Below are 144179 nucleotides of genomic sequence, written 5' to 3' on the forward strand. Positions count from 1 at the left end.
AGTCATCAAAGCAAAAGGTGGCTACTTTGAAGAACCTAGAATATAAGACATATTTTCAGTTGTTTCACACTTTTTTGTTAAGTATATAATTCCACATGTGTTAATTCATAGTTTTGATGCCTTCAGTGTGAATGTACAATTTCCATAGTCATGAAAATACAGAAAAATCTTTAAATGAGAAGGTGTGTCCAAACTTTTGGTCTGTACTGTATACTCCCCAGGAGTAAATTATAGGAGACCCGCTCCTTTATAATGGGAACATTTTTTAATGAGGCCCTCCTCTGTCACTTCCAAGGGGCATTAGAGTGCGTCCAAATTTTTGGCAGTCCTTGCAGTCACTGCATACGCAAGAACAGTATAGGAGACCCGTTCCTTTATAATTTGAACATTTTTTTAATGAGGCCCTCATCTTCGTATCTTCCAAAAGGCATTGGAGTACGTCCAAATTTTTGGCAGCCCTTGCAGTCACTGCATATGCAAGAACAGTATAGGAGACCCGCTACTTTATAATGGGAACATTTTGTTACTGAGGCCCTCCTCTACATCTCTTCAAATGGATATTGGGATGTGTCGAAAATTTAGGCAGCTGTTGCAGTCACTGCATACGCAATAACTGTATGGCAAAACTGCTCCTTTATAATGGGAACATTTTGTTACTGAGGCCCTCCTCTATGTATCTTTAAATTGGTATTGGGGTTTTTCCAAAATTTGGGAAGCCCTTTCAGTCACTACATACGCAATAACAGTATAGGAGACCCGCTCCTTAATAATGGGAAATCATTTTTTTTAAATCAGGCCCTCTATGTCTCTTCAAAGGGGTATTGGGGTTTTTCCATATTCTGAGCAGCTCTTGCAGCTCTTGTTGGGAACAACACAGCGTAGCCAGCTGATGGCCCTCTAGCAATAGTATGGGACGACTGCTGGTCCTTTAAGAATAGTAAGGGCCGCCTGATGACGCTATAAAAATAGGTTTTGTGACTTTCATTGTCCCTCCTTCATAATGAAACAGGATGTGTCTGATCATGTCTCACACACCACATGGCCAGATAAGGTAGTAAAATGCTAAAATGACATTTACTGGTAAATATGAAAAAATGCAAGAGCGCAATAGGGTCTTATCCAATTAATAATTGGTACAGAATGATTAAAAACTGCTCACCTAGTAGGGTTGTGTGGGACACAACACCTATAAATCCTGGACTCTAGATGTTGCAGCGTCCTATTGATATGTCAGAGATAGATGCTGGGAAAGGAAGTTTTTTCTGCGCTCTCGGGAGTCATGACAAACCACTAGTATGGATAAAAATGTAGGTTTATTGTCTACGCATTTCAGAGTTCACCGACTCCTTCCTCAGAACATCCATACATAACAACGTAGTAATCAACATACATGGCTCGTATAAATACAAAAGAAATTCCGAAAAAGCCACTAAGGAACAGAGGGACATACACTGTCTCCCTCTGTTCCTTGGTGGCTTTTATTGAATTTCATCTATCACATTTACTGGTAAATGTATTTTTCACCGTTGAAAGCAATGCAAACGTGCAAAAACGCATCAAAAACTCTACGTGTGAACATAGCCCAAGGTGTGGAGAAGCAGTTTTGTTTTTGGTTATTTATTTTGCCTTATGTACAAGTCATTACCTTGGAAAGGATCTTCCTTAACATTTATTCCAGGAAAATCCATTTTGGTTTCGTTTTTGTATGTTTTATTGAGAGTCCGTTAAGGTGGCGAGATACTCTGACAACATTGTTGACAGCAGTGACCTGGGAGTCAGAGATGCTTCCAGGGGTCTTCCCCATGCTATTCCCATGTCATTTGAGCACAGTTCCCATCGATGTTGGCAATTTTTAGGCCCCCTGCAGACCTCTGGGCGGGGGGGAGGGGTCTCCGGAAAAATGCTTGAGTTTCCCATGGACTTATATTGGGCTCGTTGCTCGTGTCCAGTACCCGAGCATTCCAATTTGCTCGACCCGAGCAACGAGCACCCAAGCAATTAAGTGCCCGCTCATCACTAATAAAAATGCATCCAAAATGAGTGGAATTTCCGCAGCATTTTTGCTGCCAAGAGATGCAGGACCTTGCAGAAATGCCTGAGATATTTCTGCAAGCAAACACTGATCGTGCGCACATATCCTTAAGCTTTAAAGTCCGTCATCTGTCAGTGAAAATATAGGGGGCTTTCACATTACTCGTAGTATAAAAGCTCTAGAAAAGCAAAATGACTCCTCATCCCCCAAAAGAAATCCAGTGAATTCTGCACTCCGGGGGTCCATGTTTACATAAGCACTAGCTGGGCAAAAATTATGGGTACTACAAGGTATGGGCACTACAACGTACGGGCACTACAGTGGTAGCTCTGCAATTTTCACTCCACAACATCCACTGCTGCTTGTTTCTGGCAAACACCCATGGAGTCAAAATCTTCACTGCACCTGTAGATAAATTCCCAGAGGGGTGTAATTTCCAAAATGGGGTCACTTGAGGGGATTTCTGTTCTTCTAGCACTTAGGGGCTCTGTATATGGAGTATATGGAGACTGCAAACTATTCTACGATAATTTGGTCTACAAGAATCAAATAGTGCTCAGTCCTTGCCGAGTTTCCCTGTGTGGCCAAGCAGTACAGTACAGCTACATATTGGGTATTGCCACGTTCAACAAAAATTATGTGATAATTTTTTTTGCCATTTTTACCCATTTCCCCTTGTGACAATGCAAAGTCTGGGGCTACAACAACATTTTTGTGGTAAAATCACTTTTTTTTCTTCACTGCCCAATGGTATAAAATTCTGTGACACATATGATCATATGATCACATATGATCTATATGATCACTGCACCCCTAGATGAATTCAGTGAGACGTGTTGTTTGTAAAATGAGGTCACTTATGGGGAGGTTCTGCTGTACTGGCACCTCAGAGGCTCTGCCAATGTGACATAGCACCCTCAAACCATTCCAGCAAAATGTACACTCCAATATGGTACTGCTTTTCTTCTGAGCTTTGCACTGTGCCTCAAAATTAATTTTTGACCACATTTTGTGTATTGCTATACTCAGGAGAAATTGCATAGCATATTTTGGTCCTTTTTCTCCTATTATCATTTTTGAAAATTGATAACATGAGGCCAAAGTTACATTTTAGTGGAAATGAAAGGGTAATTTTCCATTGACTCAGCCCAGTGTTATACAATTCGGTGAATCGCTTAAGGGTTAAAAATGCTCACTAAACCGCTAGATGAATTCCTCAAGAGGTGTAGTTTCCAAAATAGGGTCACTTGTGGAGGTTTCTGCTGTTTTGGCATGTCAGGGGTTTGTCAAATGTGACATGGCGCCCGCCACCTGTTCTACCCATAATTTCGCTCCCGAATTCAATTGGCACTCCTTCCCTTCCGAATCCTACCATGTGCCCACACAGTTGTTTTACAGCACATATAGGATATTGGTGTACTCTGGACAAATTGCACAACAAATTGTATGGTCCATTTTCTTCTGTTACCCTTGTGAAAATAAAAAATTTCGGGCTGAAGCAACATTTTTGTGGGAAAAATGTATGTTTTCATTTTCACGGTTCAACATTATAAAATTCTGTGAATCACCTGGAGGGTTTAGTGTGCTCACTACACTTCTAGTTCCTTAAGGGATGTAATTTACAAAACGGGGTCACTTGTGCTGGGTTTCTACTGTTTAGGCACATCAGGGGCTTTGCAAATGCGACATGGCGTCCACTATCTATTCCAGCCAATTTTGAGCTCCAAAAGTCAAGGGCGCTCCTTCTTTTCCGTGCCCTGTTGTGTGCCCAAACAGTAGTTTTTCTCAACGTATGGGGTATCAGAATACTCAGAAAAAATTGCACAACAAATTATGCCATCTATTTTCTCCTGTTACCCTTGTGAAAGAAAAAAATTTGGGGCAAAACCAAAATTTTTGCAGGAAAAATTTATTTCATTTTTGTAGCTCAACATTGTAAAATTCTGTGAAGTACCTGTGGGTTCAAGGTACTCTCTGCACCTCTAGATAAGTTCCTTGAGGGGTGTAGATTCCAAAATGGAATTTTTGTGGGGTTTCCACTGTTCAGGCACATCTAGGGCTCTGCAAACACGACATGGCGTCCGCTATCCATTCCAGCCAATTTTGCTCTCCAAAAGTCAAATGGCACTCTTTTCCTTTTGAGCCCTACTTACAGACGCCGCTCTCAGTGTACTGAGCGGTGGTTGTAGCCACATTGAAATACCTGCCTGACTAAATGCAGGTGACTTTTTATCTCTGTATTTTTGCACTGCTCTTGCTAAAATCCCTGAACTACAATTGCTGACTGTATTCCTCATTTTTATTGTGTCTTTTCCTGCTATAATGAATTGCACTCTACTGCTAATTTTTACCTTATATACCTACCATCTGCTGTATTCATGTTATCGACGCCACTTTGGTCCTGTTCCACCATCTTGCTTTTCAATGACCGGTAGTCAGAGGTAACGGTCACAAGATCTCAGTGTAAGTTTATGAGAACCTCGTGCTGGCCTCCTTCTGGCTCTCTTAGACTTACATTGAGAAGTGATTTCCAGTCCACTCAGCAAACACTGTAGCAATCCAGCAGTCCACCAGATCACAACTAGCAGAACAGGATTGGAGTGGCGCAGAGAACAGCAAAAGACAGTAGGTAGAAAATATTCTACTAATCCCAGGTAACCGGCATTAGTGATACCAATTCAGAGTTGAAATTAAAAGAAAAACACTTGAGTGTTGGAGGTGCTTTAAAGGGAAGGTGCCATCAATTTTTTTTTCTTTTTGTGAAAATAACATTATAATATTAATTTAAGCTTTGTAATGCAGTGTTTGCATAGATTGCAAACACTGCAACATGCAAAATATCTATTAAAAAAAAAAAGATTACCTATACTTGCAGCTAGGGGGAGCATCTTCCTGTATAGACCTCAAGCAGCTACAGTAATGCTTACTTGCATTACGTTAGTTGCAAAATTGGGGCAGTGTCCTTGTGACATCAATGTTTCCCTCCTCTTTTAAGAGTTATACTACACCCAAAAGTGGGGGAAGCAGAATAAAGACTAGAGACAATGCACCACCATTTTCTTGGTGACTGCACTGTGATCTAATCTCAACCAGCTGCTAAACAGGAAGTGGATCTCAGTATATTTACAGAAGAGCAAGCAGAAGGAAGACAACGGACTGTGGAGCAACGTGGACCTGAGGAGCAGAGCTGCACGCAGTGGAGAAGAGAGCAGCTGCGAGGCCAGGACCAAGGAGACTAAACAGTGCAGCGGTGAGGGTCCATAGCTTTACTGCACAGGCAGTGGAGGATGGGAGAATATGAGAGCAGAGCTGGGGTTGCTTATGTGTGTGTGTGTAAAAAGCTTCCAATTACATGTCCTCAGTGTGGAAGCTCTGGGCCACAATGAAATGGCACCTAGACACACCTACAGCTGTGAATTGAGCAGCCCACAGAGGCGTGCCCAGTTCACAGCTAATGTGGCTACAATGTTACAGATAGGGTCGGCATCCGACGCTGAAGCCTATGGACAGGGCTGCCGTATTTGAAGGAATGTGAGTGTAGTGTAGTAACTCTTACACTCCTGAAAAGCAAGATGGCAGCCTCCAGTAGCTGCAAAACAAATTAATAAAAAATAAACTATAAATACTGGGCACTTGAAAATATGTTATAACATTAAGGAATTTAACATTTTAATTTATTTTACATAATGTAAAAACGCGGCACCTTCCCTTTAAGTCTCCCAATACATAGTGCAGCAGTGAGGTGTGCATCATAAAAATAAGATGAGCTGTTAAGTGTGTTTTTCTTGACCATCAGTATACTGTCTCCAATAACCAAACACAGAAATCGGAATGCAGCTGTAATTAATCAAACATATTGTAACTCAGGACTAGTGTAAAAAATGAATTTACAAAAGTTACTTAAATTTTTATGTACATTATATCTTTGTATGATTCCTAAAATTACATTCAACTGTGGAACTACGCAATAATAAACATAATTTGCAACAATGTTATTTTTTGAGAGTATAATACAATACATGAGCTATTACATTTACATTGCATGTCAGAAATAGCAAGAATTTTTCTTCTTGTTTCTTCCAAGCATACTAGATTGTTCGCAATTCTTGTTGAAATGGATGGAGAAAGCCTCCCATGCATCGCCACCTTTTGATTAACAGGTGAGGTGGAGGTTGGAGAACCCCTATTCTGAAGATCGGTGCAGGTCTTAAAAGATGGATCCATGTCTTCAGACATACAGTAGATGTTTAAGATGGGAGTTATCCTTTAATAGACAATGTACACAACTGTATTACAGCTCTTTTTTACAAGACTATAATAAGGCTTAAAAGTGCATGAGTTGTTCACTATACTAGTGTACTACCATATGACTCCCTACTGATAAAATTGCCAGTAAATGCAGCACAATGTTTTCGTTACATTAATGTAGTACAGTCAAAGACTGCATTATGACTGCACAATGTGAATGATTACACCTTTAATAGGATGTTCTCATAAAATCTGACCTTTTTGTTGCCGTTTTTACATGCAGAATTAAGACTAAAATTATTAAAGTCTTGCCAAGTAAAGAAAGGTGATGTTCTTTAAACTGTTTAAGTGAATCCCATATACTCAAGCCACCACCTAATATACTGTTAATCACAGCAGCAAACATCAAGCTTCAAATTGACATATCATAAAGGTGAACAATGACTGCATATTAGGCAAATCGGACAAATTAATTTCTAGTCACTTTTATTCTGTCATCTTTTTACTATATGCAGAAATTTCGGATTTGTATTGCACATTTCTGTTGTTTTTCATCACACTCAGCCTCTGCTGTTCCTCAGTACTTATTCCATGTACTTCACTATGTAAATTCCTCAGGTATGGTACTTCTCTTCGGCCGGGGTTGTGAATCACTCCTAGTAAACTTTGTAGCCATCTCTGACGAGTTATTTCTTCAATAGTCTTTCCTTTATCATGCATAAGCTGGGCCTCGGCAACTGATCTCTCTCTAGAAGACAAGAGATGATAACTGTGGCACATTAAGCTAATATATTAAATTAAGATGTAAATTAAGATTTATCTGGATATATAAAGTTTATATTTTTATAAATAACATATATCTTTCCTAAGTTTGATTAGACTGGCACTGTGTCAGTTTCTTGCATCTTGCCAAATCATCCTGTTCCCAATAGCCTATATCCCTTTAGTAATAACACACAAAACCAGCCTTTGTCTTGCAGTACTGAAATGAAAGATGGTTCCAATCACATATTCAGGACCTTGATGCCTTTACAGGTTAATTTGCATGTGCCTTCAAAGCTTATTTCTCAGCATTGGCACAGGTAATCTTTAAATTAGCCTTAAATCCTGATCTGGCAACATTCTTATATTGTTTTTCAACTATTTGATTACCCCTACATTGTTAAAGAAGCCCCCTGGAGCTACAGTCTTATTCCATTACCATCCAAATCGACCTGAAGAATAAAGTTGTCTAATCGCTTATACTGCATGGTGAACAGTGTTAAAAATAAATAAAACCACATCTTCACCTGCTGTTGATTTGTTCATTCTGCCTCCCAAAGATCCCAGTAAGACTCGGTGCAAAGTTATCCTGCACTCTACGCTGAGCGCTTAAATCGGGGTTTCCTTGTAAATCTGTGAAATATGCTATTCAGACAGAGCCCCAGTGGAAGATTCCATACAATGAGGCAGATAGAGACACTGTGTCCGTCTTTTTAAGCATACATAAAAGTGTGTCATCCACACTTTTGTGTACGTCTGAAAAGAAGGACACCGCTGAACAGAGATCAGATGGAGTCTATAGTAACTCTGCTGCCTCATTATAGTGAATGTATGACTCAGGGGTTTCATCTGAATTATGTCATTCAGAGATTTAGATGGAAACCCCCAATGGAGGGGATCAGCATAGAGCGCAGGATAAATGTGAGCTGAGCCTTACTGCAAGTAGTGTAATTTCTAAAATGGGATCACTTGATGGGTAATCTTTTTTTCTGGCACTTAGGGGCTATCTAGATGGAGTCCACAAACTATTCTGCGATAACACAGATCTACAAGGGTAAAATTGTTTGAAAAGTATGAGGTGATTTTTATGTACTTTCTATAGCTGAAAAATATCGAAAAAATTCCATCACGTACAGTTTTTTCACAAACACTGACTCCATAGGCTTTTTCTTGCACAATACTATGACCCCTTTGCATGACCCTTGGTGGATGATTTTCGTGTTATTAGATTGGTTAGAAATGTTTTTTCATGGTACAGAAGCAGAGAAAAGGAATTCCTTCCATACTTTTCTCAAGACAGTGCTCTAGTGTACTGCAGTAATGTTCCTGGGCTGTTTGAAAAATTAACATTGAGTACAATGTGAGCGAGTGGAGACTCTTTATTGATTAATCTAAAAATAGTCTGAAAGCTGTACTACTGCACAATGGCAGCAAGTAAGTTTCAGTGCCTGTAGGGCATTCTGTGCACTTGAAGAAAAGTTATGAGAATTTAGACTTTATTCTCAAGAAACATAACTAAGAGGATCAAGGATGGTCAATATGTGGTGATCTGAAAGTTCTCTCTTTGCTCCTTGGGCAGCAAGGAGGATACACAAAGTACCCATGCTTTTTGTGTGAATGGGAAAGCCGGAATAGGACTCATCACTAGAGCCAAAAAAGTTGGCCAACGAGAACATCTTTGCAACCTGGACTCGAACGTAGTTGTGGAAAGTTTAGTTGATCTCACTAAAGTTCACCTGCCATCATGCCACATTAAGCTTGGACTGATGAAGCAGTTTGTGAAAGCTCTACCTACGGAAGGAGAGACTTTAAAGTAACTGTGTACCAAGTTTCAGGGACTGTCCGAAGCAAAACTAAATGAAGGCATTTTTGTGGGTCTGGATATAAGGAAACTCAAGAAGGACGACGTGTTCAAAACAAAAATGAGAGCTGTTGAGAAAAGGGCTTGGGGTTCTTTTAAAGAAGTAGTGAGCAAATTTTTAGTTAACAACAAAGATCCAAAATTTAAGTCCATTGTGAAAAACATACTGAAACGTTTCAAAGCCTTGGGTTGTATGAATAATTTGAAGTTACATTTTTTACATTCCCATTTGGACTACTTTTCTGAAAACCTTGGTGCTGTTAGCGAAGAGCAATGAGAAAGATTTGATCAGGAAATCAAGGAGATGAAACAACGATACCAAGGCAGATAGAACGTGAACATGATAGGGGACTACTGCTGGATGCTTCACAGAGCTGATCCACAGGCCTTCTAAAAGAGAAAAGGTATCAAGAGAAGCTTTGAAGAGAAAAGAAAAAGGCGCAATAATTAATTTCCAATAAAATTGCAGAATGAATGTTCTACATTTTATATATAATATTGTGTACATTCTTGTGAAAAATCCATACGTGATAGTTAAAAATAGAAGTGTTTTTTAAATCAAGGCATAAGAATACATAAGGATCAGTCATTGGATTTGAAACAATTTTCATAAACCCAAATTTTGCATACTTGTGTAATTATTTTTTTCTGTGAGAGTCAAATAGCGCTCCTTCCCTCCCGAGTCTCACCGTGTGGCTAAGCAGTAATGTACAGCCACATATGGGGTATTGCCACGTTCAGCAGAAATTGTGTGACAAATGTTAGTGCCATTTTTAGCTATTTCCCTGTGTGAAAATTTATAATCTGGGGCTAAAACAAAATCTTTGTGGTAAAATTTTTATTTTTTTTCTTCACCACCTAATGGTATGAAATGCTGTGACACACGCATGGTGTCAACATAACCACTGCACCCTTAGATGAATTCATTGAGAGGTGTAGTTTGTTAATGGGGTCACTTATGGAGGGATTTTGCTTTTCTGGCACCTCAGAGGCTCTTCCAGTGGGTCATGGCACCAGCAAATCATAACAGCAAAATCTGCTCTACAGTATGGCGTTCCTCCCCTTTTGAACTTTCCACTGTGCCTAAAAAGTAGATCCTAATTTGATGTACGGTATTGGCGACCTCAGAAGAAATTGCACAACTAACTGTGATGACCATTTTTTCCTATTAGCCTTTATAAAAATTAAAAACTTGGGGCTAAAACAACATTTTAGTGGTAAAAATATTAGTATTCTTTCTTCACCGCCCAATGGTATAAAATTCTCAAAAGTAGTTTTCAACCATAAATGGGGTATTTGAGTACTCCAGAGAAATTTCATAACAAATTGGACCATTTATTTTTTTCTATTATCCCCTACACCCCTAGATGAATTCCTCAAGAGGTGTTGTTTCCAAAATGGGGTCACTTGTGGTGGTTTCTGCTGTTTTGGCATGTCAGGGGCTCGTCAAATGTGACATGGCATCTGCAATCTATTCCAGACAGAATTGTGCTCCAGAATTCAATTGGTGCTCCTTACCTTCCAAGCCCTGCCGTGTACCTAAAAAGTAGTTTTCCACCACATATTGGGTATCGGGTACTCAGAAGAAATCGCACAAGTTTAGAGCTAAAGCAACATTTTTGTGGGAAAAATTTATTTTTTCATTTTCACCATTATAAAATTCTGTGAAGCCTCAAGGTGCTCCCCACACTTCTAGATAAGTTCCCTGAGGGTTATAATTTCCAAAATGGGGTCACTTGAGGGGGGCTGTGCTAATGCAACATGGCGTCTGCTATATATTCGAGACACTTTTGCGCTCCAAAAGTTGAATGGTGCTCCTTCCCTTCTGAGCCTTGCCATGTGCCCAAATAGTAGTTTTCCACTACATATGGGGTATCGGTGTATTCAGGAGAAACTGCACAACAAATTGTGCTGTACATTTTCTCGTGTTACTCTTCTGAAAATGGAAAATTTTGGCTAAAGCAATATTTTGTAGTAAAAAGTAAAATTTTCATTTTTTATTTCCACATTGCTTTAATTCCGGTGAAGCCTCCAAAGGGTTTATAAACTTATTGAATGTGGTTTTGAGCAGTTTGATGGGTGTAGATTTCAAAATGGTGTCACTTTTGGGTATTTTCTGTCACATAGGCCCCTCAATGTCACTTCAAATGGGATGTGGTCCGTAAAAAAATATTTTTTTGTAAATTTTGTTGGAAAAATGAGAAATTGCTCATAAACTTTTAACCCTTCTAACTTCCTAACAAAAAAAAAATATTTCAGAAATGATGCTGATGTGAAGGACATGTGGTAAATGTTATTCATTAACTATTTTGAGCGGTATAACTATCTGGTTTAAGGGCATAAAAATTGCAAAATTAAAACTTTTTGGCAAATTTTCATATTTTTATAAATAAACGAAAAATCATATCGACCAACATTTACCACTAACATGAAGTACAACATGTCACGAATAAAACATTCTCAGAATCACTGGGCTACATTGAAGTGTTCCAGAGTTATTTCCACATAAAGTGACACTGGTGAGAATTGAAAAAATTGGCCTGGTCAGGAAGGTAAAAATAGGCTGGGGGGTGAAGTGGTGCATCTTAAGACTGCAAAGAGAGAGTTAAACAGTGAGATAGTTTACGGGTGTCTATTCATCATAAGGTAAGTTGTGAATATATTAAGCACTGCTCAATAACCTCAACTCACTATTCTCTAACTCTACGTTCTTCGTCAGTCCATCCACTGGCTGCTCATTACGCAAAGGATCCAGTTCAAAACTCCTCTCATTAACCTTGAAAACCCAATCCAATATTGCCCATCTTATGTTTTTTTTTTAGAATTTACACACATTCTTCTTCTGCCAATGGCAACTGTCTCTACTAATCTAATCGCATTTCTCTTATCTGATTTTTTTTTTCGTGCTTTCTCTTTTTTTATTTTCCCTGCCTCAGTTTATCTGTTAATTTATAATTATTTTAACTCACAAGCGATCACTACCTCTTTCGAGAAATGTATATCCTGGCTTAAGGAGTCGCACAACTTATATTCCAATTTTTTCTCTACTTAACATATCGACCTTCTTACTCCATTCATTGAACTTTTGTAGTCACTACTTTTGTCTTATAGATTGCTACTCTGTTTATTTTGTCTGCATCACTCAGTATTTTCTTTTACAGTATGTTTATCTAATATTTTGCTGTGTAACTCATTTGACGCAAATTCTGTTCATATACTGTTATCACAGATTTTCAAGATTTAGATTGTTTCTAGATGTTTAATTTACTTATTGTGTGTCAAAACAGAAAGCGTTCTTCGGCCTGGGTTGTGAATGATCTCCAGTAAACTCTGTAACCATCTTTGCCGATTTATTTCTTCAATCATCTTTCCTGTATCATGCATTAGCTGAGTCTCTGCAACTGATCTCTCTCTAAAACAAATAACAGAAAGTGAAATGATTAAAGAGAAAGTATCATTCACATTACTATTCTGTGATTTTACGCTATAAAGCAGAGGTGATGCTATGTAAATTGCTTAGACACATTCTTAGCATGATAAAAGGAAATCACAAGGCCATAAACAGAATGTAACCTTATCATATACAGTATGTGATAATAAAAATTGTAGCCTAATAATGTTAGTTTACTACTTTTTCATTTGTATTAAAGGTATCATTGCTACTAGAGGTCAGAAAATATTTATTTTTACTGTTCTTCTCAAATCCCTAACTGGACCTGTCACAGGTAGGAACATTACCTCTCGCTGCCTGCTGCCACCATATTCACTCTACAGGTCATGCCGGTAATGGGTGATACGTCAGAACCAATATATATGGGTGGCACGTGTTCTGCCCAGTCAGACATACTGATGTGGTTGGGACCTGTGGTATTGCCTAGTCGGGCTCTATCGGTATGTGTGCTGTCCAGCAACTCGGGAGTAATCAGCCATCTGCTGAGGCCAATGGGGCAGTACCACTCCCTACTGGGACGTAGCATGTTTTTTCATATGGGACTAAGAACTTACCGGCCTGTTATGCCTGGTGGACCGCGCATGCCAGTGATTTTCCTTCATCTGGTGAAATCACATCGACAGTGCAGCTTTTTCTCTTCCGCTTTACTCTGTTGATGTGGCTTCACTGCCATTGTCAGGCTGATTGACAGTCGATTTCCCACTGCCTAACTGTGCAGAAGTGGCTATCAATCAGCATAATGTTCGTATTGAGGCCCTCTCGACAGAGCAGACCAGACGACAAAGACCAACTCTATTGATGAGAGGTCAAAGGAAGCAGGAGAGTCACTGCCTGAGCTGGCAAAGATCATCGCCAGGCAGAACAGGCAGGTTGTTAGCAACTAATTGCCAGTAAGTTCTTAGCACCATACAAAAAAGCCAAAGTATCAGATAACGTCATTAAAATCACAGTATAATGGTTGAAGTTGCTGGTTATTTCTTGATATTCTCCTCAGGCACCAGTTGCTCTTATCCTGATTCTGACCCTTCTTTTTACCTCACTATATTTGCTCCCTTTCCATTTTGGCTCAGAAATCAGCTACTTTGACCTCGCTTTATCTAACCACTTGGTATCTGGCCACTGCTTAATTCCTAACTACAGTTTTTCCCTGCTGATTTTGTATTGTACCTGCAGTCTTTGGTTTTGACCTGTTTAGTTAACTATTCTCTGCCAAGTTCACTCCACTGGCCAGCACAGTGGCCTTACAGTTCTACCCTTTTCTATTGCATACTACTCTTAATTTGATTTTACCTTCCTGCAGATCAGCAGGAGGCTGGCATGTTAAAAAGTTTAAGTATGGCAACTATGTAGATAGTATTTTACACTTGTGACAAAATCACTGGTAGTGTGTCGGAAGGGAGGTATGTGTCGCTAAGACTCTTAGCCTCAGTGATGTGAAATCATGCAAGTTCTCCTGCACAATAGGTTCAGAGAGAGTTAATAGAACCACATTTACAAGGGAATGTTTTCAGTGGATAATGAGGTGCAGGGAGGGACGTTATCCGCCATACATTCAAACAGGGGAATGTCTGGGCTTTAAATAGCCAGCCCTGACATTCAGAAGTGTTCAGTACCTGAGGAAATCTTGCTCCAGAAAGGCGCTAACATGGACTGTGCTGAACCTGTATGTGGCTAATTGTGAGTGGACAGACTTTGGCCGAGATACAGACTGTGCTGCAAGTTTTGAATTTTGTTTTGTTTTGTTTATGACTGCTAAATAAACTAACCTGAAAATTTAAAGAGACAGTATCCCTTGTTTACCTCTGCATACAGGCGACCTTGTTGCTTTACCACACACTATATAACATCCACCAATTGTTTATGTTGGAAAACTGGCGAGGGACACAGGACTGAGAGCGTTGGGTTAAATACAAGAGGTAAATAGATTTTTTTTTAAATTTATGCAGCACCCTAAAGTTGTTAATAAGCGGTTGTCCTGTAGTAGACAACCCTTTTAACAAATTATTTTGTAACAAATGTAAATGCAGATAACTCTAATATCTATGAGGACAACAAAAATGGAACCTTGTTAACCAGCTTCACCTTTTTCACTGATCACATTCAGCCATAAAATAAAATGTACATTTAGTAAAGGAGAACTAACTAGAACTAACTAATGAATATGTCCAACTTAAAGGAAATGGATTCTTCATTAATTTTTATCCATATAACAACGTACCAAAAAACTGTTTCTGTGGAGTCACAAGGCACATTATTTTTTGAGCTGCTTATTGCTTGAGAAAAATCATTGATAAACCATGTGGCTACAGAACCAGGAAATTGGGTGAAGCACTTGAAAATACAACATCTTCGTAATAAAAGTAGCAGATTTAAAATATTTTGGAGCTACGGTCAGTCTATGAAAGGCTTTTCACACTGTAACAAAGCCAAGATGATGGTCATTTTTGTCACCACTCCATTATATTTGTTAGTACAGCCCAAATGCCTTATCCAGAAAACATTGTGTGGATTACTTAAAAAATAACTGTCCTATTATATTTGTAAAATTTACAAGATTGGAACTTGTCGCTTTATGCAAGAACTATTCTAGGAGATAAAAAGTCCAACTACTAGATATAAAAAATCTACACACTCCTATTAAAATGCTATGTAAAAAAATCATGACAAGAAGAATCATTTCAGAACTTTTTCCATCCTTAACTCCTTACAGACATAAGACACAATGGTTTGTCACATGTCGGTTACATATCTATTAGCCTGCATCTTTGCTGGCAAATGATTGCAATATTATTCAGCCATTATCTGGCTCTAACAGTCACAAGTGGAGAGGAGCTCCGCCCATGGCTGTTAATCTGTTAAATGCCGGTGTCAATCTGTGGCAACAACATTTACAGCATGCAGTCCGGATGGCGATAGGTTGCCATGATGGCCAGGGGTCTGCCGAAGACCCTGTGCCTGTCAAAACAGTACTCTTATGAAAACCAGCCTGTGGAGACCGTACTTTATCCTACATACAACAATATTCTAGTATTTCTGTATATGGCATAAGCGATCGCAAGTTCAAGTCCTTCTACAAAATACAATAAAAAGTAGAAAAAGAGTGTTTTGAAAAATATGAATCAAATAAAAATATTAATGTTTGAGTTTTGGAAAATGGCGAAAATTCTGAACATGTAAATTATGAATTTTTTCTCCACTTGAGTAAAAAACAAACTATGCATCTTTGGTATTGCCGTAAACATACTGACATGGAGAATCATACTGGCAAGTCATTTTTAATGTATAATATAAAAACTATACCAAAAAAACAATTGTGAAAATGCTCTTTTTTTGCAATTTCACAACACTTGGAATTTTTGACTTGATTCCAGTACAGAACAACCCGTTCTGCAAATAATAGCATTCATACGACAATGTTAATGGAAAAATAAAGAAAATTTATGGCTTTTGGAAGAAAAAATACAAGCGCAAAAATGGAAAATTGACCGGTCGAGAAGAAGTACATTTTGCTCCTAATTTGTTCAATTCAATTAAAAAATAAACTTAAATCTTTTCTGGTAGAAAAAGAAAAAGAAAGAATTAAAATAACGTGGTTTCTTATTTATGCACACCCTTAAACTAATACTTTGTTTAAGTATCCTTTGAATTTATGACAGCATTTTATCTATTTGGCTAGGAGTTTATTAGCATGGCACATCTAGGAGTGGCAATCTTTGTCCTCTCTTCTTTGCAGTAGTTCTCGAGTCTGTCAGATTGTGAGGGCATCTCCTGTGTACAGTCCTCTTCAGGTCAACCAACAGATTTTCAATTGGATTTAGGTTCATGCTCTGGCTGAGCCATTCCAAAATGTTGATATTTTTCAGGCAAAGCCATACCTTTGTTGATTTGGAGTTATGCTTAGGGTCGTTGTGTTGAATGGTGAAGCGCCTCTTCAGCTTTTTAGCTGGGTCCTGAAGGTTTTGTTTAAAAATTAACTGATATTTGGAACTGTTCTCAATTCCCTCCATCTTGACTAATGCCTGTACCATACCTTTTGATATTATGCACAAAATGTTCAATCTTGATGTCATCAGACTACAACACCTTTTCCCACATGCTTTTAACAGACATGATGTCGTTTTTGGCAAAACATAGCCGAGCTTGGATGGTTCTTTTAAAAAAAAAAAAAGCTTACGTCTTGCCACCCTACCCCACAGGCTAGACATATGAAGAATAAGGGAGATTGTTGTCACATTCTAGTACTTACCAAAAATTTCTCCAGCTTATTTAATGTTGCTGTAGGCAGTTTCCTGGACAAATTTTGTTCTTGCCTTGACATACCGTTTTGAGGGATGTTCAGTTCTAGGTATTCTCACTGTTTTACCAAATTTAAAGCACTTCTTGATGACTTTCTTCACAGTGTTCCATGGCATATCTAATGCCTTGGAAAAAAAATTGTTCCCTTCTCCTGATAACTTTCTATAATAATATCCCTTTGCTGTGTTTTAAGCTGTTTATGTACCATGGATTTTGCTGTAAAATGCAACTAAGAAAATATCAGGAAAATCCAAATAGAACAGCTAAACTTTATATGGGGTTAATCAGAATCACAATAAATGATGGCAGCTTTGTACTGACTACTATGCATTGAGTTTATACATGTTTGGCTAATTCTGAGTACAAGCACATCTCAAAGGTTGTTCACACTTATGCAACCACATTATTTTTATTTTGTTGTTTTTATTTTCTCCCTCAAAATGATTTCAGCTTGTTTCTCAATGGATTTGTACAGATTATATGTGACATTAAGGCCCACTATGCTTTTTCAAGCGTTTTTGCCGCGGAATTTCCGCAGCGAAAACGCTTAAAAAACGCTTGGTAATACGTGGCCCTTGGTCCCCAATGATAATCCGCATGTGCTGTGCACATGCTGCGGAAATTTCTGCTGCGAATTATCATTGCGGAAAAATACTCAGCATGTCCATTAATTTTGTGGACACGCAGCGTAATTGCCGCCATTGACTTGGATTGAATCGCTTAATATCCGCATGACTACATGTGCACATGCGGATATTAAGCGATTCAACGTGCGGATGGTACCCGAGTCTGGAGAAGAGGAGACTCCTCCAGACCCAGGTACCATAGTACCTGTAAAAAAAAAAGAATTTAAAATAAAAAATAAACATTATACTTACCTTCCGATGTCCCCCGGTCTCCTGTACGATGCATCCGGTCTCTTGTACGGCTCGCGATGGTATAAAAGGACCTGCGGTGACGTAATTTAGTCATGTGACAGGTCACGCGACCGCTGACATCGGTGGTCGCGTGACCTGTCACATGACTAAATGATGTCACCGAAGGTCCTTTAAGACCATTGCGAGCCGTACAAGAGACCGGACGCATCGTACAGGAGACCGGGGGCCATCGGAAGGCAAGTATAATGTTTATTTTTTACCATTTTTATTCTTTTTTTTTAACTATTAACTTGGTCACACTATATAAATCCATGCCGGTTGCATGGATTTATATAGTGTGACCAAGTAGTCAATCACTTTTCCAAGTGATGCTAAAATCGCTTGGAAAGCGCTTGATAACCCGCATGCAGAAATGCATCCAAAAAGGCTTGACAAACGCTTCTACCTGGCAGGAAAAACGCATGTAAAATCCACATGCGTTTTTCCTGCCAGGGAGATGTGGGAAAAGTCCGCAGCATTTCTGCATCATGGGCACTTAGGCTATGTGCCCACGATGCAGAAATGAAGCAGAAAATTTCTGCAGCGTTTCTGCATCTCCCTTGCCAGAAAAAACGCATGCAGATTGTGCATGCTTTTTTCTGCAGAATACACGCGTATTCACATGCGTATTCACATGTGTTTATGCATGCGTTTACGCATGCGGACTACAAGTACTTTCCAGGCGATAGCATCACTTGGAAAGTGCTTGACAACTAGGTCACACTATATAAATCCATGCAAACAGCATGGATTTATATAGTGACCGTAAAAAATAAAGCAATACTTACTGATCCCCCGCTGTGTGTGCTGCCGCGTGTGTTGTCACGCTCCTTCCCAGTTGCCGGCATCTCGCGAGACAGCCTGTGGTCACATGACCGCGACGTCATCTCAGGTCCTGGAAGATAAGCGCTGCAGGGGCCGCCGGACAGGTGAATATAAACTTTATTTATTATTTTATTCTTTTTTTTACAGGTACAATGGCACCCAGGTCTGGATGAGAGTCTCCTCTCCTCCAGACTTGAGTACCATACGCACATTGAAACGCATATAATCCGTGAGTACAAATGTACAGTCACGGATTATATGCGTCTCAATGCAAGTCAATGACGGCAATTCCGCTGCGGTTCCGCAAAATTAATGAACATGCTGCGGATTTATGAGCGCTGCAGAAACGCTGCGAAAAATCCGCAGCATGTGCATTGACATTGCGGAATACCATGCGTTTTTGATGCGTTTCCGCTGCGGATATTCCGCAGCGGAAACGCATGAAAAACGCATCGTGGGCACGCAGCCTTAGTCTTAAGGTGGAAAAAGGTCTGCTATGATTTTACTTGGTATGATTTTTACATGACAAAAATCTGTCATTCAAACAATGGTGTGTAGACGTTTTTATTCAATGTAGTTTTACCTTTCCGGCTTTGGCAGTGAACACCAGTGTAACGTACAGCCATTAATACAGCCATCTAACTCCATTTGTAAGTAAGCATTGAGCAAATCTGCAAGTACTTGAGAATGATTGGTCTTAACTCCTCAAATACCTAACGATTTTTCAGTAAAAAAAAAATGCATTTCCACAATTGCTTTTTGGATTTTGTTTTTACGGTATTAATTGTGCTATAAACTTGACCTGTCACTATAACACACAAGGTCAGTATGATTATGGCGATACCAAACTTGATAAAAGCTTGTGTCACCATTTTCCAAGACCCATATTTTTTCCTTTTTTTGGTCAATGAAGCTTTGTGGGGGCTTGTTTTTTCTTGGTAAGCTGACTTTTTTTATTGATAGCATTTTTGGATATATGCTACATTCACTTTTCGTTGCATTTTTTACAGACTTGCTTTGACTTAAAAACGCAACTATGGTGTTTCAATTTTTTTTCTCTTTACAGTTTTTACCAATCAGGTTAATTAATTTTATGAAGGAAAAAAAAAGAAAACAAAAAAACGCTGTCACACGTACATGACAAAAAATTCAGGAAGTGGAATTCAGCATAAAGTTCGGGATAAATCAGATCTTGCAGTGCTCTGCTTGAGAAGGATAGTGCTTAGCATAAGTTGAATAGAAAACAAAGGCTGTGGAAAGTGGCCCTCACCTCTCTTACATGAATAAAAATGTCAACTTTATTCAGTCATCACATGAATAACACAGCTGAATAACACCGCTATCATCTGCGGGAAGTTAAGCAGACTCATCTCCTGAGCTTGCTCCATACATCCGCTGCTGACAAATGCCAAAAATGGGCTCATCATCGCACGTGCAGCTTGATAGCGGCAGGGAAGCATCTGTGTAAAATATACTGACTTGAAAGAGTATCATTTGGAGTAAGAAGAATTGGCTTTACAAATGAATATCGTAGAATGGTGAGAAATATCAAACTTGACCACCACTTTGCCTCTTTTTTCTGTGAATAACATGTATTATTGAATTTCCAGATATTTTATATGAGAATGAAGAAATCCTTTATTTTAAAGTCCCTGTTTGTCTTTCTATTTAGAGAGATGAGTTGCTAGTTTATTCAACGTTATAACCCCAATGAGTGTAACTCTGTAAATGTATGTACGCACAGTGTATTTTGAGGCTCCAAAAGTGCCTGAAAAATTGTTCAAAAATGGCTTGAAAGACTCATCCTACTTTTTTCTATTGAAAAATGACTTGCAGCTCATATGTTCAGTCCTTTGAGTGTTTTTAATTAGCTTCAAGTCTTGTAAAATGCAAAGCATTTAAAAGAACTATTTATATACACATGTAACTGTTTCAAATACAAGTCCAGCCATACCCTTACATGGCCAGTCTCTTCTTCTGTTAGTGTGAAATCAGCGTTTGAGTTGATATGTGAATGAGGCTGAAGAGCAATTGTAGATCTGAAGCCTCTTTCATTCCAGCTCTCTTCACCATTCAGCGCCGCCTCCTCCTGCTTGTGCTTGTGTGTGATTTCAGGCATAGGCCACCACCCCACTATCAGTATTTGGTCAGTATTCGGTCAGTGTTTTTTCTCAGGACTGGGAGCCAAAACTAGGAGTGGGTGATAAATGCAGAATTGTTGACTTGTTTCTATGATACCTTTTCTGTGATTGTTCCTCTCCTGGTTTTGGCTCTCACTCCTGAAAAAAAAATACTGACCAAATACTGATAGTGGGGCTGTGGCCATAGGAGCAGTCTGTCATGCAGAAGACGGTGGCACTGGGCGGGGAATAAAGCTGGAATGACAGAGGCTTCAGATCGACAGTCTCATTTTTATATCAATTCAACCACTAATTTCTCAGTAATGGAGGAACGTGCTGTCTAGTTTAAGGTGTTGCTGGACATGTCTTTGAAAAAGCTATATGCACATGTATAAAAAGCTTTAAAGCTTTAGGATGAAGTTCTGCTGACAGATTCCTTTAAACATTCCATGAATGGATGTAAAATCTCATTTTTTAGTTGTCCAGGCAATTATATTTGTACAGAACAGCATGAGTAAAGCCATTAGGAAAAAACAAACTATATTTTATGCAGTAAAGAACTATACCAGTTACCACTTCCCAACGTTCTCCATATGTATAACAGGTATAATTGGAGTAATGATCCTACTAATAACTATAACAATATGTGTCCTTGATCAGGAATAGTAGCAGTTTGGATGCAGCATATTTTCGCTGTGTCCAAAATGCTGCATTCTACATGAAATGCATGTGTTTTGGAACTGTGCGGATTTACCTCATCTAATGACAGTCTATTGGGGAAAATACGCACAGGAAACAAGCGTTTTTGCTACAGATATTTATGTGCTGTGGCCGGAAACTCACACAGCAGGCGAGTTTCCGAAGTGTTAAATAGAAGCACAGCGGGTATGGGATTTCTATAAATCCCATCCACTGTGCTTGTAATGTAGAATGCAGCATTTTAGATGCAGCGAAAATACGCTGCATCCAAAACGCTATAATTCCTGATCGTGGGCACACGTACTGTATATCAACAGCTCAATCTGTCAATCGTCTGCAGATATCTTGTGTGTGTTCAGGTTATAGGTTCTGTTAGCAAAAAATTAGCTGCTGGATTGTTCAAAGACAAAAGGGATCCAAATCATAAGCATGTTTGAAACAATGAAGACAAAGTACAAAAGAGACATTACTTTTCTGTGTTCTCGAAGGCAAGTAAATAGGCAGAGGAGACAATTGCAAGGAAAGTCACCAGCTGCAGGGATTTCAGTGACAGGAACATCTCTGGAATCTGTAAAAAATAATTAAAATGTAAGAATTAGCGCATATTCAGTCTTTTGAATTACAAATATTTATGTAATTTTTAATGTCACTGAAACTGTCTCTAAAAAACAGTGCTGGAATGCCAAATTGTCTAAAGCTGGCCATACACATTAGATGAGATGGCTGTTGGCTGAATAATGCTTTGGCCGACAGTCAGTTCTGCCAACTCTCCCATACACAGAAGCACTTATTCACCCGAGCACTCCGGTGTTCTCTATGTTCTCTCAACATCTTTCATGACCATCAATATTCTGAGACCCCAATACACATTACACCGTTGGACAAACCTGTTGGCAGTCTAATGAATGTTGGGGCTTTAAGTAGAGTTGAAACAAGAACATAGAACAAATAGATTTTTACCTCTGAAGTTTACAAAATCCAAAAATGTAACTCCATTCTCCTTATGGGATCCCGTATTTTAGGACTCCTGCAGCTGCCAAAGTCCCAGAATTTATTCCCGTCCATGCAGGGAAAATCTTGCTTCATATAGTTGCCTCCACAAAAGAATGAAACTTTCCATAATCAGAAGAGTTAAAGCTGAACAAGTGCTCTCTTGCATACTGGTTTCTCTATGCACTTTCAGCAAGAACTAGTACTACATGTCTGCAATAGGGGGTAGGGTAGATAAAGCTGATGAACTCCGGTGCTACACACTGCAGGAGCAATTACACTCCTTTGGCAGTGTTAGCCAGCGGTTGTTGAGAGCAGTCACATGGATTATCTTCACGGCCGACAGGTGAGTATTATGGTGGTTTATTCTTTTTTCTCTTTTACAGGTGACAAGGACCTCCGGGATTAGGCGTTAAGGTGAGAATTATGGTGTTTTTTATTTTTTCTCTTTTAAAGGGGACAAGGACTTTGGAGATTAGACGCTAAGGAGGTGTGTATAATGCTTTTTTAGTTTTATTTCAATAATCATTTATTTAAATTTTATTTTTTCTTCACTTGGAACCCACTCGTTAGAGTTCCTTCATCTGTGAAGTATTGCCTTTACTGTGCTTTCTAATAACAATTCCTCCAATATCAAGTGACGTGAACTGTACTCCAGCTGCCCTGAGAGGCCCGAAATCTGCCTTCTCCAAAAGGAGATGAAACCTCCTCTCATACGCAAAATACTGCGTGTACCCTGTACTGAGATCTAAATCCAGTGTGCCTTTAAAAGAGACTAACCTGTTATTTCCTTCAGTAAAGAAATGTTTTGTTTGCAAGTTCACACATGTGTATGGCTGATTTCAATTGCACTAACATCACGGGCGCTCCAACAAGTGCACCCAAACGTCACCTCTATAGGAGCGCCCACTGGGTGGTCCTATACCATCTTCCTAGGTGCAACCTCCCACTATTGACAATTATTGTGGACACAAGGGAAGTGTTTAGGGGTCCAGCAGCCCACTCCAGCTACTGTGACGTTACCATCTGCTGTCAGTGGAACTACCATGTTTCCTTGAAAATAAGACATACTCCGAAAATAAGCCCTAGCATGATTTTACAGGATTTTTAGAGTATGCTTGATATATAAGCCCTACTCCAAAAAGAAATCCTAGTTACAGTCAGGACCGGAGTTTGGAGAGGGATGGACAAACCTGGTCAATTGTTCAGGGCCCCCGCTCTCTTAGGGGCCCCCCGCAATTTCTATTCCAAGGTTAAAACTGATTAAGGACCTTTAGTGACATCATGGTCATGTGATGTCTGATTAACTTGTGGCCTCTTCATGTCACGGGAAAGAGAAGAGATTGTGGGAGGGATTGAGAGAAGACCCATATGACTGCAGATGCCTCTCCTTCATTGGCTCAGCTGCCACATCACTACCTTTAGTCATCTTCCCCACTGCTGTGGTCAAATAGTCACTTACTTCATTCCAGCTTCACTTTAATCCATTTGTTTTTCTAAAACTGGTGTGGGCGATCATTATTTCAATTCTGAAAAACACTCCCCTGTCTAACTCTTAGTCATCATGTGTTTGAATATGAATCATATATTTGTTATAAAGGTATAACATGTTTGTATATGCTTACACAATAGATGGATATATATATGTATACACTCCTTTCCAATGTGTCTCTCACAGACATCCACTAACACTTATGCAGTGTCACAGTCCACGGGTGTACATATTGTATTTTTTTTTATCACTTATAAATTGACATACGGTACAGATTTTGAAATGCGCCCCATGCCAGTTATATTAAGAAACTATGCATTAACCTTTTACTGACATCCTCCATACATATACGACGGAAGTTGGGAGCAGGTGTATGGAGTGGGCTCACGGGGTGAGATCACTCCATACTCGGCAGGTGATGGCTGTGTGTTGCAACTAGGACTTGCCTCTAACAACCATGGGTGGCGCAGAGCTCCACCTGTGATTCTTAACCTTTTAAATGCCGCTGTTAATCTTTGACGGTGGCATCAACAGTGCACAGGCATGGGGGCGTGTTATTCTATGCATCCATCGGTGCACCCATGGTGTGATTGCAGGTCGCCGATGGGTTGCTATGACCGCCGATAAGTTGCTTGTCATTACAGAGGTTCCCTTGAAAGCCTGCCTGTGGCTGGGATTCAAACCAGACCAATCGCAGGTTGAAGTCCCTTAAAGGGACTAATAAATACAGGGAAAATTTTTTTTTTTTAAAACCCCAAAACATAAAAGATCAAATCAACCCCTTTTCCACCATTAATAATGAAGCAAATAAAAAAAATTACATATTTTGCATTGCCACGTCCAGAAAAGTCTGATCTATTAAAATATTTTTTAAAAATTAACACGGTTGATAAACACCGTAAACAGAAAAAAAACAACTAAATTTTTGATCGCTACAATACTACAAAAGATGCTATAACAAGCAATGAGAATGTCATATGTGTCCCAAAATGGTATCTACAAAAATATTGTCTCGCACTGCAGAAAATAAGCTCTCACACAGCTCCAATGACAGAAAAATTAAAACGCTATGGGTCTTGGAAATTTTTTTTTCCAAAGTTCTGGTTTTCTTTACAACACTAAAATAATAAAAAGATTGGCCAAGTTTTGTGTCACCGTAATCTGATAAGAATCATATTGTGAAGGCATTTTTACAACACAATGTACTCCGTAAAAATAATTACCAAAAAACAATGTCAGAATTGTGTTTTCTTTCACAATTTCTCCATGCTTTGATTTTTTTCTGCTTTTCAGTACACGATCTGGTAAAATCAATAGTGTCATTCGTCATCCCGCAAAAAACAAGCCCTCGTACGGCTATGTGGACAAAAAAATAAAAAAGTTATGGCTCACGAAAGGAAGGGGTTAAAAATGCCTCTACACAATAGCATAGCATGGGATGCAGGCGCTCAGGACATGACAAGTAAGAGCACATTTAGACAGGCTGATAATCTAGAACAAACATTCCTAGGAACGCTGGTTTCCTGATTATTCACCTCTAAATGGGCCACCAATCATCTGACGAACAAGTAACAATGTTGTGAAGAATATTGGAGATATAATCTCTTGTCAATCATTGTATCCTATTTGGCAGGGGATTATAAAGATCTACAGCATACGGTTATAACTGGACACTTCTGCAGCCAAAAAGGAGGGAGGGAACCGAGAGACAGTGAGTGACAAATATATCCCTTAGCAGCTCCAAGCTAAGGAGTTACACCCCCACCAGCTAGCTGGTATGCTTCAACAAGAAGACCCCCTGGAGATCCAAGCCATGCAGCTCCCTTTGTGTCAATGTGGAAATACTATATGTCCTAGTTATTCATAAAATAGATTTTCAAGATCCCAAGAGAATGGGGAATAAGATAAAAGAGGAGCAGCCCAGTCTAGCGTAAAGGGATGGGGAGATACCCAGCACAGCCTTTCGGAAGCCCCTAGGGCCAATGTGTTTGGTCTTCATGCATAGCAGGGACTGGGCTGGATCCAAGCGTAGCAGGGGCCCGGCTGGATTCGATGACACCAGAACCGGCTCCCTAGGACCGTCCACTACTTTCACATTGATGCCCTATCCATAGGATAGGGCATCAATGTATGATCGGCCAGGGTCCCGCACGCGGCACCCCCGCCGATCAGCTGTTATCGGAGCCGGCGGCGGCCTCTGGTCAGAAGTCCTTACCTGTGGTGCTTGGCCATCCATCTGTAGTGGCCACCGTGGGGTACTGCATATCCGCCTCCCATTCATTCCCATTTGCAGTAACAAGCACCAGCCACTACAACTTGACGGCCAAGCACCGTAGGTAAGGACTTCCGGCCGGCGGCTGCCAGCACCGATAACGGCTGATCGGTAGGGGTGCCGCATGCAGGACCCCAGCCGATCATACATTGAAGCCCTATCCTATTGATAGGGCATCAGTGTGAAAGTAGTGGACAACCCCTTTAAGGAAGTATGACCCATTTTAGTTTTTGAAGTTTATAGCTGAGGAAGGCCAGGGGTGGAGATTTAGGTCCAGCCCAGGGGGCAGGAGAGGGAGCGACCCAGAGAGGTTAAAAGCTCCTGCACCTCTAGTCCAGTGCTTTTTTCTCTAGGAGGTTGTGACAACACATCGTGTGAGGGAAGTCACGCAACATGGAGGGACCCACAAGCCTCCCATGTGGCAGCCCCTCCCCCACATGTAAGGCCTTCCATCTGACTGGTAACTGACTCTTAATATCTGCTTATATCTTTTGTACCACTACTATTGTATTTGCATCCCATTATGTATGTATAACAGTTATATATATAGTGTCTTGTCTAGTGTGCCCTTAAGGTGATTAAATATATAATTTAACCTTGGGCTGCTCTTTTATCTTGATCCACGAATCCTCACGTCTGTTGTTCGGTCCAACTAACACGCTACTGGGGCTGGTGTCTGGCCCGATATAATCCCCGTTATATCTAATAGAAACTGGTGGCAGCTCTACCAGGCTGACAAGGTTCTGTTTCACTGGGGTCTCAGCGTGTCAGTGGTGTGAGCGAGTGTGGTGCTACATCAGTGACTGAGTGGACCTCCTCTTCTCACGCCCAGTACCTTCCTGTAACCGTGTGGACAGGGGGTGTCTGTGTAGAACTGTACCAGTTTGACCTTACGCGTCCCCGAGGGGGTGCGGAACATCACGTTGGTGCAAAGGACAGATCCGTATCACGTGTTCCGTCTGACATAATTGTGACATCAGGTGGGTGGTGAGGTGTGGATCCTTCACATGTGGTGGCAGCAGTGGGATTCTGGGGGATTTCTCTGTTGCCATTCTTCACATATGGTGGTGTGGCGCCCCTGAGGGTTCGACCACCACAGTGATGCTGCACTTCTCTAATGGAGTGTAGTGTTCCTCCTCTGAGGTAAGAACAGTGCCCTGGCCCCGGAGCTCCAAGCTGCCGCCATCTCTGGAGACCTCCGTGGTCTCCCACCTCCGTTACCGGAAGACCCCGGGCCTGCTTGGGAATCTATGGGCCCCAACCAGGAAAGGCCCGCGGACTCGGGCCTGCTGCAGTGCCCCTTAATGCTGATTCCGGGCCCCACAGTTACCTGCCCGGCAGCGGAAGAGAGGGCCTGGGAAAACCAGGGGGGTAACCTAGAAGGCTCCCCCCGGGAGCCCCAGGCCGAAGAGAGGAGAAGGGAGCAGTGCCTCCAACAAATCCTCCAACTAGACCGGGAGCAGCAAGAATGGGAGGTACGGTGTGAGCAGCTCCGAGTTCAGGCCAAAGCTGTGAAGTCCAGAGACCGCCAAAGGGAGGCGTTCCGCCCGAGCCCCCGTGAAGAAGGGCAGGTGGTCCGCTTCCACCAGGAGGGAGGATGGGGCTTCATCAGGAGTCCCGGGCTGAGGCAGGACGTCTTCTTCAATCGTCACGACGTCGAGCCCCAGCTCAAAAAGGGACACCCTGGCCGGAACCTCACCCCGGGTGATATAGTGTCTTTCACCAGCCACAGTGGGGTGCGGGGGTGGTACGCCTTGGATGTTCACAGAGTCTCCAGCAGTGAGGCCCCTGCGCACCCACCTGTGGAGGGCCGGTCAGCCTCTGTTGGGAGGAATGAGCCCTTTCCCCTGCGGGAAGATATGGACTAAGCAGCCCCCGGCTGCTGTTATAGTTGAGATTAAGTTGTTTTATATTTTTAGTTGATTTACTACCCGTTACCAGAGACATTGGTCCCTATGGACTATGGCAGGCGGCAGACTTTCCTTGTATATAGTTTGCATCTTTTAAGGTGCTCCACATTGGTTTTATGAAAAACCACGTATATACCTTTTCTACCTCAAGACCTCAGAAGGAAAACCTGTCAGGATTGGCTTTATTGGAGGTCCAACTCAGGATCTTAATGCCCTGCAGCCACCCCAGGGCCCACGTTGAGGGTTTGGGGCAGGTCCCTCGCACTTCTGAACTGACTCTGCGTCTTTGCACTTTAACCCGTCTGTCTGCACAAAATGTCTCTGGAAAACGATAGCACTTTTATAATTTTATACTTTTGTATTTTTGTACTGTATGACCTGTTATGCAACGTTTAAGAAGATGTGCCTCCCATAAAGGGAAGATAGTTTATGTTTATATTAAAAATAAAATTTCCTGAGTGTTACTCTTTTGCAGCCCGCGGACGTGCTGTGTTTTACCAGGGGGAAATGTGGCGCCCCTGAGGGTTCGACCGCCACAGTGATGCTGCACTTCTCTAATGGAGTGTAGTGTTCCTCCTCTGAGGTAAGAACAGTGTGATAGTCGTGACCCAACCTTTGCATCCAACACCACATTTCTCCACCAGAGGGGGCTAGTAAGCACTAGGTGCTGCCCTCCTGGTTACAGGGAGACTGGGGAACCAAGAGTTAGGGAAACCAGTTAGTGGGTGAGGGTGGAGGACTTACAAGTTAGTTACTCTTTAAATTTATTATTTAATAAAAAAACATCTTGGGTTTTGGTTCTTTGACTGCTCTTTGATCGCTCTTTGACTGTCTTCATGCTGTCAATTGCGGAGGGTACTGTGATCTCCCACCCTAACGTGGATCCTGTGTGGGCCCGCATCGGATGGAGACCCAGCCCTCGTGCCCTGGCCTTGGAACGAGGGGTAGGTTGTAGACAAGGAATGTCTCGACCCGGTCAAGGACCACGACCAAGAAGGCCCGGAGCTTAAGAGTGTGGCTCCACAGAAAATGGATCCCAGGCAGCATGCAGACGGAGCAGTGTACGCCACCTGTCCTCGCCAACCTGATATATTCAGAGGGAGTCTGGCTGCTAGAGGGGTACCGGCCCCTGACACCCGACCTTGCTACTCCATGTCCTGGCCGGGAAAGTCCGGTAGGCCCTGCGGATCCCACCGGGTATCGGAAGGAGCGGAGCAGCCACCCGTACCGTTGTTCTGAGAGGAGCTCAGAGGGAGACCTATTTGCACACACACGGACAGGAAAGGATTTGGTCTGTAGTTCAGAACACTCTGGTGTAGGGTCCCAACTGAATGCTGGACTTACTCGGAGGTTGTCGGACCCCCATCCCTGGTGACCGCAGGACTCCGCGGGGAGCAGGGAGTCGCCTTCCTTCTGCCATCTATGTGAGTAAAGCCTTGGAAGTTCACCCCTATGGCCTCCGGACTGTTTATTCTGCGCTACACCGCACGACGCGGCGCCCGTCTTCCTCCACTACTACCTCCTCCATCCTGTCCCTCTGCCCTGAGGCCTCGCTCCGCCTGTGGGGAGTAGTAATAACATTGGCCGCCATAACATCATGCCTCAGCAGACTGCAGCGGTGCTGGTGGCCTTCACCAGGTGCCACAGGTGGCGTAGTCGTAAATCAGCCACTCAACCCGGATAAGCCCATACCATCCTTTTTTAACTGTGATGGCCCTGAGCACGGGTCGGGTCCGGGCCACGGCTGCACCCCATCTCTCCATCACAGGACCCGACTCCGAGTCCCCCATCTCCCAGGGTAAAGAAAAGGGCTTTTCGAGTAAGAACAGGCGTCAGAGTGGCAGCAGTGGGATTCTGCGGGATCTCTCTGGTGCCATTATTCACATCTGTTTATCAGATGAAATTATCTTTAAGGTGGCTGAAAAATCAGCATTCTCAGTGCCCATACACATTAGAACGCCAGCCAAAGCCTAAAATATTGGTAGATGATAATCTAATGTATATGGGGGCCAAAACCCTTTCCCTATCCCTCATCGTATCCTAGCCCTAGTCTGAACCCTCATCCAAGTCCTAATCTTAGCCCTAACCCTAATCCTTATCCTAATCATCCATTTATTTACCCTAGACCCAATCTCAGTCCTAACCATTATCATAGTCTTATTCTTAGCCCTAATCCTTGTCCTAACCCTAATCTTAGTCCTAACCCTAATTAGGGTTAGAAAAAGTATTTAGAAATGAAAAGTTCATAATAATATTAGTTTATAAAAAAAATTGTTTATTATATATATTTTTTAAACTATGAAGAGCTCTCCCCGCAAGTCTGTGTCTCCTCTCACAAAATTAGAAGTGAGAGAAGAGTCATTAATCTGTGGGAAGCGATAGAAACAATGGGGGGCTGTGGGAGAACAAAGAATGGGGAAGCTGTGGAAGACATAGACAGAATGGGAGAGCGGTAGGAGGACATAGAAAGAATGGGGGAGCTTTAGGAGGATATACACAGAATGCGGTAGCTGTGGGAGGGCATACACAGAATGGGGGAGCTGTGGTACACTGCATTATACTCTTATGGGGTGTGGTAGATCAGTTCACTCGGCTGCACATGGAGGTAGACAGAGGAATGCTGTCTCTTTAAATTTCTTATTGGTTTATTGAAGTGCGCCATAAACTAATATAAAGTTAATCAAAATAAACACGGCCCTTTATCTTCTAGACCCCAACCTGGGATGGAGATATGGTGAACAGCCTCCCACCCGCTCTACAGATGTTCACATAAAACCTAGCCAATTAAAAATGGCTGAATAACCCCTCTCAACACATATTGCGCTGCAGTAAATTTCTATGTTTCAACTCAATGAAGCTAATAGCCTCTGTGAAATATATATCCCCCCCATTACTTTGCTAGTGATGTCACATATCCCCCCCCCCTCTGCCCAAAGCCGGGGGTTTTGGCACCTTCAACCACAAACAGGGAAGTCTAGCCAGGGCATCGGCATTACCGTATAACTTTCCAGGCCTGTGATCGACATGAATACTAAAGTCCTGGAACGCTAGAAACCACCTAGTTACCCGGGCATTCTTCCCCTTCCTTTCCCTCATCAATCTCAGGGGCGCATGATCAGACACTAACCTAACAGGTAGTACCTCAGGGTGTCTATAGCCCATTTGATGGCCAAGCATTCTTTTTGCACAATAGCGTAGTTTTTCTCATAAGCAGAGAGTTTTCTGCTTAGATATAGGATGGGATTTTCCTCACCGTTTATTTCTTGGGACAACACGGATCCTAACCCGCCCTCTGTGGTGTCCATCTGGACTACGAACTCCTTCTTGAAGTCAGGTGCGATCAAGACCGGCAGCAGATGACTTCCCCAATTCGAGCTAAGGATCACAATGTCATCCAGGTAAACTGTGGCGTACTGTTTGTGAGAGGCTAGGATCCGGTCCATGGCCCTCTGGAAGGTAGCTGGGGCTCCCTGCAGACCGAACGGCATCTTGGTACATTGAAAGAACCATCAGTTGTAGAGAAGGCTGTCTTCTCCTTGGCACTTGGGGGCAGAAGAATTTGCCAGTACCCTTTTGTTGGGTCCAGGGTGGTGATGTATCTGGCTGACCCTAGCCTCTGAATAAGTTAATCAATGTGGGGCATCGGATAGGCGTCAAACTTGGACACCTCATTTAGCTTCCTGTAATCGTTACAAAAACACCATTCTCCATCAGGCTTCAGCACGAGGACAGTGGGGCTAGACCTGCTGCTCTTTGATTCCTGGATGACACCCAGGCTCCTCACCTCGTTTGAGTTGACCTCGTGGCAGGCTTCGGGAATCCGATACAGCTTTTGGTTCACGCGCACATGCGGTTTCGTCAGGATTTCCTGCTCCACAACCTGCATACATCCTGGCAACTCCAAAAACAGATCCCGGTTCCGGTGAAGCAGTTCTCTGCACTGTTGCTTCTGGGCCGGTAACAGTGTCTCTGCCACTGTGACATCCTCGACCCTGGCCTCAGGATTGGCCCCCAGACATGTAGCTTCCACCAGTTCGCTGTCTCGCCACGGTTTGAGCAGGTTGATATTGTACACTTGGTACGGCTTTCTTCTCCCTGGCTGGTGCACCTTGTAGTTTACATCGCTCTATTTGTTTGCCACTTGGCCAGAAACTTACTTTTAACCGTAGGTACCAACACCAATACCCAGTCTCCAGGGCTAAACTGTCTCAGCTTTGCTGCCCGAATGTAGACCCTTACCTGGGCTTCTTTTCCTTGAAGGAGGCTCTCCTTCACAATAAGCATGACCTTCGTGATTCTGTCCTGCATCTGGGCCACATACTCAATGACGCTCTGGTGGGGTGTAACCTCTGCTTCCCAGGTTGATTATCAAATTCTCCTATCTACATGATTGTGTGTTGTGGCAACAACTTTGGAACAGGTAGATGTGAGTTCGCATCCCGGAGAGACAGACCACAGGAGGGATAAAACATGAATAAGGCTATGTGCCCAAGATGCAGAAATGCTCCGGATTTTTCCTGAGCTTTTCTGCATCTCCCTGGCAGAAAAAACGCATGCGGATTTTACATGCGTTTTTCCTGCCAGGGACAAGTGGAAGTGAAGCGTTTTTCACATGCAATTTCGCATGCGGGTTGTCAAGCGCTTTCCAAGCGATTTTAGCATCACTTGGAAATTGCTTGACAACTTGGTCACACTATATAAATCCATGCAACAGGCATGGATGTATATAGTGTGACTAAGTTATAGTAAAACACGGTGCATCCAGTGTGTTGGGCGGCTCGCGGTGGTCTAAAAGGATCTTCCATGACGTCATTTAGTCATGTGACAGGTCACGCGACCGCTGACATCGGCGGTCGCGTGACCTGTCACATGACTAAATAACGTCATGGAAGGTCCTTATAGACCACCGCGAGCCTCCGGGAAGCCAGGACGCATCGCTATGGAGACCGGGGGTCAGCAGAAGGTCAGTATAATGTATTTTTTTTATTTTTAATTCTTTTTTTTACAGGTACTATGGTACCCGGGTCTGGAGGAGAGTCTCCTCTTCTCCAAACCCGGGTACCATCCGCACATTGAATCGCTTAATATCCGCATGTGCACATGTAGTCATGCGGATATTAAGCGATTCAATGCAAGTCAATAGCGGCAAAAAAGCTGCGATTACGCAAAATAATTGGTAGTGCTGCAGATTTTTCCACAATGGTAATCAGCAGCGGAAATTTCCGCAGCATGTGCACAGCACATGCGGATTATCATTGGGGAACATAGCAAACCTTCTACCAAGTGTTTTTTAAGCGTTTCTGCGGCGGAATTGCCGCTGCGTTAACGCTTAAAAAACGCATAGTGGGCACACAGTCTTATACAATTTAATTTATGCACTTATAAGAGGGCAGCCCTGCTCCCTGAAGAGAAAGAGCTACAGAACAATGAAGATGTTGGAGAGAAGAGAGGTGAGTATAGAGAAGCCCAGACAAAATCTCTGACTTGACGGGACATGGGACTGAGCCCTCAAAGTAGGACAGTCCCGCTCAATGCGGGACAGTCCCGCTCAATCCGGGACGGTTGGGAGCTATGTTGTTGCTCTCCGCACTGGCAGCTGCAATGGAGCAGACAAAGCACATGCTGAACACTTCACTGATTCAGTTTTCTGGTGAGAAGCTAGACAGCAGGAGAGATGTGGGAAAAGAAATCAGCAGGAAGAGCTGTGTAGAAAGAGGTGGGGGAGACTGATCTGTGCAGCCAGAAGGGAGCTTATTCAGTGAAGTATTCAGTGTTTGTGTGTTTACTTTATTGCTCTCAGTGGGAAAAACAAGATAATCTTGTTATGATACCTTTTAATGGCTAACAAAAATAAAATACATTTTGTTAGCCATTAAAAGGTATCATAACTACAAGATTATCTTTTTTTCCCACTTAGAGCAATCTTTTTTCAACTGGCTAACACGGTACCAAACCCCATTTTTTTGTGTTTACTTGATCGCTGCTGCCAGTGCAGAAAGCACATCACTTGCGAGGAGTTTGTCATCTGGTTGCTGTGATCTGTGAAGGCAGTGATCAAGATGATTAGACAAACGGACATAGAAGCCAGTAGTGCTAACGCTTGGTTGATGCTGTATGACACTTCAAAGGTACATATCATTTGAATGGGGCATCATTATTAATAGGTATAAATTACAAAAGTGTTTCTTTCCTTTATGTCTGCGGAATTACCTACGTATTATATGGTGGCACAACCCCTTTAAGGTTATTCTGAGGTTAAGACTGCTGCGTACTGTATGTACAGTGTGTATATTTGCATGTGCAGTGTGTGTGTTGACATGATCATATTTGAATAAATTTGATTTTATACGTTCAAGAATAAATGTAGATGGTTCTTCATGAAAAAAAATAAGATATCCCCTAAAAATAAGCCTTAACCCATCTTTCATAGCGAAAAATAATAAGACCCTGTCTTCTTTTTGGAGAATCACAGGACATGTCTCAGCTGGCTCCTCTGAAACATGCACCTCCCCCATAGTTCACCACAATATGATTATCTAAGTAAAAGTTTGGCAATTGACTAGTGTATATGAGCATAAGCTATCCAGGACCCCAAATTTTGAGAAACTTTCAGTATAAGATAATGAGCTGTTCATTAGTAATGAGGATATAATAATAATAATAATAATAATAATATCTAATCCAGCATGGTACAGTACTTGGAACATCGCATGGTTAGGTCCACCACATGTGTAGCTATTACCATTGGAAGCACACCTGCTAAAGCATTTAGCGGGATACCCAAGAACAAAGTGAGCTGATCTTGCTGACACCATATAAGGCCTCATTCAGACGACGTCTGTTTTTCATATCCGAATGCTATCTGTGGTTTTCATGGATATCACTCATACCTGTGATAGTCTATGTGGCCATTCAAATGTCTGTGATGTTTCGCGGACTGAACGTTCAACAGAAAATCACGGAGACATGTTTGACTTTGACCCATGGGTCAGATCAAAATTGGCAATGCAAGTCTATGGGTTTGTGAAAAAATTGGACCGCACTCGGATGACATTTTCACAGACTGTCAGGAAAGAGAAGGGTAGAATTTTTTTTTCTTCATGTACAACAAAAGCTAATGGCACTCGGACCACGCTCTGATCAAAGTCTAATCAAAATGATTTGTCCATTTTTCTCACATATGAGAAAAATGGAAGTCTGAATGAGGCCTAAGGACTTGTGCCAGAGGCATATCTAGGGGAGGGGCAGTCTGGGCATGTGTCCCGGGCGCAGCCGGCAGGGGGGGCGCAGTCGATCCTCCTAATACTGTGGTCCGCAGTGTCTGCCCCATCCACTGCATTTTGCCGCCCCCACACTGGGATTTGGAGGTTCTCTGAGCTCCCAGTGATTAATTGTACTCGCGTCTTTCAGGGGAGGTATTTACTGTGTTGGGTATTTACTGTGTGAGGTGGTATTTACTGTGTGAGGGAGATTTAGTGTAACGGGGCAGGGGAAGATTTACTGTGTGGGGAAGATTTAGTGTAATGGGGCTGGAGGAGATTTACTGTGGTGGGTTTAGATTTAATGTGTGGGGGTAAGATTTAGTGTGATGGGGCTGAGAGAGATTTCCTGTGTGTGGGAGATTTAGTGTAGCAGAGGGGGTGATTTGAGGACACAAATTTGGGGAGCAAAGAAGGGACAGGTGCAGACACAATATGGGGATCAGGGGGAGAAATTTGAAGACAATATGAGGAGCAAGGGGTGACATGGGGGCATGTATGAGGTATGGGTGCAGACACAGTATGGTGAGTGGGGGGATGGGTGCGGACACAGTATGAGGAGCAAGGGTGATGGCATTGGTTCAGACACAGTATGGGGAGTCAGAGGGATGTGTGAGGAGGCAGTATGGAAACTGAGATGGTAAATGTATGAGGAGCGAGGGGGATATGTGTGAGGAGACTATTCAGGGGAATAGTGCGAAGAGACAGTATGGAGGGAGAAAAGTGTGAATGGGCACAGAATAAAGACTGAGTAGTGTGTGTGTGGGGGGGGGGGTAGCATGAGGAGACAGAATAAGGGCATAGCCAGAAAGGGATCATAAGCTGAGGAGGGGGAGTGTGGTGAAGGGGCATAGTATAGAGTCTGGGCAATATAGGGGGGAAACAGTGTAAGAGGACAGTGTGAACAGGAGGCCCAGTATGGAAAGAAGGGGGCAGTGTGGAGAACATGTACCATAAGAGGGACAGTGTGGGGGTCATATTTTGTGCTGGGAATATCGTGAGGGGCTTTACTGAACCTATCTGAACCACCAGAACCACAGTATTACCTGCAGATACCGGTAGGTCAGTAATAAAATCCATGGACAAATGTGTCCATGGCCTCATAGGAATAGGCAGTGAAAGAAGAGAACCTGACGGATGGGAATGCGATACTTTAGAACGTGCGCAAATACTGCAAGCTGACACCTGTTCAACCACATCCTGATGAAACCCCGGCCACCAAAACAGTGAGAAACGAGGTCCGCGGTGGCCTTACCACCTGGATGACCAGCAAGCACTGAGTTATGATGTTGCCTAACTACTTTACGGCACAAATTAGATGGTACAAATAACCTCCCTGAAGGGCAGGAGGCAGGGGCATCCCCCTGATCCTCCAACACCTCACCCTTCAGGTCAGGGTACAATGCCGAAATGACTACCCCTTTCTGCAAAATTGGGACAGGGTTCTCATGGTCACCACCACCAGGGAAGCTCCGGGACAAAGCATCAGCCTTGATGTTTTTAACACTTGGACGGAAAGTGACAACAAAACCTAGTAAAAAACAGGGACCACCTAGCTTGCCTAGGGTTGAGACGTTTAGCAGACTGAAGATATGACAGGTTCTAACGGTCCGTAATAACAGTAATAGAATGGACTGCCCCCTCCAACCAATGTCGCCATTCTTTGAACGCCAATTTAATCACCAAAAGCTCCCTATTACCCATGTCATAATTTCTCTCAGCCGAAGATAATTTCTTGGAAAAGAAAGCGCATGGATGCCATTTACCAGGGAACGGACCCAGAGACAACACAGCCCCAACTCCCACCTCTGACACATCCACTTCTACAATAAAATATTGAGAAACATCGGGTTGACTGAGTATAGGTGCTGTGGCAAAACAACTCTTCAGGCAGGAAAAAGTCTGCTAGGTGGCCTTCGGCCATTAGTAAAAACAGACCCCTTCCTTGTCATGTCGGTAAGGGGTTTCACAATTACCGAATAATTTTGAATAAATTTCTGGTCAAAATTAGTAAAGCCCAGAAAGCGCTGTAATGCCTTCAGGTTCTCAGGATAGTCCCAATCAAGTACAACACGGACCTTCTCCAGATCCATCCGAAAACCCGAAGATGACAACAGATACCCCAAAAACTGCACCTCCTGGATGGCGAAAACACAATTCTCTAGTTTGGCATATAGTTTGTTATCCCTTAATATCTGAAGCACGTGTTTAACATGCCCCCGATAGGTCTCAAAATCAGGTGAGTAAACCAAAATATCATCCAGATAGACCACCAGAAACCTGCCCACCAAATGATGAAAAATTTCATTTATGAAATGCTGGAACACCGCAGATGCATTGGTCAGACCGAAAGGCATAACCAGACTCTCGAAATGCCCCTTAGGGGTATTGTACGCCATTTTCCATTCATCCCCTTCTATGATTCTAACCAGGTTGTAGGCTCCCCTTAAATCCAACTTGGAGAACACCTTAGCTCCCACAACCTGGTTGAATAAATCTGGAATCAGAGATGGAGGGTATGGATCTTGGATGGTAATTTGGTTCAATTCCCGGAAATCTAAACAGGGACAGATACTTTCTTCTTCACAAAGAAGAACCCTGCCGCCATGGGCGAAGATGGTCTGATATGTCCCTTCTTCAGACTCTCAGCAATAAAATCCTTTTTGGCTTGTCTCTCAAGGCCAAAAAGATTGTACAGTCTGGACTTTGGTAGTTTAGCTCCGGGGATCAGGTTAATAGGACAGTCATATGCATGATGAGGAGACAAATCCTGACACCCCTTCTCAGAAAATACGTCATCAAAACCAGACAAAAATGCAGGTAAGGTCTCTGTAGAGACTGCAGAAAGAGAAATGTTTAAGCAGTTCTCATGGCAGTAATCTCCCCATTCAACAATCTCTCTGGATTGCCAATCCACTATCGGATTATGTTTCACCAACCAGGGTAAACTCAGTGCGATTGGAGTGGGAAGGCCCTCCAGGATATAACAAGGAATTACCTCAGAATGAAAAGACCCCATCCTCAGTCTTATATTATGTACAATCTGAATCAAAGCTTTCTGTGCAAGTGGTGCTGTGTCAATGGCATAAATACGAATGGGCTTAGCTAAAGTACTGTAAGCAAGCCCATGAGTTGTTGCAAACTCAGCGTCAACCGTGCTGACTCCAGCACCACTGTCTATAAATACAGAAATTTTCTCAGTCCTGCTTTGTAGTACCACCTCTGCTGTCAGAACAAAGTAAGAACTGCAGGTTGAAAACAAACATACCCTTTGATTATCCAACTCCAAACTCCCAAGGGTTAATAGAGTTTCCTTTTGCTTAGGAATCGAGTGACAGGCCCCAATAAAATGCCCATTCTTCCCACGAAAAAAGGATATCACTACACTACAGAGATGAAAAGGTCAAGAAAGTGCCTGTAGAGCCAAGCGCAATGACCTTCTACAGCTGAATCCAGAACGACTGTCTGTCACACCTGACACACTAGTGACAGATTCTCTAGACCCACTCCTAGATTATACAAAAACATTGCTATGATAATGTGACCTATGACACAACTAGAAGAAGAAATAGAACAAAATATTAGAAATGTTAATATATTTAAATAACTGCCTTGTCTGCCTTAATTTATGAATATAAATAAGACAAGAAGGGGGACGTGCTAAACACAATATTATTAATCGATATAAACAGAACAGCGGTCCGATTATAGTACTCTTCCAAACGCTTAGACAAAACCAATAGAAAAATTGGCAAAAAGAGTATATGATATAAAAATCTTTCCAAACTTTATTATGAATAGATAGAAACAAATATCATAGGGATAAAAAAAGCAATAAAAAATAAGGGGAAAACAGAAGCGACACCTAAGTGCCACATCTGAACAAGGAATGTATAAGTCTAAGTACACAATCAATGAGTGCATAAGTAGAATGAGGCATGTGGTCCTGTATAAATTGGTCCTACAATATGCAGCAGTATGTCATCATAGAGGGCAGTTTTAGGTAAAAAGTCATTAGTGATTTAGATAAAGTGCTTGTGCAAAATAGACATAATGTAGCGCCGGCGTCCCTGCCCTCTGCTAGGCAGGGACGCTGTTCCCCTCACCTCCCTGCTCCGTGCCCGGCGTCCTCCTCCCGCTCTGCTGGCAGCGCGCGCTCCTTCCCGGCCACTGTGCTTAGGGCGCGCGCGCGCGCTCTCCCTCCCTCTTCAAGGGGCCGCGCGCGCCGTCCTAAGGAGTCCCCGGCCTATGGCCGGAGGACTTCACCATATATAAGGCACCTCCTCCAAAATGGAGGTGCCCGAGCAATGTTGTTGCACTGTTCTACTCTGCTTCAGCCCTCAGGTCCCGTTGCCAGTTACCTGCCAGTTACCTGCCTGATTCCTGCCAGAGTCCTGCCAGTTTGCTGTCTGTTTCCTGCCTGTTATTCCTGCTACCTGCTTGCTAGCCTGAGGTCCGACGGTCTGCCTTACAACTCCTGTCAGTCTGTCTAAGGACCAGCTTGCCCGCTCACCTGGGAGCGCTCCTCCGCTACCTGCCTGCTTGCCTGCCCGGAGGCTCCGCCATCACGTGCTGTGACCACCAGCTAATCCAGAGACTCTTGCCCGCTCACCTGGGAGCGCTTCTCCGCTACCTGCCTGCTTGCCTGCCCGGAGGCTCCGCCGTCACGTGCTGTGACCACCAGCTATTCCAGAGACTCTTGCCCGCTCACCTGGGAGCGCTTCTCCGCTACCTGCCTGCTTGCCTGCCCGGAGGCTCCGCCGTCACGTGCTGTGACCACCAGCTATTCCAGAGACTCTTGCCCGCTCACCTGGGAGCGCTTCTCCGCTACCTGCCTGCTTGCCTACCTGGAGGCCTCGCCGTCACGTGCTGTGACCACCTGCTATTCCAGAGACTCTCGCTTGCTCACCTGGGAGCACACATCCACCATCTGCCTTGCTAGCCTACCTGGAGGTTCAGCCATCACAGGTCGTACCTACCCTTTACCTAGAGACTGCCCCGGTCACTTGCCGTGACCTCCAGCCCGTTCACCCAGAGACTGTCCCGGTCACTTGCCGTGACCTCCAGCCCGTTCTTCCAGAGACTGTCTCGGTCACTTGCCTTGACCTCCTGCCCGTACACCCAGAGACTGTCCCGGTCACCAGCTGTGACTGCCTGCCTGGTCGCCACCCGCTCCCTTACAAGGACCGCCCCCTTGTATAGTAGCTCTGAGGTTCCGCCTCCCAGACCCGTTACAGTTTGCTCGGGCCATGGAACCCGGTGGCACCCAAGCTCCCTCGCTCTCGGACCTCTGTCATGAACTGTCCCGTCAGAGGTCCCAACAGGAGTCCATCCTGGGTCACCTGCGGAATGTCAATTCTCGCCTGGATACTCTGACTGCTCCACCAGCAACCACTGCCAGTGCCATGACTCGCAACCCGGCAGCTCCGCTGCCCACCAATACCATGGTATCCTACCCCGGACCCCGGCTTTCTGCACCTCCTCGCTTCGGAGGCGACCCCGCCCAGGCTCGGGGCTTCATAAATCAGTGCACCCTGCACTTTGAACTATTGTCCCACCAGTTTAACTCCGACCGGGCCAAAATTGCCTTCATCATGTCCCATCTCACCGGGGAGGCCCTGGCCTGGCTAAATCCTCTATGGGAGAGAGGAGACCCCCTGGTGTCCGACTTGCCTGCCTTCCTCACGGCTTTCCGGAAAGTCTTCGACGAACCCGGACGGAAGACCTCATCCGCATCATCTCTGCTACGCCTCCGTCAGGGAAGTCTCACCGTGGGCCAATATGCCATACGGTTCCGTACCCTTGCCTCGGAGCTGGCCTGGGATAACGACGCTCTGGTATCCGTCTTCTGGGAGGGTCTGTCCGGCCGTATTAAAGATGAACTTGCCGGTCGGGACATTCCTACCACTCTCGATGACCTAATAACTCTTGCCACCCGGATTGACCTACGGTTCCAGGAGCGTGCCAAAGAGGTCACCCGTGAGAGGAGGTTTCCACGTCTAGCTCCTACCTTTCAGAGACCCGTCACTCCCTCCGTCTCTCCCCAGGTACACTCTCCTGAGTCTATGCAGGTCGACCAGACCAAGATGGTCAAAACCCGTCAGGACTTACGCCGTGCCGAGGGGAGCTGCTTCTACTGTGGCAGTAAGGAGCACCGGATCCGTGCCTGCCCAGAGAGGTCGGGAAACGCCTGTGTCTAGGTTCGCTCAGAGAGGTCGACCTAGACAAGAATAAATCCTCTCCATCTCTGCTGCTGTCAGTTTCAATCGTCTGCGGGGAGAACCGTTATTTCGAACTAGCCCAACTGGACTCTGGAGCAGCCGGGAATCTTATTTCACAGTCCCTGGTAGAGAAATACCGCATCCCCACCAAACCTCTGGCTGTACCCTTGTCTGTTGCTGCCGTGGATGGGGGTCTCTTACCACGCCCCATCCAACTCATCACCGAGTCCATTACTCTACAGGTGGGAATGCTGCATTCTGAGAGTATCTCCTTTCATGTTCTGCCTGGACTCTCTCACGCCCTCTTGCTAGGTCTACCTTGTCTCCAGAGACATGCACCCGTGCTTGACTGGCAGACCGGAGAAGTCCTTCGCTGGGGACAGGACTGCCATAAGACCTGTCTGGTTCCCGTCCGTCCTTCTCCTACCCCAGCTAATCTACCTGGACTTCCGATTCCTTATTGGTCTTATGCTGATGTCTTTAATAAAAAGGAAGCAGAGATACTTCCCCCTCATAGACCATACGACTGCCCTATCGACCTGTTACCCGGTACTACTCCTCCCCGTGGGCGTATTTATCCATTATCCGCTGCTGAGACCCGGTCGATGTCCGAATATATTGAGGAGAATCTGGCCAGGGGATTCATCCGGAAATCTACCTCCCCGGCGGGAGCAGGCTTCTTCTTCGTAAAAAAGAAGGACGGCTCTCTCCGTCCCTGTATAGACTATAGAGGCCTAAACCAAATCACGGTAAAGAATAAGTACCCCCTTCCGCTCATTCCGGAGTTATTTGATCGTCTGAGAGGGGCTAGAATCTTCACCAAACTGGACCTCCGTGGGGCGTACAACCTGGTTCGTATCCGTCAGGGGGATGAATGGAAGACGGCATTCAACACCCGGGACGGCCACTATGAATATCTGGTAATGCCCTTTGGTCTCTGTAACGCTCCTGCCGTCTTTCAAGAGTTGGTCAATGACATCTTCCGGGACCTTCTCTACTCTTGCGTAGTGGTGTACCTGGACGACATCTTGGTCTTCTCTCCGGATCTCCAGACTCACCGGAGGGACGTTCGTCAGGTCCTGCTCAGGCTCAGGCAGAATCACCTCTTCGCTAAATACGAGAAGTGCCTCTTTGAGCAGACCTCACTTCCGTTTTTGGGCTACATTATTTCTCAGACCGGCCTACGAATGGATCCAGAGAAACTGTCTGCCATCGAGAAATGGCCTCGACCGGAGGGGTTGAAGGCCATTCAGCGGTTCCTGGGCTTCGCCAACTACTACCGCCTCTTCATACCACACTTCTCTTCCCGGACTGCCCCAATTTCCGCGCTCACCCGTAAGGGTACTAATCCCAAAGAGTGGCCGCCCGAAGCAGAGGAGGCCTTTCTTTCCTTAAAACAGGCCTTCTCTTCCGCCCCGGTGCTGCATCGCCCGGACGGCAACAAGCAGTTCTTCCTGGAAGTTGACGCCTCCTCCTCTGGAGCCGGAGCGGTACTTACTCAAAAATCATCTTCCGGGAGGATGGTAACTTGCGGCTTCTTCTCTAAACTCTTCTCCTCCTCAGAACGCAATTATTCCATAGGAGACCGAGAGTTATTGGCCATCAAACTGGCATTGGAGGAGTGGCGTTACCTGCTCGAGGGGGCTCTTCACGGGGTAATAATTTACACTGACCACAAGAACTTGGCTTACCTCCAGCATGCCCAGAGACTTAACCCGCGCCAAGCCCGGTGGTCCTTGTTTTTTGCTCGCTTTGATTTTGTTCTTCATTTTCGCCCGGCTGACAAAAACGTCAAGGCGGACGCCTTGTCTCGATCCTTTCTGGTGTCTGATCTCGAGGAAGATCCGAAACACATCATCGATCCCGCCAGAGTAATGCAGGTGGCTCCCGTGAGTCTAAATCGTCTCCCTCCCGGAAAGACGTTCGTATCAGTACCTGATCGGGAGAAGATCCTTCACTGGGGTCACACGTCTAAACTAGCTGGCCATGCCGGTCAGAAAAAGACCCTCCAGCTTATTACCCGGCACTACTGGTGGCCTACCCTGCACAAGGACGTAATGGACTTTGTTTCTGCCTGTGTGTCCTGCGCCCGCAACAAGGTTCCGAGACATCTGCCAGCCGGTCGCCTCCTTCCGCTCCCAGTACCTGCTGCCCCCTGGCAGCATATAGCAATGGACTTTATAACAGACCTCCCAGTCTCTGCCGGTTGTACGGTCATTTGGGTGGTCGCTGACCGCTTCTCCAAGATGGCTCATTTCGTTCCCCTGCCAGGCCTCCCGTCTGCACCCGAGCTAGCTAAAGACTTTATTCGTCACATCTTCCGTCTTCATGGCCTGCCCCTCCACATCGTGTCGGATCGTGGGGTACAGTTCACCTCACGCTTCTGGAGAGCCACTTGTAAACTGCTAGACGTCACCCTGGACTTCTCTTCCGCTTACCACCCACAGTCCAATAGTCAAGTGGAGCGGATCAATCAGAACCTGACCAGTTACCTCCGGCACTTCGTTAATGCCCATCATTCAGACTGGGTGGATCTCCTACCATGGGCCGAGTTCTCTTATAACAATCACGAGAGCGAATCCTCCTCCAAATCCCCGTTTTTTGTAGTCTTCGGTCAGCATCCTCGGATTCCTTTTCCTGTCTCCACCTCTGTGGACAACCCGGCTGCGGAATCTCTCGTTAGCAAATTTTCCTCCATTTGGGAGAGTACCCGATCCGCACTCCTTCAGTCGTCCGAACGGATGAAAAGACACACTGACAAAAAACGCCTGGATCCTCCACAATTTCGTCCCGGAGATAAAGTCTGGCTCTCATCTAAATATGTCCGACTCAAGATACCTTCTTACAAGTTAGGGCCTCGGTTCATCGGCCCCCTGGAGGTCATCAGTCAGATCAATCCGGTGGCCTATAAATTGAAACTCCCGGCCAACTTACGGATCCCTAACTCCTTCCATGTATCTCTCCTCAAACCTGTGGTACTTAACTCTTTTTCCAAGTCTACAGGTACGCCTCCCGCTCCGGTTTCTGCTGAGGACGAGTTTGAGGTAGAGAACATTCTTGCCACCAAAAGGGTAAGAGGAAAGACCTTTTTTCTAGTAGATTGGAAGGGGTTTGGTCCTGAGGAGAGAACGTGGGAGCCCCGGGAGAACATCCATGCCCCTCTTATCCTTGCTAAATTTCTGTCTGGCCTAAAAAAGGGGGGGCCTAAAGGGGGGGTACTGTAGCGCCGGCGTCCCTGCCCTCTGCTAGGCAGGGACGCTGTTCCCCTCACCTCCCTGCTCCGTGCCCGGCGTCCTCCTCCCGCTCTGCTGGCAGCGCGCGCTCCTTCCCGGCCACTGTGCTTAGGGCGCGCGCGCTCTCCCTCCCTCTTAAAGGGGCCGCGCGCGCCGTCCTAAGGAGTCCCCGGCCAATGGCCGGAGGACTTCACCATATATAAGGCACCTCCTCCAAAATGGAGGTGCCCGAGCAATGTTGTTGCACTGTTCTACTCTGCTTCAGCCCTCAGGTCCCGTTGCCAGTTACCTGCCTGATTCCTGCCAGAGTCCTGCCAGTTTGCTGTCTGTTTCCTGCCTGTTATTCCTGCTACCTGCTTGCTAGCCTGAGGTCCGACGGTCTGCCTTACAACTCCTGTCAGTCTGTCTAAGGACCAGCTTGCCCGCTCACCTGGGAGCGCTCCTCCGCTACCTGCCTGCTTGCCTGCCCGGAGGCTCCGCCATCACGTGCTGTGACCACCAGCTAATCCAGAGACTCTTGCCCGCTCACCTGGGAGCGCTTCTCCGCTACCTGCCTGCTTGCCTGCCCGGAGGCTCCGCCGTCACGTGCTGTGACCACCAGCTATTCCAGAGACTCTTGCCCGCTCACCTGGGAGCGCTTCTCCGCTACCTGCCTGCTTGCCTGCCCGGAGGCTCCGCCGTCACGTGCTGTGACCACCAGCTATTCCAGAGACTCTTGCCCGCTCACCTGGGAGCGCTTCTCCGCTACCTGCCTGCTTGCCTACCTGGAGGCCTCGCCGTCACGTGCTGTGACCACCTGCTATTCCAGAGACTCTCGCTTGCTCACCTGGGAGCACACATCCACCATCTGCCTTGCTAGCCTACCTGGAGATTCAGCCATCACAGGTCGTACCTACCCTTTACCTAGAGACTGCCCCGGTCACTTGCCGTGACCTCCAGCCCGTTCACCCAGAGACTGTCCCGGTCACTTGCCGTGACCTCCAGCCTGTTCGTCCAGAGACTGTCTCGGTCACTTGCCTTGACCTCCTGCCCGTACACCCAGAGACTGTCCCGGTCACCAGCTGTGACTGCCTGCCTGGTTGCCACCCGCTCCCTTACAAGGACCGCCCCCTTGTATAGTAGCTCTGAGGTTCCGCCTCCCAGACCCGTTACACATAATGTATAAAAAACAATAATTTAAGGCGATCATGAGGAGCAAACCTTCCACAATGAAGCAGGTATAGCAAGATATAATTCGAAAATGGAGATGCAAGGATGTGAGTACACCAATTCAACATAAACCAATTCAACATAAGGTACAATAAGCCGTCACTGTAACCAAGCATAAGGTATACACCAAAAAGGACACACATCAAACTTAGAGTAGAGACATGTAAAATAAATTAATAAAGACAATAATGCAAGCTTGGTGGGACGTGGACGAGCCCCAACGCACGTTTCACGTTCAGTTTCCTCTGGGGACCCTGTGCCAATTACCCTTCAAGAGTCAATTGGTGTAGAGTTATGTAGTTGCACAGGCCAGGATAAGTATTTTAAGACAGTTCTGTGTATGATAGTGGTTGAGGGTAGGAAAAGCAAGGAACAAATTCCTTTTTAAAAAGGACTAGTCACTAGGTTAAAAGTGGCCAGTCTATACTCATATTTTATAACTGTAGCTTCCCTGGTTATTCAATTTTTTTATTTTTTTAAATCCGCCATATATATGACTTTTTGTTTAGTGCTGATTTATATGGACTTTACAAGGGGGCATTGCACACATCCCCAGAGAATCCTGTGAGCAAAGCCCCTTTTTAAACATCTTAAAAATTTGTACTAAACATCTCTAGAATCGTAAAATGGATTTTTATTTTAAAAGTGAAAAATAGCATACTCTGGAGCAGCGGGAATAGAATAAGAGCAAAAACTGGTTGTAGCGCTGTCGTCCCTGTATGCCTCTCCACTCCCCCAGCAGGAACGCCGACTCACGCACCGCCATGGCTCCCGTCCTGCACTTCCTCATTCTCTGGCTGCTGCCTGGGGTCTGTGCACTGCTTGCAGATCCACGGGCACTGTGCTTAGGGCGCGGGCTCCCTCTTTCTTGGGACATTGCGCGCCATCCTAAAGTGTCCCCAGCCAATGGCTGGGAGACACTTATTATTAAAGGCACTTCCAGGCACCTCCACCTCATGGGAGGTGCCTGAGCAATATGTTAAGCCAGTAGTCAGCATGCTTGCTCTATTTCAGCCGTGTGGTCCAGCACCTGACTGCCTGCATATCAGCCGTGCACGCCAGTATCTGCCTGTATGGATCTCGGGGTGTCCGCCATCCTGAAGTGGCCCCGTCCTGACGGTCTGAAAGCTATCCAGTGATTTCTCGGATTCACTAATTATTACCACCAGTTCATTCCACATTTCTCCTCTCGGACTGCTCCTATTTCTGGTCCTGACTCGCAAGGGTGCCAACCCTAAGGTATGGAGTCCAGAGGCAGTAAACGCCTTTATCTCCTTAAAACAGGTCTTCTCCTCTGCTCTGCTCCTGTGCTGCATCGACCAGACAATAATAAACAATACTTTTTGGAAGTAGATGCTTCTTCCTCTGGGGCCAGACCCATTCTTACCAAGAAGTTTCCTTCCTGCCGTATGGAGTGGCATTTTTTGCTTGAAGGAGCAATGCATCTGGTGGTGATTTACACTGACCCTAAGAATCTAGCCTATCTGCAGTCCGCACAGTGGCTAAATCCATGTCAAGCTAGGTGGTCTCTCTTCTTCACCTGTTTAAATGTTATTCTCCATTTCCAGCCGGTGGATAAGAACGTCAAGGCGGATGCACTCTCTAGTGCCTTTCTGTCTTCCAACCAGGAGGAGGAGCCTCAACTCATCATTGAGTCCTCCAAAATAGTTACTGTTGCTCCGCTGGATGTGTCTCAAGTCCCATCCGGAAAAACCTTTGTGGCAGAACCAGACAGGAAGCAGGTTCTTCACTGGGGTCAATTGTCTAAATTGGCCGGTCATGCCAGACAGAAGAAAATGGCTCTTCTTATTTCCTGGCATTATTGGTGGCTGACCCTGCGCAAGGATATTGTGGATTTCATCTTGGCCTTTCTCTCCTGTGCCCAGAACAAGACTCCAAAACACCTTCCGACCAGCCGGTTACTTCCTTTGTCCAAACCATCTGCTCCTTGGCAGCATATTGCAATGGACTTCATTAACGACCTTCCAGTATCAGCTGGGTGCACCATCATCTGGGTAGTTGTGGATCGCTTATTTAAGAAGGCCCAATTCACTCCACTGTCCCGCCTCTCGTCTGCTCCTGTGCTTGCCGAGCAGTTCATCCAACATATTTTTCACCTCCATGGTTTACCTCTCCTCCTCCGACTGCTGCCTGGGGTCTGTGCACTGCTCGCAGATCCCTAGGCACTGTGCTTAGGGTGTGCGCGCTCCCTCTTTCTTAAAGGGACAGTGCCTAAAGTGTCCCTGGCCAATGACTGGGAGACACTTATTATTTAAAGTACCTCCACCTGATGGGAGCAATGTGTTAAGTCAGTAGTCAGCACGCTTGCTAGTTGTCAGATCCCCAGTATCCACCAGTCAGTTTACCTGTCCTGTACCTGTCTGTCCATACTTGCCTTGTGCTCAGCTGTGCATTTAAGCCGTGCTGTCTGGTATTCACCAACTTTGAGAATGTGTAGAAGAGACCTGGGATCAGATTTCGGTCTAGACATGCTTGAATCTGATGCCCAGAAAAATTCAGGCAAGGATGAAAGACAAAGGTGGATTTACAAAATACTAACAAAATAATTAAAATTGAAATTTAGATTTTTAGGACAGTACAGTAACAATGCAGTGACATGACAACAATCTGCATAACTAAACATATGTTAAATAATTGCAAGTCAAATTTATGTATGAGATAGCCAAGATGATTGTCTATGAAATGATGGTAGTCTCATGTTCAAAGCAATAGGGGGTGGTGACGAGATATGGAGCCTGAAAGTCAAAAGTTCAAAACATTGTTACCCTTTTGCTCATCACTGTATATCTCCCATAAATATCAGATTGATGCAAACCCCAATATTCATCACTGATACCTGGCTCCAGAGTGTCTGAAATAATTTCTTTGAACAGAGGAAGCCCCTGAACTTCTTTGTCTCTGAGTATATGAATCCTAGACTTGGTGGATAGTTCTCAGCAGATCTCTGCTGTTCACGGCAGGAGGTCGTACTTCAATGGAGGTTAAAGTGTCAGCTCTTTTTCACTTCCCCAGTTATAATTACGGTAATCTCATATGTTCAATGTGAGGATGATATGTCCCCTCTCTGAAGATGTATTTATGGATTTTACAATTTTTCTCTACAATACACTAGTATTTTTTTCTAAATCCCAAAGTTCCTGCCAGATTGGTGTTTGTAAGTGGTACTAATAAATGTAGAGGATGTATGGTATTATAAATTAAAAATTGCTTATAGAAATGTAGGAATAGTTAGAAGGTAAAATTAAGAAAATGTAATTAATCCATAAATAACTGGTTGTACCATGCACGCATTTATACAGTTCTGCACCATGCCGACAATATATATTCAAACAGCTCGATCTGAAAGATATTTTACACTGAAGCAGTCTGTAATTAATTGCATCTAATTACATAGATACTATTCTACAAGCCATCATTTATCAGTACATTTAATTAGTTATATTCTATAATTATCTGCCAAATCATAGAGCTTCCACAACACATTCTCTATGAGGCTTCTCTGAATTGATAGTGTGTTTTTAATTTACAACATAAATAGAGGTATTTTTAATTGATGTAATATGCTGCTAAGCATCCAAAATAAGGTGTCTCTTATTAAGAATGATGACATATATTTTAATAAGATGCCAAACATATGACTGTGCCGCTTTATGAAAACACTATGAGGCTATGTGCCCACGATGCAGAAATGCTCCGGATTTTTTCCTGAGCGTTTCTGCATCTCCATGGCAGAAAAAACCCATGCGAATTGTACACGCATTTTTCCTGCCAGGGACAAGCGGAAGTGAAGCGTTCTTCACATGCATTTCCGCATGCGGGTTGTCAAGCGCTTTCCAAGCAATTTTAGCATCACTTGGAAAGTGCTTGACAACTTGGTCACACTATATAAATCCATGCAAACGGCATGGATTTATATAGTGTGACCGAAAGAATGGTAAAAAATAAATATATACTTACCTGCCAACGTCAGCGTCACGTGACCCGTTACATGACTAAATTATGTCACCGCAGGTCCTTTAGTCTACCGCGAGTTGCCGGCAAGCAGAGACAAGGACTCCGGGGGCCATCAGAAGGTAAGTATAATATTTATTTTTATTTTATTCTTTTTTTACAGGTTCTATGGTACCCGGGTCCGGAGGAGAGTCTCCTCTTCTCCAAACCCAGGTACCATCCGCACATTGAAATGCATGGATTTTGCATGTACAGATGCAGTGATGCGGAATCCATGCGTTCCGATGCAAGTCAATGGAGGTGAAAACGCCGCGTTTACGCAAAATAATTGGTAGTGCTGCGGATTTTTCCACAATGATAATCAGCAGCGGAAATTTCCGCAGCATGTGCACAGCACATGCGGATTATCATTGGGGAACATGGCAGACCTTCTACCAAGCGTTTTTTAAGCGTTTCTGCAGCGGAATTGCCACTGCGGAAATGCTTAAAAAACGCATAGTGGGCACACAGCCTGACAATATCATTATTAAGCCATATTGTATATTTCAGTAGAATGATGCTAATGATAGTAAATGGTGTCTTTGGGTTCATTACTTTATTACCTTTTATTTATACAACATGAAGGGGAAAAGTTTCTTCTTGTTTAGAGAGCGAAGTTTACTTTAGGAGACATATAGGCCATTCTATGCCCCCCCTCCCCCACCAGAATTTAAACTCTTCTGGGAGTTTCACTTGGTTGTTAATATGCAAATGAATTCAGGATGTACAATGGAAGAGCAGTTAATGCTGTGCTGCTGCTAAGAAAGAAGTTCTGAAGTTCTTGAATTTAGAATTTTGAAGAATATCTAGTTTATTCTCAATATGCAAATGATATCTCCTTCAAAAAGTTTCTTCAGAGAGGAAGAGGACTTGAAAGGGAACCTGTCATGAGGGTTTTGCTAAGTAAACTACAGGCATTGTCATGTTGGCGCTGTTGCACTGATTAAAATGATACCTGAGGTGAAGAAATCTGTCTTGTGGTTTTTGTGTAATCAGTATTTGCAGTTTTGAGTTAATGAGATACTCATGCTCCGGGGTGAGACTGAAGGCAGGGTCTTATCCTGGTGCTCTAGGCAAGATGAGCAAGAAAAAACCTGCCCATAGAGACAGCCAGACCATTTTCAAATGAGGATAATGGATAAAACTGGCACCAAAATTTGTCCCACAATTTCTGCTGAATGTGGCAATACCTCATATGTGGCTGTACAGTACTGCTTAGCCACACAGCGACACTCAGGAGGGACAGAGTTATTTTCCTCCTGTAGCGCAAATTTTCCTAGAATAGTTTGTGGACTCCATATACAGAGCCCCTAGGTGCTAGAAGAGTAGAATCTCCCCTCAAGTGACCCCATTTAGGAAATTATACCCCTGCCAAACATGTGGATGCTAAATGTGGTTTAGGCACTCTGTGGGGCTCAAGCGGGGGGCATTAGAATTTCGGAGCGAGAATTTGCTGAATTTCTTTTAGGGGCGAGGAGCCATTTCACTTTTCCAGAGCCTTTGTGCTACTGGTAACATGGAAGCCCCCTATATTTCAATTGACAGTTGATGGACCTGAGTGAGGTTTTTTTGTGGATTGATTTGAAGCTTCTATTGGGAACATTTTACATAACATTTGGAATCACATTTATCCGGCGCTCTACGCTGAGTAATTGCTTTGGGGTTTCCATCTAAATCTCTGAGTGATATGATTCAGGTGACACCCCCCAGGGGATCTTTTTACTATAATGAGGCAGCGGAGTTACTCTGGGCTCCGTCTGGCCTCTGTTCAGCGTTGTCCTTCTTTTCAGAGGTGCACAAAATTGTGACCGACCGCGATTTTATGCACGCTTAAAAAGACGGACCACTGCCGGATCATAGGCCAGACGGCATCCCGAGTTCCTCCATCTGCCTCATTATAGGGACTCTTCCTCCAGGAGAGTCATGTGAAGGCTTGTTTTTTGCAGGACAAGCTGATATTTTTATTTATACCATTTTCGGACACATGATATATTTTGATCGCTTTCTATTCCAATTTTCGGGGAGGGAGAATGAACAAAAACCGGCAATTCAGGAATTGTTTTCTTTTTTTTTATGCTGTTCCCCGTGTGGTAAAACTGATAAGGCAGCTTTATTCTTCAGGTCGGTGCGATTACAGGGGTACCACATTCATAGCGTTTTTTTATGTTTTGGCGCTTTTACGCAAAAACTTTTATAGAAAAAATTTTTTTTTTGCATCGCTTTATATTGAGAGCTATAACTTTTTTATTTTTCCACTGATGGAGCTGTATGGCGGCATGTTTTTTGTGGGACAATATGATGTTTTCAACGGTACCAATTATATTTATATTAGTTTTTTTTATCGTGTTTTATTCCACTTTTTTCCAGCGATATGATGATAAAGCATTGTTTGCCTTGTTTCTTTGTTTTTTTTTTGGGGGGGGGGGTTACGGAATTCACTGAAGGGGTTAACTAGTGTGACACTTTTATAGATCGGGTCGTTCCGGACGCGGCGATACCAAATATGTGTACTGTTTTATTTATTTATTTTTTTTACATAAAAATGTGTATTTATTAGTGAATATTTTTATTATTATTATTATTATTATTATGTAATTTTTTTTTACAATTTATTTTAACTTTTTTGAAAGAACGCGTCAGTTTTTTGGATCTACAATAAAATAACTTTTTTATATTACGTATGGATGGATGTAAGGAAATTCCTCTTCTACTGCCAGCTGAATACTGCATCTGCATCTGCAGTATTGGTTTATTTCAAGCAGATATCTCTATTAGCAACGTTGGTGAGCTTCCCCCTCCTTTTTTGCTTTCTCATATATCAAACTATCTTTAAAGAGTTTGGAATCCACAAAGAGAGACTGATTAAAAATGAAAGAAATTCGAGACCATTATAACTCTTCCGAAGTCGCCGATCAACAAAGATCACTACAGGAGCAAGTGGTATTATAGTTTGCGAGGCCACAAAGGAACCCAAGCTAATGTCTAAGAAGCAAGAACCCCTTTTACATTCGGTAATGTTTAAAAGTACATCATCAGGAGAACACTGGACAACAATGGTGTGCATGACAGGATTGCAAGGAATAAACCACTACTTTCTAAAAAGAACATTGCTGCCTATCTGCAGTTTACTAAAGATCAGCTGGGCAAGCCACAATATTTTGTGGATGGATGAGACCAAAATAAAGCATTTTGTTTTAAATGAGATGTTATGGACTAGTGGTGAGTTGAATTCTCTAAGTTGTAGGTAAGGGTGAGCACGGACACAATGGACAGTGGGCAGGACTTTCTTGGCTGTGTGGTGATCAGTGAGAACCAGGACAGCAGGACACTCAAAATGGCAGGAAAACACAGAGCGAAGAGTGTGAATTTACAAAGGCACTATAAATATATAGTATAGTAAATATATAAATCCAGGACTTACAGCCAACAAATTGTTAATTGCAAATATATAAGTAATCAGCATATAAGTGATTAACTGCATGATGCAGTGATAAACAGGCAACTGAATACTTGATTGAAGAGAAGAGTTTTTAATGCCAACAGCCAGGGGCATACATTGAAATCATAAGGCCCCATAGCAGAAGTTCTATTTGGCAAAAAAAAAAACCTTAATATTTGGTGGAGTCACAGAAGAGCATATCTCACAACTGTTATGTTCTGCTACCAAAGCTAAGGAAAGAGAGGAGATCTGTCCCTACTATAGGACTCAGCTGAATCCCTACGATGTAACAGGGAACCTGATCCTGCGATCAGACCTGCTAAAGTCCTAATCTAGTCTGTACGAAGACCTATAGATGTGGGGAGGGAATCCCTACAAGTACTAAGGACTGGAAGGAATATGGGACACCTCCTAACAGAAATAGTAGCAGACAGACGAACAAACAAAATAGATAGAACATAGAGGTCCGTAGACCAAGCAAACTAACAGAGATAGATACAGAGCACAGGCTAGCTAGAAAGTAGATATACAATGAAGTCCAGCAAAGCCAGAAGGGCGGAGCAGGATTAAATAGGCCAACAAGGTCATGTGACCAGCAAAGGAAAAAAAACCTAACAGCAAGGTTCTAACAGTACCCCCCCTTCTAAGAGGATCCTCCGGATCCCCTAGGACCAGGCTTATCAGGAAATCTCCTGTGAAACGCTCTGATAAGTCTGGACGCGGAAACATCATCTGACCTCACCCAAGAGTTATCCTCGGGTCCGAAACCTTTCCAGGCCACAAGATACTGCAAACTACCTCTATACCGTCTAGAGTCAAGGATGCGAGAAATTTCATATTCCCCGTCCTCCACCACCGGAGGAACAGAGGCAGAGGCGTCACCATCCGACACAACAGCTTTTTTTAACAGAGAGACATGAAAGACCGGATTTTCCGCAATAGAAACACAAGCCTTCCGAAAAACGACGGTCTTTTTCTTGAGAGCGAGGTGCCACCGATCCAATCTCCATCGGTTCACCACTGTTAATACACACATTATCATAACCAGAAACTGACATAGCAGAGGATTTGCTCTCATTAACCCTAGCACGCAGTCTTCTATCCACCCGTATAGCTAATTGCATAGCCTGTTGCAAATCCTCAGGTGTAGGATAAGCAATTAGCAGGTCTTTAACCCTTTCACTGAGCCCAGCAAGAAATAGACTTTTCAGAGCAGAATCGTTCCACCCTGTTTGAGTAGACCAACGACGAAAATGTGTACAATATTTTTCCACATTACCCGATCCTTGTTTTAAACGTCTCAACTCAGTCTCAGCTGATGCGACACGGTCAGGATCATCATATAATAGTCCCAAAGCAGAAAAAAAACTATCCACTGATCTGAAGCATGAATCACTAGGTTGCAAAGAAAAGGCCCACTCCTGAGGCTCTTTGCGCAAAAGTGACATTATGAACCCTACGCGCTGGGATTCATCCCCAGAGGACTTAGGTCTCAAACGAAAATACAATAAGCAAGCATTTTTAAATGAAAAAAATTCTCGGTGTTCACCAAAAAATAAATCCGGCAAACATACCTTAGGCTCCAAGAAATGTGCTCCAGGACAGTTACTCACGTGCTGACGGAGCTCGGCCACTTCCAGAGAGAGTCCCTGCAGGTGTTTAGCCAAATCCTGAACCGACACCATGATGGAACAAAAAAAAATCTTTCTTTAGAGAATTTGCAGGCTGGACTTACTGTTATGTTCTGCTACCAAAGCTAAGGAAAGAGAGGAGATCTGTCCCTACTATAGGACTCAGCTGAATCCCTACGATGTAACAGGGAACCTGATCCTGCGATCAGACCTGCTAAAGTCCTAATCTAGTCTGTACGAAGACCTATAGATGTGGGGAGGGAATCCCTACAAGTACTAAGGACTGGAAGGAATATGGGACACCTCCTAACAGAAATAGTAGCAGACAGACGAACAAACAAAATAGATAGAACATAGAGGTCCGTAGACCAAGCAAACTAACAGAGATAGATACAGAGCACAGGCTAGCTAGAAAGTAGATATACAATGAAGTCCAGCAAAGCCAGAAGGGCGGAGCAGGATTAAATAGGCCAACAAGGTCATGTGACCAGCAAAGGAAAAAAAACCTAACAGCAAGGTTCTAACAACAACTTTGCAGCCCTTATAAAGTCATTTTCTTCCTATATAGTCCTCCATACAGTATTATGGGCACCACACGGTCCTCTATTCAGTATTATGGGCACCACATAGTCCTCCATACAGTATTATAAGTACCATATAGTCCTCCATACAGTATTATGGGCACCACATAGTCCTTCATACAGTATAATAGATACCACATAGTTCTCCATACAGTATTATGGGAACCACATAGTCCTTCATACAATATTATGGGCACTAAATAGTGCTCCATACAGTATAATGGGCCATACATACTGCTCCATACAGTATACTGTACCCCATATAGTGATAAATACAGTATGATGGGCCCCACATAATCCTCCATACAGTATTATGGGCACCACATAGTCCTCCGTACAGTATTATGTGCCCCACATAGTGCTCCATACAGTATGATGGGCCCCCTATATTGCTCCATACAGTAATATGGGACCCATATATTGCTCCATACAGTATAATGGGCCCCATATATTGCAAAATATAGTATATTAGGCCCCCTATATTGCTCCATACAGTATAATGGGCCAACTATAATGCTCCATACAGTATGATGAGCCCCATATATTGCTTCATGCAATATAATTGGCCTCATATATTACTCCATAAAGTATTATGGGCACCACATAGTGCCCCATAAAGTATGATGGGTCCTATATATTGCTCCATACAGTATAATGGGCCCCCTATATTGTTGCAGTATGATGTTCCCCTTATATTGCTTTTTCATGTTGAACTGGACACAATATGTAATAGTGGCTTCATAGCAGAAGAAAACTTTTTTTTTTTAAATATAACCTCTCTATTTGTTAAAGGGAACCTGTCACCAGAAAAAAAGCGATTAACAGATATGAAGATATGTCGTTAATTTGCAGGTTAATAGCGTTATTAACCTGCCCGGCACCCTCACTTAGCTGAAAGCTGTTGGGAAAAAATGAACTTTATTTCCCCCAGCAGCGTTTGGCTACCAGTCACGGAGTTGGCACCGGTTCGGGTTCAGTCACCGCTTTGAGTATACAGAGCAGCGGTTGTAACTGCGCCCCTGACTCTCACTGACAGCCAGCCCTAATGCAGAGCCTGTGTCGGTCAGGGCCGGGGGCGCGGTTACAGAAACCAATCTGTATACTGCAGAACCCTTCAGAAAACTCTGAAGGGTTCACTAACTTTCCAGCACCACCGTATGTGAGTGTGAGTAAACAAGGAGAGAAAAAAATATAATGATAATGAGGTGTAGGTAAAAGTAAATCCAGCATACTACTTCTGTTCTTCTTTTGTGAATTGTGAGTTAAATTCACTTGAATGAATCATAGAATCATAGAATGTTAGAGTTGGAAGGGACTTCCAGGGTCACCGTGTCCAACCCCCTACTCAATGCAGAATTCACTAAACCATCTCAGACATATGTCTGTCCAGCCTCTGTTTGAAAACTTCCATTGAAGGAGAACTCACCAACTCTTGTGGCAGCCTGTTGCACTGAGAATGAGAATGGACCAAAAGTACCGTATTTTATTGAAGGAGTGTAAGCCATTGTTTCAGAAGGCAAAGAGACTCATCAGAATAATTTAATATCACTGTCTCGATAACTTTATTGATTGCTATGGGAATTGGTGATTTCCACATTTTGCCAATTAGAAGTTTTGAAACTAAAAGTGTATGGCAGATAATATAATTGTTTTTGTGAGAAAATTTTTCAATACCTTGGGAGGGTTCATAGTTAGGACAGAAATTATTTGAATTTTGACTAGTGCTAAATTTGTCAAATGGCACTGCCTGTGGTCGCATAATTAGGGCTTCCACGGACAGGATTTGTGCTGGATACTCTGCTCTCAGGTCCCAGGGACACTTTAGTAACTTCTTTTACCCCGGTACATGGATGGGGACTTACACAAGGCTCCCTCCTCCACCTTATGATAGAGACTTCTGGACCGTTAGGATCTCTTTTATCCGGGAAAAACAAATGAAATTTCCTGATTATATTGTTGGAATTGATGTCACTCACCGGAACTCAGGATCTCTCGTTCACCAATTTCAAATTCAGCACGAACGTTGCACATTCGGATCTGTGATCAGACACCCGAGCGTTTTTACTTAAAATCAGTAAAAATCGGTAAAAGGCAGGAAAATGATTGCATTTAAACTACAATATTTTTACCACTTTGGCTAGGATAGTGGTGCTGTATGAGGAGCGGGGGGGGGACATGTTTGATGAGGGGAGGGCGTGGGGGGAGGTCAGAGTAGCGGCGTGCTGTTAATCAAATTTTTTTAAAATTTCTTAATGTGTGCAAATTCTGACAAGCCAATCAGGGCACAGGAGCCATCCACAATGTCCAGACAAAAGGGCTTATGCTATTGGCTGCTGAAGTCACATGTCCCTCTCCACATAAAGAGCGGACATGATGTTTTAGCGCCATTTTTTCAGTACAATAGGGCAGAGAGCCTTCTCCTGATGCTTCTCCTGGATACTGAGAGATTTTAAATAGTTAGCTAGGTGGTTGCTCCTAAGTCAGATAGTTTAGAAAGATAGGGTCCTGTGGGGCTGTGAAATCGACCTTCCAGCAGATCAAACATTTTTGCTATTAGGGAGGTCCAGACAGAGACAGCAGGCCACATTTCAGCATAGAACTCTGTTCTGCTCTGCTTCTATTGTGCTCCACGCACTAGTATACCTTTGAAACTCTATTTTTTCTGTTCCTACAGTGCTACATTAAGAAAGCCACATCTGACTTTGTAATTCTTTTGCGCTGAGATCCAGCTGTATCCAGGGCTCCATAGTAAAAAATCTAATTTTTCTGTTACTACTGTGATACATAGAGCAGGTCACATCTCAGCTTGAAATTTTTTGCCTCATATATTCTACTGTATACAGGCCGCGTCCACAGTAAAAAATCTAATTTTTTGTTGCTAATAGCATGCTCCAACCACCCTATCTGAGCAACATGAGTGGGAAAAAGCGAGGTTGTGATGGAAGGGGGAATAGGCTTGGTGTTCAAGGTGTACATGGGGTAGGTGGTAATGTTACTGAAAGCTGTAGTGAACCAACACGTCATGTCCTATCCAAAGACAACTAACAACTTCTTTTACTGGACGGGCTACTCCACTCCCTTTTTTTGGCAGCCGCACAGCGGTACGCCTTGTAGATGAGGTCCAGAAAGAGCATTTGCTAAGGTGGATGGCAAGCTCTGCATCAAGTGGCTGTCACGCCAGGTGGGGGAAATACTTAGTGCAACACAGAGGGAAAAGAGAAAGGGAGTCCAAACACTAGGGAAAGGGGGAAGTGGAGACTTCCTAGTCTGGTCTAGCGTCACCCTGTCTCAACTATCATCCCTATATTGCCTCTTCAGCAATCGCCGCACGCGTGCCTTGCCCTACTCTTCCTGGCATATAGCTACGACTAGGGATGGAAGGAGATGAGCACTAGTCAACCTCCACTAAACTCTATAGTCAACAAGGGTGGACAAAACAGGGGAAATGGCTTAGCTTTAGATGAACTTCAAGTAAGCACACGGCCTCAAGTACTGCTCCTGCTAAGCTTCACAAGTAGAAATAGATATAGCCGGCGACTCCCTCTCAGACACACCAGGTATATATACAGTACAGACCAAAAGTTTGGACACACTTTCTCATTTAAAGATTTTTCTGCATTTTCATGACTTTGAAAATTGTACATTCACACTGAAGGCATCAAAACTATGAATTAACACATGTTGAATTATATACTTAACAAAAAAGTGGGAAACAACTGAAAATATGTCTTATATTCTAGGTTCTTCAAAGTAGCCACCTTTTGCTTTGATGACTGCTTTGCACACTCTTGGCATTCTCTTGATGAGCTTCAAGAGGTAGTCACCGAAAATGGTCTTTCAACAATCTTGAAGGAGTTCCCAGAGATGCTACTGTACTGTACACCCAGGCCAGAGAGCTAATTAGCAAGAGAGAGGTAGCCGCTTGGTCCTAAAGACAGCCTCTATCTAGGAAGCTGTTTGCAATGCCAAATGTCCCCCCCCCCCTCTACGAGAGGCCTCCGGACACTCACGACCGGGTTTCTCAGGAAAAGAGGTGTGGAATGAGCGAACCAATCTGGGAGCGTTCACCTCTGATGCTGAAACCCACATCCTTTCCTCTGGACCATAGCCTTTCCAGTGCACCAAATATTGTAGAGAACGACATTGGAGACGAGAATCTACAATCCTCGAAATCTGGAACTCCAGATTACCATCAACCATTACTGGCGTGTGGTAGAGGTGAGGGCTCAATAGGTTCCACATACCTTTTGAGTAAGGACCTGTGGAACACATTGTGGACCTTAAGGGCCTGAGGAAGTTCAAGACGAAAAGCTGCTGGGTTAATGATGGCGGTGATTTTATAGGGACCAATAAACCTAGGTTCCTGCTTCTAAGAAGGAACTTTCAATCTTATATTCCTGGTAGACAACCAAACAAAGTCATTCACATTTAGGTCTGGACCTGGCAAGCGTTTTCTGTCAGCCATGTCATACCTGTCTCCCATGGTCTTTAAATTACATAGAACACCCTGCCATACCGAGGAGAGCGATGAAGCAAACCATTCCTCTTCAGGAACTCCTGAAGCTCCTCCCCCACTGAAGGTACCAAACTGTGGATTATAACTGTATGCACCGAAGAACGGAGACCTGCCAGTGGATTCTTTACGATGATTATTGATGGCAAATTCTGCCAGCGGTAAGTAGGATGCCCAATCCTCCTGATTTTCAGAGACAAAACACCTGAGGTATGTCTCCAAGTTCTGATCGGCACGCTCGGTCTGACTATTCAACTGATGGTGGAAGGCAGAGGAAAAGGACAGCTGTACCCCCAGTCGAGAACAGAATGCCTTCCAAAACTTGTAAACAAACTGGGTCCCCCATCAAACACCACATCGGAGGGAACCCCGTGAAGCTTCACATCTCATTTATGAACACCTGAGCAACTGTCTTGGCATTGGGAAGTGCGGGTAATGCGAGAAAGTGAACTATTCTACGGAACCTATCTACTACGACCAAAACCACCGTTTCGCGTGCAGAAACCGGTAGGTCAGTAATAAAATCCATGGACAAGTGTGTCCATGGCCTACTAAGGATAGGTAGCGGAAGAATAGTACCAGATGGACGGGTATGCGAAACCTTAGAACTCGGACAAATACTATAAGCAGCTACATGTTCAATTACATACCGATGCAACCCCGGCCACCAAAAACGACCAGAGAGGAGGTCCGCAGTTGCCTTGCCACCTGGATGCCCAGCATGTACCGAGTTATGATGTTCCTTGATTATTTTGTGGCGCAGATCAGATGGTACAAATAATTTTCCTGAAGGGCAGGAGGCAGGGGCGTCCCCCTGAGCCTCCAACACCTCACCCTCCAGTTCAGGATATAGAGCCGAAATGACTACCCCTTTCTTTAATATCGGGGCAGGGTTCTCATGGTCACCACCACCAGGGAAGCTCCGGGACAAAGCATCAGCCTTGACATTTTTGACCCCTGGAAGAAAAGTGGCAACAAAATTGAACCTAGTAAAAAACAGGCACCATCTGGCTTGCCTAGGGTTGAGACGTTTTCCCTATTACCCACGTCATAATTTCTCTCATCCGAAAACAATTTTTTAGAAAAGAAGGTGCATGGACACCATTTACCAGAGGACGAACCTTGAGACAACACAGCCCAAACCCCGACATCCGAAGCATCGACCTCCACAATAAAGGGTTGAGAAACATCGGGTTGACTGAGTATAGGTGCAGTGGCAAAATGATTCTTTAAGGAAGAAAAAGCCTGGAGGGAAGCATCCGAACATTTGGAAAAATCAGACCCCTTCTTAGTCATGTCAGTAAGGGGTTTCACTATAACAGAGTAATTTTGGATGAATTTCCTGTAAAAATTAGTAAAGCCCAGAAAACATTGTAGAGCCTTCAGGTTATCCTGTCAAGAACTGCACGGATCTTCTCCGGATCCATCTGAAAACCTGAAGATTACAACAAGTACCCCAAAAACTGCACCTCTTGAAAAGCGAAAGCACATTTTTCTAGTTTGGCATAAAGTTTGTTATCCCTTAAATCTGGAGCACCTGCTTAACATGCCCCGATGAGTCTCAAAATCGGTGAATAAACCAAAATATCGTCCAGATAGACCACCACAAACCTCCCCACCAAATGATGGAAAATATAATTTATGAAATGCTGAAATACCGCAGGTGCATTGGTCAAACCAAAAGGCATAACCAGACTCTCAAAATGTCCTTCCGGGGTATTGAACGCTGTCTTCCATTCGTCCCCTTCTCTGATTCTAACCAGATTGTAGGCTCCCCTTAAATCCAACTAGGAGAATACCTTGGCTCCCACAACCTGGCTGAACAAATCAGGAATCAGAGGAAGAGGGTATGAATGACGGATGGTAATTTGATTAAATTCCCGGAAATCTAAACAGGGTCGTAGACCGCCATCTTTTTTCTTCACAAAGAAGAACCCTGCCGCCACGGGCGAAGATGAGGGTCTGATATGTCCCTTCTCCAGACTTTCTGAAATGAAATCCTTCATGGCTTGTCTCTCAGGGCCAGAAAGATTATACAGTCTGGACTTCGGTAGTTTAGCTCCGGAGGTCAGATTAATAGGACAGTCATAAGCACGATGAGGAGGGAAATCCTAACACCCCTTCTCAGAAAAAATGTCCTCAAAACCAGACAGAAAAGCAGGTAATATTTCCATAAGACAGTAGCAATGGAAATATCTAGACAGTTCTCATGGCAGTAATCTCCCCATTCAATAATCTCCCCGGTTTGCCAATCCACCAATGGATTATGTTTAACAAGCCACGGTATACCCAAGATCGGAGTAGGAAGACTGTCCAGAACATAGCAAGGGATTTCACAATGAACTGACCCCACCCTCAGTTTTACATTATGTACAATCTGAGTAAATGCTTTCTGTGCAAATGGCACTAAGTCAATGGCAAAGATGGGAATAGGTTCAGCAAGCAAGACCATGAGTTTTCACAAACTCAGCATCAGCCATGCTGACTCCGGCTCCACTGTCAACGAACACAGAAATGTTTTCAGTTTTGCTCTCTAGCACCACCTTTGCTGTCAGGACAAAGCGGGAACTGCAGTTTGGCCACAAATGCACCCCTTGTTTATCCAACTCCAGACTACCGAGAGTTAATCGAGTCTCCTTTTGTTTAGGAATTGAAGGACAGGTCCCAACAAAGTGTCCCTTTTTCCCACACAAAAAACCATACGCCTTTTTTCTTGCGAATCTCCGGGGAGATGTATGATGTAGAGACACCCCCTAACTGCATGGGTTCCTCCACCACCCCAAGACCGCTCCCCTGGCAAAGGTACACAACCTCGGCAAGAAGGCCACGGAGAAGGTGGTCACACCCGTCTATCCCGAAGGCGTCTATCAAGACGTATGGCCAAAGACATGGCAGCCTCCAAGGACTGAGGGGTTTCATATACAGCCAAGGCATCTTTCAACCTTTCAGTAATCCCCTCACAAAATTAACTTTTGAGGGCTGAGTCATTCCATTTGGAATCCATTGCCCATGTACGGAATTCCGAACTGTATGTTTCCACTGACTGAATCCCATGCTAAAGGCGACGTAGCCTAGACTCAGCCAAGACGACTCGGTCAGGATCATCATAGATGAAGGCCAGAGCTTTGAAAAACCCCTCCACAGATTGGAGACAAACAGAGTCCTGCGGTAACGAAAACACCCATGACTGAGGATCGTCCTGCAATAGAGAGATCACAGTACCAAATTTTTTTTAGGTTGGATCCGGGGCAGGACGAAGTAGGGTCTGAGCAGTATCCTGACCCTCATCACCAGATGTTAACCACCATGGGAGGAGTTTCTCCTGATAAGACTCAGATACCTGAGGTGCAGGCAGACTGTACTGTACTGTCAGGGCAAGAAGAGGAGGAGGGTGACTTTCAGGGCGAGGAATGGAAGAACAGAGAGGATGATGATGAGGTTATAGATCCCACTTGGTGTGAACCCTGAGGCACGCAGTTGAGTAGATTATCTGAGGAGGACTATGAGAAGGTTACATTGCTGCCTACCGCACAGACACGGAGTGATGCAACCATGACAAGCACTGCATCCTTAGCCTTAACTGTGGCTGTGGCCAGCAGCGGTCACGGGTCTGCAGCTCGTAGGGACGGCAAGGGTTGTCTAGCCTGGGACTTTTTTGACACCGCAAAGGATGAGCCAACTCACGTTATCAGCCAACTTTTCAAAAAAAGATTCAGTAGTGGGAAAAATTGCAGTAATTTGACTACTACACGCATGAACCGTCACATGCACAATCAACATGCGTTACGATAAAATGCAGACCAGCGCGCCTCACCAACCATCGGCTGCCCCATCAATCGCATCTGCTGCTTCTTCCTCCTCCATCGCAGTGCCAAGTGTTCTCACTCAGGTCTCCGACCGCAGAACCTCCACTTGTTTACCCACTTCAGTAAGGCTGAGTGAGAGCCCGACAGCTGTAATGGAAGTGGACATGCCTGTGTCTGTTTTTGCTTCAACGAGCACACCACATCTTTCTCAATTTTCTCTATCCACCGTAACATCCATGCCTGCACCTCACTCATGGTCCAGCAGTTTGTCGTGTTCACGTTACTCCATCCTCTCACAGCACTGCAGCCAGCCCCCGGTCCTGCAGTTGTGGTCACGTAAAAGATTGTTTCCTCCTACACATGACAAAGCTAAGAGGTTGAACTCCACCATCTCCAATCTGTTGGCCATGGAAATGCTGCATGCTGCCTTTCCGCCTGGTGGATACAGACGGTTTCCAAAAGCTGATGGCCATCACAGTCCCCCAGTACCAGTTGCCCAGTCGCCATTACTTCTCTAAGAAAGTTGTGCTTGCGCTACACCAGCATGTCGCTCACAACATCACCCATTCCTTGACTAAATCTATGTTTGCCAGTGTGCATTTCACCACAGACACCTGAACGAGTAAGCATGCCCAGGGGCGTTACATCTCGCTGACTGGGCACTGGGTAACTCTGGGCTGTAGGGGCAGGCAGGGAAGGGGCTGCTCCACAAGTCTTGAAATTCCCAAGGCTTGCAGGACAAACCTGAGCATTTCACACTTTCTCCATTGCTTCTGCCACTTCCACCTCTAGGGCCTCCACCTGCGCACTCAACCTCTGCCTTAATGAGACACGCGTTTCAACACTGCAGAGCGAATTCCCACCACCTCCGTATTGCGCAGCCAGGGCTCACCGCAATCGGGCAGTGTTAAAATTAATATGCATTGTAGATTACAGTCATACAACTGAAGAGTTGTGGACAGCTGTCCAGGCTGAGTTAGAGCAAAGGCTGTCTCCGCTCAACCTGGAGCTAGGGAAGGCCGTGTGCGATAACAGTGCAAATCTGGTAGTGGCTCTACACTGGGGCAAGCTCACACACGTGCCTTGCATGGCTCTAATCCTCAATCTGGTGGTACAGCAATTTTTCCGCCACTATCCAGGCCTGGATGCGCTGCATGGAAGCTGTGTGCTCACTTTCACCATTCTCATTCCTTAGGTCATCGATTTGCTTCAATATAGAGGTCTTTGTCCATGCCAGTTAACAGGTTGATATGCGATGTGCCGACATGGTGGAATTCCACTCTGCACATGTTGCAGCAACCGTGTCAGCAACGAGGAGCCCTGATGCAGTATCTCAGTTCGTGTAGCCTGGGCAACGCAATACGGATGTGGTGAAAATCACACTTGCGGAGTGGGTACAGATGAAGGACTTCTGCACCCTTCTGCACAGTTTTGAAATGGCTACTAAGATGGTTAGCGCTGACGATGCCGTCATCAGCATCACTATTCCGGTCATCTACATGCTGGAGCACACTTTGAATAGTCTATGGGAGGAGCTGATGGAGGAAGAGGAGGAAGCAGAGGAGGATGCGGAAGGGATAACAATGTTTCTAAGTTCCAGACTGTCGTCACACAGGCAGGTGCCAAGTGAGGGTGAATTACAGGGATCGAGGGGGGCTGGTGATATCAGTCAAACTGTTAGTGAAGGTGCAGGAGCTGAGGAACAAATGGAGGACGAAGAGGTGATGAGCGAGCAACATTCAGGAGATGAAGAGGATAATCATCCCCACCCTGGCAGGATGAGACGGAGGAAACAAGCATCAATGTTACCCAGCCACCAACACACCATTGGCTTGGACCTCATGGAAGAGCCTGACACATGAGCACATTCTTGCTGCACTATCTGCAACATGATCCCCGTATAGTTAGGATTAGAAATAGTGGTGATTAAAGAGTTGCAACACTGTTAGATCCACATTACAAGAGTAAATTTTGCCAGATGCTTCCCGCCCTGGATAGGGACCAGCACATGCTGGAGTATCGAAGGAGGCTTTTACACAACCTTATAAGATACGTTTTCCCCAACACAGCAGTGAGGCACACAGTGTGCATCGCAGCTCTAGACTTCCAACCACAGGAACATCACTTTGTCAACGCAAAAACATTAGCAGCAGCAGCAGTGTAAGTGGCAGAAGCATTTTCGGTGAGTCCTTTCACACATTTTTTAGACCAGCTTGTGCACCAGCACAACAGAGTACAAGTCTGACATGTGGTGAACGACTGGAGAGAATGGTGCAGGAGTATCTCGAGCTCAATATCAATACCATCATGAAGGGTTCGGATCCTTTTACATTTTGGTCTTCAAAAATGGAAGAGTGGCCTGAGCTCACCTTTCATGCTTTGGAGGCCTTGGAGGTTTTATTATGTCCAGCAGCCAACGTTCTCTCAGAACGTGTCTTCAGCGCTGCTGGTGGTGTCCTGATGGATAAGCGCAGCCGGCTGTCCCCTGAAAATGTAGACTGCCTAACTTTCATCAAGATGAACAAGTCATGGATCTCCAAGGACTTTTGCACCCCAATCGCAGACTGTGCAGACTAGGCAATGGTGTAGTTTTTAGTGTGCTGCATTGATCTTGCATAATTGCAGTCTGTGATATCTTTGTTGTGGCTTCTTTGACTGCTGTTGCTGCTGCCGCTGCAGATGTTAACAATACCTTTTTGAGATTTGGAGACTCCTGATTGGGTCTCGATCTGGTGGGTTGGCTATAGTAGAAGGGTGTCGGTCCCCATTATACTTGTTTTACTCTGGTGAAATTTCTGCCACTTTGGTGGTGTCTGCCCCTAATTTTTTGAAATGTGGAGACTCCTGGTTGGGTCTCCACCTGCTTGGTTGGCTGTAGTGGAAGGGTGTCGGTCCCCATTATACTATTTCCACTCTGGTGAAATTGATGCCACTTTGGTTCTGTTTTCCCCTAAATTTTATGGAGACTCCAGATTGGGTTTCCTTCATGTGTATTGCCTGTAGCAGTAGGGCTCCCAGACCGGCAGGCCTCCATTTACTTTCAGTCAACTACCTGTGTTACTATCCTTCAATTTTTTTTACCAATAGTACTCTATGAAACTGATGTTTATGCCACCTGAATGTGGCAGAGCAGAAAAGCATCTTGAGCTGTTTCATGTCGTATCAGGGCTTCCAGCACAGCATGCCTACACTGATGCCTCACCCATCTCATCTTAATTTAAAGTTAAATTCAAAGCTGTAAATGCTAACCCAGGCCCCGATACCTCATGCATGGCCCATGGCTAACTGCTGCTGTGCCATTATAAAATTTGTACTGTGGGTCAATTGATGCTACTTTTCCTGGTGTCTGGCCCTAATTTGAGATGTTTGGCAGCTTTTGGGCCCCTTTGAAGATATTGTGTATGCGTTTGATTTTGCCTCCCACTGAATGCAGTGGGATTTGGATATGTTCGACGAACTGTTCAACGAATTGTTTGGAGAACTTAGGGAAGTTTGCCTATCTGAAACGAATCAAACCTTGAGAGGTTCGCTCATCTCTACTGGCTGCTAATCAAAGAGTGTTATTAATCCCAGGACACCTGCGAGAACTGAGTGATGGGATTCCTGTAGGAACTGAGGAGAAACAAACAATTATTTGGTTGGAGTATTGTCCATGGCTAGATCTTGAGCTCTACAGATCTTTTCAGCCAGAACTAAAGAAACAGAGGACACAACTATAGCTTAAGCAATAATAGGAACTGGTTCACACTACTCAGACTAAGATTACCATAAACTTTGGGAGAGGACGTTGTCAATACAGAATTAGGTCTAGAGAAGAACAAAGCTCATCTAGCTTGCCTACGTTGAGTCTTTTGGCTGATTCTAAATAAGTCAAATTTTTGTTATCTGGTTACAGTGATTTTTTGTTTGGCACCTTCAAGAAAGTAACACCAGTACTCGAAGGCCGCTTAATTGCTAATAATTCACAATTAACAATGTAAGTATTCCTCATAGCTGATGAAAACTTTCGTTAAAAGAAGCCACATGGATAAAATCGAGTGACAGACTGGTTACTTTGAAATAGCACTGTTTCAACTCCCACTTCAGAGGCATTTACCACCACTATAATAGGATATTCTAGATCAGGCTGAACCAATACAGGATTAGACAAGTAATGTTCTTTTAATTCTGTGAAAGTATGGGTCAACCTTCCAGCAGATCACTTCATCCACTTTCTTAGGAAATCTTGGAATTTTTTTTTTGTGAATTTATGATTAATTAGCGAACCCAAGAAACCGCTATAAAGCACTCAAAAACTTGGGTTGTACCCAATTGCCAGCACCTTAGAGGGGTCCATTCAGAGATTTTTTTAGGACAAGATATACCCCTGGTAGATTACTTCTTGAACCAGAAAAAAACACATTTTTTCAAGTTTAGCAAACAAAGACTTGTCTCAGCATCTTTGCAATATAATACGTACATGTCAGATTTACAATTCATGATCGGGTGATAATATCTAAAAATACAACCACATATTTTCCACATATTTTTAAATATGTAATTAACAAAATTTTGAAAACCAGCTTGGGCTTTACTTAGACTAAAAGCCATCACTAGATAGTGACCCTCAAACGTATTAAATGCAGTCTTCCAATCACTCTCTTCCCTGAAAGGAATAAGACTATACACCCCCTGACTTTAGTGAAATAATGGGCTCCAAACAGTTGGTCATAGAGATCATGAGATGAATGGTGGAGGATATTGGTTCTCTACAGTAATTTTGTTCCCAGGAGTCAATATATGCTCCTAAACCATCATGTTTATTTACCAACAAAAAAGAAACCTGCCCCTGCTGTGACGTGGAAGGACTGATAAATCCCCTTTTCAGATTGTTTGCTATCTAATCTTTTGTGGCCTGCTTGATGTTCTGGACTTGAAAGGTTATATATTTTACCCTTGAGGAAAGAGTAGTTTGGTACCAGATTTATGGGACAATCATACTGTCTGTGTGGCGGTTATTTTTCAAACGTGAACACAGTAAAAATATAAAAATGTTCAAATTTTTCAGCTAAACCTCTGGTTAAGGTTTTAGACAAGTTCACAGATAAAGACATACAGTTCTTCTGGCACTCAGGGTTCCTGCGCAAAATATCGCCGAGGTGCCAGTCAACAACCGTGTTATATCTACATAACCATGGCATGCCCAAGACCACAGCCACACTCAGATTTTCAAGAACACAAAAATTAATGGATTCAAGATGTAGAGTACCAATATGGAAGGACACCTCCTTTGTGACAAACCTCACCACTCCCTGGGTTAGAAATGTATTATCAATTACAGTTAAATTTATAGGAAAACATAATTTTAGTAAGGGTAAACTATTTACAGGCCACAGCCAAAGCGTATGTGCATTGTTCCAGTAGTTTTAACACTACCACGCTTGTGACGACTAGGGTTGCATGATTTTCCAAGACTAGTACATAGTATAGTATGTAAATTGCAGGAATTTGACTGTCGTTAATGTTGTAACCCTGTTATACACTATGCACTTTATTAGGACTTATCTTTAATTTTATGTTATGAATCGATTCTTCTATGTTATTTATTACATATATGTATGTTTTTTATCTCTACCTACTGTGTCTTATCTTGGTGCCTCATGTATATCTTAGCATATGTTCAGATCTAAAAAATTTACTCATTCAAACTTACATATAAATTCAATATAGAACAAACCTACAGAACCTATCTTGTTCATAACCTGGGGACTGTGTGTACTGATTTGTTTTAAAATATTTTTATTAAGTTTTCAATTAACAAAACTGTAAATACTTTATATATTATATTATACAGAGTGGTAATTGTAGATGTAACATATGTGAGTTATTATCATATAATACAGATATATCTATGCAATATGTTTTAATCACAGATTTACAAGGAAAGAACATAAATTTGGGGAAAGGGAAAAAACAGACAACATAAAAGGAACTTACAACATAATCATACAAATTGGTTAACCAAAAGGGTAATACATTACTTATAACATCCCGAATTCTTACAAAGAGTATCATAGCCTAAGTTTCGGAACTACATTCAGTTAGTGAATTAAACAAAATTATATAAATACACCGCTATTGAATCAGAATTCAAAAATCGTAATTTCACAATATTAATGGAGTGTCAAGAAATTAAGTTTGGCATACAGTTTTGTGACCAAATATCCCATTTAAATTTATATTTATTCAAGTCCTTCTGTCTAAGGGCTATATTGTATTCATAGATATTGTGGATAGAAACTCTGTCTATTACATCTGCTATGGTTGGAACTTCAACTAGTTTCCAACGTGAAGCTATCAACAATTTAGTAGTTATTAAAATGTGACAAATTATGTGCCTTAGATTGTTGGGGAAAGTATCTATACCTAACATCAGAAAAAACAATTGTGAATTAAGGGAAATTCGGAAGCTAGTGAGGTTTTTAATAAGGTTTCTAACCTCTGTCCAAAGATTATTGAGCTTAGGACAACCACAGAAAATATGTGAGAGGGTCCCCATCTTCCCGCAACCCCTCCAACAGTCGGATGATGTCGATGGTGAGATTTGATAAATTCTCTCCGGTGTCCAGTACCATCTAGACAAGATCTTATAATGGGACTCATGTAGAGAAGCACACAGTGTTCGAGTAAATGATGTCTAGAGATGAAGAGAGTTGTGATATGTCTATTTGAACTTGGAGTTCTTTTTCCCAAGTTATTATGTTTTTAGTCTTTAGTAGTTCTATGTTATCATTGTAAATCCTATACAGATGGTTTGTCACCCATTTGGGGCTATCGAAGGGTTTAGATAAAAGGTCAAAAGTGAATTCTGGAAGAGAAAAGAGAATGTTTTTTGAAGTCAGGAATAATTGTAATTTTAACCATGTCGAAATTTGTTTGTTAGGTAAAGTATATTTATCCTGGAGGGATTGACAAGTAATAAGATTATTATCCAGAATTATATCTTGGATTACTGAGATACCCAATTCCAACCATGTACTCAATTTCAGCTTAGCGATTAAAATTTCTAAAATTTGGATTGGAAGAGAATTAAGCTGCAAATCTTTAAATTTTGACTTTGTTTTTTTGAGCAGATTTCTCTAGACGGTGATAACTGCCTTGAGTGTCTGAAAATTTGGTAGAGGTTTACTAGGGTCTATAAGATAAGCTGTGATAACTAGCTTCAAGTCACTGTAATTTATTTGGGCCTTTTCCAAGGAGACCCAGGGAATAGGATCGACTCTTAGTAACCAACCATTTGAGAGTTTAAATATCGTTGCTTGATAATAACTAAAAAGATTTGGGAGACCCAATCCACCTCGTCTCTTATGTTTTTCTAAAAGAGTGATTGATATTCGTGGCTTGCTTTTGTTTCAAATAAAAGTTCTGAGTTGTGTTTGAAATTTATTGAACCATTTTCCAGGTATAGGCAATGGGATACATCTAATTACATATAAAAGTTTAGGAAGGGCCATCATCTTGTAGGTAATGATTTTCCCCAGCCACGATAGGTCTATTTTACTCAGACGGAATAATTCGGTTTGGAGGGGTTTATGAAGAACCGACAGGTTGTCATTGACCACAGATGATGGAGATTTTGTCAGAATTATACCCAAGTACGAAATCTGCTGCTGTTGCCAGTTAAAGTCGAATTGTACCTTCAAGGCAGTGGCCAAGTTGTCTTCTAAGTTGAAACTCATACATTGAGTTTTTGAAAAGTTAATTTTATAAAATGAAACATTAGCAAAATTTTTTATCAGGGAATTTAAACGCTTAAGTGACAAAAGGGGGTTTGAGAAAAAGTGTGACTTTCGAGCATGTTTGTTTAAAGTTTATACCTTCAATAAATAGGTCAGACCTAATTTTTGCAGCTAGGGGTTCAATAAATAGGGGAAAAAGTATAGGCGAGAGGGGACATCCCTGTCTGGTGCCGTTAGGTAAAGGAAACTTAACTGAAAGAAAATTATTTGTGTACACCCGGGCCGATGGATTCGAATACGTAGCCGTAATGCTGTTGAATATCCTGCCTTGAAATCCAAATTTTTCAAGAGTTTTAAACATATAAGACCAGTTCACCAGGTCAAAAGCTTTCTCCGCATCTAGGGCCAACAATACTGCTGGAGATTTCTTTTTGCTTATAATCGAGATAATATTAAGGGCTTGTCTTGTGGCATCTGATGTCGATCTTCCCTGAATAAAACCCACCTGGTCTGGGTTAATTAGTTTGTGAACAAAATTTTGAAGTCTTTGAGCCACTAATTTAGCCAATAATTTGGTGTCACTGTTCAAAACAGAAATAGGCCTGTAATTTTTTGTGTCATTCGGATCACCTTTGGGTTTGGGGATGACGATAACCAAAGCCTCCAGCATCTCAGCAGGCAAGTGGCCCTCAATTGCGGATGTATTTGCTAATCTAACTAGAGGATCTTCCAACAAGTTTTCAAAGCACTTATAAAACTCATTTTGAAACCCATCTGGGCCAGGTGATTTCCCATTTTTAAGGTTTTTAATTAGAGAAGAAATTTCTAATTTAGTATATGGGGAAGTCAATTCTTCCAGCTCAGACTTAGAAAGGGAAGGGAGGTTTATGGAATTTAAAAAAAGAGTCTATCACTTCACATGAGGGGTTAGAAAAGTTGGGATTATCCTTAAGATTATATAAATTTTTCTGCCTCAATGTCAATATTTGAGATTGCAAATCTGGGGAAGGGTTATTAAATAATTTTTCTTCTAAAGCTATAATTTCTTTAGTGATTTCAACTGTTTTGTCTCTATTGTTTTTCTTTAATTGGGAATTTAGTTGGATAAGATGACCCCTTAGCACCGCCTTAAAAGCCATCCATAGTAAATAACTTGGAGTATTATCAGAATCATTCTCTCTAAAGTAATTCTTAATTGATTGTTTTTTTGCACATCTGTATTTAGGATGGGTAAATAAGTAACTGTTGTTACGCCACAGCCTATTCTCTACTAAAACTGGGCCAATAATTATTTCAGATAAGACAGGGGCATGATCAGACCATAACCTTGGCTCTATCCGCACAGATTTGAATTTGGTTAAAGAAAATATGTCTGTCAGGATCAGGTCAATACAGGAGTATGAGTTATGCCTTCCTGAGTAATGGGTAAACTCTATAGAAGATGTGTTGAGGCATCTAAATACATCATACAGCTCATTCTTATTAATCCTCTGGTCTAAATTAGAGAGAAACTGTCTTGATCTAGTGGAGGAGTCCATTAAGGCGTTAGGTACCATGTTAAAATCCCCAAACAAAACCAATTTGCCCCTCTTGGTTTGATGAATAAGCTTCATTATTTTCTCCAAAAAAGTTATTTGACCACTATTAGGGACATAAACATTAGCTAGGGTGAATTCTACACCATTTATTTTACATATTAAAATTAGATATCTTCCATCTTCATCGGCTATCAGAAGTTTTTCAAAAGTTACTGTTTTTTATAAGGATTGCTACACCTCGTTTTTTCTTTGGATTGGAGGCATAGAAGATGTTGGGAAACTTCTTATTAGTGAATTTTGGCTAGTTGGCAGCTGCAAATTTGGTTTCTTGAAGACCAATAATATCTGCTCTAGAGTCTCTTATCTGTTTCCATACTAGCTATCACTTTCTTGGGCTATTCAGACCATTAACGTTATGGGATAAAATCTTAACTGCCATGGGAGAAGGTGTCAGTAGTGATGCTTGTCATTTGAGCACGGTGTTTTAGAAATATGAAAAAAAGGGATGGAGACATTGTAAAGATTCTGAAAACAACTTAATGAATCAATAATAAAAAAAAAATGTACTATCAGTAGTAAACCACTAAAAACTGAATCTAGCCTAAAATAACCTTAACTGCTGAAGATTAGTTCCTCTAGAGGATCTTCTAATCGTAGGAACTAACTCCTCTAGGAAAGGGATTAAGTTCTGGCCCGAAACCTCAATTCAAATGCATAAAATTAACTTCTCAGGAAATAGAATTACCAAGTTCTTTTAGAATCTGTAGACCTTCCTCTACATTGCTTATGGCGACAGTCCAGCCCTGGAAAGAAAACAACACCTTCGCTGGGTTAAAACCCCACTTATACAGGAGGTGTTTCTGCCGAAGAAGGTCTGTGATTTTTGCTAAGTTTTTCCTTTGTAACATGGTCTCTTTTGAGAGATCAGCAAACGTTTTAATGTTCTCATAGGGGTGAGGTAGGATTTTGTTAGTTCTTATAAATTCTTTTAACCTTTCTTTTGTATGAAAGAAATGGAATTTGACAATTACGTCTCTTGGAATGACCGGTCTGATATGTTTAGGTTTTGGAAGTCTATGGACTCTAACAATAGTGACATCTAGATCTGTCAGAGATGGCAAGGACTTCTTTAGAAGACCTTTTACATAAAGATCTAATTGGTCATTTTTGACTGACTCAGGGATCCCTCTCGGCTTCAGATTTTGTCTTCTATCCCTGTCTTCTAAAACCGTCATCTTATTTTTAATGAATTTTAGATTTTCCCTTAGAGTACTTTGCTCCTTCCCCAACTTATCAGTCACTTTTCCTAATTCAAAAACGTCAGCTTCATTTCTTTCTACTCTATGTGAGATGGAATAAATCGAGGTCTGAGGTTTCTCAAATCTCCTATCTAGGTCTTTTTTTGTGTCCAGTCTCATGGATTTTTTAAAAGCTGTAAACAGACTCTTGAAAAATGTTAGGTCTAATGGCTGCTCCCATTTGAAACTTTGAAGAGCATCATTTGGGTCAGTATAGGATGAATTGTCTCTCCTAGATCTCTGCTTATCCGGGCTTACAGTTGGTGAGGAGGTCTCATCCTCTTCAGAGCTCTCCTCCGTCACCTGCTTTGTATGAGATGATTTCTTAGATTCCCTCTCCTTCCTCTTTTTTGAGGATGACTGAGATTCAATGAACATTGAGTCGTCATCAGATATTTCTTTGTCCTAAGACCGGGCGTTCTTAGCAGAAGTTTTATATGGAGATCTTGACCTGTCCCTAGGTTTGTTGTTGGGAATAGATTTAGGTTTCGATGAAGACATTATGTTAATTGTGATCCCTCACAAGATGAAATTGGAAAATAATTACCAAACAATTAGGACAGAGTGGTTCAGATAAATTGCAGAACACCAGAGTCTTTATGCTGTACTAAACTATCATAGCAATGAGTATTATGAATTAGGAGAGTAAGGAATGAGTGAAAATCCTAGCCAGAGCGATAAGATTTAAAATCTCAACCTCTAAAGAGATAAAACAACCTATAAAATAAAATAATAATGTATATAATATATAATACTATAATAATAATATGTTTTCACAAAGAAGACATGAGAAAAAAGAACATGAGAATCTAAAGACCCCTGGCTGCAGTATCAAAAATCAGCCACCAGAGCCTGCCACTGAGGCGAAAAATTTAAGAGAGAGAAATATAGCTTTCATACATCCAGTAAATTAGTTATGTATAAAGTAGAGATATTTCTAACAAAGAAATGTATGTTATTAAAAACAATTACCTTAGGCATTACAATAAAAGTAGATAATATCAGCTGTCTTCAGATATTAGCTAATCAAATCTGCTCATTTTTCTCCCATTCACTATTACACACAGTATGAAGAGAAGGCAACATCTTAGCTACACCAAGAACCACGGCACCAAGACATGTACATATATATAATAATAAAGATGTTCGTTGGAAACCTAATGATTTCATTTGCTCACGGAGAGTTCTCTCGTCTCTGTACCGAAATTGTTGTTTATAATGATAATCAACTATCGCGGCCAAAGATATTAATAAATATTTTTCAAGAACTGTAATATCTCTTGTTAGTCATACATTTGTAGATCTATATCAGGAGTAAAAGGGATGTCAAGTCCATATGTAGTCTTTTCAGTTAGATCATCACAGTTTTACATAAAATGGCGGAGTTAAGAACCGTAAAGCACAAGATGGCGGCACCAAAACTCAGTGAAGATCCCACAGTCATGCAATAAATGGTACCTATGTGTAACAGATTTAAATAAGACTACTTAAATCCTTTTAGATCATAAAACCTCTGTTATCACACAAGATGGCGTAGTTGAATATGATGAAGTACAAAAATGGCGTCAATGTAAAATTTGTGACACAGCAAAAAAAAAAAATCTTCAAAGCTTCTATGTAGTACGAGATGAACCCCAAGGTCAAATCAAAAACCAGGTGATGAAATAATGAGGTAATAAGATCTCAAGATAGGTCAAATCTTTAAGCTTCCCTCAAGAAAATTACTCAGCATAGTTGTGAGGTAAAATTTTTCAGATAATATCAAAGAAGGTCTCAAAATGTTTCTGAAGCATCCTGAGTTAGTTTAGTAGCTTTTTATAAGAGTTCAATGTCTTTAAAAAGGCATTTCATCCCAGTTGCTTATTCTGAGGCAGGAGCACAAGAAAACACGTACCTACTCCATGACTAGCAGGCCACGCTCCCCTGTGTACTGATTTGTGAATGTTCCATAATGTAATGTAATGTAATTTAACTTAAAATAGCCTGGTGGGTGGCTTTTTAAGTCATATTAAAAAGATGGCAAATGTATCACATATTGGCTGTTCCTCCATGTCCTTAGGGCCTGATTAAAGATAGAATTTTTGGAGGTTACAATTATTCAGGCATAGTCAGTTCACATTAACTGGCCAATTTTGAACTTGTTGAAATTTGTAAGGTGGAATTGTCTACGAGAAACAAGTCGATCCTAGAGAATGATTTATGTCTATCAGAGAAGTAGGTATATTCTCTATTGCAGGGTTCCCCAACTCCAGTCCTCAAGGCCCACCAACAGGTCATGTTTTCAGGATTTCCTTAGTATTGCACAGGTGATGTAACTATTGCCTGTGCTGATGATGGAATTATCACCTGTGCAATACTAAGGAAATCTTGAAAACATGACCTGTTGGTGGGCCTTGAGGACTGGAGTTGGGGAACCCTGCTCTATTGGATGCGTTAAAACATTTTAAAGATTCTCAGAGTTTTTCCCATAGTTAGCCAAATGGATAAGATGGAGAAGGGGCCATTGCTCTGGGAGATGGAATCAAGGAGTGTGTCAAGAATTAAGTTAAAGTCTCTACAAATGATTACAGATGCAGTTAGTTTTTTTACTTGAAAAATATGCTAGTCCAGCACTGAATCGAGGAAATAAAAACCATTCAACTCCTCTTGGTCCTTTTACTTTCCTTATACCCAATCAATGGTCTTGTGTGCTTTTGTTCCCTTAAAGTTTTTTCTACCAAAGTCTCTACAAAGAATTAGATTGCCCTTTTTTATTTATTTTTTTTATTATTTTTTTTAGAAAGAATGTGAAAAGCAGATTTTTAAGCTGTTATAGATATCCTGAGAGCTATGTATACTTTAAGTTATGTCCCAAAACATAATATTATTTTTTTCTGCTACTGTCTTCCTTGTCTGCCAATTTCAGTTTAGGTGCACTGATTTCTCCCAGTAATAAGTTCCCTTGCCGAGATATTAGCAAGCAAAGTATTTGGCACTTAATGAGTTAACTTTTTTATATCCATGCACTTCTTCTTCTTTTACAATGTTAACCAATCATAGGCAAGCAGCAACACTCAATTGAAGAACAGATTTCTCTGTGTGTAAGATGTAATGATACAGTTGTGATCTCCTGGTTTAACCTCCTCTATGAGTTCAGACTGGAGGATCAGTGCACCCGTATTTATCTGTCTCACATTACAAACCCTTTTATGAGTTCTCCTGTTTACTGTGTCAGTCAGTAATTACACTAATGTCTGCTGTGCTCAAGGAACTTGTACTCTCTTCTGAGATCTTGCTCTGATCTCACTACAGAGCAAGTAAAAGTTGAACTCAACAAACATAAGTGTTATACTGACACTTTGAGTTTGGCTCTCCAGACAGGCAGCATGGGGGTGGGTCAGTACCAGCAGAGCTGATAGTGCTAGAAGAGGAGAGCTGATAGAAGAGTTCATAATGTGACACAGCTAAACTCAGCTGTGCTGCCCGTCTCCCCGCAATGACCTCTTCTGAAAGGTTTTAGTCATCTGTGTTTTCTAATCATGCAGGAGGTTAGACCAGGAGACCAGGGCTTTCTTTCATTATACATCTCACACACTGAGAAATCTTTTTTAAACTATAGTAGGGGTGTTTGTCTTTTTTCCTTTCAGTGTTGCTGCCTGCTTATGATTGGTCAGCATCATACAGGGAGAAGAAGTGTATGCACCCAGTAAAAATTTTCTGATAACACGCACTTGGACTAAGCAAAAACTTAACTCATTAGGTGCCAAATACTTTGATTGCTAATATCTGCATGGAGATGCAGAATTAAAAAAAAAAAAAAAAAAGTTTTATTCCTTTCTGCAGCCACTATTACATTGTGTATCCAGTTCAGCATTAAAAATGTGGTGAAAGGTCCTCTTTAAGACTAACACAAGTTCATTTCCGTAAGAGTCTGACTTGACTGATGGATGGGAAGTGCAATAGAGGATCTTGTAGCATTTGCTCGGTGATGTGTTTAAATCGCTCCCATGTGCATGATTTGTGACTGTTTGACAGTTTTAATACATGTGAGGAATGTCAATTTCTTACACATTCCTCACAGGTAATAAAGCTGTCAAACAGTTGCAAATCATACACACGGGAGTGATTCAAACATATCACCGAGCAGCTGTAAATACTCGGAGCTCGCCCGAGTATACTCGGAACAGAACATACTCACTCAACACTAGTCTTTATATTGGGTTGTTATGACCTCTTCTGTTCACTTCTAATAGCCGAAATGGAGTTTTAGGCATTGGGCAAAGGCTTTCTGCTCCTTGGCTAGATTCCTACACTGCTCCTTTAGGGTCTTTATGAAAATGATGACCTTGCGGTCTTGATGTTAGATTTGAGCCATATAGTGGTCAGTACTAGATTTAAGCCAACAAACTTACATCTAACAACACATTATAGAGATTCTCATTCCTATTGGCAAATTTATGACTGTGGCACTAAACCATACAAGCTAATGTAGCTTCACTGTACTGCTGACCACGTATCTTCAATATTCCTGCTTTCTCAGATATTCCTGCTGTTTTATATTTTTGTACAATTTTAGAATTCTCTTTCAATAGGCAAATCCTGGGTAGATGAATGAAACATCCATTTCCTGATAATTGAGCCAATACCCACCAAGATATCCCAACACTTGGATATTATTTCATGCCCCTCAATTTATTCTTGAATTTGCTGTATTCCAATATTCTGCTTTGTGTTTTGGCTTTTATTTTCACACGTACTTATATAAAGATCGTGTTTCAGTTCTACAGTTTTCAAACTTAGTAGCGGAAAATTATTTTTTGCTTCTTAGTTTTACATATTAACCTGTTAAGGGGATGGGGACAACTTTATTAATAATGGAAAACAACCGAACCCGGGGTCCACGATGCAGCCTGGAAGACTGCGGCCGAACACCTTCCGGGTAAGAAGGTAAAACAACCAATTAATATATAAATCCCTCCAGTGTTACTGCACTCCGGGACGGGAAAAGGGATTCACATTATCTCCGTTAACTGCACGAGAGATGTGCGACAAATAATGTAGCCGTAGCCCTGTTAACTGCACAGAGGCTACGCAGTAGACGCTAGGACGTGTGTGTGACTCACACCGGTGTATACGTGCTCCCAGCCGGTGTGCTACCGGACTGCGGAGTAACTCTCCACGTGGCTAACAGGCGGTGCCAGGAATACGGAGTCCGCAGTCTGCTCGGGGTGTATAGCGACCCCCTAGTCGGAGCCAGACTGTGAAACAGAACTACCTGCCTCCCTCCAGCTGAGACTGCCTATCCCCAGCTAAACCTGCCTTTCCGAAGCTAAAGCAGCAAGAGAGCACTTTTGGCTCAAACATACAAGCGTCGACACATAAAAACAACCATAGCTCAATGATCAGAGCGCACCGCCATGTTTGTGGGCGGGCTATTTAAAGACTAAGCCCTGCCCACCATCGCATTATTGGTCGCGCTACTGATGACTTCACCCGCGGCCAATCAGTCGGTGCCAGGTCACCGGATCAGTTGACACCAAACCACCAATCACGGCGTTTATCATGTCTCACCTCACTGGGGAAGTACTGGCATGGCTTAATCCCTTGTGGGAATGAGGGGATCCCCTGGTGTCCGATCTATCATCTATCCTCGCTGCTTTCCGGAAAGTCTTCGATGAACCAGGACGAAAATCCGCTACTGCCTCCTCTCTGCTCCGTATCCACCAAGGGAGTCTCACCGTGGGCCAATATGCCATACGGTTCCGTACCCTCGCTTCTGAGCTTGCCTGGGACAATGAGGCCCTAGTGTCCATCTTCTGGGAGGGCCGGATTAAGGATGAGTTAGCCGGCCGGGACATTCCTACCACCCTGGATGACCTCGTGTCGCTCGCTACCCGGATCGACATCCGTTTCCTGGAACGTGCTAAAGAGACTACCTGGGAGAGAAAGTTTCCTCGCCTTGCTCCTACTTTCCAGAGACCTGCCTTTCAACCAGCTACTCCCCGGGCACGCTCGGCCGAACCTATGCAGATCGACCAGACCAAGATGGTCAAATCTCACAAGAGTCACGCCGAGCCGAGGGAAGCTGTTTCTATTGTGGCAGTAAGGAGCACTTCATCCTTTCCTGCCCAGAGAAGCCGGGAAACTCCAGTGTCTAGGACCGCTCGGAGAGGTCGTCCTGGGCAAAAGTAAACCCTCTCCGTCCCTGATCTTGTCTGTCTCTATCTCCTGGGGAGAGAACCGTTACTATGAAATGGCTCACCTGGATTCTGGATCTGCTGGAAACCTCATTTCCCAGTCCCTGGTAGAGAGATACCGGATTCCCACCAAACCTCTGACTGAACCAGAGTCAGTCACCTCCATGGATGGAAGACTCCTTCCGGTGACCATCCTGCTCATCACTGAACCCATAACCCTGCAGGTGGGAATGCTGCACTCTGAGAAGATCTCCTTCCATGTGCTGTCCGGACTCTCTCACTCCCTATTGCTAGGTCTACCCTGGCTCCAGAGACATGAACCCGTCCTGAACTGGCAATCCGGTGAAGTACTCTGGTGTGGGCAGGATTGCCATAGGACCTGCCTGGTTCCAGTTCGCCTGGCTCGTCCTCCACCTACCTCGGCTAATTTACCCGGTCTACCGGCACCTTACTGGTCCTATGCAGATGTCTTCGATAAAAAGGAAGCAGAGACACTGCCACCTCATAGGCCATATGATTGCCCGATCGACCTGGTACCCGGCGCCACTCCACCCCATGGGCGTATTTACCTGTTGTTGTCGGCCGAAACCCGGGCCATGTCAGAGTACATCGAGGAGAATCTGGCCAGGGGTTTCATCCAGAAATCTACCTCCCCGGCTGATTCCGGATTCTTCTTCGTCAAGAAGAAAGATGGTTCATTACGCCCCTGTATTGACTATAGAGGACTCAACCAAATCACGGTAAAAAACAAATACCCCCTGCCGCTCATCTCTGAGTTGTTTGACCGTCTTAAGGGAGCTAGGATCTTTACCAAGCTAGATCTACGTAGGGCGTATAACCTGGTCTGAATCCGTCACGGAGACGAGTGAAAGACGGCATACAATACCCGGGACGGTCACTATGAATGCCGTGTGATGCCATTCGCTCTGCAATACTCCCGCCGTCTTCCAAGAATTGGTCAACGACATCTTCCGTGATCTTCTTTACTCTTGCGTGGTGGTGTACCTGGACGATATCTTGGTCTTCTCTCCGGATCTTCCCACTCACCGGAGGGATGTTCTTCAGGTCCTGCTTAGGCTCAGGCAGAATCACCTCTATGCAAAATTCGAGAAGTGCCTCTTCGAACAGACCTCTCTTCAATTCCTGGGCTATGTTATCTCCCAGACAGGCCTACGAATGGATCCCGAGAAGCTCTCTGCTGTCCTAAAGTGGCCCCGTCCGGAGGGGTTGAAGGCGATTCAGCGATTCCTGGGCTTCGCCAACTACTATCGTCTCTTCATCCCGCACTTCTCTTCCCGGACTGCTCCCATATCTGCGCTCACCCGTAAGGGAGCAAATCCCAAGGAATGGTCGCCCGAAGCTGAGGAGGCCTTCCTTTCCTTAAAGCAAGCCTTCTCCTCTGCCCCAGTGCTGCACCATCCAGACTGCAACAAACAGTTCTACCTGGAGGTTGATGCTTCCTCCTCCGGAGCTGGAGCGGTGCTCACCCAATAGTCTTCTTCCGGGAGAATGGTAACCTGCGGCTTCTTCTCCAAACTCTTCTTCTCGTCTGAGCGCAACTACTCCATAGGAGACCGAGAACTGTTAGCCGTTAAATTGGAGCTGGAGGAGTGGCGTTACCTGCTTGAAGGGGCTCTATACCCATGGATCATCTATACGGATCACAAAAACCTGGCATATCTCCAGAATGCCCAAAGACTCAATCCGCGTCAGGCCCGGTGGTCTTTGTTCTTCGCCCGCTTTGACTTCATCCTACATTTCTGCCCGGCGGACAAGAATGTCAAAGCAGACGCCTTGTCCCGATCCTTCCTGTCCTCCGATCAAGAGGAGGAGCCTATGCACATCATCGACCCCTCCAAAGTGATGAATGTTGCCCCCTTGGATCTGACTCGTCTTCCACCCGGTAAGACGTTTTGTAGTGGTACCAGATCGTGAGAAGGTTCTTCACTGGGGTCATTCATCTAAACCAGCCGGCCAGGCTGGCTAAAAGAAGACCTTCCTGCTCATTACCCGGCATTACTGGTGGCCTACCCTGCGCAAGGATGTGGTAGACTTCGTCTCGGCCTGTTCGTCCTGTGCCCGCAACAAAGTTCCCAGACATCTTCCAGCCGGTCGCCTCCTGCCTCTTCCCGTACCTGCTGCCCCATGGCAGCACATTGCCATGGACTTTATTACTGATCTCCCTGTTTCTGCCGGTTGTACAGTCATTTGGGTGGTCGCCGACCGCTTCTCTAAAATGGTCCACTTCATCCCTCTGCCTGGTCTCCCGTCTGCATCGGAGCGGCATATCTTCCGTCTCCATGGCCAACCCTCCACATTGTGTCGGATCGAGGGGTTCAGTTCACTTCACGCTTCTGGAGAGCTATGTGTAAGCTGCTGGATGTCACCCTGGATTTCTCCTCCGCCTACCATCCACAATCCAATGGCCAAGTGGAGCGTATCAACCAAATCCTTACCAGCTACCTCTGGCACTTTGTTAACGCTCACCATACCGATTGGGTGAAGCTCCTACCATGGGCCGAGTTCTCCTACAACAACCATGTGAGCGAATCTACTTCTAAATCCCCGTTCTTCGTGGTCTACGGTCAACTTTCCCGGATTCCATTTCCCATCTCCGCCTCGGTGGACAACCCTGCCGCGGAGTCTCTTGTCAGCGAATTCTCCACTATTTGGGAAAATACTAGGTCCGCACTTCTTCAGTCCTCCGAGCGGATGAAGAAACATGCTGACAAGAGACGTCTGGATCCGCCTCAATTCCGCCCGGGAGAAATAGTCTGACTCTCTTCCAAACATGCCCTACTCAAAATATCCTCCTATAAGTTGGGTCCTCGGTTCATTGGTCCATTTGAAGTTCTCAAACAAATCAACCCAGTGGCCTACAAGTTAAAACTCCCGGCCACCTTACGGATTCCCAACTCCTTCCATGTATCTCTCCTCAAACCAGTTGTGTTTAACTCTTTTTCCAACAATCCAGGTACTCCCCCTGCTCCGGTTTCCGCTGAGGACGTTTTTGAGATAGAGAACATTCTGGCCACTAAGAGGGTAAGAGGAAAGACCCTTTTTCTAGTGGATTGGAAGGGGTTTGGCCCAGAGGAGAGAACTTGGGAACCCAGGGAAAACATTCATGCCCCACTTCTCCTTGAAAAATTCCTTTCTGGCCTAAAAAAGAGGGGGCGTAAAGGGGGGGTACTGTAGCATCGGCTTCTCTGCCCCCTGCCAGGCAGAGATGCCGTTCCACTCACCTCCTCGCTCCCCGCACTCCCCGCTCTGCATTCTACAGCGCTCCTCTTCCTCCTGCCGGCGCGCGCAGCTCCCTGGGCACTGTGCTTAGGGCGCTCTCCCTCCCTCTTAAAGGGGCCGCGCGTGCCATCCTAAGGACTCCCCGGCCAATAGCCGAGGATCCTCCCATATATAAGGCACCTCCTCCAAAATGGAGGTGCCCGAGCAATAGTTGTCGCACAGTGTTACTTACCTCTGCTTCAGCCCTCAGGTCCCGCTGCTAGCCTGACTACTAGTCCTACCTGCCTGTTACCTGCCTGTTACCTGCCGTGCCTGCCAGCCCGCTTACCTGGAAGCACCTGCCTGTTACCTGCCTGTTACCTGCCGTGCCTGCCAGCCCGCTTACCTGGAAGCACCTGCCTGTTACCTGCCATACCTGCCAGCCCGCTTACCTGGAAGCACCCACCGTCACTTGTAGTGACCACCTGCCGAGCCTACCCGGAGGCTCCTGCTGTCACTTGCCGCGACCACCTGCCAGCCTACCTAGAGACTCCTGCCGTCACTTGCCGTGTCTACCTGATAGCCTACCTGGAGGCTTCTGCTCTCCAGTCTGCCTGCTGTGCCCATCTGCAATTCCGGTCAGTCTCTGCCATCTGTACCGTGGGAGTCACCTGCTCCCTTACAAGGTCGTCCCCAGAGTAGCACCTGGTCCCTCTGCTCGGTCCCTCCCTGGTCACGGAGTCGTTAGCTGCCGTACGACCAGGGTCAGTCCGAGTTGATACTTAGTTATGCCCCTCTGGGTCCCTCCCTGCACCGCAGCACAGAGGTTCCACCTCCCAGACCCATAACAGGAGCACAGATTAATAAAACCTCTGCAGGATCTGCTGTCACCAGAAATTTTTTCCGGGAGAGCAAAACGGGGTAGTGGGGCAATTGCGGCTGCAGCAGCATTCACCGCCGCCGTGTTAACCAGATTGGCCGCCTGAGAAGCTGCCTGGGTCGCTACTGCAGTGATATCAGCCACCGGGGCAGCTTGTTCCAGAGTCCTAAGTCTGGCCTCAAGTTGCTGTATATAGCGCTGCTGTTGCTGGTTGTCAGCCATGTTCGGCAAGACCCTGGCGCTCTGATACTGTTAAGGGGACGGTTGCAAACAACTTTATTAATAATGGAAAGCAACCGAACCCAGGGTCCGCGATGCAGCCTGGAAGACTGCGGCCGAACACCTTCCGGGTGAGAAGGTAAAACAACCAATTAATATATAAATCCCTCCAGTGTTACTGCACACCGGGACGGGAAAAGGGATTCGCACTATCTCCGTTAACTGCACGAGAGATGTGCGACAAATAATGTAGCCGTAGCCCTGTTAACTGCACAGAGGCTACGCAGTAGACGCTAGGACGTGTGTGTGATTCACACTGGCGTTTACGTGCTCCCAGTCGGTGTGCTACCGGACTGTGGAGTAACTCTCCACGTGGCTAAGGCGGTGCCAGGAATACGGAGTCCGCAGTCTGCTCGGGGTGTATAGCGACCCCCTAGTCGGAGCCAGACTGTCAAATGGAACTACCTGCCTCCCTCCAGCTGAGACTGCCTATCCCCAGCTATATCTGCCTATCTGAAGCTAAAGCAGCAAGAGAGCACATGGAGCTCAAACATACAAGCATCCACACATAAACACAACCTTAGCTCAATGATCAGAGCGCACCGCCATGTTTGTGGGCGGGCTATTTAAAGACTAAGCCCTGCCCACCATCGCATTATTGGTCGCGCTACTGATGACGTCACCCGCGGCCAATCAGTCGGTGCCAGGTCACCGGATCACTTGACACCAAACCACCAATCACGGTCCGCCATGTCACGGGTATGCTCAGTGCAGTGCATCCTGAACTTAGGCTGTAGCAGCCCTTGTTCCCCTCCACAACCTATGCTTAACACTACTAGGAACAAGGACCCAAGAGACAGCCTGTACTTCTCGTGCACTGGCTAGGCGTCGGGACTGATGGCATGCTAAGCAGCATCTTCTCTGGCTGGACCAGAATGGGAGACCACAGTTGGGTCTGACCCAATTTCAGGTCCAGCAACCACCTGACGCTTAACATTAACCATAGTAATATTCTAACTATCATAGTATATCTCGATAGAAAGAATGGTACAGGTGTGTGAAATCACATGTATTTATAAAATATGTCTTAATAGTTTTGCCTGGGAAAAGTGCACTGCTTCATTAAACCTGGAGTATAAAGAAAAATTCTACAGCTGCAATAAATAAAGATCATTGTAATCCGAAATGATAGCAGCACCTTATGTCTATAGCTAACACACTCTTGTTATGTCATTATCATTTATGACCTGTTGAAAGCTAGTTTTCTCGTTTTCACAGTGAAGAAGAGCACTGTGGTTGTTATTATGATTGTTACTGTTGTAACGTGAAATTGTTAAGGCTAACGCTAACTATAACCTTCAGTGTTATAGTGGCATCAATTGTGGCTGTCAAGCAATGTGTGTGCCCATGCAGTATATGGTGAGTTTGGCAATGCAGTTTCTGGTCATGCCATACTTTTTAAAAATATAGCACACATTATAGCATTACTGAGCGAGTGTGCTTGATGCTACAGAAATTTCTCACTGCTTTAATTGGAATCACATATATTGATATATTGTACAATATTCTGGAAAGTAAACCATGTTCACACATAAATCATAGAAATTTGATTTTAAAACATTTTTATAATGTACTGTATATAATATACTTATAACTGATACACTAAATGTGTGCAGAATTACTATTAAATTAAAAAACTATTATTTTACATAATTAAATATCCTTGTTAGAAATACCATATCTAAATCAAAACAATATATAAATCAAAATAGGAAATAAATTTTCGATATATCAGACAAAAATCCTGAAGACAATTCCTTTTCATGTCATATATTGTATTTTACGCTAAAAAATCATATAATCATATACAGTCATCTATCTATCTTGATCTAATATATCTCATTATCTAAATCACTAATTTACCTAAAACTTTTTTTTTTATCTATTATCTTTATCAAAGTATCTACATTCACATCTTTCAGCTATCAACATATGTCAATATACATCCACACATTGATAGATGAAATATATATTATACTGCAATGTTAACAGACATTGAAAATGATTGATTCAAGAGTTATCATTGTTTTAAGTTGTAGTTATGTAATTAGTTATGTCTTTTAACATTGTATGTAATCTTTCATAATTACATAATATACATTTCTTGTATTATTTAATTTACTGTTTATCAATGAAGAGTGAATATTTCACTGTCTCTGTGCATTTTTCATTCTTGATGCCCCCAACCATATTGTAATGTTTATTTCTTTAGTTATTTATGAACCTATACCAGTTTTCCCCATAATAAAACAGTCACATTCAATGTATTGATTCATTGCAGTACTTACAGTTAGTAGAAATATCAGGTCACTTAGAGTTTCTGTAGCCTCCGTCACGAATACACAGATAATCCTCTGGCCACTTTGAGGACAGGGAATTCCTCCCTGGCTCTTATATATGCTCAGTTGCTCACGATTCATTCAAACAATGTAACAACCATTATGACAAAAACACTTCATTGTTGGAGGAACCCAGACGCCTGTTAATTTCCAGATTTCACGTAGGTTGTATTGTGGTCTCATGACAAACGCAGTCCAGACTGGAGCTGAATATTTAGATTTCCAATATATATCTGTATTCTATTTCAATATAGTTCAGTGGTTTATTTTGTTGTTAATAGGCAAAGAGGCTGTGAAGGCTAAAACACAGGAAAAACACTTTTATATGGGGAATTTGCATTCTATACATCACCTGCTACCTGTTATTGCTACCTCAAGTGTGCCCACTTTCTCTGCAAACTATTTAGATATCTATTTTTTACACATTTTTGCAGCTTATGTTATGTTTATTCTCAAAGATGATTTTTATGCCATCTCACTGATGTGTGATTAGCTGAACGTTAGGTCCATGTAAATCCCAAATGAACTGCTATGTACACCTGCTATTACTTCCAGAGACTGTTAGACAATTTCCATTTTGGCTACTCCTTTTTCACAATTGCTCCTTGAACACCTAAGATCAAATGGGCAATAATTCAATTAAGACTAGTCAACTAATGTGCAAAACACATGGGATGCATAACAAGGATTGAACATGAGCTATACCTGCTATTACATAGTTTGCCATACTCTTTGCGGGTAGTTATTTCTATTTCCTTTAAAAAGTTGTAATGGCTATGCAATGATAACATTAATAGTGAAAAGTTTTTAGTTACAATGTAAAGTTTTTTTTCTTTAATGTAGAATGACTCTTAGAAGGGGTTGTCTGGTTGGATAAGTGTTAACTTGTTGATCAGTGGGTGTATGAGCACTGGGACACACACTAGGTGGCAGATTGGGGAATTTTTATGTCTGTTGGGGAACTTTTATCCCTATTGCTCATTCATTCTCTATGGGGCTTCCGGAAAAAGCCGAGAACAGCTGACTCATAAGGAATGAATGGAGCATAGGTCAAGCATACGCACTGCCGTTCCAACCTATTAGGGATAAAAGATCTGCCAATCAATACATTCCCAGCGCTCATATATCCTGTGGATACCTGATACTAGACAATCCCTTTAACAAGCAAGCTTTGTTTAATTTGGCAGTGAGCATTTCTCAGTAGCAGCTGTTATGGGAACCGTCTGTCGAAGGGCGCCTACATCCACTCAGCGGTAATATGCATTTTTTTAATCCCTTAAATAAAAGCAGTCAGAATGATATTTAAGATTTATCTCTAAAAGACCAAAAAAAAAAGATAAAACACATGAAACAGTCAAATCTAAGGACAGGCCCACATGCAACAGAATAATTAGCTTCAAATTCTCAGTAAAATTGACAGGTGTCACATCTGAATTTTGTTGCCAATTTGCAGTGGAAAAACAAGCCCCTATTATGAAGGGTGAAGGGTGCAGTGAAAATCAGCATCAAAAATTGACTATAAATTTACTGTAAATTTCCGTGTTCACCATATAGATGAGATTTGTCCATATCTTCACATCTCTGGTATTGTAACCTGTTGCCTATTTCCTCCTCGTAATTCCTCCTGGAAAATTTGCAGCATTCCCATCCAACGTGGACGTACCCTTAAAGTTTTTCCATGTCCTGAATTCACTTGCTTCTGAATATAACTACAGCTCTGGCAAAAAATTAAGAGACCACTGAACAGTTTTCTATTGGAAAGCATGGAAAGACTGGTGGAAAGCATGCCAAGACGCATAAATGCAATGATTAAAAATCATGGTTAGTCTACCAAATATTGATTTCTGAACTGTTCCTGAGTTAAAACATGAGTAATTTGAGGTCTGAAAGCACTGTTTCTTTTTTAGTATTTTGACGCTTTATCATTTGCTGCAAATAAATGCAAAATTTTTAGCTTTGAATTTCGGAGACATGTTGTCAGTAGTTTATAGAATAAAACAACAATGTACATTTTACTCAAAAATATACCTATAAAGAGAAAAATCAGAGAAACTGAAAATTTTGCAGTGGTCTCTTAATTTTTGCCAGAGCTGTATATTCTATCTGTTGCAATAGTGGCCCTGTTGTTTCTTGGCAAAGTCCTATAATAACTACTGTACTCTTGGTTGTCTAGACTGACAATCTACAGTTTGGCCTTGGAGTATTCCCTAAAATAATATGTAACCATTTATGGGGTACATCAAAGCTTCAAGAAACAAGCTTTTTCTATAACTAGCTACAACAGCAACTCCGCTGGTGGTAAAATATATAAGGCAATAATATAACCTATATTATCTAACATATCCAATGTCCTAAAATGTAATTTACAGTTCTACATGAATAAAAAAATACTTAATACGCTAACTATAATGTAACCTTCTTGCATAATCTCTTATTGCAAAAACGTTAGTATTAAGATTGTCCAGATAAAGCCGTCATTAAATTTAGTTAGTAAAATGAGTCAAGATTGTTTCCTCTTATTGAAATATTAAATCTTTCATTTACAGCTTATTAAAACTGTACATTGTGTAAACTTTGATAATTGCCCATGGTCTTATGTGTGGCTCTACTGCATGTTAAAGTGAGATTTAAGAACTCAAAGGCGCTGCAGATGTCAGCTTTGGTTGCTAGGATATTTAAAACTCGTATTAAACCATTCTCATCTGCTTGGTTACAAGACATGCATCCTGTAATTATGGAGTAAAGTTGTGTCTAAAACATCTACTTTATATTATCATTGGACATTCATCTCCTGTGTCCAAAGTGTATTGACATAAAACAATCACTAATGTTTTCTTCATTCTTTAGAGCAATTGAAATTGCGAATATAGAAGCTAAAAATGGAAGCCTGGAGGTGCGCGCTTCATCTTGCATTGTTTGCAGACTCTTGCGCATCTCCTGGGCTACGCTGCTAATTTAGACATTCTATTTTCATCCACAGTACTTAATCTAATCAAATCTGGCACAATTTGTCCTTTCATTTTTACAATGTGGGATATGTGACTTTTGTTAAATGTTTTTGTCACTCTGTTTATGGGGAATGATAGTTCTAAATGTGGAAGTGGACTGTACAGTGAAAGTAAAGTTTCAATAATCAATGAACGAGTGACCGGGGAAGAAATCGTTTGTTAAATAAAGTGAATGTTAATCTTTACTAAGTGGGGTTGGGTTAGTCTGTATACTCTTATGCACCCCCCAACCTGCCCAGGAGCTGTGGTATGATCAGACCATGTTCCTGTACGGTCAGACGCAGCCATTACACAGGACACAACAGGGGCACATTTATAAGATTATCTCAGCACAGGAATATTTTTTTTAAACACATCCAATTGTGGAACTCATTATTATTCAAAGATCTATTGATTAAAATGTTGTTTAAAATTAACTTTGTTCGTGGGAAAACCCCATTAACAAATGCATTATGGATTATCCTCTGTCATTCTTTCTATAAATTTATGAATAAACTGACAACTGTTACCAGTTAAGAGTGCATCCCTATACAGTCTGCTGCTAACATCAAATTGTGTTAAAAGGAGAAGAGTAACACTCATTTGTCAATTTGTTAACAATTTTCCAGGCGGAATACATAGACCAGAACAAAGATGCAGAAATCCATCACGATTGTTCTTTGCTCAAATTTTATGGGTATCATAGATATTAACTGAGGAGTGGTAATCAGTATTCATTAACCTCTTCCCGACATGCGCTGTACATTTACTGCTCTGCGAGAGCTGCGTTCCCGCAAAGAGCAGTATATGAACGGCGCAGTGATCGCGTGGGCTCACACTGAGAGCCACTGCAATCACATGTGGGTGTCAGCTCTATGTGAGAGCTGACACCCAGCAGCAACATGAACTCTGATGCCGATCACGTTGTGTTGCTGGTCTCCATTGTGACCCCCGGTCCCAAGATGGCTGCGAAGTCCTTCAGGGTCCTGCAGGAAGGTGGTTACTCAGCGCCTGCTCAGAGAGTAGGAGCTGAGACACCTCCTTCCTTCCTCTCAGACGCTGTGCAGATGCATTGCAGAGCATCAGATCAGTGATCTGACAGTTTGAAAATGATGTTCCATCCTGGGACAATGTAAAAAAGTAAAAAAAAAAGTAAAAATATTTTTTAAAAAATCACAAAATAAAGAAAAAATATTAATCCAATAAATATATTTATCTTTGAAAAAAAATAAACAAAAAAGTACACATATTTGGTATTGCCGCGTCCGTAACAACCTGACCTATAAAACTGTTCTACTAGTTAACACCTTAAGTGAACACCGTAAAAAAATAAATGAAAAAAAAGGCAAAAAACGATGCTTTATGATTAGTGTTGAGCATTCCGATACTGAAATATCGGGTATCGGCCGATATTCGCGGTATCGGAATTCCGATACTTAATTCCGATACTTTTGCAATATCGTATACCGGAATCGGAAGTTCCCATAATGCAATAAGCCATTTTCATTTTATTCAGCCAATGAGGATCCTAAGAAGTGTGGGCACATCCTGTTAGGCATGTAGGCATCTTAACTAATGGCATGGCTGTGATTGGCTGCTGAAATGATGTCATGATGCACTATAAAAGCCGCCGCCGCCATTTTGAGCTCACTCTGCTGTGAATTCAGTTAGGGATAGGACGCTGTTGTTCTGAGGGACAGTTTTAGCTACCTATTTGGTCTATTCTGCTTTACCCAAGCTACTTTATAAATCGCTGTGACTTGCAGCGCTAGTGCACAGTTCTCTGTGCTGTTCACCGCTGTCTGCAAGGTCTGTGTGTGTGAGTGCAGCTCACCCTGTAGTGTGTGCTTCAACCACGTCTGGTTGTAGTGCACTCAGTGTGTGTCACTGCCTCATACATTGTGCTTTTTTGCCAATTCATAATTTTTCCTGATATCTCCTATTAGTGTGGTGGTTCCATCCGTATTCAGCTAAATTGGTTCCAAACACACTATATAGGAGTAGATAGAGAATTTTTTTTGGTCTTGCAGCGCTAGTGCACAGTGCTCTGCATCTGTACTGTTCACCGCTGTCTGCAAGGTCTGTGTGTGTGAGTGCAGCTCACCCTGTAGTGTGTGCTTCAACCACGTCTGGTTGTAGTGCACTCAGTGTGTGTCACTGCCTCATACATTGTCCTTTTTTGCCAATTCATAATTTTTCCTGATTTCTCCTATTAGTGTGGTGGTTCCATCCGTATTCAGCTAAATTGGTTCCAAACACACTATATAGGAGTAGTTAGAGGAGCCTTTCTGCAGCATTGGGCCCTGCAGCCCCAGCCAGATTAGTATTAGCCTATTTTTTGCAGCCTCATCTATTGCATTGTAGGTTACCTTCCTACATTGTAATAGCTACAAAAAGTTTGTGATACTATCGTTATTACATCTTTAGGCATATCCAGTGTCTTTTTGTGACAAAAAAACCTAAATAAAGTTCACCAAACACTCCACTTTACAGTTGTGTAGGCCACATTAGCTCATATTAAAGTCTAGTCCACACTTTATAAAATTAGTGTTTCTTATACCTGTTAGCAGCTGTTCAGGAATAAGCACACTAAGCCCTTAGTACTTTTCTGCCTATCTTTATCAGTCTACCAAGATGAAGAAGGCAGGGAGTAAGGCATGTGGTCGTGGGCGTGGGCGTGGGCATGGAGTTTCTGCAGGGAGAGGACGTGAGGATTCTGTGCCTGCAGGGAGAGGACGTGGGGATTCTGTGCCTGCTGCGGGCACCAGTGACTCAGCATCCCCCAGTTTTACCAGGGAACAGTGCTTTATGCGCAGCTTTGTAGGAGCTAGCCGTACCCCACTGCTGCGCGAGGACCAAATTGAAGCCGTTGTCGGATGGATGGCAGCTAACGCATCGACTGCAATTAGTTCCAGATCCTCTCAGGTCCTGAGCACTGAAGAGCACCCATCTGTCTCTTCACCACCTGCCAAATTGCCCAGGCAGTCAGAGAGCCCTGGACAGGAGCCATCTCTACTTCTGTTCTCTGAATCTCTTGGCTTGGAAAGAGGGGGCCAGCCAAGCAGAATTCGAGAATTTGAAGAAGAGGTAGTATGCAGTGATGCGCAACCGTTTTGTCTCTCTGAATCTGAAGAGGCGGGTGGGCCAGTGCCTATGGTCAGCAGCACACCTCAGTACGCATCTGATGATGAGACTCAGGTGCCACTTTCTGGTGCGTACTGTGCTGTCGAGACTACCCAGGAGAAGCAGTTGTTTTTGAAGAGGGTGGTGTAGATGATGAGGTCCTTGACCCATCATGGCGTGAGGGACAGGAAGGTGGTGGGAGCAGCTCTGAGGAAGAGATTCCCCGAACAGCCCAAAAAGGAGGGAGAGGGAGGGGGCAGACTTGGTTGCCTGTAGCCTCCACTTCGGCACCCATTAGGAGCATGGCTCTTCCAAAATCCAAAGCGGGCGCTCCCAAGACTTGCAGTGCCTGGTCCTTTTTTGACACAGTTGCAGATGACATTTGCTTTGTCAAATGCAAGCTGTGTAATCAGAAGGTGAAAAGAGGGAAAAGTGTCAGCAACCTCAATACCACAAATATGTGGAAACATGTGCGGACCAAGCACGTGGTGGAGTTACAAAAACACACTGAAGACCTAGGCCAACTTACAGCGCCACCTACCACCTCTTCAGCTCGTGTTGTAGCCTCTTCCTCCAGCTCACACACAGCTGGTTCGGCTTCCTCACAGGATCGCCATGGAAGAATCTCTGGCACTGTTGTACAGAGACACAGTGTAATTCCACCCACAGCACCACTTTCCCAGTCATCCTCACACTCCCAGGCCAGTCTACAGCCATCGTTAGCACAGGCATGGGAGAAAAGGCGCCCATACTCGGCAAACCACCCCCGAGCACAGGCTCTGAATGCTGGCATTGCTAAACTACTGGCCCTTGAAATGCTATCATTCAGGCTGGTGGAGACTGACACATTCCGTAACTTTATGGCATTGGCAGTCCCACAATACAATGTGCCCAGCCGATTTTATTTCAGCAGGCAAGCCGTCCCTGCCCTGCAACATCATGTGGAGGGAAAAATTAAACATGCGCTACAAAACGCCGTCAGTAGCAAGGTCCACCTGACCACCGATGCGTGGACCAGTAAGCATGGACAGGGGCGATACCTTTCCCTCACTGCCCATTGGGTAAATGTTGTGGAGTCGGGTACAGATCTTGAGAGTGGCGCTGTACGTGTTCTGCCAACTCCAAGGATTGCAGGAATCCAGTCTGTACACATTGACTCCTCCTCATACTCCAATTCCTCTGAATCAGCGCTGCAGGAGCCGTCATGGTCTACCTCCACATCGACCCTTGAACGGTTACCTGTTATGGTGACCAATATGAGCACAGCCGTGGCCAAACGTCAATAGGCCGTATTAAAATTAATTTCTTTGGGGAATCGAAGCCACACAGCGCAGGAGCTCTGGAATGCCATCAAGCAGCAGAGCGACGTGTGGTTTGTGCCAGCGAATCTCCAGCCAGGCATGGTAGTGTGTGACAATGGCCGAAATCTGGTGGCAGCTCTGGGCCTAGGCAACCTCACTCACATCCCATGTCTGGCACATGTGCTCAACTTGGTTGTGCATAGTTTTTTGAGGGACTATCCGGATCTTGATGCACTGCTTCACAAGGTCCGCATAGAGTGCACTCACTTGCGGCATTCCAGCAATGCAAGATCACGCATTGCAGCTCTGCAGCGCCGATTATGTCTTCCGGAACATCGCATCATATGTGACCTACCCACCAGGTGGAATTCAACGTTACATATGTTGGAGAGGTTGTGTGAGCAGCAGGCAGCAGTAATGGAGTACCAGCTGCAGCAGGCGCAAACAAGTCGCAGTGCGCGCCGTTCACACTTCACCACCACTGAGTGGGCCTCTATGAAGGACATTTGCCACGTTTTGCGTGCCTTCGATTATTCCACGCGGATGGCGAGTGCAGATGATGCACTAGTCAGCATGACTATCCCCCTTATCTGCCTGCTTGAAAAAACACTGCAAGCACTAAGGGACGAGGTTTTGGAAGAGGTGGAGGATGAGGAGTCACAAATGCCATCTGCTTCTCTACAGTCTGCGCAACGTGGTTCCTCACAAAGGCCTAGGCAGGGGACACTTTGTGAGGAGGATGAGAAGGAGTCAATGGATGAGGAAGACATCTGTCCAGAGGAGGGAGGTACACAATGCTCTAGTAGTCAGTATCTAGAGCGAGGGTGGGGTGATGCAGAGCAGGCAGAGATCACGCCTCAAGCAGGGGACAGCGTTTCTTGGCCAGTTGGCAGTCTGCAGCACATGGTTGATTTCATGCTGCAGTGCCTGAGAAACGACCGCCGCATCGCCCACATTCTCAACACGGCTGATTATTGGGTGTCCACCCTCCTAGATCCTCGCTACCGGGACAACTTACAAAGCCTCATAACACCGTTGAACCGGGAGCGTAAAATGCAGGAGTACCAAGACGCACTGGTGCATTCCATCATGTTCTCCATTCCAACCGAGAGCAGTGCTGCTAGTGCTTTACAAAGCAGCTCAGTGCGTCGAGGCAGTGGAGGAAGCTCTGCACAAAGAGGGAGCAGAAGCAGCGCCTCAGCACAAGGCAAGACCAGTATGGCCGAAATGTGGCAAAGTTTTGTGTCCCCGCCGCCACAAATGTCTACACCATCACAGACGGCTGCAGTTAGCAGGAGGCAACGTTTCCGTCAGATGGTGACAGACTACATGTCTTGCCCTCTTAGTGTACTCCCAGACGGCTCTTCTCCCTTCAAGTTTTGGGTCTGTAAGCTGGATACATGGCCAGAGCTTAGTCAGTATGCATTGGAGTTGCTAGCTTGCCCTGCTGCTAGTGTATTATCGGAACGCGTCTTTAGTGCCGCAGGTGGTGTACTAACAGACCGTCGCATGCGACTATCCTCCGATAACGTTGACCGGCTTACTTTTCTCAAAATGAACAAGGCCTGGATCTCTCATGAATTTGCCAGTCCTCTTCCAGAATAAATAATTGGTTGGCAACAGTATCCAGGTCTCCTGTTGTGTTCATGTTTCTACCACCTGAACTGTAATCCCTGAGCTCCAACACCGCCAGTTGGCGCTCGGAAGTGCCGTCTGCACAGTCAACACTTGCTGCCATGTTATTGGGGTTCAGTAACGTCAGCTGTTCCCCTGCTGTGCGGACGGCAATTTCTCCTGCTCTGTCCACATTCTCACTACTACAGATTTTAAAGTTGCTCCAATTACACCTCTGGCTCCTCTGTTTTCAGTATTATCCCTGAGCTCCAACACCGCCAGTTGGCGCTCGGAAGTGCCGTCTGCACAGTCAACACTTGCTGCCGTGTTATTGGGGTTCAGTAATGTCAGCTGTTCCCCTGCTGTGCGGACGGCAATTTCTCCTGCTCTGTCCACATTCTCACTACTACAGATTTTAAAGTTGCTCCAATTACACCTCTGGCTCCTCTGTTTTCAGTATTATCCCTGAGCTCCAACACCGCCAGTTGGCGCTCAGAAGTGCCGTCTGCACAGTCAACACTTGCTGCCGTGTTATTGGGGTTCAGTAACGTCAGCTGATCCCCAGCTGTGTGTCCGGCAAATTCTCCTGCTTTGTCCACATCCACTGTACTACGGATTTAAAACCTCCTCCAAATACACCTCTGGCTCCTCTGTTTTTAGTATTTACCCTGGGCTCCAATACCGCTAGTTGCTGCTCAGAAGTGCCGTCTGCACAGTCAACGCTTGCTCCAGTGTTATTGGGGTTCAGTAACGTCAGCTGATCCCCAGCTGTGTGTCCGGCAAATTCTCCTGCTTTGTCCACATCCACTGTACTACGGATTTAAAACTTGCTCCAATTACACCTCTGGCTCCACTCTGTTTTTAGTATTCACCCTGGGTTCCAGCACTGCCAGCTGGATCTCGGTAGTTCCATTTGCTCTTGTACCTTCTACTACCCATCCGGGTTCCAGTACCGTCAGCTGGTTCTCGGCAGTGACTTTGGCATGGGTACTCCCTCCTGCCCAGCCTGGTTCCAGCACGCCAGCTGTTTCCGGGTAGTGTCAACGTCACTTTGCCTCCAATGCGTTGTCCTGTCGTGTTGCGGTCGGGTTAGCCGACTCTATGGTGCCTGCAGTTTAGGTGACTCCTATATGGGCTGGGGGAACTGGCAATGAAGGCTGGGTCCATAGTGCCAATAGGACAAGCACCCCCTGTAGGACTGTGGGTTTTGGTAACTGCGGCCGGCTCGCGGCCTTGAACTTTTTTTTACATGGGTACCTTCTGCTACCCATCCGGGTTCCAGTACCGTCAGCTGGTTCTCGGCAGTGCCTTTGGATTAGGTGCCTCCTTCTCGGTATCCAAGTTCCACCAACGTCTGCTGGTCCTTGGTAGTGCTTTCTGGCACAGGTACCTCCTGCTTAGTAACCGAGTTCCAGTACCGTCAGCTGGTCTTCGGCAGTTCCATTGGCTCTTGTACCTTCTGCTACCCATCCGGGTTCCAGTACCGTCAGCTGGTCCTCGGTAGTTCCATTTGCTCTTGTACCTTCTACTACCCATCCGGGTTCCAGTACCGTCAGCTGGTTCTCGGCAGTGACTTTGGCATGAGTACTCCCTCCTGCCCAGCCTGGTTCCAGCACGCCAGCTGTTTCCGGGTAGTGTCAACGTCACTTTGCCTCCAATGCGTTGTCCTGTCGTGTTGCGGTCGGGTTAGCCGACTCTATGGTGCCTGCAGTTTAGGTGACTCCTATGTGGGCTGCGGGATCTGGCAATGAAGGCTGGTTCCATAGTGCCAATAGGACAAGCACCCCCTGTAGGACTGTGGGTTTTGGTAACTGCGGCCGGCTCGCGGCCTTGAACTTTTTTTTACATGGGTACCTTCTGCTACCCATCCGGGTTCCAGTACCGTCAGCTGGTTCTCGGCAGTGCCTTTGGATTAGGTGCCTCCTTCTCGGTATCCAAGTTCCTCCAACGTCTGCTGGTCCTTGGTAGTGCTTTCTGGCACAGGTACCTCCTGCTTAGTAACCGAGTTCCAGTACCGTCAGCTGGTCTTCGGCAGTTCCATTGGCTCTTGTACCTTCTGCTACCCATCCGGGTTCCAGTACCGTCAGCTGGTCCTCGGTAGTTCCTCAGCTTTCTTGTACCTTCTGCTACATTTCCAAGTTCAAGCTTTTTTAAATGTTTCTTGGTAATCACTCTAGATCTCCCTGACGGGGACCCTGAAGACGAGGACCCTGAAGACCAACCCTAAGAAGACGAGGACCCCGAAGATGACGACCCTGAAGACGAGGACCCTGAAGACCACCCCGAAGAAGACGAGGACCCTGAAGACCACCCCGAAGAAGACGAGGACCCCGAAGACGAGGACCCAGAAGACCAACCCGAAGAAGACGAGGACCCCGAAGACGAGGACCCCCGAAGACGACGACCCTGAAGACCACCCCGAAGAAGACCAAGAAGATGACCCTGAAGAAGTTGTCCAAGAGGACAAAGAAGAGAAGACAAGCACCAAGATACAGAAGAACAAGAGACAGAAAACCAAGAAGCAGAAATACAAGAAGCTGCAGAACAAAAAGTGGAAGAACATTAAGCATAAGACTAAAAATCAGAGCAAAAGATAATATCTAAATTATAAGCAGAAGATGACTAAGCAGTGTATGGGGGTGAGTACGTTCCTCCTCGTGGTGCCCCTGGAAAAGACCTGCTGCTGCAGGCCAAACTGAACGCGGACAAATCCTGTTGTAAATCTTTTGTGACGGGCAGAACGAAAGGTGTAATGTCCAACCTTTTATAGATAACAACTACAGGAATGCCTGCCACAAATAAGAATATGATGAAGAAGAAGAAGATGAAGAAGATGAAGAAGTAGAATATGAAGAATGTAAAAAAAAAGAATAATACGAAGAAGGTGAAGAAGTAGAAGATGAAGAAGGTGAAGAAGAAGTGGATGAAAAAGATGCTGAGGATGATGAAGGAGAAAGTGTGGGAGAAGTAAAAAAGAAGGTGAAGAGCATGGAAGTAGTGAAACATAAATATCTGACAAAATATAAAAATACTTAACATAGTCAATATTTCCGTAACTCAGAACTTCTTAAAAAAAAAAAATTAATTCCTGCTATTCCATTTGATTTGGCTAAACCTCTATGCCTTTATTGTCTCCCCCACCTCCCCCAATACATTCTACATTATTCTTAGTTGTTTTCCTTCATGTAGAATTAACCTACAAGGAAAGAAAGGGTTTATTTTCATTCCGATATTTCTGTCGGCGATATCCGATACTTTTTCGGTATCGGTCCGATCCAATCCGATCCGATATTTCCAGATATCGGAAGGTATCGCTCAACACTATTTATGATCATACCATCAAACAAAAAGTGGAATAAAAAGCGATCAAAAAGACGCCTGTAAATAAGTATGGTACCACTGAAAACGTCATCTTGTCCCACAAAAATCAAGCTGCCATAAAGCTCTATCAGCAGAAAAATAAAAAAGTTACAGCTCTCAGAATAAAGAGATGCGAAAATAATTATTTTTTCTATAAAATTGTTTTTATTGTGTAAAAGCGGCAAAACATAAAAAATTATATAAATGTAGTATCGCTGTAAACGTACTGACCCAAAGAATAAAGCTGCTTTATCAATTTTACAACACGCAGAACACGAGAAAAAAAATCCCCCCCAAAAAATTCCTGAATTGTTGTTTTTTGTTTATTCTGCCTCCCAAAAAATGAAATAGAAAGCGATCAAAAAATGTCATGTGCCTGAAAATGGTACCATTAAAAACATCAAATTGTCCCACAAAAAACAAGCTGTCACATGACTGTCGGCAGAAATATGGAAAAATTATAGCTCTCAAAATATGGCGATGCAAAAACTTGTTTTTACAATAAAAAGCGTCTTTTAGTGTGTGACAGCTGTCAATCATAAAAACCCGATATAAATATGGTATCGCTGTAATCGCACCGACCCGAAGAATAAAGTTGTCTAATCAATTATACCGCACGAGGAGGAGTGTAAAAAAAAATAAAACCAATTATTCATCTGCAGTTGATTGTTTCTTTCTGCCTCGCAAAGATCGTAGTAAGGCTCGGCTCACATTTATCCTGTGCTCTGCACTTAGGTCTTACAACGGGGTTTCCGTGTAAATCTGTGAAATACGTCATTCAGACGGAACCCCCGGCGGAAGATTCCCTATAATGAGGCAGATGGAGACACTGTGGACGCCGTCTAGTCTATGATCCGGAGGTGTGCGTCTTTTCATTAGGTGTGCATAAAAGTGCCGTCTGCCACAGTTTTGTGCATTTCTGAAAAGAAGAACAATGCTGAACAGAGGCCAGATGGAGTCCAGAGTAACTCTGCTGCCCCATTATAGTGAATTGATCCATTAGGGATTTCATCTGAATCACGTCACTCGGAGGTTTAGATGGAAACCTTGTTATAAGTTCTCAGCGTAGAGCACAGGATAAATGTGATCCAAAATGTTATGTAAAATGTTCCCAATAAAAGCTTCAACTCCATTCACAGAAAAAGCAAGTCCCCACTCAGGTCCGTCATCTGTTAGCAAAATATAGGGGCTTCCACATTACTTGTTGCACAAAGGCTCTGTAAAAACAAAATGGGTCCTCGCCCTCCAAAAGAAATCCAGCATATTCTGCGCTCCAAAATCCAAATGTCCCCCACCCTTCTGAGCACCAGTGTGTGTCTAAACCGCAGTTAGCATCCACATGTTTGGCGTTCCTGTAGTGATGAGAGCCTGCCTAATTTACGGGTGCATATCTCCAGAAGAAAGAGCTGGGCATACCGTACTGGTCGATACAGCTTACTGTTCGCTACAGCGTACTAGTCACTATAATGGCAGTTTGCAATCTTTATTTACCAACATCCACTGCTGGTTGTTTCTGGACAACACCCATGAAGTCAAAATAGTCACTACACCTGTAGATAAATTCACAAAGGGGTATCATTTCCAAAATGGGTCACTTGAGGGGCATTCTGCTCTTCTAGCACATAGGGGCTCTGTATATGGAGTCTGCATACTATTCTAGGAAAATCTGCGCTCCAGGAGGCAAAAAGTGCTCCATCCCTCCCAAGTCTCGCCATGTGGCTAAGAAGTACTGTACAGACACATATGGAGTATTATTACATACAGCAGAAATTGTGTGACAAATTTTGGTTCCATTTTTACTAATTTTCCAGTGTGAAAATATATAATCTGGGGCAAATAAACAAAATTTTCATAGTAAAAATGTAATTATATTTTCTTCACTGCCCAATGGTATAAAATTCTGTGACATAACTGTGGTGTCAATATGACCACTGCACCCCTAGGTGAATTCATTGAGAGGAGTAGTTTGTAAAATGGGGTCACTTATAGGGGATTTGGCTCATCTGGCACCAGAAATCCTGAAAAAACCTGAAATAATATATGCAGCAAAGAGGGCTCCTACTTTAGGAAATTTTCTTTCACCCAGCTTGTTTAATACATGTAAGCAAACTCCCTCATCTACATGGCTTTCCTTGCAGGGATTTTATAAATATGGACATCACCCTTGTAAAGCATTATTGCATGCGGAAAAAAAAAATGAAATTTAAGTCTTTGGTTACAAATAGCGAATTTGCAATTAATAGTTTTATTAATTGAAATACTACAGGTGTCATATACCTTGTAGAATGCAAGCAATGTGCGTTACAATATGTTGGTTGTACTATGGGACCCCTGAGGAAACGGATTTGTAGACATTTATCAGATGCAATTAATCCCACAACTTGCAACATGTCAGCGGTATCTAAACATTTCTCCTTTATACATAGGGGAGATGTTAGTGCAATGAAGTTTTCAGGTATAGAAAAAGTTTTTAGACCAGTATGGTCTAATGGGATTTAAGGAGAAAGGTATTAAATACTTTTTGGATTTTTAAGTTACATACTAGAGTACTGCAAGGTATGAATACCCGCCAGGATCTTATACTACAATATAATTAATCAAAAGGATTCTTAATTAGTGATGAGCGAATATGTTCGAGATCTGATCTCAAATGTTAAGTTCGATACGAATGTGGCACATTTGGATTCGTGATCGGAAAGGCGAGCAAAATTTGTTAAATTCGGGAAAATCAGTAACGTTCGGCGAATTTCCGTGTTTACGCGATTGCGGGGCAACTACTGCTTTTTTTTTACAGTTTTGCTAGCATAGTGCTTGAGCGGGGAGACGTGGCAGATGAGTGGGGGGGGCTGTTGATAGCTTTTTTTCTTCCTGTAGGCAGTAACTTTAAGTCAGGAAAGCGCGGCTAGCCAATCAGAGAGCAGGAAGCATCCGCAGTGTCCCAGACACAAGGGCTTCTGCAATTGGCTGCTTAAATCACATGTCCTCCCTATATATAAAGTAGCCATGTTCCCTCAGCGCCATTTTTTGCATGTCATTGAAGGAGATAGACGCTGCTCAGTGTGCTGTGTCCTGTGTAATGAGTAGTGTTGAGCCACCCCCGTAGTGTTCGAGTTCGGTTCGGTTCGTCGAACACCCGTGTGTTCGCCGAACTGTTCGTCGAACACCGTTAAAACCAATGGCAGGCAAACAAAAACACATAGAAACACATAGAAAACACCTTCAAAGGTGTCCAAAAGCTGACAAACTGCTCAGAAGACATAACTAACACATGGAAAAGTGACAAGTACATATAGTCATGAGAAAAGAAAAGAGGTGGAGGAGTAAAAGGAGGGGGAGACACAGATATAGGCATGTCATGCCCTTCTAAAATCCAAAAAGTGAGAAGCCGACACGTTCAGTCCGCTCCTGCCCGTGCCACCTCCGTGTCGCCGGGTTTGTGCCAGAGCCGCGGTGAACCCTGACAGCCAGCCCCCCTCTCCCAATACTGGTGCCTGTCCGCTGGTGGGTCGAGCGAGCCCCCCTGTGGTGGAGGCAGCTCTAAGCTTTTTAATTTAAATTGTCTCTCTAATTTGAATGAATACACTTTAAATCCATTTACAAGGATCTATTGGAGGGCAAGTCTCATGCCAGCAGCCGCGTAATTCCAGCTCCAGTAGCGTCCACTAAAGCTGCTGCAGTTAAAAAGCTTTTATAAGGATCGAGCTCGGCTGTCCACCGCAAGGCATCCTACTGCCAGTCCCAGCCCCTATGCCTTGGGGTGCCTCCTGATGCTCTTCACTGAGTATCCCGTGGTCCCGAAGCATTTCCTTTGAAAAAATTAAGTGTCCAAACTACAGGTGGTGTAGCTTGCTTAACAGCCGGGATAATCCGCTGACTAGCAGACACTGCTACTAGGCACAAAGTATTTCCTGGGCTAGATGCAGTTAAAAATTTGTAATTAGATACTCTCGTTGGATGCTGAGAAAGCATTCCATAGAGTCTCCTGGCATGCCATATATGATTCTCTTAAAAAGCTTGGGGTAGGGGTCTAGGGGAACCCTTTTATAGCCAAAATCACGGCCCTGTATCGCAATACGTCACCTTGGCTGAAGATGAATGGAACTATAGCACCCTGAGGGCTCGGTTGCTACAGAGGTATTGCACCTCACCCAGAGGTGTGATATCTCACTCTCAGGTAAGGATGGAGTGTGGATCAGGACCCGACACCTGCATGCATTACACCACATTGCCGTGGGGCAGGGCGACCAATATGCCCCTGAGATGGGCACGACAGTCCCTGTCCCTGGCTGGAGTGGGGGGAGGGAACACTGAGGAAGGGGAACCCTGTAGTGCAGGAGCAGGGAGGAAGCAGTTCCTGGGTGCATTGAGAAGGGAGTATAAAAGGTAGGCAACATCTTAGTTCAGTGCAGAGAAGTCTGAGCAGAAGTGGCAGGGAGCAGGGGCTCTGCATGAGCTCAGCTCTGGAGGCGGGCCTAGTAACAGAGGCCCAGGCCTGGAAGAGGGAGAAGGAAGGAAGAGGAGCGGAGAAGGCTCCAGGAACGAGGAACGAAGGGATCCCAGGGGTGCGGACGGGCGAGTCGCCACCGCACGCCCGAATCCACCTGCATGGAGGGGTCAGGCCAAAGGGGGAGACCGGTCCCCGAAACTAGTGGAGGCAGGAAACGACCCTCAGCTAGAAACCGGAGGCTGTGACATTTTATGTGGCGCAGCCCCTCGCTACACCCGCTAGGAGGGCAGCACATAGGGTCAGGGAAACTGGCGCCAAGTTTACCAAGAGGAGGCCCGAGGCAGCCGGACAGAAGGGTTGGTAAGAAAGGCCAGACAAAGGACACACAAAGGGGTCCTGTGAAGCGCTCCAAAGTTATCTGGGAGTTGTCTGAGCCCCTCACCTGGTGAGCACAGTACGACGTGGGCAGCCGTTACCTGCAGACGTGGTCTGGATAATAAGAACTGTGAGTAAAGGCCCTGGACTGCATCACTGACTCCGTGTCGTTACTGCTGCTGCCCTGCACCATCACCCCCATCCTCCGCATACACTGCCCTGAGGCTATACTCCTCCCGTGGGGAGTTATGCTCCGCTCTGCTGCACCCACAACACCAGCCTCAGCGGTCTGCCCTGGAGCGGCGGTTCACTCTGACCGCAATCTACGGGTGGCGTAGTCGGACATTTAAACATCAAAACCACATAAATAGTTCCGCCACTGGTTTGACCACCCTGAGCCACGGAACCGGGTCGCCGCCACGAAGACTACAACCACCAGCATCCACCAAAAAGGGTCCGGCTCCGGGTGTCCCAAGGCCCAGGGGGTGCATCAGAACATTTTCATCACCTTTCACAATCACCAATGGGACAAGGCAGGGATGTCCTCTGTCCCCTCTCTTATACATCCTAGTGACGGAGCACCTGCTCTCATCAATTCGCCATAACCCCAATATTAGGTGGATTGAGGTGGGAGGCACCGAGTACAAGTGCTCTCTATTTGCTGATGATGTCCTAGTATATATCACTCAATCACATATATCCATCCATGCTGTTATGGCTGAAATAGATCACTTTGTTACATGGTCAAATTTTAAAATCAATGCAGCGAAGTCTGAGGCCCTCGATGTCTCCCTCCCCAAATCCATATAGGATTCTATCCAGTCCAACTTTCCCTTTGCCTGGCCCTCACAGGGTATCAAATACTTAGGAATTCCTATTCATAGAGACCTCTCCCATCTATGTTATCTTAATTTTGGGCCCTTTATTGAACAACTCCATACAGACCACGGTTGGCAAGTTAGAACTGTAAGATTCACTACGTGAACCACTGGTGTTTTGTGGAAAAGCACATGTACACTGTGTTCCAAATTATTATGCAAAAAGTGTTTAGGAGTGATAAGGGAAGAATTTGTTTGTTTGTCAGTTAAACTCATTGATGGTGATGTGTGTCAGGGCTCTTTATATCACTGTAAGCAATTGCAGACACCTGTGCTAATTAGTTTGGCAGGTGTGTCCAATGAAAGGCAAGACTACTTAAGAAGGCTGTCTCACATTATTAAGCAGCCTACATTTTCTGCCAAAATGGGAAAGAAAAAGGATGTGTCGGCTGCTGAGAAGCAACAAATTGTGGAGTGTTTAGGTCAAGGCATGACTACAATCAACATTGTGCGATGATCAGGATGAAGTGTCTTGGCAATCAAGAAGTATGTAGCTGATTCACAGTACACACTGCAGGGTCCTTCAGAGGTTTGCAGCTGTGCATATGCCATCCTGTCGACCTCCTCTATCCACTTCACACAAGCAGAAACGGCTCCAGTGGGCCAAACATTACATGAAGACTGATTTCAAAACTGTTTTGTTCACGGATGAGTGCCGTGCAGCGCTCGATGGTCCAGATGGATGGAGTGGAGGATGGCTGGTTGATGGACACCCCACGCAAACACGGCTACAGCGCCAACAAGGAGGAGGTGGAGTAATGTTTTGGGCTGGAATCATGGGGAGAGAGATTGTCGGCCCCTTTAGGATCCCTGAAGGCGCTAAAGATGAACTCCATAATGTATGTGGATTTTCTCAAACAGCACTTCCTGCCATGGTTCAAGAAGAAGAACCATGTATTTCACAGCAAGATCATTTTTTTGCATGATAATGCACCATCTCATGCTGCACATAAAACATCTGCATCTCTGGCTGATATGGGCATAAAAGGGGACAAACTTATGGTGTGACCCCCATGCTCCCCTGACCTCTACCCCATTCAGAACCTCTGGAGCATCATCAAAAGGAGTGTCTATGATGGCGGGAGGCAGTTCACATCTAAGAAACAGCTCTGGGAGGGTATTCTGTCCTCATGCAAAACAATTGAAGCAGAAACTATCCAAAACCTGACAAATTCAATGGACGAGAGAGTTCAGAAGCTCCTTTCGAACAAGGGGTCCTATGTGAAAATGTAACATCACCTAGAATAAAGTTTTGAGTTGAAAACTGTTTGATTTTGTAGCGCCGGCGTCCCTGCCCTCTGCTAGGCAGGGACGCTGTTACCCTCACCTCCCTGCTCCGTGCCCGGCGTCCTCCTCCCGCTCTGCTGGCAGCGCGTGCTCCTTCCCGGCCACTGTGCTTAGGGCGCGCGCGCTCTCCCTCCCTCTTAAAGGGGCCGCGCGCACCGTCCTAAGGAGTCCCCGGCCAATGGCCGGAGGACTTCACCATATATAAGGCACCTCCTCCAAAATGGAGGTGCCCGAGCAATGTTGTTGCACTGTTCTACTCTGCTTCAGGCCTCAGGTCCCGTTGCCAGTTACCTGCCAGTTACCTGCCTGATTCCTGCCAGAGTCCTGCCAGTTTGCTGTCTGTTTCCTGCCAGTTATTCCTGCTACCTGCTTGCTAGCCTGAGGTCCGACGGTCTGCCTTACAACTCCTGTCAGTCTGTCGAAGGACCAGCTTGCCCGCTCACCTGGGAGCGCACATCAGCTACCTGCCTGCTTGCTAGCCTGAGGTCCGACGGTCTGCCTTTCTACTCCTGTCAGTCTGTCTATGGACCAGCTTGCCCGCTCACCTGGGAGCGCTCCTCCGCTACCTGCCTGCTTGCCTGCCCGGAGGCTCCTCCGTCACGTGCTGTGACCTCCAGCTATTCCAGAGACTCTTGCCCGCTCACCTGGGAGTGCTTCTCCGCTACCTGCCTGCTTGCCTGCCCGGAGGCTCCGCCGTCACGTGCTGTGACCACCAGCTATTCCAGAGACTCTTGCCCGCTCACCTGGGAGTGCTTCTCCGCTACCTGCCTGCTTGCCTACCTGGGGGCTTCGCCGTCACGTGCTGTGACCACCTGCTATTCCAGAGACTCTCGCTTGCTCACCTGGGAGCACACATCCTCCATCTGCCTTGCTAGCCTACCTGGAGGTTCAGCCATCACAGGTCGTACCTACCCTTTACCTAGAGACTGCCCCAGTTACTTGCCGTGACCTCCAGCCCGTTCACCCAGAGACTGCCCCGGTCACTTGCCGTGACCTCCAGCCCGTTCACCCAGAGACTGCCCCGGTCACTTGCCGTGACCTCCAGCCCGTTCACCCAGAGACTGCCCCGGTCACTTGCCGTGACCTCCAGCCCGTTCTTCCAGAGACTGTCCCGGTCACTTGCCGTGACCTCCTGCCCGTACACCCAGAGACTGTCCCGGTCACCTGCTGTGACTGCCTGCCTGGTCGCCACCCGCTCCCTTACAAGGACCGCCCTCTTGTATAGTAGCTCAGAGGTTCCGCCTCCCAGACCCGTTACAGTTTGCTCGGGCCATGGAACCCGGTGGCACCCAAGCTCCCTCGCTCTCGGACCTCTGTCATGAACTGTCCCGTCAGAGGTCCCAACAGGAGTCCATCCTGGGTCACCTGCGGAATGTCAATTCTCGCCTGGATACTCTGACTGCTCCACCAGCAACCACCGCCAGTGCCATGACTCGCAACCCGGCAGCTCCGCTGCCCACCAATACCATGGTATCCTACCCCGGACCCCGGCTTTCTGCACCTCCTCGCTTCGGAGACGACTCCGCCCAGGCTCGGGGCTTCATAAATCAGTGCACCCTGCACTTTGAACTATTGTCCCACCAGTTTAACTCCGACCGGGCCAAAATTGCCTTCATCATGTCCCATCTCACCGGGGAGGCCCTGGCCTGGCTAAATCCTCTATGGGAGAGAGGAGACCCCCTGGTGTCCGACTTGCCTGCCTTCCTCACGGCTTTCCGGAAAGTCTTCGACGAACCCGGACGGAAGACCTCATCCGCATCATCTCTGCTACGCCTCCGTCAGGGAAGTCTCACCGTGGGCCAATATGCCATACGGTTCCGTACCCTTGCCTCGGAGCTGGCCTGGGATAACGACGCTCTGGTATCCGTCTTCTGGGAGGGTCTGTCCGGCCGTATTAAAGATGAACTTGCCGGTCGGGACATTCCTACCACTCTCGATGACCTAATAACTCTTGCCACCCGGATTGACCTACGGTTCCAGGAGCGTGCCAAAGAGGTCACCCGTGAGAGGAGGTTTCCACGTCTAGCTCCTACCTTTCAGAAACCCGTCACTCCCTCCATCTCTCCCCAGGTACACTCTCCTGAGTCTATGCAGGTCGACCAGACCAAGATGGTCAAAACCCGTCAGGACTTACGCCGTGCCGAGGGGAGCTGCTTCTACTGTGGCAGTAAGGAGCACCGGATCCGTGCCTGCCCAGAGAGGTCGGGAAACGCCTGTGTCTAGGTTCGCTCAGAGAGGTCGACCTAGACAAGAATAAATCCTCTCCATCTCTGCTGCTGTCAGTTTCAATCGTCTGCGGGGAGCACCGTTATTTCGAACTAGCCCAACTGGACTCTGGAGCAGCCGGGAATCTTATTTCACAGTCCCTGGTAGAGAAATACCGCATCCCCACCAAACATCTGGCTGTACCCTTGTCTGTTGCTGCCGTGGATGGGGGTCTCTTACCACGCCCCATCCAACTCATCACCGAGTCCATTACTCTACAGGTGGGAATGCTGCATTCTGAGAGTATCTCCTTTCATGTTCTGCCTGGACTCTCTCACGCCCTCTTGCTAGGTCTACCTTGGCTCCAGAGACATGCACCCGTGCTTGACTGGCAGACCGGAGAAGTCCTTCGCTGGGGACAGGACTGCCATAAGACCTGTCTGGTTCCCGTCCATCCCGTCCGTCCTTCTCCTACCCCAGCTAATCTACCTGGACTTCCGATTCCTTATTGGTCTTATGCTGATGTCTTTAATAAAAAGGAAGCAGAGACACTACCCCCTCATAGACCATACGACTGCCCTATCGACCTGTTACCCGGTACTACTCCTCCCCGTGGGCGTATTTATCCATTATCCGCTGCTGAGACCCGGTCGATGTCCGAATATATTGAGGAGAATCTGGCCAGGGGATTCATCCGGAAATCTACCTCCCCGGCGGGAGCAGGCTTCTTCTTCGTAAAAAAGAAGGACGGCTCTCTCCGTCCCTGTATAGACTATAGAGGCCTTAACCAAATCACGGTGAAGAATAAGTACCCCCTTCCGCTCATTCCGGAGTTATTTGATCGTCTGAGAGGGGCTAGAATCTTCACCAAACTGGACCTCCGTGGGGCGTACAACCTGGTTCGTATCCGTCAGGGGGATGAATGGAAGATGGCATTCAACACCCGGGACGGCCACTATGAATATCTGGTAATGCCCTTTGGTCTCTGTAACGCTCCTGCCGTCTTTCAAGAGTTGGTCAATGACATCTTCCGGGACCTTCTCTACTCCTGCGTAGTGGTGTACCTGGACGACATCTTGGTCTTCTCTCCGGATCTCCAGACTCACCGGAGGGACGTTCGTCAGGTCCTGCTCAGGCTCAGGCAGAATCACCTCTTCGCTAAATACGAGAAGTGCCTCTTTGAGCAGACCTCGCTTCCGTTTTTGGGCTACATTATTTCTCAGACCGGCCTACGAATGGATCCAGAGAAACTGTCTGCCATCGAGAAATGGCCTCGACCGGAGGGGTTGAAGGCCATTCAGCGGTTCCTGGGCTTCGCCAACTACTACCGCCTCTTCATACCACACTTCTCTTCCCGGACTGCCCCAATTTCCGCGCTCACCCGTAAGGGTACTAATCCCAAAGAGTGGCCGCCCGAAGCAGAGGAGGCCTTTCTTTCCTTAAAACAGGCCTTCTCTTCCGCCCCGGTGCTGCTTCGCCCGGACGGCAACAAGCAGTTCTTCCTGGAAGTTGACGCCTCCTCCTCTGGAGCCGGAGCGGTACTTACTCAAAAATCATCTTCCGGGAGGATGGTAACTTGCGGCTTCTTCTCTAAACTCTTCTCCTCCTCAGAGCGCAATTATTCCATAGGAGACCGAGAGTTATTGGCCATCAAACTGGCATTGGAGGAGTGGCGTTACCTGCTCGAGGGGGCTCTTCACCCGGTAATAATTTACACGGACCACAAGAACTTGACTTACCTCCAGCATGCCCAGAGACTTAACCCGCGCCAAGCCCGGTGGTCCTTGTTTTTTGCTCGCTTTGATTTTGTTCTTCATTTTCGCCCGGCTGACAAAAACGTCAAGGCGGACGCCTTGTCTCGATCCTTTCTGGTGTCTGATCTCGAGGAAGATCCGAAACACATCATCGATCCCGCCAGAGTAATGCAGGTGGCTCCCGTGAGTCTAAATCGTCTCCCTCCCGGAAAGACGTTCGTATCAGTACCTGATCGGGAGAAGATCCTTCACTGGGGTCACTCGTCTAAACTGGCTGGCCATGCCGGTCAAAAAAAGACCCTCCAGCTTATTACCCGGCACTACTGGTGGCCTACCCTGCACAAGGACGTAATAGACTTTGTTTCTGCCTGTGTGTCCTGCGCCCGCAACAAGGTTCCGAGACATCTGCCAGCCGGTCGCCTCCTTCCGATCCCAGTACCTGCTGCCCCCTGGCAGCATATAGCAATGGACTTTATAACAGACCTCCCAGTCTCTGCCGGTTGTACGGTCATTTGGGTGGTCGCTGACCGCTTCTCCAAGATGGCTCATTTCGTTCCCCTGCCAGGCCTCCCGTCTGCACCCGAGCTAGCTAAAGACTTTATTCGTCACATCTTCCGTCTTCATGGCCTGCCCCTCCACATCGTGTCGGATCGTGGGGTACAGTTCACCTCACGCTTCTGGAGAGCCACTTGTAAACTGCTAGACGTCACCCTGGACTTCTCTTCCGCTTACCACCCACAGTCCAATGGTCAAGTGGAGCGGATCAATCAGAACCTGACCAGTTACCTCCGGCACTTCGTTAATGCCCATCATTCAGACTGGGTGGATCTCCTACCATGGGCCGAGTTCTCTTATAACAATCACGAGAGCGAATCCTCCTCCAAATCCCCGTTTTTTGTAGTCTTCGGTCAGCATCCTCGGATTCCTTTTCCTGTCTCCACCTCTGTGGACAACCCGGCTGCGGAATCTCTCGTTGGCAAATTTTCCTCCATTTGGGAGAGTACCCGATCCGCACTCCTTCAGTCGTCCGAACGGATGAAAAGACACGCTGACAAAAAACGCCTGGATCCTCCACAATTTCGTCCCGGAGATAAAGTCTGGCTCTCATCTAAATATGTCCGACTCAAGATACCTTCTTACAAGTTAGGGTCTCGGTTCATCGGCCCCCTGGAGGTCATCAGTCAGATCAACCCGGTGGCCTATAAATTGAAACTCCCGGCCAACTTACGGATCCCTAACTCCTTCCATGTATCTCTCCTCAAACCTGTGGTAGTTAACTCTTTTTCCAAGTCTACAGGTACGCCTCCTGCTCCGGTTTCTGCTGAGGACGAGTTTGAGGTAGAGAACATTCTTGCCACCAAAAGGGTAAGAGGAAAGACCTTTTTTCTAGTAGATTGGAAGGGGTTTGGTCCTGAGGAGAGAACGTGGGAGCCCCGGGAGAACATCCATGCCCCTCTCATCCTTGCTAAATTTCTGTCTGGCCTAAAAAAGGGGGGGCCTAAAGGGGGGGTACTGTAGCGCCGGCGTCCCTGCCCTCTGCTAGGCAGGGACGCTGTTCCCCTCACCTCCCTGCTCCGTGCCCGGCGTCCTCCTCCCGCTCTGCTGGCAGCGCGCGCTCCTTCCCGGCCACTGTGCTTAGGGCGCGCGCGCGTGCTCTCCCTCCCTCTTAAAGGGGCCGCGCGTGCCGTCCTAAGGAGTCCCCGGCCAATGGCCGGAGGACTTCACCATATATAAGGCACCTCCTCCAAAATGGAGGTGCCCGAGCAATGTTGTTGCACTGTTCTACTCTGCTTCAGCCCTCAGGTCCCGTTGCCAGTTACCTGCCAGTTACCTGCCTGATTCCTGCCAGAGTCCTGCCAGTTTGCTGTCTGTTTCCTGCCAGTTATTCCTGCTACCTGCTTGCTAGCCTGAGGTCCGACGGTCTGCCTTACAACTCCTGTCAGTCTGTCGAAGGACCAGCTTGCCCGCTCACCTGGGAGCGCACATCAGCTACCTGCCTGCTTGCTAGCCTGAGGTCCGACGGTCTGCCTTCTGCCATGCGTTTTTTAAGTGTTTCTGCAGCGTTTTTGCCATGCGTTTTTTAAGTGTTTCTGCAACGTTTTTGCCGCTGCGGAAACGCTTAAAAAACGCATCGTGGGCACACAGCCTTACTGAGATTCTGACACAAACAGCAGGGCTTATGGCTCAGAACAGTGCTGTGCATCGGTTGTACAGTCTGTGCTCCATACAGCCCTTCAGTCTATTTTTGCACTTGCTAATGTAATAAAGCAAGCAAGCCCTTGTAGGCCACTTTTTTTTGTGTGGTTGAAATTCAGCTATCTGCAGAGCTTGTCAGTGCAGAGCTTCTGAGTGCAGAAGTTTGCTAATGTGATAGTGCAAGCTGTGTTTGCCCAGTTTGGCATTTTTTGGTGGATGAACTTCAGCTTTATGCACAGTAAAACAGATATTTTTTTGCTGTTGCTAGCCACAGTCCACCAAAGATTTTTTTGTGTCGCAGACGTGTTACACTCTGCTATAAGCCACCTAGTGCTTTTAGTGGTGGCGAAATTCATCTGTTTTCTGAGTAAAAAAATAGATTTTTTTCTGTTGCTAGCCAGTGCCACAGTCCACCAAAGATTTTTTTGTGTCGCAGACGTCATACACTCTGCTATACCTCAGATACTACGTTAGTGGTGGTAAGCTTCAGCTGTTTTCAGAGTAAAATTTTTTTATTTTTTTCTGTTGCTAGACAGAGTCCAAAAAATATTTTTTTCTTTCGCAAACATGTTACACTCTGCAATAAGCCACCAAGTCCTTTTAGTGGCGGTGAAATTCAGCTGTATTCAGAGCTTGTGCAGAGTCAAAAAAATCTATGTTTTGCTGTTGCTAACGTTATACAGCAGCCTAGATCTGAGTTTGAAATAGTTTGGAGAATATCTCCTATGTTATACAGGCCTCATCCACAGTTAAAAAATACTTTGTTCGGTTACTAACGTTATACAGCAGGGATATCTCAGTTTGAAATAATTTGGAGAAATCTATGTTATACAGGCATCATCCTCAGTAAAAAAAAATACTATGTTCGGTTATTAACGTTATACAGCAAGCCATATTTTACCTTGTCATTTATTGCTGCTGAAATTCAGGTGTGTGCAGAGCTGTTGCAGAGGAAAAAATATAATTTTGTTTTGCTATTAGCGTGCTCCTACTACAGTATCTGAGCAACATGAGTGGGAAAAAGATAGGTCGTGGTGGAAGGGGGAATAGGCTTGGTGTTCAAGGTATACGTGGGTAGGTGGTAATGTTAGTGAAAGCACTAGTGAACCAACACCGTCATGTCCTATTCAAAGACAACTGACAACTTCTGTTACTGGACGGGCTACTGCACTCTCTTTCTCTGGCAGCCGCACAGTGATACGCCTTGTTGATAAGAGCCAGAAAAAGCAGTTGCTCCAGTGGATGGCAAGCTCTGCTTCAAGTGGCCTCTCCTCTTCTTCCTCCACCTCAACATCACACACAGTACAGTCCACAGAGGTGGCACCCCAATTACCCTTGCTTGCCCCCGCGTCACAGCTGTCCAACTGCCCAACTGACTGAAGGGAACCACAGATTGGTGAGTCTGTAGAATTTTTCACACATTCTATACCATGGGCATCAGAAGTGTACAGCAAACATTCACAGAGTCAAGAAGAGGAGGAGAGCATCTGCACCAATGCCCAAAAATTTTTTACGTTAGATCTGAGGCAGAACGGAGTAGGATCAGAGCAGGTTCCTGACCCTCGTCACCAGACGTTAACGACCGGGGAGGGAGGTGATCCTGATGAGAATCCGATACCTGAGGCTCATGCGGACTGCACTGTGCTGTCAGGGCAACAAGAGAAGAAGGGTCACTCTAAGGCCGAGGAATGGAATAACATATTGGATGATGACAAAGTTGAAGATCCTACTGTTAGAACCCTCTTGTTTGTTTTTTCCATCTTGTGTTTTGCGGTCACGTGACCATCTGCCTTTATATTTCAGCTCCGCCCTTTTGGCTGTGCTGGACTTTAGTGTTGTTTGACTGTTTCTCTAGCCAGGTGCTTCGGTGCCTATCTCTGTCAGTTCACTTGGTCCTTCTGGGACCTCTAGTACCTTTTTGTCAGTTTGTCTTTTTGTGTTCTGCAACAACATCTCTGTTTAGGAGGTGTCCCATTTTTGTTCCAGTCCTTAGTTCTTTTAGGGACCCCTCCCCTTATGCTATAGGTCTTCGTTCAGACTAGCCAAGAACTAAGGTGGGTCTGTTCACTAGGAACAGGCAGCCCGCTACATCGTAGGGATTCAGCTTTGTCTTACTGTAGGGACAGCTTTCCCCTTCCTTTCCTTAGTACATGTTGCAGATCATAACACCTACTTGGTGTGAACCCAGAGTCACTCAGCCAAGTAGCTTATCTGAGGAGGTGGAGGAGGAAGATGAGGAGGTTACCTTCTGCCCTATGGCGCAGACATGGAGTGATCCAAGCACGAGGAGCACTACATCCTTAGCCACAACTCTGGCTGTGGCCAGCAGCGGTTGCGGGTCTGCAGCTCGCAGGGGTGGCAAGGGTTGCCTAGCCTGGGCCTTTTTTGAGACTGCAGAGGATGAGGCAACTCAGGTAATCTGCACACTTTGCAATAAAAAACTCAGTAGAGTGAAAAATTGCAATAATTTGACTACTACATGCATGAACCTTCACATGCGCACACAACATGCGTTATGCTGGGAATCTCACTGCGCTAAAATGCAAACCAGCGGACCTCAACAACCATCAGCTGCCCCATCAAGGCATCCGCTGCTTCTTCCTCCTCCTCTGTTACTGTGGCAAGTATTGGCATGCAGGTCTCCCACCGCAAAACTTCTGGTTCTCTACCCACTCCAGTCAGGCTGAGTGAGAGTCTGTCAGCTGTAACGAAAGCGGATATGCCTGCTGTGTTCGTTTCACCGAGCACACCACACGTTTCTCAATCAACCGTAACATCTGCACCTGCACCTCACTCACAGTCCAGCAGTTTGTCTGTTTCACCGTACTCCGCCCTCTCTCAGCACCAAAGCCAGCCCTAGGTCTCGCAGTTTTGGTCACGTAAAAGATTGTTTCATCCTACACATGACAAAGCTAAGAGGTTGAACTCCACCATCTCAAATCTGTTGGCCACGGAATTGCTGCCTTTCCGCCTGGCATATACAGACGGTTTCCGAAAGCTGATGGCTGTCGCAGTCCCCCAGTACCAGTTGCCCAGTCACCATTACTTCTCTAAGAAAGCTGTGCCTGTGCTACACCAGCATGTCGCAGACAACATCACCCGTTCCTTGACTAAATCTATATCTGCCAGGGTGCATTTCACCACAGACACCTGGATGAGTAAGCATGGCCAAGGGTGTTGCATCTCACTGACTGGGAGAATCTGGTGGCTGTGGGGACAGGCAGGGAAGGGGCTGCTCCACAAATCTTGGAAACCCCAAGGCTTGCAGAACAAACCTCTGTATTTCACACTTCCTCCACTACTTCTGCGTCCTCCACCTCCTTTAGGGCCTCCACCAGCGCAATCAACCTCTGCCTTAACAAGACATGCGTTCCAACAGTGCAGAGTGAATCCACACCACCTCAAAATTGCGCAGCCAGGGCTCACCGCAATCAGGTAGCCTTGAAATTAATATGCCTTGGAGATCGCAGTCATACAACTGAAAAGCAATGGCTTTATCCGCTGAACCTGGATCCAGGGAAGGCCGTGTGTGATAATGGTCCTAACCTGTTGGCAGCCATACGCCGAGGCGAACTCACACACGTGCCTTGCATGGCTCACGTCCTCAACCTGGTGGTACAGCGATTTCTCCACCACTATCTTGGCCTGGATGAGCTGCTTCAGAAAGTACGGAGCTGTGTGCTCACTTCCGCCATTCGCATCCCTCATGTCATCGATTTGCATTGATACAGAGGTCTTTATCCATGCCAGTTAACAGGTTGATGTGCGATGTGCTGACGCAGTGGAAATCCACTCTGCACATGTTGCAGTGACTGTGGCAGCAGCAGCGAGCCCAGATGCTGTACGTCATGTCATATAGCCTAAGCCAACGCAGTACGGACGTGGGGCATATCACGTTTACGGAGTGGAAACAGATTAAGGACCTCTGCACCCTTCTGCACAGTTTTGAAATGGCTACTAATCTAGTTAGCGCTGACAATGCCATCATCAGCATCACTATTTTAGTCATCTACATGCTGGAGAAGACTTTAAATAACATGCGACAGGAGGTTGTTGTTCCAGAAGAAGAGGAGGATGTGAAAGGGATAAGAATGTCTCAAAGTTCCCGATTATCGTCACACAAGCGGATGCCAAGTGACGGTGGCTTCCTGCGATCGAGGGGGTTTGGTGATACCAGACATACTGTTAGTGAAGGTGCAAGAGCCGAGGAACAAATGAAGGAGGAAGAGGTGATCCCCTCTCTGTAGAACGAGGTTGACAGGAGGGGATGGAGGAAACATGCATCAGTGTTACACAGCCAACAATAGACTCTCTAGGATTATCTAGCGCTCAATACGAATACCATCAGTGATGATTTTGACCCTTTTCCATTTTGGTCTTCAAAAATGGATAAATGGCCTGAGCTCGCCTGTCACACCTTGGAGGTTTTGTCATGCCTGGCAGCCAGCGTTGTCTCAGAACATGTGTTCAGCACTGCTGGTGGTGTCCTGATGGATAAGCGCACCCGGCTGTCCCATGAAAGTGTTGACCGCTTAACTTTCATCAAGATGAACAAGTCATGGATCTCAAAGGACTTTTGCACCCCAATTGCAGACTGTACAGAGTAGACGATGTTGTAGTTTTTAGTTTGAAGCATTGATCTTGCGGAATTGCAGTCTGTGTTATGGCTTGTGTGCCTGATCTTGCTGCGGCTGCAGGTTTTAGGCCCTAATTTTTGGAAATGTGGGGAATCCTGATTTTGTCTCCATCTATTGGGTTGGCTGTAGTGCAGTGGTTCTCAACTCCAGTCCTCAAGACCCACCAACAGATCAGGTTTTCAGGATTATCTTAGTTTTGCACAGGTGAATGAATTATTACCTGTGCAATGCTAAGGAAATCCTGAAAACATGATCTGTTGGTGGGTCTTGAGGACTGGAGTTGAGAACCACTGCTGTAGTGGAAAAGGTGTCGGTCCCCATTATACTACTTATTCTCTAGTGAAATTGATGCCACTTTGGTGGTTTTAGGCCTAAATGTTTTCAAATGGGAGTAGTCCTGATTGGGTCTCAATCTACTGGGTTGACTGTAGGGGAAGAGGTGTCGTTCCTAATTGTACAATTTCTACTGTACTGAAATTGATGCCACTTTGTTGGTGTCTGCTAGTAATTTTTGGAAATTTGGGGATTCCTGATTGGGTCTCCATCTAATTTGACTACTACACGCATGAACCTTCATATGCGCAATCAACATGCGTTACTCTGGCAATCTCACTGTGATAAAATGTGGACCAGCGGACCTCAACAGCTATCAGCTGCCCCATCAACCGCATCCGCTGCTTTTTCCTCCTCCTCTGTTACCATGCCAAGTATTGGCACGCAGATCTCCCACCACAGAACCTCTGCTTCTCTACCCACTCCAGTCAGGCTTAGTGAGAGCCCGTCAGCTGTAACGGAAGCGGAAATGCATGGTGTGTTTGTTTCACCGAGTACACCACACGTTTCTCAATCTACCGTAACATGTTCACCTGCTCCTCACTCACGGTCCAGCAGTTTGTCTGTTTCACCGTACTCCGCCCTTTCTCAGCACCGCAGCCAGCCCTCGGTCCCGCATTTGTGGTCACGTAAAAGATTGTTTCCTCCCACATATGACAAAGCTAAGAGGTGGAAATTCACCATCTGTTGGCCACGGAAATGGTGGTGTCAGTCCCTAATTTTTTGAACTGTGAACACTCCTGTATGGCTGCTTTTTTACCCAGGAGATAACCGGAGAACCTGAAGGAAACCCCCGCAAACACGGGGAGAACATACAAACTACTTGCAGATGTTGTCCTCTATCATCAAAAAGGAGTTAGCTCGTTGTCTAGGAGACCGACCACCGCTGCTGTCTAACTTGTGAACATTGTGTTGAAGCTTGCAAGGTGTCACGGGTTTACTGTGACAGAGAGAAACCAGAAGACCGCAGAGTCTGATTCCTCCCACTCCTGCAGTCAATAAAAAGAAACCTTTCGCCTTCATATTAATCCGTGCAAGGGTTAATCTGCTCAGTTTTGAGCTCCTGGAAGTTTAATGTGATTTAGGCTCCTGGAAGTTTAATGTGATTTAGAGAGATTTGTCCTGTGCATCTCCCCTACTGTGATAACTCTGTACCCCAACACATCAGACTATTGCCTACCGTGGAAACCTTTAAAACGAAGCTGAAGACCCACTTCTTGTGATAAGCGTACAATCTGCAGTAAGCCTCGCTTCAGCATACTGCTGCATGACCTACTGTATCCTCACCCATCCCTTGTAGATTGTTTGTGCGCCCTCGCGGGCAGGGTCCTCTCACCTCTTGTACCAGTCAGTGACCCCTTTTGACATGTAAAGCGTCACAGAATAAATGTCGTTTAAATAGTAATAATTATAGTACTAGTACACTGGGTCAATTGATGGCACTTTCCAGGTGTCTACCCCTAATTTGATGTGTTTTGGCAGCTTTTGGACTGGTTTTAAGGTGTTGTGTATGTGTTTTTTTTGTCCCCTCATTGAATCCAATGGCGTTTGGTAACGTTCGACGAACATTCAACGAATAAATCGGCGATTATCGCAAATTCGGCGATCGTAATCCGAATCGAATATTGAAACATTCGCTCATCTCTATTCTTAATCTTCGTGGTAGATTTGTACTTCACATGGTACAATGAAATGGTTTAGATCAAAGCATATTCATGTGTTTGAATGGCTCAGTCAAAGTCCAGACCTAAATCCCATTGAAAATCTGTGGCAAGTTTTGAAACTCTCTGTTCACAGATGCTTCCATCCAATCTCACTGAGCTAGAGCTAGTCTGCAAAGAAGAATGGATAAATATTTCAGCCTATTGATGTGCAAAGCTGGTAGAGACACTCCCCAAAAAACTTGCAGCAGTAAGTAGAGCAATAGGAGGTCTTACAAAGTATTGACTGAGGGGGGTTGAATACAAATGCATGTCACAATTTTCAGATTAATATTTTTAAAATAATTAGAAAACCATTTTTCTTTTCCTTTACACTTCACAAATACTTCCTAATTTTTGTTGGTATATCATATAAAATCCAATTATAAAAATTTAAGTTTGTGGGTGTAACATGAAAAAAATGTGGAAAAATTCATTAGGAATGAATAGTTTTTCAAGGTACTGTACTGTACCTGCCCAATACATTCTCAATCACTTCAACTAGATAAGACACATTAAGATGTCTGCAAAATTTATTGTTCATCCTTTAGGATTTGTTAACATAATGTATTTGTCGTGTTGTTCTTAAACTTTGAAAGCTCAATAAAAATATATTAAACAAAAAAAAGTATAGAAACCTTTTAGATTTGGATTTTAAAAAAAGTCACTTAATATTAAGTTCAAGAAAGCATTGCACATTTCTGTGAAGAAACTACAGCCAGAAAGTATCATAAATTAGTAGCTTACTACTAAAAAGGGTTTTCAACTTCTTTCATGAAACTTCAGGTCATCAAATCTGCATAATTATTAAGATGCAGAAAAACATGCAACTATATGACACCATAAATGATTAGAAACAGTTGAGATTTTGATCTTGAAATATAATTTCATTATATGAATTCATTATAAAATTCGCTATGACTTTCGCAAAATAATTGAAGTTTAATAATTAAAGAAAATATGGAGAAGAGCTTTCAACAACTTGAAGCTTCAACCGTAAATATTTTAAAGTAAAGTTGCTCCCCTTACCTTCATGGACAGGTTTAAAATTCCTATCTATTTCTTGACAGTTTTCTGCCAATCTTTGCTGCATTTAAGAGATTCTCAAATTCTGCATACGAACAATATTTTTGAAGTTGCAGCTTTGTTTTCCAGTTTTTCCCTAGCTTCAGAAATTTTAAATTCAGTTTCTTATAGTATTTTTTAATAAAATGTCAAATTATAGAACCAGTAAAACAATAGACATAGAAGAGCACAGCATGAAAAGCACCTGATGGTCTAAAGGGATATTCCAATGAAGGTGGGGGGTCTCAGTGCACTCCTGCTGTGTTGCTCCGGGACCGCTCCTGTGCTATGCTTCTTGGTCTGGTCACATGGGCACAAGATCTGGTCACGTGATAGCACTAAACAGGACGTGACGTCGCTGCAGGTCTTGATGTCTGGAGATGCTCTCTAGAGCCCCAAGCTGCTCCAGCCAAAATCCCTCAATAGGAATATCAAAGTTTTAAGGAAAAATATTTGTGGTCAATTGGAGGAGCGCTATGGCTAGAGAACACACTGTAATGGATAGATAATAATAAACCTTTCATTGAACCACTACGCGTTTCGGCAGGCCGCTGCCTTCCTCAGGTGGATTTACAAACAATGGAGGAAGTGACACATTAAATAGGGGTAGTGACCATTAAGATGGAAGCATTCGATAATGTCAATTATCCCTTTGAATATTCTTAGGTGAGCTATCAGAAATGCAGCAATTAAAACCAAAAATTAAAAAATTAATCAAAACAAGTGATATAAAATATATAAAATATGCATGTATAAATGTAAAAATAAAAATAAAAATGTGAATATAAAAGATATAAATCCTAAAAATGCTTATATTTCAAAATAATTCAACCACCTAATCACCTACAAAATGTTTTGTTGCTAAATATTTATCATCCACATTGTACTGTTACATGTAAAAGGAATATGACAATTTTTTTTTGCAAAAAAATGTTTTTTCAAAAATTTATTTTATTTTTTTTCTTTTTCCTAAAAAATTCCTTTAAAAACTATAACACAAAGAAAATCTAAAAAAAAAATAAAAAATCCCTTTTGTCTTTTCTTTCATATCACAACTCAGGGTCCTCAGTTAGTCTCCTATGATGGTACTAGCCCAGCCTCAACCTGCTTAACATCTACAATCTGACAAGGACATGCATATTCAGTTTTTTCCTCCAATTCTTTTCTAAGCATTGCCATACACTGCATGTATTGTATACCCTTACTTCTGTTACTTAGCAACATTCTCAATAGTTGGATTCAAACCCTCAGGACTCAAAGTGCCCAATTTGAAGATCCAGAAACTTTCTTTCTTTATCAAGTTGCTATAACGGTTCAGAGCAGTGACAGCTACTTGATCTATAATTATAAGTTTTAGGAATTTTGAATCTTTTTGATGGAAGGTGAAAAAATGTTTAGACACACTATGTTGTTGGAACCCATTGCGTATTTTATGACGATGCTTGTTTAGTCTAGCATGCATCGTCTGAATAGTGCGACCTACATATTGTAAGCCGCACGTACATTGTAGGAGATAAACAACATAAGTGGACTGATAGTCCACCCTACAATTGATGGTGAAGCTCTCCCCAGTGGTTTGTGATCTAAAATAGGTGGTTCCACCGACAATTGCGCTACAGCTCAGACATTTTGGGGTGTTACAAGTATAACAACCCAAGTTGAAATGCATGGGTTTCACCTTTTGTGCTTTTCGATTCCAAAGCAATGCTGCTACGTGACACCATGCTCCGCAAATTGCGGTTCCTTCTATAAACAATATTTGGCTTGTTAAGCAAATGGTTTGAAAGAATTGTATCAGCCTGTAAAATGAACCAGTACCTACTTAACAACCTTTGAATGCTTGCTCGAGATTGGTTGTAAGTGGTTACCATACTCCATTCCCTAGATTTGGTTTCATTAATCTTTTTAGCGGAGAGGATTTTTGCAATACAAGAATCTTGTGTGAGTGGTTGAGTTCTCTTATAGGCATCTATTAATACAGGTCATATGGAATAATCAGACCTAAAAGAAGACGAAAGCGATTTAATAAGGATTAGAATAGATAATACTAATATTGATCCAACTGGTATTTTTAACCTTTCCAGCTAAGAGTTTAATAGTGGAGAAATCTCCTTTCTAAAAAAGGGTCTTTCAATTTGTCCTAACTCTATGTTAAATACTTTTAAGTTGTATTTAGACTTAAATGAGTTCTTCAGGAAGATCATGATTAAACGTAATTTTATTACAGAAGATAAGAGCAAGATCAGGTCAACCCCCCTGTTAGCCATGGTAGATGAAGGTGGAAACCATCCTATGACCCCTGACATTCAATTTGCACATGTACCGGTGAAGTGGACTTCAAGTAATTTTTATCCCTTACACCATAAAGGTGCTCATGTTGAAACCTTCCAACAGTTAGTATTAAAAAAGTTGCGCTCTATTGAACATTGTAAAAAATGGATAATCTTAAAGTGGAAGAAAGGAAAGCAATAATATCTTTGAGGGAGAATGAAGAGATTATAATAAAAAGTGCAGACAAGGGGGGTAGAGTTGTCATAATGGATAGGACTTGGTATCTGAATGAGGGGAGACGAATTTTGGGTGATCAGGATTACTACCAAAGGTTAGATTCAGATCCTTCAATATCAATATATTTGAATTATAATACTCTGGTAAAAAAAAGCTTGGGAAAAAGGGATCCTAAATAAAAATGAGAACATTTTTTTTGATATCCCCCGTTAAAAAACCCCCTTCTTTTATTTCCTCCCTAAATTGCATAAAAACGCAACCAACACCCCTGACCACCCAATTATCTCGCGCATAAACTCGATAACTGCCAACTTATCACATCATATAGATCTATTTCTGCAAAAGTTTGTATTGGTGGCGTTGCCTTCCTTCTTCTCCTCATCCAGGGGACATCCTCAGGGCTGTCGGCAAGTAGGATCCTTCCTTCCGGCTCGGGCTCCGTCTGTAGCTGCAGGGTGCTCAGGACAGTGGCCAGGGTTTTACTTAGCTGACGCACTTCAGAGCGCAGGCTGTCCAGCTCGCTAGGGGGCACTGTTTGCATTTTTGTTTCAGCCGTTAATGAAGGAGCAGTGGGTGCTGCAGGCACTGGGGTGGCCCCACCCTGGTAACGCTGGATAGCAGTCCCTGATGTTTCCAGTGGCTGTAGACCCTTAATAGCCATGTCCTTCAGGGTGTCAAAGGTGGCATCTGGATGATCTAAAGCCCACCACTGTACAGTTCTGCTCTCCTCCTGGGACCTCAACCCCTGGATGAACTGTTCTGTCAGAATTTTATTCTCATCTTGTATGCTGGCTGGACTAACCTGTTTAATGGCCCGCAAGGCTTCCTGTAAGCGCCAGGCATAGTCCCGGATACTGTCCTCAGGTTTCTGGGTACAGTGGTAGTATCTCATCCAGAGATCTGTCTCAGTGCGGTTTTCAAAGACAGTTTGCAGTGTCTTAAAGATAATGGATACTGATTCCTGGTCTGTGGCTGGCCAGGTTTCAATTTCCCGCTCTGCGGCATCAGTCACTTATCCCAGCACAACAGCGGCTCTCTGTTTACCAGTCATTGAGTACATATCCAGTACACCGCATATCTTTCTCTTGAATCCAGACAGGGTGTCTGGTTTGCCGTCATACTGGGGAAGCCATTTTGCTCCAGGAATATACGGCAGGGCCATGGGTATCATCGGAGTCACGACCCCTGCCGAGCAGCGCCGGGCGCAAGTTGAGCATCAGGAGCGTTAACCGTTTTGTTGGTCGTCGGCCATGGTTGCGCCCCCCTAGTGAACCGTAGCCTACCTCCTGTTTATTTAATCGGGTAGGCCGCAGCTCCGCAGACGATGGTCTCCTTCCAGGACCTGACGCTTCCTGGTGCTGCGTCAGAGCGTGAGGCGGGGCTTGAGCTTCGCGCGCTTCCAGCAGTCACGCCTTTCCGATTCCCGCGGTTATGCCCCTCTTCTTCCCGCGCGGCGACTCGAAAATGGCGGACAATGGCGGGAAACAGCGGCAATTGGCGGGAAAACTTCACCACGGTATGCAACACAGTTCTTTAAGGCGCACAGTACCCGGTGGCAATGGGAACGCAATCCTGTTCGTGACGCCAGAAGTTGACGCGCCCCCGGGACAATGGGGTACTCGGCAGCCGGGCCTATGGATGCTGGGGGGGATATGTCACAGTGGCTGGCCTGGTCCGTGGCCCAGGGCAGTCAACCAAAAAGGGGATTGCAACTTGAATAGTGATAAAAATAAAGTAAATAGTTTGTGACGCCACCTATGGTACCTGGTAAGGTTTCCCAGCGCTGCTGCAGACCTCCGGGGAATGATGGGATGGCAGCTGAGGTGTTTCTGCTCCCCACAGGTGGAGCGGGCTCCCGGGGCAGTGTGGAGTTTGGTGGGTGGTGATGCTGGGACTTGTAGTGCAGGCGGGATGGCTCAGCAGTAGTAATTGACAGAGACAGGGGATTTGCTTCAATACCTTTACTGGTGCGGATGTCAGGTGCGGTCCAGGGTACTCAGGATGGGTGCACTTCAGGACTTCTCCCCAGTGAGTGGGTATAAGGCCTCCTGGTCCGTGTCTGCCTCTCTGTATGCTCCTGGCCAGCCTGCAACTGGGCCTAGCTTATGTGTCGTGCTGTTCCTTCACCTGTCGCTTGATAGTAGGACCTTCTGCTGGCAACCACTATCCCTGGTAACGCTGGGGCCTTCGTGGTTCCTGATCCTGTTAAGAGTTTAGCTTCAGGTCGGCCAGGGACTTGTAGTCCTCCTGGTATGCCGGTGATCCCTACTGGGTATAAAGGACCTTGTAGGCGCGGATCCGGTGTCCGGTTTGTATATTCGGGGTGAGCCTATGATGCTCCTCTGCCCCCTCAACTCCTCTCTCCTCACCTCCTTGCCGTCGGCCATACTCGGGGCCCTCAGAACTCAGCAGCAGAAGTGTTGCGTCTTCGCTGCTCTCAGCGTCAGCACGCTCTCAGACTCTCTGACTCTGTCTGACTAAACAACTAACTGACTGCCTGGCTCCACCATCCATATATATATCCTTAACGGGCTCACTCTGGTGGTATGAGGTGGAAGGGTGGAGGTGTTTGTATGTAATGAGGGCCTCTTGTGGAGAAGACCATCCATGCACCCTTTTGGGTCCTGTGGTACCTGTGAACAGCAGGGTGCCACATGACTACACAGAAAATAAGATTTATAACTGGAATAAATTACCTCTTTCCAATCTGAAGAAACGTCCCTATAGGTGACCATTCAGGCCTGGTAGTCAGCTTTAAGGATATGATAGCACTACGGATAATTCCTTTGTGGCTACATCAGATGATCACTCAGACTCCTATATGAGTTCTATGGTAGAGATGCAGCAACCTTCATTTGGCAAAAATAAACTATCTAGTGCTGGTGGAGCTATTACAAAAGACGGAGGAAGAGGACAGGTCGTAAGTAGTGTTGAGCCACCCCCGTAGTGTTCGGGTTCGGTTCGGTTCGTCGAACACCGGGATGTTCGAGGAACTGTTCGTCGAACTGTTCGTCGAACACCTTAGAACACCGTCGAACACCGTTAAAACCAATGGCAGGCAAACAAAAACACATAGAAACACATAGAAAACACCTGCAAAGGTGTCCAAAAGCTGACAAACTGCTCAGAAGACACTCTCTTTAAAAAAGCCGGCCGGCAAATTCAGCAGCGGCATACACCGGTACCCGACAATTTAGACAAGAAGGAATAGAGCATCACACATAGATTAGATAGATAGAAACATGTCAGTCACACATATAAGAAGCACAGTGACAGTGTTGCTTACTGTACTTGTCATTTAGTGTAAAGGATTTATCAAAAAAAATAATAGTGTTTTCATGCACCGTCTCTTTAAAAAAGCCGGCCGGCAATTCAGCATCTGTACCCGACAATTTAGAACAGAAAGAATAGAGCTTCACACATAGATTAGATAGATAGAAACATGTCAGTCACATATATAATAAGTACAGTGATAGTGTTGCTTACTGTACTTGTCATTTAGTGTAAAGGATTTATTTAAAAAAATAATAGTGTTTTCATGCACTGTCTCTTTAAAAAAGCCGGCCGGCAATTCAGCAGCGGTACCCGACAATTTAGAACAGAAAGATAGAGCATCACACATAGATTAGATAGATAGAAACATGTCAGTCACATATATATGAAGTACAGTGATAGTGTTGGTTACTGTACTTGTCATTTAGTATTAAAATAAAGGATTTATTATTAAAAAAATTGGCGTGGGGTTCCCCTTAATTTTAGGCTCTAGCGGAGGTTAAGCAGACGGCTGGGGCAGATGTTTGAAGCCTGGGAAGGGGGTAATACCCACGGAGCTTCCCAGGCTACTAATATCAGCCCCCAGCTGAATACATAGCCTTTACTAGCTATTAAAATGGGGGACCCCCCAAAAAAAATGACGTGGGGTCCCCCCTAATTTAATAGCTAGCAAAGGCTAGGCAGACAGCTGGGGGCTGATATTAATAGCCCAGGAAGGGAGCCATGAATATTGGCCCCCTCCCAGGCTAGAAACACCAGCCGTCAGCCGCCCCAGAAATGGCGCATTCATAGGATGCGCCAATTCTGGCACTTAGCCTCGCTCTTCCACGCTGCCCTGGTGCGGTGGCAGGGGGTAATAGGGTTGGGGTTGATGTCAGCTTATAATGCCAGCTGACATCAAGCCCAGGTTAGTAATGGAGAGGCGTCTATAAGACACCCCCATTACTAACCCCATAGTCAAAGTTAAAAAAAACACAAACACCCAGAATAAAGTCCTTTAATTGAAATAAAGACACAATCCTTTATTGTTCTAAATTAAACCATACTTACCATCACACCCATTCCAGCTGAAGCCAACGATCTCCTGCAATAAAAGAAAAATAATAAAGCAACCTCATCCTTACCTTTCCATGGTTCCCACGACAGCTTCAGCTCTGCTACATCGAGATGACAGGCTGGACCGCAGCAGAACGCTGCCATCCAGCCTGTCATCCCGCAGACACTGAGAAGCGCAGGCATGCTTGCGCTGCTCAGCGTCTCTCTGTGACGACATCCAGATGAGCCGAGTTCATGTCCAATGAACTCGGCTCACCTCATGCACGTCACTGACAGCGTGGGAAAATTCTCACGCTGAAGCGCTGATTGCAGGAGAATTTTCCCACGCTGTCAGTGACGTGCAGGAGGTGAGCTGAGTTCATTGGACATGAGCTCACCTCATGCACATCACTGACAGCGTGGGAGAATTCTCCTGCACTCAGCACTTCAGCGTGAGAATTTTCCCACGCTGTCAGTGACGTGCATGAGGTGAGCCGAGTTCATTGGACATGACCTCGGCTCATCTGGATGCCGTCACAGCGAGACAGTGAGGAGCGCAAGCATGCCTGCGCTTCTCAGTGTCTGCGGGATGACAGACTGGATGGCAGCGTTCTGCTGCGGTCCAGCCAGTCATCTCGATGTAGCAGAGCTGAAGCTGTCGTGGGAACCATGGAAAGGTAAGGATGAGGTTGGTTTATTATTTTTCTTTTATTGCAGGAGATCGTTGGCTTCAGCTGGAATGGGTGTGATGGTAAGTATGGTTTAATTTAGAACAATAAAGAATTGTGTCTTTATTTCAATTAAAGGACTTTATTCTGGGTGTTGTGTTTTTTTTAAATACTTTACTAGAAATTCATGGCGGTCATGTCTAATACTGGCGTGACCCCATGAATTTTGGGCTTGGGGCCAGCTGATAATACCAAGCTGGCCCTAACCCCTTTATTACCCAGTGAGCCACCGCACCAGGGCCCTGGATGAGTTGGGTACAGCGCCAGAAGATGGCGCTTCTATGAACGCGCCATTTTCCGGGGTGGCTGCGGACTGCAATTTGTAGCGGGGGGGGGCCCAGAAAGCTTGGGCCTCCCTGCGCTGCAGATTCCAGCCCCCAGCTGCCTAGTTGTACCTGGCTGGACACAAAAATAGGGCGAAGCCCCACGTACTTTTTTTTTAATTATTTCATGAAATTCATGAAATAATTAAGAAAAAAAGGCCTTCCCTATATTGTTGTGTCCGGCCAGGTACAAATAGGCAGCTGGTGGTTGGGGGCAGCCCGTTCCTGCCTGCTGTACCTGGCTGGACACAAATATAGTGCGAAGCCCCACTTCAATTTTTTTTAATTATTTCATGAAATTCATGAAATAATTAAGAAAAAAAGGGCTTCCCTATATTGTTGTGTCCGGCCAGGTACAAATAGGCAGCTGGTGGATGGGGGCAGCCCGTTCCTGCCTGCTGTACCTGGCTGGACACAAATATAGTGCGAAGCCCCACTTCAATTTTTTTAAATTATTTCAGGAAATTCATGAAATAATTAAAAAAAAATTGACGTGGGGCTTCGCACTATATTTGTGTCCAGCCAGGTACAGCAGGCAGGAACGGGCTGCCCCCAACCACCAGCTGCCTATTTGTACCTGGCCGGACACAACAATATAGGGAAGCCCTTTTTTTCTTAATTATTTCATGAAATAATTTAAAGAAAATTGACGTGGGGCTTCGCCCTGTTTTTGTGTCCAGCCAGGTACAACTAGGCAGCTGGGGGCTGGAATCCGCAGCGCAGGGAGGCCCAAGCTTTCTGGGCCACCCCCGCTGCAAATTGCAGTCCGCAGCCACCCCGGAAAATGGCGCGTTCATAGAAGCGCCATCTTCTGGCGCTGTACCCAACTCATCCAGGGCCCTGATGCGGTGGCTCACTGGGTAATAAAGGGGTTAGGGCCAGCTTGGCATTATCAGCTGGCCCTAAGCCCGAAATTCATGGGGTCACGCCAATATTAGACATGACCACCATGAATTTCTAGTAAAGTATTTAAAAAAAACACAACACCCAGAAAAAAGTCCTTTAATTGAAATAAACACACAATTCTTTATTGTTCTAAATTAAACCATACTTACCATCACACCCATTCCAGCTGAAGCCAACGATCTCCTGAAATAAAAGAAAAATAATAAAGCAACATCATCCTTACCTTTCCATGGTTCCCATGACAGCTTCAGCTCTGCTACATCGAGATGACAGGCTGGACCGCAGCAGAACGCTGCCATCCAGCCTGTCATCCCGCAGACACTGAGAAGCGCAGGCTTACTTGCGCTCCACAGTGTCTCTCTGTGAGGGCATCCAGATGAGCCGAGTTCATGTCCAATGAACTCGGCTCACCTCATGCACGTCACTGACAGCGTGGGAAAATTCTCCTGCACTCAGCGCTTCAGCGTGGGAGAATTCTCACACTGAAGCGCTGAGTGAAGGAGAATTCTCCCACGCTGTCAGTGACGTGCAGGAGGTGAGCTGAGTTCATTGGACATGAGCTCACCTTATGCACGTCACTGACAGCGTGGGAAAATTCTCCTGCACTCAGCGCTTCAGCGGGAGAATTCTCACGCTGAAGCGCTGAGTGCAGGAGAATTCTCCCACGCTGTCAGTGACGTGCAGGAGGTGAGCTGAGTTCATTGGACATGAGCTCACCTTATGCACGTCACTGACAGCGTGGGAGAATTCTCCTGCACTCACCGCTTCAGCTTGAGAATTTTCCCACGCTGTCAGTGACGTGCATGAGGTGAGATGAGTTCATTGGACATGAACTCGGCTCATCTGGATGTCGTCACAGAGAGACGCTGAGCAGCGCAAGCAAGCCTGCGCTTCTCAGTGTCTGCGGGATGAGAGGCAGGATGGCAGCGTTCTGCTGCGGTCCAGCCTGTCATCTCGATGTAGCAGAGCTGAAGCTGTCGTGGGAACCATGGAAAGGTAAGGATGAGGTTGCTTTATTATTTTTCTTTTATTGCAGGAGATCGTTGGCTTCAGCTGGAATGGGCGTGACGGTAAGTACGGTTTAATTTAGAACAATAAAGGATTGTGTCTTTATTTCAATTAAAGGACTTTATTCTGGGTGTTTGTGTTTTTTTTTAACTTTGACTATGGGGTTAGTAATGGGGGTGTCTTATAGACGCCTCTCCATTACTAACCTGGGCTTGATGTCAGCTGGCATTATAAGCTGACATCAACCCCAACCCTATTACCCCCTGCCACCGCACCAGGGCAGCGTGGAAGAGCGAGGCTAAGTGCCAGAATTGGCGCATCCTATGAATGCGCCATTTCTGGGGCGGCTGACGGCTGGTGTTTCTAGCCTGGGAGGGGGCCAATATTCATGGCTCCCTTCCTGGGCTATTAATATCAGCCCCCAGCTGTCTGCCTAGCCTTTGCTAGCTATTAAATTAGGGGGGACCCCACGTCATTTTTTTGGGGGGTCCCCCATTTTAATAGCTAGTAAAGGCTATGTATTCAGCTGGGGGCTGATATTAGTAGCCTGGGAAGCTCCGTGGGTATTACCCCCTTCCCAGGCTTCAAACATCTGCCCCAGCCGTCTGCTTAACCTCCGCTAGAGCCTAAAATTAAGGGGAACCCCACGCCAATTTTTTTAATAATAAATCCTTTATTTTAATACTAAATGACAAGTACAGTAACCAACACTATCACTGTACTTCATATATATGTGACTGACATGTTTCTATCTATCTAATCTATGTGTGAAGCTCTATTCTGTCTGTTATAAATTGTCGGGTACCGCTGCTGAATTGCCGGCCGGCTTTTTTAAAGAGACAGTGCATGAAAACACTATTATTTTTTTAAATAAATCCTTTACACTAAATGACAAGTACAGTAAGCAACACTATCACTGTACTTATTATATATGTGACTGACATGTTTCTATCTATCTAATCTATGTGTGAAGCTCTATTCTTTCTGTTATAAATTGTCGGGTACCGCTGCTGAATTGCCGGCCAGCTTTTTTAAAGAGACGGTGCCTGAAAACACTATTATTTTTTTTGATAAATCCTTTACGCTAAATGACAAGTACAGTAAGCAGCACTTTCACTGTACTTCGTATATATGTGTCTGACATGTTTATATCTATCTAATCTATGTGTGAAGCTCTATTCTTTCGGTTCTAAATTGTCGGGTACAGGTGTATGCCGCTGCTGAATTGCCGGCTTTTAATGTTTCACTGTGGGCACTGTTCCCATCGATTTGGGCAATCACTGTAATGCCACAACCACCATGGCTGTGGCATTACAGTGAGTGGCAGACAATCCCTCCATGATTAGTGCTCTAAATAGCGCCAGACATGCAGGACACGCTTTTGGTGCACGAACAGTTATCGAACATAACCTCGAACAGCCGAATTTTTTGCAAATCGTTCGGGTTCGTCGAACAACTCGAACACCGCCCAAAACAGCTCGAATTTGAGATTGGCGAACAGTTCTAGTCGAACACCGCTCATCTCTAGTCGTAAGCATAAATGCAAGCAAGAACCGACACTATTAGAAACACCTGTCTGGAATCTCTCCAGCTACATTTTATCTGAAAACCAAGTATCTTTATTAACCAAAGGACTGAGCTTTTCACCTACGAATGCATTCAATGTTTTCAGGACAATTTTGGATGTAAATAAACTAGCACATAATTTGACTGTCAGATGCCATTTCCTGGATATGGATAAAACCCCAACCACTCCTGAGGATGAAATTCTTCCTCAGGTTACTCAGGACTCGATGTTATCATTTATTGAACAACGATCACTTTTACAGATGAGACTTCTAGAAACTGAATCATTATCTTCAAATACAAATTTAAATGTCAATTTTTAGACTGGAAATCCATTTTTTTATCCACTTCAGTCCAGGCCCCTGGTATTGGATCAGTTTCAGGACTTGATTGAGAAGGAACTTGTGGAGTTAAAGAATGAGTGAATAAATGGGATAGCAATTCAACTTACAAAGAGAAAAATGCTTTGAAAAAATTGAAAGCCAACTCTGACCTTATAGTGTGTCCAGCTGATAAGGGGGGCACAATTGTTTTGTTAGATGCAGGGCTATATAAGAAATTAAATTTGCAGGATCTGGAAAATGGGGATCTTTATTTAGAATTATCTAAGGATCCCACTTCTGATTATAATATTGCCATGCTGGATTTATTAAATGAGGGTGTGAAGAAACGGCACCAGGGGGGCCCCGCAAAATTCCGCTGTTGCCGCTTCTTGCGGTGGATCCACACCCCGCCACCCGCCTGACGTCACACTACGCCAGACGGAGCACGTGATATGAATCTACCCTTTGCACCAACGTGACATTCCGCATCCCCCTTTAAGGACGCATAAGGTCAGATTGGTACAGTTCTACACAATCACCTCCTGTCCACACGGGTACAGGGAGGCACCAGGGAGCGAGAAGAGGTGGTCCACTCAGTCACTGACATGGCCCCACACTCACTCACACCCCCTGACAGGCTGAGAGGCTGTTCCACTACTCCAGTGAAGCAGAGCCTTGTCGGCTTGATAGAGCTGCCACCAGTCTCTATTTGATATAACAGATTTATATCGGGCTAGAAACCAGCCCATTAGCGTGTTCATAGGACCGAACAACAGACGTAAGATTCGGGGTTTGAGATAAAAGAACAGCCCAAGATTAAATTATATATTTAATCATCATAAGGGCTCACTAAATAATCTACTATATACATGGGTGAGGAAACCATCATGTCTGGCCCTGTCCTTTCAAAGACCACACATTCCCCAGGTTGTTGAGGCAGCTAACCGTGCAGAATCCATGAAGGTCAACCATGTTTGGCATGCTGAGCAGAAGCTGGAACTCAGTCATGAGATGGGATTGCGATATCGCTGTGGTTGTGTGGAACATGCTGATGGTCTTTGTCCACTGAAGTTTAGAAAACTCCAAAACCTTGGGCCCATGGAGAAGCTGCCCTTGGCAGGAGAAATCCCTCTCCACATATGACTGTGACTGTATCCGTGGCAAGAGGAGGCTTTTGGTCAGCGGGAAAATTCGTGCTGAAAGCCGTGAAGAGTCAGTGTCTGAGTCAGTGTCTGATTCCCGTCTGACAGCTCCAGAATCCAGTGAGGTAGGGTGTTGTCAAGTGAAAGATGAGTCCTACTTAGAAACATTGTCCCCTGGTCCTGGTGCGGCTAGTCCTGTTCCCAAATTCCCCTGGTCCCGGTGCGGACAATATCTGAACATTGTCCCTATCTGAATCTTCGTGTCAGTACTGTTCTTCAGTGATTATGAACTTAACCTATTAGTCTGAACGGAGCCCTATTATGTGTCAGGTATCCTGACTCCTGGGGTCAGCTGCTGCCATACCGGCATCTGCCTAGGAGTTGTACCTAGTGGCTACCTGCAGCCCAGCCTGTCTCTACCATCTGGAGCTGCAGTGAACACCAGGTAGCCACTTAGCTATGCCCCTACCTAGGCAGACCTGGCCCTGTGTGCACTGTGGGACCACTAATTCACATGTGCCACCGGGTGGTGTAACAGAAGTGTAGCAAAATTTTGGCGCAACTCTAAACAAAAGTTATGCTAGTTATATACATCAGTCCTTCACTGGAGTAACATTTCTGGAGGTGACGCATGGAAGCTGAAAGATATGCCAAATTCATCAAAAAGTTCTGGTTCTATTAGGAGACAAAAGAGAAAACCAAATCATAAATGTGAAAATTAGCTCTGGCAAGAAGAGGTTAAAGGGGTGTTCCAAAACATAAATTAATTTTCATCTTAAATGCCCATCTCTTATCTGTTTTTTAATATACTTTAATTAAAAAGTCCCTAACATTCTGTCACTACACTATCTAACTGCTTTTTTTACTACTTCTTTTTAGATGACGCTTTGTTTGTCATTAGGAGCAGAAGCTGGAATCACTGCTGCAGCCTCTGCCCTCTCCTTAAAGTGAAGCATCATCAGTGGTGTCCATTTCAGGGATTGGCCTACTCCCTGCTCTACTGAGCATGCGTCAGTTTTGAATTCCAAAGGGTGCTCAGTAGATTTTTGTCACTGTGCAATATGCAGTATGCACAGTGACATTGCGCTCCCTTGCTGGCTCTTATCGGAAGTAACTTGTCGGCAAGAGAGCGCACTCTCAGTGCACGTAAGAATAGCTGACATGCAGACACTAGCATCACGCCTGTAAGTGACGATATTTGAGGGGACAGTGCTGGTCTGTGCATGCTGGGTATTCTTCTTACAACTCACATGAACAGTGTGCTCTCCTGCTAGCTCACTACTTCTGATTAGAGCTGGCGAGAGAGTGAACAATCTACTGAGCATCATCAGAATTGACAGCTGACGCATGCTCAATAGAGGAGGGACTAGCCAAGGCCCTGAAATGGAGGTCACTGATGACACTTTATTCCAGAGAGGAGGCAGAGGCTGCAGCAATGACTGCAGCCTCTGCCCCCTGAAAATGCTTCAATTCAGTGTCCCAGCATGCACTAGGATTCTCAAACGACGTGTCATGAAAAAGAAAGTAGTAAAAAAAAAGCAGTTAGAAATTGAAGTGAGGGAATAGTAGGGACTTTTTTCTTTAAAGTATATTAGAAAATAGATTAGATTACGGCATTAAATAGCTGAATAGATGAAAATTAATTTGTTTTTCAGACCACCCCTTTATAACTCTTATGTGTGAGAACTGTTTATAGATGACAGGTTATGTAGACTACAAAGACTGTTTATGTTTTTATCATCCTAATTATAACAAATAATATATACGGTACCTTATTCCTTCTCGGACACATGCTATCCCCATAGTTGTAAGTAATTTCTTCTGTAGGTGGATAAGGAGATGTTTTACATCTCACCAAGGCAGATGTTTCAGATTCAGATGTTTTACAGCTCACCCATCAAACACATCAGACCACCTGGCACAGCAGGATTAGGCCACGTCTCTACTAGCAGTATTTGGTCAGCATTCGGTCAGTATTTTTTATCCAGAGTGGGAGCCAAAACCAGGAGTGGGTGATAAATGCTGAATTTTTACACTTGTTTCTATTATACCTTTGCTCTGATTGTTCCTCACCTGGTTTTGGCTCCCACTCCTGAGAGAAAAAAACTGACCGAATACTAATAGTGGGGCCGTGACCTTAGTCTCGACACAGCAATCAAAATATAGAGGATCCAGTATTCCATCTTCAGATGCAGTTAAAATTTGGTTTATTTCTTCATCATAAAAACATGAGAGTGTGACACAACAGGATGCAAAAGAAAATACACACTGAAGCGTTTCAAGTGTTGGTAACTCTATCGATCACAGAGATTAGCTGTGTGCACACCAACTGTAAATCCTTGACCTAGATTCCGGCTCCATCCTTCCAAATGAGATATAGAATCACAATAACACATATTTGTCACAACAAAAAAGATGAATTAATTTTTCTTTTCTATTGACACCAAAGGGGATGCAAATGTTCAACAGGAAGATCCAAAAGGCCTTCCTGTTGAACAACTGGTGGCAATGATCCCCATCCTCAGGGGCACCCTCTCAATTCACGGCACTATATTAGGCCAGTAATGTTCTCCTCACCAGTTAAAAGTTAAGGCAATGACTCTGGTCTTTCTGATGATTTTCATCTGAGACTTGTCAGTAGTTTATATTTTTGCAATTTATATTTTTTGTTAGGATAGAAGATGTAGGTGTTCCCAAACCGGTAGATCTTGTTGACACTGGCGATATGAAGTGAGGTGAAATTTGTTGCTTTGGCAAGTATTTTACCATGCCCATTGGTATATAGTGCTCCATAACTGTGAGGAGGTCATCAAAAAGAATGTATAAAATGTAAAGAGAGCAATTTCTCATATTAACGAATCATATGAGATTAATTTACATGCGCCATCAACATTTCTGAAGAATGGCGTGTTGCTAACAGCAGTATCTCAAAAACATGAAAGATCACCCTCTCATTCTCCTGGTCATTTACTCTCCTCTTGAGTTGACAGGTGACCGAATTTATGTAAATTCAAGAAATAATGTTACCTGTATCGGTCACTAGGCTGTAGTTTTGCACTAGAAATGTAGGTTGTTCAGATCACAAACTCTAATGCTCAAGCTAGGATGTCAAACTCTGATCTTGTACAGAGCAAAAAAATTCTGTTTCAGAATCAGTTACTTGTTGGCACTGCAGCGAGGTTAGGTGCCAGTATATTTGAATATTAGCTGTGCTATAATATTCCAGGCAATCCAAGGTCCAAGGATATGAGTTATAATAACTCAACCACTAGATGGTGATGTTACATAACAAATACAGTAGTGTTGCTATATGACTAGGTGGTTTTCTGTTAATGAAGCTCAGCTGTTTCTTCAGCATTAGGGCAATCTAAGCAGACTGGCAGTAGATTGCGTTATATGTAAATCAAGGACACTGAAGACTGGGAAACTGTCTGCCTTATCTTGAAGCATGTACAGCTATGTCCCATCTCCCAGTTCAGGGAGCTGCCACAGTAACAACCACAGTACCTCACACCTGAAGGAGTAGTTGCATAGCTCCCAACCGTCCCGTATTCGGCGGGACTGTCCCGATTTGAGGGCTCAGTCCCGCATCCTGTCAAGGCACAGCTGGAGCCATGAGGAAGCGGGGGCCCAGACACCATCGGGGACCCTGGCACTCTATGGGCCCGGTGAGTAGGGAGAGCCCGGTGCCACCGCCTGCGAGTGGGCCCCCATTTCCTCAGGGCCCCAGCACTTGCAATAGCAACTTACCTCTCCCCTTTCCTTCGCAGTTCTGGCATCTTCCGCATCTCCTGACTCTGTGACGCTGACTACACTGAGCCCTCTGCTCTGATAATGCAGAGCTTGGAAAGACACTGAGGAGTCCTGACCTGCTGCCAGCAAGGAGAGGTGAGTATTTGATTTTTTTATGTATATACAGTGGGTACGGAAGGTATTCAGACCCCTTTACATTTTCACTCTTTGCTTCATTGCAGCCATTTGGTAAATTCTAAAAAGTTCATTTTTTTCTCATTAAAGTACACTCTGCACCGCATCTTGACTGAAAAAAACTGAAATGTAGAAATTTTTGCAAATTTATTAAAAAAGAAAAACTGAAATATCACATGGTCATAAGTATTCAGACCCTTTGCTCAGTATTGAGTAGAAGCACCCTTTTGAGCTACTACAGCCATAAGTCTTCTTGGGAATGATGCAACGAGTGTTTCACACCTGGATTTGGGGATCCTCTGCCATTCTCCCTTGCAGATCCTCTCCAGTTCCGTCAGTTTGGATGGTGAACGTTGGTGGACAGCCATTTTCAGGTCTCTCCAGAGATGCTCAATTGGGTTTAGGTCAGGGCTCTGGCTGGGCCAGTCAAGAATGGTCACAGAGTTGTTATGAAGCTACTCCTTTGTTATTTTAGCTGGGTGCTTAGGGTCATTGTCTTGTTGGAAGGTGAACCTTCGGCCAAGTCTGAGGTCCAGAGCACTGTGGAAGAGGTTTTCATCCAGGATATCTCGGTACTTGGCCGCATTCATGTTTCCTTCAATTGCAACCAATCGTCCTGTTCCTGTAGCTGAAAAACACCCCCATAGCATGATGCTGCCACCACCATGTTTCACTGTTGGGATTGTATTGGGCAGGTGATGAGCAGTGCCTGGTTTTCTCCACACATACGCTTAGAATTATCACCAAAAAGTTCTATCTTCATCTCATCAGACCTGAGAATCTTATTTCTCATAGTCTGGGAGTCCTTCATGTGTTTTTGAGCAAACTCTATGCAGGCTTTCATATGTCTTGCACTGAGGAGCCAGCATACATCCATTACTTAAAAAAAACATCCCTCGACCAGAACTGTGCTGCTAACTACAGACCTGTTTCCAATCTTCCCTTTATCTCTTAACTCCTGGAATACCTGGTCCACTCCCGTCTAATCCGTTATCTCTCAGATAATTCTCTTCTTGACCCTTTACAATCTGGTTTCCACTCTTCACATTCTACTGAAACTGCCCTCACCAAAGTCTCTAATGATCTACTAACAGCTAAATCTAATGGTCACTACTCCCTGCTGATTCTCCTATATCTCTCTGCAGCATTTAACACTGTGGATCACCAGTTCCTGCTCACTATGCTCCACTCTATCGGGCTAACTTTTCCAATCCTGGTGATAAATGCCAAGCGTCCTGCACGGTGTTGGGCTGTGAGCACAATCCACATCTGTGGACGTCGGGCCATCATACCACCCTCATGGAGTCGGTTTCTAACCGTTTGTGCAGACACATGCACATTTGTGGCCTGCTAGAGGTCATTTTGCAGGGCTCTGGCAGTGCTCCTCCTGTTCCTCCTTGCACAAAGGCGGAGGTACTGGTCCTGCTGCTGGGTTGTTGCCCTCCTAGGGCCCCCTCCACGTCTCCTGGTGTTCTGGCATGTCTCCTTGTAGCACCTCCAGCCTCTAGACACTACGCTTACAGACACAGCAACCTTCTTGACACAGCTCGCATTGATGTGCCATCCTGGATGAGCTGCACTACCTGAGCAATTTCTGTGGGTTGTAGAGTCCGTCTCATGCTACCACTAGCGTGAAAGCACAACCAACATTTAAAAGTGACCAAAACATCAGCCAGAAAGCATTGGTACTGAGATGTGGTCTGTGGTCCCCACCTGCAGAACCACTCCTTTACTGAGGGTGTCTTGATAATTGCCAATAATTTCCATCTATTGTCTATTCCATTTGCACAACAGCATGTGAAATTGATTGTCAATCAGTGTTGCTTCCTAAGTGGACAGTTTGATTTCACAGAAGTTTGATTTACTTGGAGTTATATTCTGTTTAAGTGTTCCCTTTATTTTTTTGAGCAGTGTATAACAAAGTATTGAGATGAACTTTTGTAATTGACCAAATACTTATTTTCCACCAAAATTTAAAAAAAATTTCTTTCCAAATCAGACAATGTGATTTTCAGGATTTGTTTTCTCATTTTGTCTCTCATAGTTGAGGTCTACCTATGATGTTAATTACAGGCCTCTCTCATCTTTTTAAGTGGGAGAACTTGCACAATTGGTAGCTGACTAAATACTTTTTTCCCCACTGTGTCAGCAAAGCATAATAAGCAGTAAATAATAAGTAATCACTAGTGTTGAGCGAGTATGTTGTGTTAACCCTTTTGCCGAGTATGCTCGGGCCGAGCTCCGAGTATTTACAGCTGCTCGGTGATATGTTTGAATCGCTCCCATGTGCATATTTCTTACACAGTCCTCACATGTAATAAAACTGTCAAACAATTGCAAAACATGCACAAGGGAGCGATTCAAGCATAACACCGAGCAGCTGTAAATACTCGGAGCTCGGCCCGAGCATACTCAGAACAGAACATACTCGCTCAACACTAGTAATCACTAGCGTTGAGCGAACATGCTCGACACTGCTCGGTACTCACCCGAGCATCACGCTACTCGGGATGTTCGGCGAGTACCGAGCATTTCTGGGTTACTCGGGCGGGAGCTCGGGTCTCTGCCCTGCATGTTTGGCGCTCTTTACAGAGCCAATGAACATGCAGGGATTGCCAGCCAGTCACTGTAATGCCGCAGCCATGTTAGTTGTGGGCATTATATTGATTGGCTGGCCGCACAGCGTCACCTCGAGTATTTAAAACCGGGCGCCGCCATCTTGGACACAGACGGCTGGGATCGGACAGTGTACGGACAGCGCTGCTGATTTAGGGAGAGATATATACTACAAAATAGTTAGTGTAGGGTCTGTAAAGGCTGCCAGATCAAACAAACAGTCCTTCTCAGGACTAATATCCATCCCAGATAACAGGCAGGCAGACAGGCTGTATAGGAGACGCAGTGGTTATACCAGAAAACGCTGCATTACAGTCCTGTGTGCTCCTGTTGCTGAATTTGCTGGACTTAGCTCCAGGTCTCGGGGGCCAGGAAAAATCCTTTTTTTTTCATCTAAATCCTCTTTTTTTTTCCCCTCCTTCACACTGTACAAATACCCATCTTATTAACCTTTTGGTGTCCCCCGCCCCCCCCCCCAAAAAAGTGTGTCTGTGACAGTTCAGACACAAATATATTTTTTTAGAAGAGTCTGGTGTAGACCAGAGAAATAGAAGTGTGGTTTTGCAGTTCCACGGTTCAAACCTCTGTATTATCCACTTTTTGGAGATTTTTACCTAAAAAAAACCAGTTTGAGTGTGTCGCTCACTGTTGAGCGGCAAATATATCTATTTAAAAAAGTCTGGTATACACCAGTAAATTATAACTGTGGTTTTGCCGTTCCACGGTAAAAAATCTGTATTATCCAGCTTTTGGTATTTTTTCCGCAAAGAAAAACAGTAATAGTGTCTCCTGATTGTTCAGACACCAATATATCTGTTTAAAAGAGTCTGGTGTACACCAGTAAATTATAACTGTGGTTTTGCCGTTCCACGGTGAAAAATCTCTATTATCCTGCTTTTGTCATTTTTTGCCGTAAAGAAAAACAGTAATAGTGTCTCCTGATTGTTCAGACACAAATATATCTGTTCAAAATAGTCTGGTGTAGGCCCGAGAAGTAGAACTGTGGTTTTGCAGTTCCACGGGTCAAATCTCTGTATTATCCAGCTTTTGGTATTTTTTCCCGTAAAGAAAAACAGTAATAGTGTCTCCTGATTGTTCAGACACCAATATATCTGTTTAAAAGAGTCTGGTATACACCAATAAATTATAACTGTGGTTTTGCCGTTCCACGGTAAAAAATCTCTGTTATCTTGCTTTTGGCATTTTTTGCCGTAAAAAAAAAAAAATTAATAGTGTCTCCCTGATTGTTCAGACACAAATATATTTGTTGAAAATAGTCTGGTGTAGGCCAGAGAAATAGAAGTGTGGTTTTGCAGTTCCACGGTTCAAACCTCTGTATTATCCACTTTTGGGCCATTTTTACCTAAAAAAAACTGTTTGAGTGTGTCGCTCACTGTTCAGCCGCAAATATATCTATTTAAAATTGTCTGGTATACCCCAGTAAACAATAACTGTGGTTTTGCCATTCCACGGTAAAAAATCTCTATTTTTCAGCTTTTGGTATTTTTTCCGTAAAGAAAAACAGTAATAGTTTCTCCCTGATTGTTCAGATTGTTTAAAAGAGTCGGGTGTAGGCCAGAGAAATAGAACTGTGGTTTTCCTCTTCCACGGTTCTAATCTCCTTTTTATTACCCTTTTTCCATTGATAGTGCGAGTGTAAGCTATTTTACTTCCTTTACAATGGGCAAGGCGCGTGGCAAGGGACGTGGAAGTGGACGTCCTGTTGATGGTGCATGCAGAGGACTGGGCCGTGGCCAAGGTGAAAATGTGCCACAACGAACAGCCACATCTTCTCGCTCCCACTTCTTGACTGAATTACTAGGGAAACATAGAACAACACCAGTATTGCGAACTGATCAGTGTGAACAGGTTATTAATTGGATAACAGATAATACTTCCAGTTACCTGGGCACCACCACCTCTGGTCTGTCTTCCACACGGTCAGATCTTAGTAGCCGTGAGTCTCGACCGCATACTCCTCCTCACCCTGATGCTCCTTCCTCCCACCATGCCGAGTGTCGTCAGACAGCAACTTGATCCCACACTTGGACACTCTGAAGAGCTGTTCACTAGTCCATTTCCAGATTTGTGCCCCTCGCCTGCTCCGCTTGAAGTGGTGGAAGAGGAGATCCCATGCAGCGATGGCCAAATATTTGAACACCCACGGCCACAGGAAGTCGACGCTGGCAATTTGTCACAAGAGGTGGACGATGATGAGACACAATTGCCAGGAAGTGAGGAGGATCGTGGTGCGCAAGTGGAAGAGGAGGAGGTGGTGGATGATCTAGTAACTGACCCAACGTGGCAGGAGAACATGCAGAGTGAGGCCAGCAGCACACAGGATGAGGGAGGCAGTGTACCCCAACAGGCAGGAAGAAGCAATGTGGTGGCTGCACACAGAAGGCAGGCAACAGTTCCCCGTAACACCAACACGAGGGATGTTGCCAGTACAACCTGTAGGTCTTCCAGAGTCTGGAATTTTTTTAAAGACTCTGCTGATAACCCCAAAATGTCCACTTGTACCACCTGCCATGCCAGCATCAGCAGGGGTGACAAAACTACCAGCCTGACTACCACCAGCATGATCAGGCACATGGCAGCAAAGCACCCGACTTTGTGGGGTGAAACCCAGGGTCCACAACCAGTGTCAGCGGGTGTCACCACTGCTTCTTCCACTGTTGTGCGTGCAATAGAACCCCCTGTTGTGTGAGCAAGGCAATCCCCTGTCCCTACTGCATGCAAAGATGCCCCCTCCTCTCAGTCTTCACTTGTTATGGCAGTTTCTCAAGGATCAGCATCAACGTCCACGTCCACGTCCCACCGCAGCGTTCAATTGTCCTTATCCCAGACCTTTGAACGAGAGCGGAAATTCGCAGCCAACGCCCCACTGGCCACAGTCCTAAATTTGCATATTTCACGACTGCTTGCGTTGGAAATGCTGCCTTTTAGGCTGGTGTAGACGGAATCCTTCTGCAACCTTATGGTGGTTGCCGTCCCTCGATACTCGGTCCCCAGCCGACACTATTTTGCCCGGTGTGCCATCCCCACACTACACAAGCACGTGTCCCAAAACATCTGCCGTGCCCTCAACAACGCAGTTACTGGGAGAGTCCACCTGACAACGGACACGTGGACAAGTGCTTGTGGCCAGGAACGGTACATCTCCCTGACGGCACACTGGGTAAATATAGTGGAAGCCGGGACCCAGTCGGACGTTGGGACGGAACACATCCTCCCCACACTGAGGATTGCGGGCCCTATGTCAGTCAGAGTTGCCCCCAGAGTGTACAGCTCCTGCAGATCATCCTCCTCCTCCTCCTCATGTTCAGCCTCCATCTCAGATATCACCACATCAGTTACAAGCTGGAAGCACTGCAGTACTGCCTCCGCCAAGCAGCAACAGGCTGTGCTGAAACTCATAAGCTTAGGTGAGAAACCTCACACTGCTTGTGAGTTGTGGACAGCTGTGAAAGAGCAGGCAGATCTGTGGCTGAGACCGCTGAACATACATTCAGACATGGTCGTGTGTGACAATTGCCGTTCCCTGGTGGCAGCTCTGAGGCCAGGTGAGATCACACATGCCTGGCTCATGTGCTTAACCTCATGGTTCAGCGGTTTCTTAAATCGTACCCGGAGTTGCCAGATCTGCTCGTCAAAGTACGCCGCCTGTCAGCTCATTTTCGCAAGTCGGCTACAGCTTCCGCCGCCCTTGCTGTGTTGCAGCAGCGTTTGCAGCTTCCGTCACACCGACTGGTGTGTGATGTCCCCACATGTTGGAACTCTACCCTCCACATATTGCAAAGGATTTATGAGCAGAAGAGAGCAGTTGTGGAGTACCAGCTGCAACAAGGCCGTCGATATTCAGGTCAGACTCCACACATAAGACCTCAGGAGTGGACCTGGATGTCTGACATATGTACCATCTTGACAAACTTTGAGGAGTCCACCAAGATGGTGAGTGGCGATGACGCCATCATTAGCGTCAGCATTCCACTTGTCTGTCTTTTGCAAAGCTCTCTGCAAAGAGTTAAAGAGGAGGCATTGCAGCCAGAGTATGATGAGATGGATCAAGAAGCCATAGCCGTCGATTACACACAGCCCAGCCTCATCTCATCCCAACGTGCATTGGGGGACAATGAGGGAGAGGAGGAGGAGGAAGAGGAGGAGGAAGAACAGGAGCTTGTATCATGCGCTGTAGACGGTAGTACCTGTACAACTGTCATACCGTCGGTTCAGCGTGGGTGGCCTGAGGACAGGGGGGAGGAGGAGGAGGAGAGCATGGTCAGTCGTCATTGAGGACACGGAAGTCTTGCCCGTTAACAGTCTGGCACGCATGG

At 44.6% G+C, this 144179-nt stretch overlaps 1 protein-coding gene across 1 annotated transcript; it reads right to left on the reverse strand.

The window, feature by feature from the left end:
• Positions 1–2134: 2134 nt before the first annotated feature.
• On the reverse strand, positions 2135–87306 carry LOC141247610 (uncharacterized). Its single transcript, XM_073669243.1, has 4 exons — positions 87175–87306; positions 21682–21779; positions 12172–12315; positions 2135–7028 (listed from the first exon to the last, which is right to left on the reverse strand). The coding sequence occupies exons 1-4, from the start codon at positions 87304–87306 to the stop codon at positions 6767–6769; spliced, it is 636 nt and encodes a 211-aa protein (XP_073525344.1). The 3' UTR covers positions 2135–6766.
• Positions 87307–144179: the final 56873 nt, after the last annotated feature.

The sequence above is a fragment of the Phyllobates terribilis genome, unplaced genomic scaffold (genome assembly GCF_046119375.1).
Source record: "Phyllobates terribilis strain yellow unplaced genomic scaffold, ASM4611937v1 Scaffold_2__4_contigs__length_985480577, whole genome shotgun sequence".
NCBI lineage: Eukaryota > Metazoa > Chordata > Amphibia > Anura > Dendrobatidae > Phyllobates > Phyllobates terribilis.

What these genes read in the sequence shown, in the direction of transcription:
- LOC141247610 (XM_073669243.1), bottom strand. Translation starts at nt 87,306, where the DNA reads ATGAATCGTGAGCAACTGAGCATATATAAGAGCCAGGGAGGAATTCCC. An exon ending in ACCTGATATTTCTACTAACT is followed by an intron (nt 21,780 to 87,174) that starts GTAAGTACTGCA and finishes TATTTTTTACAG; the next exon opens with ATTCCAGAGATGTTCCTGTC. An exon ending in GCCTTCGAGAACACAGAAAA is followed by an intron (nt 12,316 to 21,681) that starts GTAATGTCTCTT and finishes TATTTGTTTTAG; the next exon opens with AGAGAGATCAGTTGCAGAGA.